General features: G+C 45.3%; 7 protein-coding genes and 1 non-coding gene across 14 annotated transcripts; 5 read left to right on the top strand and 3 right to left on the bottom strand.

The window, feature by feature from the left end:
• The first annotated feature begins 2,018 nt into the window (after positions 1-2,018).
• On the top strand, positions 2,019-5,649 carry PEX12 (peroxisomal biogenesis factor 12). Its single transcript, XM_037494111.2, has 3 exons — positions 2,019-2,525; positions 3,106-3,659; positions 4,406-5,649. Exons 1-3 carry the CDS (start codon positions 2,400-2,402, stop codon positions 4,803-4,805), a joined length of 1,080 nt encoding a protein of 359 aa, XP_037350008.1. The 5' UTR covers positions 2,019-2,399; the 3' UTR covers positions 4,806-5,649.
• Positions 5,650-6,685: 1,036 nt separating this feature from the next.
• LOC119233155 (Z30 small nucleolar RNA) lies at positions 6,686-6,782 on the bottom strand. The gene has a single exon (XR_005122306.1). It is a non-coding gene; the product is annotated as a Z30 small nucleolar RNA (small nucleolar RNA).
• A 6,190-nt stretch (positions 6,783-12,972) lies between these two features.
• LOC119230982 (protein SLFN14-like) lies at positions 12,973-22,896 on the top strand. The gene is made up of 5 exons (XM_037492588.2): positions 12,973-13,028; positions 14,689-15,761; positions 17,328-17,456; positions 18,200-18,914; positions 21,627-22,896. Exons 2-5 carry the CDS (start codon positions 14,702-14,704, stop codon positions 22,456-22,458), a joined length of 2,736 nt encoding a protein of 911 aa, XP_037348485.1. The 5' UTR covers positions 12,973-13,028; positions 14,689-14,701; the 3' UTR covers positions 22,459-22,896.
• A 15,897-nt stretch (positions 22,897-38,793) lies between these two features.
• Positions 38,794-54,935, top strand: LOC119232149 (schlafen family member 13-like). 2 transcript variants are annotated; one of them, XM_037494069.2, is made up of 6 exons: positions 38,794-38,989; positions 43,734-43,849; positions 45,479-46,542; positions 47,449-47,568; positions 51,809-52,532; positions 52,738-54,935. In XM_037494069.2, exons 3-6 carry the CDS (start codon positions 45,498-45,500, stop codon positions 53,567-53,569), a joined length of 2,721 nt encoding a protein of 906 aa, XP_037349966.1. In that variant the 5' UTR covers positions 38,794-38,989; positions 43,734-43,849; positions 45,479-45,497; the 3' UTR covers positions 53,570-54,935. The 2 variants fall into 2 exon arrangements, with proteins under 2 accessions (XP_037349966.1, XP_037349964.1); XM_037494067.2 differs by having other exon boundaries at positions 38,794-39,023.
• Positions 54,936-67,042: 12,107 nt separating this feature from the next.
• On the bottom strand, positions 67,043-92,927 carry UNC45B (unc-45 myosin chaperone B). 2 transcript variants are annotated; one of them, XM_037491428.2, is made up of 20 exons: positions 92,882-92,927; positions 92,390-92,557; positions 91,828-91,864; positions 90,563-90,738; positions 88,389-88,478; positions 87,077-87,244; positions 86,374-86,542; positions 84,126-84,296; positions 83,498-83,669; positions 82,332-82,632; positions 80,866-80,960; positions 80,486-80,627; positions 79,409-79,549; positions 76,858-76,985; positions 75,929-75,995; positions 75,014-75,127; positions 74,544-74,659; positions 73,328-73,445; positions 70,998-71,153; positions 67,043-68,199 (listed from the first exon to the last, which is right to left on the bottom strand). In XM_037491428.2, exons 2-20 carry the CDS (start codon positions 92,555-92,557, stop codon positions 67,939-67,941), a joined length of 2,790 nt encoding a protein of 929 aa, XP_037347325.1. In that variant the 5' UTR covers positions 92,882-92,927; the 3' UTR covers positions 67,043-67,938. The 2 variants fall into 2 exon arrangements, with proteins under 2 accessions (XP_037347325.1, XP_037347326.1); XM_037491429.2 differs by lacking the exons at positions 90,563-90,738; positions 91,828-91,864; positions 92,390-92,557; positions 92,882-92,927 and adding an exon at positions 89,728-89,787.
• A 1,824-nt stretch (positions 92,928-94,751) lies between these two features.
• On the top strand, positions 94,752-107,082 carry NLE1 (notchless homolog 1). The gene is made up of 13 exons (XM_037491430.2): positions 94,752-94,783; positions 94,917-95,060; positions 95,900-96,117; positions 96,993-97,072; positions 98,238-98,314; positions 98,441-98,538; positions 98,782-98,974; positions 100,873-101,008; positions 101,180-101,226; positions 101,851-102,053; positions 102,939-103,098; positions 103,190-103,260; positions 103,839-107,082. The coding sequence occupies exons 1-13, from the start codon at positions 94,769-94,771 to the stop codon at positions 103,849-103,851; spliced, it is 1,455 nt and encodes a 484-aa protein (XP_037347327.1). The 5' UTR covers positions 94,752-94,768; the 3' UTR covers positions 103,852-107,082.
• Positions 101,399-111,457, bottom strand: FNDC8 (fibronectin type III domain containing 8). 3 transcript variants are annotated; one of them, XM_054688718.1, is made up of 5 exons: positions 111,144-111,457; positions 107,839-108,208; positions 106,331-106,567; positions 105,784-105,902; positions 101,399-101,452 (listed from the first exon to the last, which is right to left on the bottom strand). In XM_054688718.1, the coding sequence occupies exons 1-5, from the start codon at positions 111,350-111,352 to the stop codon at positions 101,431-101,433; spliced, it is 957 nt and encodes a 318-aa protein (XP_054544693.1). In that variant the 5' UTR covers positions 111,353-111,457; the 3' UTR covers positions 101,399-101,430. The 3 variants fall into 3 exon arrangements, with proteins under 3 accessions (XP_054544693.1, XP_054544692.1, XP_037347330.1); XM_054688717.1 differs by lacking the exon at positions 101,399-101,452 and adding an exon at positions 105,203-105,297; XM_037491433.2 differs by lacking the exon at positions 101,399-101,452 and having other exon boundaries at positions 105,417-105,902; positions 111,144-111,456.
• A 1,350-nt stretch (positions 111,458-112,807) lies between these two features.
• On the top strand, positions 112,808-128,232 carry RAD51D (RAD51 paralog D). 3 transcript variants are annotated; one of them, XM_037491432.2, is made up of 12 exons: positions 112,808-112,950; positions 113,282-113,343; position 114,394; positions 114,823-114,989; positions 115,686-115,696; positions 120,126-120,207; positions 120,452-120,586; positions 121,057-121,152; positions 123,651-123,741; positions 123,869-123,939; positions 126,017-126,181; positions 126,347-128,232. In XM_037491432.2, exons 1-12 carry the CDS (start codon positions 112,869-112,871, stop codon positions 126,413-126,415), a joined length of 1,032 nt encoding a protein of 343 aa, XP_037347329.1. In that variant the 5' UTR covers positions 112,808-112,868; the 3' UTR covers positions 126,416-128,232. The 3 variants fall into 3 exon arrangements, 2 of the variants coding, with proteins under 2 accessions (XP_037347329.1, XP_037347328.1); XR_005121745.2 differs by lacking the exons at position 114,394; positions 114,823-114,989; positions 115,686-115,696 and adding an exon at positions 113,558-113,676 and having other exon boundaries at positions 126,347-126,604; positions 126,693-128,230; XM_037491431.2 differs by lacking the exons at position 114,394; positions 114,823-114,989; positions 115,686-115,696 and adding an exon at positions 113,558-113,676 and having other exon boundaries at positions 126,347-128,229.
• Positions 128,233-136,028: the final 7,796 nt, after the last annotated feature.

The following is a 136,028-nucleotide window of genomic DNA, read 5'->3' as shown; positions in this document are numbered from 1 at the left end:
GCAGCTTCATTAATAATTGCCAAAACTTGGAAGCAACTAAGATATCCTTTACCAAACTGTGCTACATCCAGACAATAGTATATTACTCAGCACTAAGAATAAATGAGCTATTGAGTCATAAAAGACATGGAAGAAACTTAATTGCACATCACTAAGTTAAAGCAACCAATCTTAAAAGGTTACATACTGCCTGATTCCAACTATAAGACATTCTGGAAAAGGCAAAACAATAAGTAAAAAGATCAGTGGTTACCAGGGGTTGGAGGAATAATAAAAAGAGCATAGATAATTTTTAGGGTAGTGGAAATATTATATGACTCTATAAAGATAGATGCATGCCATTATACATTTATCCAAATTCTAGGATACACAACACCAAGAGTAAATCATAATGTAAACTATGGCCTTTGGGTTATTGTGATGTGTCAATGTAGGGTCATCAGTTGCAACAAATGCACCACTCTGGTGGGTGAGGGGGAGGCTATGTATGTGTGGGACCAACATATATGCGGGAATCTTTGTGCCTTGCTCTCAATTTTGCCTTAAATTACATTAATTCTGGTATACAAATAATGAAAAGTCTCTCCAGCTCTGCTAATTCGAATTCAATTCACTCCCTATTATTACCGCATTCCTATCGCTAATGTGACACATCCTTCAGTAAGAGCAGGAACCATTTTCACCTAGAGTAATGCTTGCGACAGTAAAACCCAAAGCCTGAACTATAAGAAATCATCCTACATTTCGAGGAACAGTAGGAAACTTTCTCATTCGTATCTTTCTTTATAATTGGTGGCAACAAAGCTAAGGCTTCAATCTCCAACTACCTCTCTCTAAATACTTTCTGGAAACCGGTTGACAACCACTCAGCACAGACAGAACGTCCCCAAACGCAGATGGCTTTTTGTCACTCCCAATTGCTTGGGGGAAAGCTGTTTCGGGGCCGCAGCTCAGACAATGGATGCCAAACGTCCTGGCAGCGCCCCCAACACGCTGCTAAAATGACCTCTTTGTGGGCCTCCCTGGTGGCGCAAGGGATAACGACGCAGCCTATGAAGCTGTCTGCAGCCTCTGCAGCACGAGTTTGATTTCCGGCAGGCCAGGGAGCTACCCACATGGTGCAGCAGACCTCTCCACTCGCCTGCTGCCCCCCTCTGCAGTGTATTTCAGTCAATCTGCCTGTTCTGTTCCCCACTCTGTCTCTGGTGAATCCTCTCACCCACCCCCCCACACACACCTCTGGCCTGTACCCCAGCTCTTGTATGCATAAATAAATAAATCTTAGAAAAAAAAATAAAATGACCTCTTCGGAGAAAGGCCATAGCTGTGGCTTTCCACCAAGGCTGCGAAAATCACTTAAGAAAGTGCGACAGCGGTTAAGCGCTGGGTTGCGAAACTGCCCGCAGCCTCTGCAGCGCCGGTTCGATCCCCAGCTGCTCCCCGAACACCGGAGGAGGGTCCCACATGGCGCGCAGACCTCTCCTGCCGCCCGCTGCTTCCCTCAGCAGTGTACTTCGGTCCTTCTGCCTGCTCTGCTCCCCGCTCTGGCTCTGGTGGATTCTCTCACCCTCCCGCGCTTCTGACTGTACCCAGTGCATGTATAAATAAATTTAAAAAATAAATCTTAATTAAAAAAAAAAAAGAAGAAGAAAAGAAAGTGCGACAAACGGATAGAAAACTCGTACACAAACCCAGCCCGCTAGCCGCGCTCTAAGGCGCGGGCGGAGGCGGAAGCGGCGGGCGGCGTGGAGCCGCCTAGTTCCGGTCTCCGGGCCCTCGCTGGGGAGGAGCGCGCCCGTCGCGTGCAGGTTGTTTCCGCGGCCCCGGCCCCTTGTGTTTCCGGGTGCTTCGCTCCGGGAGCCGGGACCTTTATAAATACTTCTGTCATTAGGCGGAGACCGCCCTTCACGCGTGGCGCCGGGGCCCGCGCACGCCTCCCCGGGGCCGGCGCGCGAGGACGGGCGGGGGCGGGGGCACTGGACAGCAGGCGCCTGTGCTGGCGTCCCGGGCCGCGCTGGCCCCGCTGGCCGGCTGGGTGGAGCCGTCGCGAGAGCCGCTACTTCCACACTCCAGGACTGCAGCTCCGGGGAACGGCTCTCCTTTGCCCGTACCTGCCGTCCATAGACACGCTCCTTCTGTGTGGTGCAGCATTTGACAAGTCACCCCCGCCCCACGCACCACTTCCACTCACGTCTGCCTTGACTTCCTTCTGAACTTCCTTCATCTGGGACCCTCCCCTCTGTGTCCGGAAGAGGTCCCGCTTTCCTAGTTCCCGTGAAGTGTCGGGTGTCTTGCAGAAAGATTACCTTTAAGACTGAGCAGCCATTTGATATCCAAAAAAAGTTCATGCTCACTAGAGAGTTTGTGGGCAAGGTGAAGGCCAGTGCACACAGGAAACGATGGCTGAGCATGGGGCTCACCTCACAACCGCTTCTGTGTTGGATGACCAGCCATCCATCTTTGAGGTGGTAGCGCAGGAAGGTTTAATGACAGCAGTGAGACCTGCTCTTCAGCATGTGGTCAAGGTAAGGTACTTATTTTCTCAAAGGTTTTAGGGCTACCTGGGTAAAAGCCAAACCAATAACTTGAGTTTGTTTGGTAGTCTGGGTTTTGAAATGACCAATTAGCATATAATTCATCATCTGTTGAGTATTGGTTATATGTAGAGGTCTGTACTGAATAGCTAGAACTTCGGAGTCGTTAAATCCCAAAAGAGATTTTTCAGACCAAAGGGGAATTTTTTTTCCTTTTTTTAAAGATTATTTATGCATACAAGAGATGGGGTACAGGCCAGAGGTGCGGGAGGGTGAGAGGATTCACCAGAGACTGAGCCGGGGAACAGAACAGGTAGATTGACTGAAGTACACTGCTGAGGGGAGCAGTGGCTAAGACAGGAGAGGTCTGCTGCGCCATGTGGGTTTCTCCCTGGCCAGCCCCAGGATCAAACTAGTGCTGCAGAGGCCGAGGATTGCTTCATAGTGTGGTGCTTAACCCCCTGTGCCACCAGGGAGGCCCCAAAGTGTAGAATTTTAAGGGGAAAAGATGTAAGTACAAAACAGTGGTATAATGAAATGAGTATCATTTACCCATTTGTTTTTGTTTTAGGTTCTTGCAGAATCAAATCCTGCCCACTATGGCTTCTTTTGGAGATGGTTTGATGAAATCTTTACCCTCCTGGATCTTCTGCTACAGCAGCATTACCTGTCTAAAACCAGTGCCTCGTTTTCTGAAAACTTTTATGGCTTGAAGCGGATTGTAATGGGGGACACACACAGGCCTCAGAGACTGGCCAGTGCCGGTCTCCCGAAGAAGCAGTTTTGGAAGTCAATTATATTTCTGGTTCTTCTTCCCTACCTGAAAGTGAAGCTGGAGAAGCTGGTTTCTAGTCTGAGAGAAGAGGATGAATACTCAATCCATCCCCCTTCTTCCCGCTGGAAAAAGTTTTATAGAGCCTTCTTGGCAGCCTATCCATTTGTTAACATGGCCTGGGAAGGCTGGTTTCTTGTACAACAACTTCGATATATCTTAGGAAAGGCCAAGCACCACTCACCACTGCTGAGTCTGGCTGGAGTTCAGCTAAGTCGACTTACAGTTCAAGATATACAAGCTCTGGCCCACAAATCAACTGAACCCAGCATGACACAGCAACCAGCCAAGAGGTAAGGCCTTAATGTTTCCTCCAAATCTTTATAAATAAGTTGTAAAGTATTACCCTAAGTTTTGACATTTACCTCCCTCAGTCCACTGTGAAATATTTCATAAAATCAGAAAAATTTTTGTATCTGTAAACAAGGATTGCCATCCTGGTAACCTTCCTCATAAAACTGCCTACGTTTTTGTGAACGTGTACATGCAAGGCTTTGTGCTAGGAATTTATATAATGTACATTATCTTAATTTTCAAAACACCCCAGTGAAATAACTGTATTAGCCTAATTTAACTGTTGAATAAACTAAGCCCCAAGAGCTAAGCACTTTGCCAGGGCCACACAACTAGAAGGTGATAGAGCTGAGATTCAAAGCAGACCAATACGATTCTAAAGACTTTGCTCTTAATTTTTAACTAGTGTGATACCACTTCTAATTAGTTTGTGTTCTCCTCTAAGTTAAAATACATATTTATTTTTTAAGTGATATACTGTCTTACACCCAGAGAAAGCCTATATAATCAAAGCTTCACTAATCTTTCTCAAAACACACAAACCCTACTCATTGAAAACAGTATAACTAACTCCTATACGCCTAAAATACTGACGTCAGAATCATTTAGAATAGCTCTTTATTATCATCTAGCAACTATTCAGTCCCCAAACTGAATCAGTGATTTTGATGAAGTGTAAGAATAGCGTTTATAGTCATTCTAAATAAAGTTTCTCCTTTTGCCTCCTTGTTTTATTTCTCCCAAGTGTTAGTGAGAAGATAAAGTCAGCTCTGAAGAAAGCCTTGGGGGGTGTTGCCTTATCCCTCTCTACTGGCCTTTCTGTGGGAGTGTTCTTCTTGCAGTTCCTTGAGTGGTGGTACTCATCTGAAAATCAAGAAACCATCAAATCATTGACTGCCCTGCCTATTCCACCACCACCTGTACACCTAGACTACAATTCTGATTCTCCCCTGTTACCCAAACTGAAGACTGTGTGCCCGCTGTGTCGCAAAACCCGGGTGAATGATACTGTTCTTGCTACCTCTGGCTATGTGTTTTGTTACCGTTGTGTGTTTAATTATGTGAGGAGTCACCAAGCTTGTCCCATCACAGGTTATCCAACAGAAGTACAACATCTAATTAAGCTGTACTCCCCTGAAAACTGAAGGATTAGCATTGTATCTCACAACAAAATTATTGCAGTATGAGGCCACAGGGCTGGTTTTCAGCATGATACATAGCATCATTTCAGAACTTCTCAGCCTTGATTTGTAATTATATGACCTTGAAACAGCCATATGTATTTCTTTATAAGGAAATACCTAATGATCCTCACCTTTTGGCCTGCTCCTTAGACCCCAGGATTACTGGGGACATAAGGATTAGTGTAGAGAAAGTGGATAAGGAGGATAATCAGTATAGAAATATTACCTATTCCTTTCCTTAAAAGAACAAGAGGTTTAGAAGCTCTCAGGAAAAAAAAAAAACCGCAAGTTAGACCTCACAAGTAGAAGGTAAAGGGGAATTAGGCCTTTTCTTTAGAAAGTAGCTGCCTATGAGGTAAAGATTTTTCTCAGTATGCAAATAATGTGAAACATGGATCTACTGTTTAATGTTCAGCAACACCTCAGAAAAACAGCTCCTCCCATATACCATGACCCATTTTGTTAGCTAACATTTGCTGTAAGTGATCAACTTTAAAGATTCTTCTATGAACTATGCATAGCTTTCTTGGGAAACTGGCTGAAGAAAAATAGAGGTTGAGTGTTTATAGAGTAGTATGAAGATTTCAGTGTGAAAGCAAAGCTAGTAAGCAATGAAGAGATGAAGTAAAATATCTATCTAACTATGAATGTGCAAAGAATCTTTTAATAAGCTCAATCTGCTTGCTTTTGAAGTTTGCTAGACTGGCATGAGTTATTCCGACTACTACTAAAGTTTCTATGAAACGCTTAAGTAAATTTTAAGAATAAATGTTTTTGGCAATGAACTGTTCCATGTGGTAATGTTTATATATGAACTTAAAAGATTACTTGAGGTGTTCACATTTTCTTCATTCAGGCTACCTTTTGACTTTTTTGAGGTGTTTTTTTTTTTTTTAAAGATTTATTTATTTATTTATACAAGCACTGGGTACAGTCAGAAGCATGGGAGGGTGAGAGAATTCACCAGAGCCAGAGCGGGGAACAGAACAGGCAGACTTGATGAAGTTAATGAAGTTAATGTTCAGCAACACCACACTGCTGAGGGGAGCAGCGGGCGGCAGGAGAGGTCTGCGTGCCATGTGGGACTCTCGTCTGGCAGCCAGGGATCAAACCGGCACTGCAGAGGCCGCCGGCAGCTTTGCAACCCAGCACTCAACCACTGCGCCACCAGAGAGGCCCTTGACTTTTTTGAGGTTTTTGTTAATCCAATACTTGGGGTAAAAAATCATCTATTCCATCAGCAAAAATTTAGCCTGTGTGAAATACCTAGTATTAGAAATACAACAGAAACACCTAAGTTGCCTACATGGTAAAATTCATTCCATTGAATTGGCAGGTTGGTGAGAACATATGGGGTTAAAAAAAATCATTACTAGAAGACGAAGTATGAAAATATTGTAAGTATTTCTGCTGAGATAGGTGTTTTCTAATATTTTAACTCATTTTAGTAATTCAAAGCACATTCTCTGATAACACAAATGTAATAAAACTAAATTTTGAAATGGATTAGCCTATGGATTTTAAAATTAATACATTTATGTATCATAAGAGTACTATGGATACTAGCAGTAATTCTCATTAAATCTCAAGGCTTACCAAAACAAATACAGTCAATTAAACAAACACTTTTACTGTAATAAGTCAATAAGGGAATTGAGTGAGATTCAGGATTGAAATGATGGTGTCTTCACGAAGAGGTCAAAACCAGTTTTTTCACCTCAACCTAAGAAGGAGAATATAAAAATATCAGTAATTCAAAAGAATATCAACAAAGCACTCATACATAAGAGCCAGTATCCATTAAATTAGAACATACCAATGTGGAAAAACACAAACAGAATCAGCTCAGAGAGAAGATTAAGGGATCATACCCTGGTCAAAGCCAACACTGAAGCAATGGCAATACCAGGTCAGACTATACTTCACTCATCATCGCATCATTGCATTTCACCTCCTTGTATTATCTAAGAGCAGCCCAACATCCATTTCCCCATCCAAAAAAACTATGGTTTATCTATGAAAAAAATTAACGTTTCTTTTTAGTAAGTTTCCATCATGGTTTTCAATAAACATTTTCTCTTTCACCATGGCTTGTGTAAGCAACACTGCTGTGCAAAATGCAAACTTGGCACAAGTTTTAGGGGGACATTTTTTTTGTTTTTGAAGCACAGGGGAAACTGGAGGAGCATTTATAGCTCAAAAAACATTTGTTTTTGTTAATGAGCCCAAACACATAATATCTCAAGGACGTCTATGGAGGGATTTGTAATCTAGTTCTAAAGTAAAAGCTTTAGAAAAGACTTTAAAATTCCTTTACAAAACAAACTCCAGTTCATTTAATATACAATTTTATTTACAATTCTGCCAACAAAGATAGAAAATATACTCATAGAATTACTGCAGAATCTTCTATGTTAAGAATCCAAGACCTAAAGAGGTCTTGGTCTTGATTTGCCAGAGGTCCATAGCAAATGAACAGTAGAGGTGGAAAGAGAACTGAGGTCTGATTACCAGATTTGTGTTTGCACAACAAGCTAAATACAAAGTTAAATTCACTTTTTTTCCAGGTCAAGAGTAAATAAAGGAAACAATGGGGTAATTAACACCTGACTGAGAAAGCTGACTGCCTTTCTTGTAGTCTAATGACACCCTCTGGTGGTATGCTATAGCTGACATGGAAAAGTACTAGGATCACCACAGCCTCTCCAGCCTTTCACCATGATATTGATAATATCTAAACAACTGGACACACTACATGCTTGCTTCAGCTATCTCTAAATGTTGATAGAGTGATACACCAAGTTAAAAAAAACTGACAGCTATTGATTTGTATTGGCCATTCAGCAACTTACCTCCATAAAGGAAAACTTACACAGTGCCTGTTTTACAGTGGCTATCCTTTAACCTCATCATCCTCCACATGTGAAATAGGTACACGTTACAAATGAGGAAAACAGGCTCAGAACTTAAACAGCTTTGTCAAAAATCAGGAAAGTGGTAAATAGAGCCAAGTTCTGAACCAAAGAGTACCTGACTTTAAAGTCTGTTTTTTCCAAGCAGATTCTATTGCTGTCTCAATGGATCTCTTGTTCCAGTTTCTCTCCCAATCAACATATTCTGAATGTCACACCTATTAGCATTAAAACATGTAGGAGGGCCTCCCTGGTGGCTCAAGGGGTTAAGACACAACCTATGAAGCTATCTGCAGCCACTGAAGCATGAGTTCAATCCCCCACCAGGAAGCTACCCACAAGGTGCAGCAGACCTCTCCTAACTGGCCCGCTGCTCCCCTCAAATCTGTTATAGGACAGGGAGAGGGGCAGCCCAAACCCCGCAAACCTGCCTATTCTACATGGGTTCTGCCATCCGCCGCATCAACACAAAACATAGGAGACTTTAATGGGAAGGAACTTTAATTAAACTAGGAAACAATACAGGTGAGGCAAAGAGTCTAGTTTCTAAATGAAGCACCCAAAGTTACCCATCCCCTCGTGGGTAAAAGTCCATCCATATGGGATCGGCCCAGAACAAGGCCCCAAAGTCTACCACAAGTCTAAAACATCTTCCAGTGGGGACCCACAGAAAAGGGTCACAAACAACCAGACAAGCCCGAAAGGAAAAGAGCAAAATCAACATCAAGATAAAAGCTGCCATTGTCACCTCCCCACGGGTCTCACCCACGTCTGTGTCACCCAGTCCACAACCCAAAGACAAGCGCAGTTTCTTCACGTGTCTCTAGGCTCCATGCGCCTCCTCCAGGTCTCCTGGCTCCATCCTGCTTCCTTCCTTCCTCAGTCTCTTCTGCAGCTTCTCCTCTTCCTGCTCAGCTCCACCCTTCCTTGGGTGGGGCAGGGAACCTCCCCCTTTCCTGGGGACCACCCTGTTACAATCCCCCCTTTTGGCAGTGTATGTCAGTCATTCTTCCTGTTCTCCCCACTCTGTCTCTGGTGAATCCTCTCACCCCCCACACCTCTGGCCTGTACCCCAATTCTTGTGTGCATAATTAAATAAATCTTTTAAAAAAAATGTAGGAGTGATTCAAAATTTCTTCCCATGGTCCAGGAATGGCTCACTTAGCATTCAAGATGTTTCAAAAGTGACTCATCTTTATCATTAACACTATAACCCTAACAGATCTTACTTACTCAGACATATCTTACTTTTTTTTTATAGAGGCATGTTTTATTTATTTATTTATTTTGTTTATACATGCACTGGGTACTGTCAGAAGCGCGGGAGGGTGAGAGAATTCACCAGAGCCAGAGCGGGGAGCAGAGCAGGCAGAAGGACAGAAGTACACTGCTGAGGGGAGCAGCGGGTGGCAGGAGAGGTCTGCGCGCCATGTGGGACCCTCCTCCGGTGGCCGGGGAGCAGCTGGGGATCGAACCGGCGCCACAGAGGCCGCGGGCAGCTTCGCAACCCAGCACTCAACCGCTGCGCCACCGGGGAGGCCCTCAGACTATTACTTAGTCCTCAACCGGCTATTAGATTTTTGTGCCCTCCATCTAGAAAAGCCTTCTTCCCCTGGAATCCAAGGTCCTTAAAAATCTTAACTCCTTCCTACCTATCAGCTTCATCCTCAGCCCCTGGGTAAACCCCTCCTCCCACCCTCAGGCGCTCCAGCACTCTCCTAACTCTTGTACTCAGTTAACTTAGCTCCCCTGGAAGTGCCTTCGACCGCTTCTTTCAATCTGGAGGAGAACTGCTTACTCCTAACCAGCCCCATCACGCTGAGTTCCTAAAGAGCCAGGCGTCTCTTACTGCATCCGCTGCACTGAGGACGGTGCCTGGTGCATGAGTGACCCTCCCTAGAAAGCCCGAAGCGCCTACATCATAAAAGCACAATTCATAAACAGACTTACCTTGAAAGCGAGGAATGACCATACCTCAAGCATCACTGAGCCCTCCTTCCCCCAGCTTCTACCTCGTGGCGCCCAGCGCAGGAGAACCAGCGCTTACAAATAGTGGACGCTTAAAAATCATAATAATGAGGCCCAAGCCCCACCAACCTCAGGGAAAACTGAAATAAGTCAGTTTTTCGTGTTTGCTGGAAAAACATAAGTAAGGCCGGAGTCAGGTTTCAAACCAAAGACCCTGGGAGAAGTCCGCAGCCCGCCTTCCGGGCTCCTAAATCTCCACGCCCTGGACTCCCAGGAGGCCAGCCCGGCCGACGGAGGCTGACGGCAGCGCCCGCAAGGCCTCGCGATTCCCCGCAAGCCCCGCGCGCACGGACCCGGACGCCACCACCCCGGCCCCTCGGTGTCCCATAGCCCTGTGCGGCTCTCGCAGAACAACCAATCCCGCGGCCGCTACAGGGTCACGTGGCTTTTGCCTTGAGGCGGGGCTAGGGCGAAGAGAAGCCAATAGGAAGGCAAGGCGAACATCGGGGGTGGAGCGGGCCTGATAGCGGAAGCTCCTTCCGTCAGCGGCTTTGCCTGGAAGGCTCAAGCCTAGTAAGGGTCTGAACTAGGGTCAGCACCCTAGGTCTCAAGAGAATAGCTGGTTGACTGCCTGTTCTGCTCCCTCTTCGGTCTCTGGTGAATCCTCTCACGCTCCACATCTCTGGGCTACACCCCAGCTCTCGTATGCATAAATAAATAAAATAAATCTTTTTTAAAATAATAATTTAAAAAAAAATAGCTGATTGATAAAAACTAGAAGACTTACCCAGAGTCAGATACTGACATGGTAGAGCGAGCGCTGGGCTCTTTGTCACTATGCTCTCTATAGTCTTGAAACATCTCTGAATCAACTGAAGGTGGGATGGATGGATGGTGGATGGATGCTGATATTTGACAGTTTGTGTCTTGTGCACGAAGGCTGTGCTGTGACTACCTGATGAACTGAAATGCCTAGTGAATAAGCACATCTCAAAGAAACTGGGGATTCTGGTTCTTAGTCAATTGTCAAGAGTATGACCAGATCATTTTCCCAAGAGACACTGTCCAAGCTATTGGTTTCAAGTTCCTTTGTGTCAGGGACAGTTGTTTTAGAGATATCAGAGTCAAGATATGAAATTCTCCCTGATCTGAAAAAAACCTTCATATTCAGAGACTGAATTAACTAGGAAACATTGAAGAAGGAAGAGAAAGTCTCTTTACTCATTTTTCACCTCATCCCTCCTTCTTCTGTTTGGTTCCTCAACCTATATTGAAGAACAATAAGAAGGAAACAAAAAACCAGTTCCTAATTCTTCTGTCCAAGTAATGTTCTTTCTGTTGACTGGAAAGAAAAGGAGAGAAATTTAGGTAGATTTCTGATATTGAAGACTCCAAAACAATCCAGAATATCAAAACTGAAAGGCAGCAGAAAAATTAGGAATATTTGTATTAGACAGACCAGGCTTTTCCCAGCTCTTCTATTTACTAGTCAGATAATCTCAGTTTTCCATATAGTAGGTAAAGCTTCCAGCACATGCCCAGTAAAAACTGGTCATTTTCAATCTTTCTAAAAGTAAATAATAGCAAAGGGATTTCAGTGTGAGAGTGAGGTTGAGAATTAAGGTAAATGGTAGAACTAAAAGTGAGACTGATTTTGGAAGTCAACTGAGTAAAAAAGGGTTAAGGTTGAAGCTGAGAGCAGGCCTTTGGGGTTTATTATGTTGCTGTGCTGATTATACACCATAGTATCCATTCTGTCTCTTACCCTGGAAAATATATTCAATGAAACATGCAAAAAGGTGAATACCAGCAAAGTGGAACTTTGTAGGAATAATAACTTCAGTTAATAAGGAAACTATGGGTGTCAGAAGCTTATTTAAGTATGTCATTTTACTGTAAGCAAATTGAAACAGAGAGTTGTTTGATGGTTTGATTTAGAGGGGAGAAGTAAACTTGTTTGCTGTGACTGCTGTAACAAAATACCACAAACTTAGTTGCTTAAAAAAACATAAATTTATTTTCTCACAGCCAGAAGTTTGCATCAGTTGCACTGCGCAGAGGTCAAGGTGTGGGCAGACCTGTGCTCCCACCAGAAGCTCTGGGGAGACGCCATTGTGTGCCTCTTCCAGTTTCCAGTGGCTGCTGGTGTTCCTTCATTTATGGCAATAACACTCCAGTCTCTGCCTCTGTGATCACATTGCTTCTTCCTCTTTTGTGTCTATCAAATCTCTCTCTTATGAGAACACTTGTGATTGGATTTAAGGCACACCCAGTAGTCCAGGATAAATCTTCCAAACTCAAGATCCTTACTTAATCACATCTTCAAAACTCTCTTTCTGTATGAGGTAACATTTACAGGTTCTCCATCATCACCATCATCATCATCACTAGTGACCACTATTCAGCCTACTTGAAGAAACTTGACTAATTTTATAAAACCAGCATCCTCAAATGAGTGAATGCTCTACTGATTTTTTTTATTTAATTGGTTTTTTTAATTATAAAAAATGATATTCATTGTCGACCAATAGAAAATAGTAAAAGTTTTTTTTTAAAGGAAAGAAAGAGGAGGGCCTCCCTGGTGGCACAAGGGGTTAAGCACTGCACTGTGACGCAATCCACAGCCTCTGCAGCACAAGTTCGATCCCCGGCCTGCCAGGGAGAAACCCACATGGCGAGGCAGACCTCTCCTATCTTGCCCGTTGCTCCCCTCAGCAGTGTATTTCAGTTAGTCTGCCTGTTCGGTTCCCTCCTCTGTCTCTGGTGAGTACACACACACACACACACACACATGCACACGCGCGCGCGCACACACACATATCTCTGGCTTGTACCCCAGCTCTTGTATGCATAAATGAATAAATCTTAAAAAAAAAAAACCATAACTTAAAAAGAAAAAGGAAATAAATGAAAAATCATCCACAATCTTCTCACCAAGGTTCTGTGCCCAACAAAGAGGAAGAGTCAGAAAAAGCTTTGAATAAAATAAAAACACCTCCAGGACAGGAGGTGTTTCTATGATGTATGGAAATAGGAAGTTTGAAAACTGTGAGTTTCCCTATTACTATCTCCTTTACTACTAGAGGTCAGACCCTGGTCTGCTAGTCTGCCTCGTCATTGGCTTTTCTTGAGTCCTTATCAGCCTTCCTCAGTGGGTCAATGTTATGAAAACTAGGGGAGCCTGGCAGAGTTCCTGCACCTCCCAGGCTGATATCAAAGGGTAACAGTGCCTGTGACAGAGGCAAACATTCACACCAAAGCCAGATGTGGAACTGAAGCAGCAGAGGAAAAGCAAGAACATCAGGTAAAAAAGTAATTTAAAAAAAAAATCTATGTTTGGTGCAGTTTATGACTAAGGGTATGAAGGACTCAGTTAAACAGTAGCTAAGGAGAAACTTGTAAAGGACAATAAATGAGAAATTTTGTAATGAATGCAAAGGATGTGAAACTAGAATCTCAGAAAACGTTACATCTGTTGTAATTCTTATCCAGGTAACATCAATGAGACTTGGGAATCATGAGACTACAGGTCTGTCAGTCCAAAAGCAATATGATTTATTCTGTGGGTCCCTGAAGGTATAGATTTTAGGGAGACAATTTCCATCTGAAAATAAGGAAGCCATTTTAATAGTTGTTGGAAAGTAGAAGGCACTAATTTGACAGGTAGCGAATTACTCATTGCCTAAGATGGTCAAACAGTTGCTGAAAAGTACTCTTTTGGAAATTGGGTATGTTAAAGGGGGGATTAAGCAATAGATGGTAGAACTAAAAGATGTTTAAAGTTCCTTCAAATACTTCTGTGATTCTATGATATGAATAGAACATTGTCAGAAATTTCTCTAAGCAGCCATCTGTTTTACATTTATCTGTAGGAGATGCTTGCATGTGACAAAGCAATTCATCAGGTTGATTTTGGTTTGCCTGGAGGAAATGACAAGGCAACCCAAAGCAAACTAGTAGCAGAGGAGGATGCATATCTGGCTGCATAACTGTTTGTTTTTCTTCTCCTCTGGGTGATGTAAACAACACCCAGATGGCTTCTGCTTTGCAAAGATCACACAAAAGAAATGGGTTCTCTTATTCTAGATAAAGAATTTTGGTTTGAGTTAGTAAATATTTTATTTTGCAGTTAGAAAAATCTAAAGAGATGATTTCTGAAATATTTATTTCAGAACCCTAGTTCAAGTTAAGTGGCTGTTCTCTGGTCTGTGAAGCAAAGGAAGACTCACCACAGCTTAATGACTATATCCCAAAAGATCAAGTTCTTTCCCAAATCTTAGAGATCCCATAGTACAGGGAAGAAAGATTAGGAGGGAAGGACAACTCTTGCTCCTACATTACACTCTATATGAAGAAATGTCATTTTAGAACTTAGAACAATGTTTGAAGAGCTAAAAATATTTCTGTATTTGGCATCTATTAGCATTCTTTCAGGAGTAGACCAAAGATTTTTAAAATGTAGAAAGTGGCACATAAAGAATACCAACTTTTATTGCCAGATGTTTTGTATCACACATACCGCAAAATTATACTCTTAATTTTCTTCCTTTCTTCCTTACCCCTTCAAATTATAAATTGGTGCATCATCTGACTCCTAATAACTTGCTTTGGCTCCTATGCCAACCTGTACCTTTTATATCTGGGCTCTCTGTGGGTGCTTCTTCATTTGAAGTAAAAAAATAGCTAAAAATTTAAGCAATATAAATCTTCCATTATGGTAAAATATTAAGCAGCTATGCCTGTTTATGCTGGAAGAGCTAAGGATGTTGACAAAATTGTTAGAAAATAATGATATCAAAAATTACTTACAATGTAAAAATATGTCTAATAATTTATAGTTTTGAAGAAAAATACTGTAATTTTTGAAAATTACAAAAATTGTAATTTTTGAAAATTAATATAGAAACAAACTTTCTGTCCTGATGACTTACTGGAACCCTTTTCCGTTATCGTTTGGAATACAGAGGAACTGTGGCAATGGAGAGTCTCAAGACTGACAAGGAAATGTTCTATCCTGAAATTATTGTAGAAGTGGGCAGAGTCACTTTTGGAGAAGAGAACAGGAAGAAGATGAGCAATAGCTATTTGAAAAGAAGTGAAAATTCCAAAATCATCCAGGCTACTTGTGCATTGTTAAATTCTGGAGGGGGTGTGATCAAAGCAGAGATTGGTGATAAGACCTACAGTTATGGATGCCATGGTCTGGGGCAGGATCTGGAAACGTCTTTTCAAAAGCTCCTTCCCTCAGGATCACAGAAATACCTTGACTACATGCAGCATGGGCACTATCTCCTGATTTTTGTGAAGTCATGGACCCCAGATGTTCTCAGCCTCCCTTTAAGGATTTGCAGCTTGCACTCCAATTTATATCAGAGAGCTGTGACCTCTGCTATCAACTTGAGTGCCAGTGGTGCTCTGGAGCTTCTCAGAGAGAAGCAGTCTAGAGCCCAAGAAGGAAGATCAAGAGTGAAGGTATTGGAGTCTCCGATAGTTCTTGACCGAGACATTCAGGAAGAGGAAGGTATGAGAATGTCTGCCGCAGAATTCTTTAAAAGGGACAGACTTACATATAAGGAGAAACTCAACTTTACGGAGTCAACACATGTGGAGTTTAAAAGGTTCACCACCAAAAAGATTGTGCCTCGGATTAGAGAGATGCTGTCTCATTACATTTCTGCATTTGCAAACACAGATGGGGGATATCTAATTATTGGGGTGGATGATAAAAGCAAGGAAGTGTTTGGATGTAAGAGAGAAAAAGTGAACCCTGACTTATTAAAAAATGTAATCGAAAACTGCATAGAAAAATTGCCTGCATTCCACTTTTGCTGTGAGAAGCCAAAACTGAATTTCACTACCAAGATATTGAATGTGTACCAAGGAGATGTCCTGTATGGGTATGTCTGCGTGGTTCAAGTGGAGCCTTTCTGCTGTGTGGTATTCACAGAAGCACCAGATTCCTGGATCATGAAGGACGGGTCTGTTTCAAGGCTGACAGCTGAGCAGTGGGTGGCTATGATGCTGGATATTCAGCCAGGTAAAGAGGAAGCAAGGACCTTATCCAGCAGGGAGGAGCCCCTCTTCTGCCTTCTGTCAGATATCTCATCTGTCAGATATTTTTATTTTTTAAATTTGCATAGAAGAACTAGGGTGTAGGCCAGAGGTGCGGGGGTGAGAGGTTTCACCAGAGACAGAGTGGGGAGCAGAATAGGTGAATTTACTGAAATACACTTGTAAGGGAAGCACGGGCGAGTCAGGAGGGGTCTTTTTCCCCACATGTGGGTCAAGTCCCTGGCCAGGGACAGATGTGATATCACTGAGACTTAACTTCTGGCCACTAGGGAGGCCCCTAGTGAGCTATTTTAGATAAAGAATAGAACTATTACAACTGAAAACAATGACTTACAACTATTCTCCTGTTATAGGGTTCTTTTTCTAATGTTTTTCGTTCCAAAGACTCAGAATATGAACTCTTGGAGATCAAAAAGTGCCAGGATTTTAGTCTATTTTGAGAAAGTTATAATATGCCATCGTGCCATGAGTTAGTGAAAATCGTATGTATTGAAAAGGCCTGTTGAAAAAGTGTTGCAGGTTCATAGTGCTAGTCTAAAACATTCACCAATATTCTCACGGTAAACGTATTTCAGGGAAGCATTGTTTAAGAAGAGCTCTCCACTAATTCTTTCAAGAGAAACCTGTTGGAATTTGAATTGTTTCAGTTACATTAGGAGCTAATGTCTTCAACATGGGCACCACCAAGTAGGGGAAATTTGCAAAATGAGATGGGAGGGGCTCCTAATGTTTTTACTTCCTTTACAGTTCTGCTTAGACTCAGCAGAACTGATTCTGGTGATTTCTAATCAATCCATAAAAGACTTATAGCTAGAATAAAGTTTATAACTTGCCTTCATGGTCAATATGTTCCACATTTGATAAAAGAAGCTTGGATCACGACATGTGTGATTTTATCTGATCATTCTCTTGTCCCAATTTTGAGTCAGTCTCTCTCTCTCTCTCTCTCTCCCTCCCTCTCTGCTTCTCTCTCTCTTCTCTCTCTCTCTCTCCCCCTTCACACACACAGACACACAGACACACACACACACACACACACACACACACACACGAGAAAGACTCACATAGAGAAGAGTGACAGAGAGAAGGGGGAAGAGAAACAGAGAGAGGGGAGAAGAGGGGGGGAGAGAGAGAGAGAGAGAGACATTTTCCCCAAACCAGAGATCATGCCACTTATCTATTCCATTTATTTATACATTGAATGGGAACTTAAACAACAAGTATGGTGTTAAAAAAATACTGTGCTTAACCCCTTTTGACTCCCACTGAAGTCTTTTCCTCTTAGAGATGATCTGGAACTAGAATATTAGAGCTAGAAGGAACCTTAGAAATCATCGTAAGAGAGAAGTGCAAGTGCCCAAGATGAGTCACAGAGTGACTCAGAAGCTGCTTCCTTTCCTAACAGATGTGAGCTGTTTGAGACAGAAAATGTGAGAGTGACTCAGGCAACTATCTCCAGCAGAAAGAGCAAGAAAAGAGTTCTCTTACTTTTTCTTTTTTGTCTGAACCAAAGTTGCGTGTGTTTGTTTAGCTCCTTCCAGTTTGGTCACAAGCTACAGCTTTCCTCTGATTTCACCGACTTCATCTGCACCAAGAAGCCCATCATATTCCACAAAAGTCCTGGAATTTAAGGGAGTTCTTCAACAACGTTTGCTTCCAGGTATTCCTTTTTGATTTAAGCTGAGGGAACTGTTTTCTAAAATGAACTTGGGAGGAATACGTAGCAATTAATCCAAAGCTTTCTCTTTAAAGATGTAATGGTCCTGAAGTAATATGTGACTCTGTTTCCCGGTCATCAAATCCACGCCACACTTCTGTGTGCTTTGGGGCTGCCTGTCAGATAGCTTTTGTTCTCAGAATCTAGTAATTCTCTTACCATCTTTAGGTCTATAGCTCAAGAAAACTGCCCCCTGGCTTTCCAATGCAACAGGTTCTTTTTAGAACAGAGTTTCTCAAACTTGGCCCTACCAGCATTTGCGTCAGATAATTACCTGTTGCGCAAGGGCTGCCCTGTGAACAGCTGTGACAATCAGAACATTTCCAGGCATTCCCAAGTGGCTCCTGGGGGCCCGAATTGCCATGTGTTAGGAATCACTGTTCTCCAAAAATTTGTGTTCACCCCCAAAAAAACCTTAACAAGAAGGAACACCCTCCAGTAATAGTAGACTAATGGGGGCTGAGGAGAGGGTGCTTGGAGGTGTTCTATGAAGACTCCTCCCTAGTTGCTTTCTCCTGTAGGAGAGCTGCAGAAATGAGCCCTTCACTGCCCTGGTCTGTGAAGAGGGGGTGCTTTCTTTGCAGACATTTTACTATGGTTAGACTCATTCTTCCTCTGATGTTGCTGGAATGCTAATGATGTTTTTGCAAATTGTGGTAACTGACTTCTACTCCTTGAATTTTCAGTGACACAGGAAGAGATAGAATTTAAACCAGAATTCTTCTGTAAGAAGCTCTTTTCAGACTATGGAGAACTGGAGGAATTAATGAAGAAGCAGATATATCCTTATTCTCGGGGAATTATGATATTTTCTAGAAGCTGGGCTAGTGATCTCGACTTAAAGAAAGAGCAGACTGTCCTGTGTGATGCTCTCCTAATAGCAGCTAACAGCCCCCTGGTCCTCTATACAATCTTAATAGGCCCCACTGCCACTGGACACCTTGAGTATGCCCGAAATGTTGCTCACCAGTTAAAGCAGAAACTGGGAACTGTCGGTGGTTACACAGGGAAAGTGTGTGTTATTCCAAGGCTGATACACCTGCACAGCACACAGCATAGACTCCACGAAATCCCAGTGCATTACCCCCAGTCCTACAGGCTTGCTGGTGAAGATGAAGTGAAAGGCGTTCTGCAGGCCCTTGTAGTGGTCTTGCTGGGCTCGAGATCACTTCTGAGTGACCAACTGGGCTGTGAATTCTTCAACTTGCTCATAGCAGAGCAGTGTGAGTTACTTTCTGGGAGCCTTCAGGAGACACGAGAATTATTCATCTACTGCTTTCCAGGAACAAGGAAGACAGCCCTCACCATAAGGATCATGGCGAAGATTAAGGACTTGTTCCACTGCAAGCCAAAGGAGATCCTCTATGTTTGTGAAAGTGACTCCTTGAAGGATTATGTGGCGTAAGAGTTTCACTAAACAAATTGCAAATTGTAGTAACTGTTGAAAAGTGTTGAAAAGTGTTTCTTTTCAACAGTGCCATTAATTTGTTGATTTAGTTTGAGATTTTGCCATGCCTTAGCTGCGTAAATGCAAGAGCCCAAACTATGTACACATTTCCAGGTGATCAGGTAGTTGGGCCACAGATGGTTACTTTACTTAATAAAGTACCTGCTTGAGTGAAGCCACTCTGCTCTTTCTGGCTTCCTGGATTAACGATTAAACTTCTCATTATAAATTAGCCAAGTATGCATAACTTTAAACTTATGTAGCTAAAAATATTTTTTTACAATTTGTGTCCTTAAATTTAAGAAAAATTAATATGAACCTATCTTGCTTTAAATATGCTTTTTGTTTGATACTGATAGCTTTAAAGACATAGAATATTTCAGTTAACTAGACATTGTACCTATGGGAACCATTTGATCTTGTTTATAAAGTATTTTCATTTGTTTGACTTTTTATGAATCAATAATTTAACATGCAAATTTTTATTTAATTTTTATTTAATTTTTAATTAGATTTTTATTTATTTTTTATTTAATTGATTAATTTTTTATTTAACTTTGATTTAATTTAATTCTGATTTAATTTTTTAAAAGATTTATTTTATTTTTTTATGAATACAAGAACTGGGGTGTAGACCAGAGGTGCAGGGGATGAGAGGATTCACTAGAGACAGAGTAGGGAGCAGAACAGGCAGATCTGTTGAAATACACTGCAGAAGGGAGCAGAGGGTGAGACAGGAAAGGTCTGCTGTGCCGTGTGGGCTAGCTACCTGGCTGGGGATGGAATGTGCTGCAGTGGCTTGTGATAACTTGATAGTGCTGAGATTTTTTGCTCCAGCAGGGAGGCCCTGATTTAAATCTTCAACTTTTAAATTAGTAGAAGAAATTGGTTTTTACATAACCTAGCAAATGAAGGCAAATTCATTTTAGTTTGGATAATTTATTCAGCAGATCTTTTGGCTCACTATTCCTATGCTAAGTACAGTGTAACTGTCATGTTAGAGGGGATAAACACTAAGGAACTTACATTAAAACCCCTTAAAGGAGACAAAAAAAAAAATAAGCAATGTGAGTGCTGTGTAATTGATATGATAATAAAAATATGCTTAATTAAATTAAACTGGAGGCTGGTTATCAAGTAATCCCCGGAGAAGGAGCTCCTTGGGCATACTTTTATGAAGTCAGAAGTAGAAATGAACAAAATTAGGGTTTCTAAGGCAAAAGGCACAGCAGATGCAAAGGTATGGAGAACAAGAGAAACCAGAATGGTAGGTCTAACCAGAGTAGTTGAGGGAGTGTGGGTATGTGGCAGGTACTGATGTTGGAAAGGAGCCAGATGCCAGATGATGAAAGCCCTGGTACATAGCTAAAGGCCTACGTTTGTTATGTTTCATAGGTAAGTTTAAAACATTCTAGTCACAAGGAAAATTCAAGTCAACAAATATCTATTGAACCTCTAATGCGGGGTGAATACAGAGATGGATAAGAATCAGTGTATGTTTTTATTCAGGAAGTCTACACAGTCCAAATTGGACATGAATAGTTATGATTCAAGGTAAAAGAGTAAAGTGCCAGAGACTGCATGTGTATAGTCTGTAGGAATGAATGATAATAGTTGGATCCAAATTAGATGAGGCAAGAAACGTTAAAGTTTGTTAAGATGACATATGTATATGGAAATGTGTATGTATTTTTAAAGCAGATTTGGTTGTTTCTTGTCACCTCTAATTTGTTTACCTCCTCTGATTTACTAAGACATCCTATAAAAGAACAGCATTAGGTAAACAGGGTAGTTACTCCAGAGAGGCATAGCCCTATATACTCACCTACTTGGCAGGTGCTGGAACTCAGCAACCTTTTAAAATTTTCCATATAAAAATCTAAATAGATTTTTCTAGCTTTGTACTACAAGTAAATGGGGGAGATGAGACTTGCTCTAGAGGAATCTGTATTAACATATACCTCTTTTGCATATAAAAATTATGACTGTTGGGCCTCCCTGGTGGTGCAGGGGTTAAAGGTAGCATTATCAAGCTATCACCAGCCACACTGCCACAGAGTTGGTTTCCCCAGCCCAACCAGGAAGCTGACCCCCATGGCGCAGCACACCTTTCCTGCCTCACCCACTGCTCCCCTCAGCAGCGTATTTCAGTCCATCTGCCTGTTCTGCTCCTCACTCTGTCTCTGGTGAATCCTCTCAACTACCTCTGGCCTACACCCCAGCACTTATATGTATAAATAAACAAATCTTTAAAAAAAATAATGACTGTTCTCTAATTCTGAAAAGGATTAGTAATAGTAAAAAGAAATGGTAGTAATAAATATAAATGACTTTTGAGATTTTGTCTAGCAGTAAGGAGCTTGTCTTTAGGAATTGTCAAGCAGCAGAAATCGACTACTAATGGAAATTAAAAAAATCCTCTTTTGGGTTGATTTAAAAAATTTTACCTGCAGATTTAACCAGATTAGCCCCCAAAGTAGGGTTTACAATTTTGTATACTGTCTGCCAAGTCATTTGTAAGTAGAGCAGTTCAGAAGTGTCCAGAACACTACTGAATCATTAAATCAGCTTCCAAAAGTGCTCTAGCCTCTGGCTCCAGTCCAGAGAGTAATGATATTCCAGGTGTTTATATGCCTGAAATCCTGTTCTCTGTTTCATTCTTACAGCCAACAGACCACTTGCCAAGTGGTGACCAGGAAAAACTTCATGCGAGGGGAATTTCGAAAGATTAAACACATAGTGATTGATGAGATTGAGAATTTCTGCAGTAACTATGGCGATTGGTTCCTGAAGGCTAGGAGCATCACCCATCCCAAGGTGAGGGGGTCTGGAAGTGAAAACCTCCACCATGGGATTCTCTGGCTTTTTCTGGACCCTTTCCAAGTCCGTCATGCAGATGTCAGTGGCCTTCCTCCTCCATTTGCACAGTTTCCTAGAAAAACAGTCACCAATGGGATCCACTGTGCTCTGGAAATAGCAATGGTCATGAAAAAAGAAATGATGAGGATCAAAAATAATCCTCCCTGCCACATGTCTCCAGACACATTGGCATTGTTCGGGGAAGATGCCTACGAGGAAGCAATGTGTGCCCAGGCTTTGCCTGGGGTTTGTGAGACCTGGACCAACCTGACAACAGAACAAATCACAAAATATGTGGCAGAAAGATGTCACAATCTGTTCCAATGTGGATATCAGCCCAAAGATATAGCAATTCTGTGCAGGAAAAGGGAGGACAGAAGACGCTATGAACTTGCACTGCTAACAGCAATGGAATTCATTGAGATCCCCGGAGCAACAGAAGTTGTGTTCAGCCAGGCTGCTGATGTTTTGGGCAGTCACATCATCCTAGACAGTATTGAGCAGTTTTCAGGCCTGGAGAGAAATGTCGTCTTTGCACTTAGTCCAGAATATGCCCTGTCAGAGGGAGTTCATAAACTCTGTTTTGCCTCAAGAGCCATCAAACATCTCTACCTGCTTTATGAAAAGAGAGCATTCTGAAAAGTATTTCAAACAATCCAGAAAGCCAAAAAGAGCAGAGTCCCTTCTCCCAGTCAGATGGCAGCTGGCTGCTCCTTTTTACATATTACAAGTGAGAAAATCAAGGCATGATCAGTATGGCCACAGAAATGTCTCTTGGGACTGACCTTTTAACTCTCTTTGCCATGTCACACTTCACTGTCCTTTCCCCAGTCTACTTTACCTTCTCCTTTTACAATTACAACAAAATTACAATTGCTCATGCCTCTAGTTTTCTGAGTACATTCCAGTCCATTCTAGTCCATTCTGTCAACCACAGAAGTATTCTCAAATATAAAACTGATTTTTGTGACACTCCTTGCTAAAGTCTATCATCTTCAAACTAAACCAATTTTCAAAGCTTTCCATGATACCCCTGACTTACTCTCCTAAGACCTCTTTTATTATACCTTCTTCTCCCAATGTTTCTATTTATTTATTTATTTGTTTGTTTGTTTGTTTATACATGCACTGGGTACAGTCAGAAGCGCGGGAGGGTGAGAGAATTCACCAGAGCCAGAGCAGGGAGCAGAGCAGGCAGAGGACCGAAGTACACTGCTGAGGGGAGCAGCGGGCGGCAGGAGAGGTCTGCGCGCCATGCGGGACCTCCAGACCCCTTATATATCTAGGCTGGCACTTTGGTTGGCATCTAATACTGGCTATGCCTCTCAAGCTTTATACGACTATAACTTGATCTTCCCTTTGCACCAAGTCTGGATCACTCTCTTGACTATATGCTAGTTAGACTCACAAAAAATCAATGCATAAATGACGATGCCACTCTGTTAATTAACAGTGAATTTTTTTTAAAGATTTATTTATTTATACAAGCACTGGGTACAGTCAGAAGTGCGGGAGGGTGAGATAGTTCGCCAGAGCCAGAGTGGGAAGCAGAACAATCAGAAAGACCAAGGTACACTGTTGAGGGGAGCAGTGGGCGCAGCAGGAGAGGTCTGCGCGCCATATAGGACACTCGCTGGCGGCCGGGCATCGAACCGACGCTGCTGAGGCCGCGGGCAGCATTGCAGCCCAGCGCTCAACCGCTGCACCACCAGGGAGGCCCAACAGTGAATATTATAGTAATAAGTGGGCCTGATGCTCTTGCAAACCAGTGCCTTCAATAGTAACATAGGAAGCCAACTACATAAGCATAGCTTTTGAGCAAGGGGAGATGGTAATCTGATTCAAATGTATCAAGTCTTTAGGCTATGTTAGGCTATTGAAATCATCTCAAAACTGTGGAACCAAGCATAAGTATTCTTAGCCATTGCTTTGTCATTTTGTGTGTAACTGCCATTTTAGAATTTTAGGTTTTGCTGGGGAACTGCATTCCAGAGATAGTTTCGACTCACTCCACCCTTACTCTCCGGTCACCAATGAGGGTGAACTTGCTGTAATTGGAGCTGCAGGTTGGAGCTGCATCTTGGCCTGGCCAGTCAGCTTAGAATGATAGCCTGGCAAAGTTGGAGAACCCATCCTTGTAGCCAATGAGTAACTGCCAGCATAATTTAACGTTATTAAAAGACCCCTGCTTCCTTTGTTCGGGGCTCTCGGTATCTGCCACTGCGTTGGTAGGTGCTGTGAACGCGGACTTGAGGCTGAAATAAACTCCCTTTTGTGTTTGCATCAACTGTCTTTGGGTTCATGGAGGCTATGATCCCTGAGTCTGCTGACCTTGGGCACAACAAAAACTAGGGATATTTCCACCACAAGGACTAGACAGGTCAGGTTTGCAAGAGAAAGAAAATTTAGAATGCTAAGGGTGACTACTTCTTCCATATTTTCTGACTCAGAAGAAAATTTTTTCTCTCCTAGTTTCTAAAGTTTACAGGTTGATCACTAACATTTCCTGATCTCGCCCAACACAGAGTATTTTGTTAAATTAATTCTCCACATGTTAACACATCCATCTAAACTAGAAACTGAGTCCTCCCTGGTGGCACAAGGGGTTAAGATGCAGCACTGTGAAGCTGCCCACAGTCACTGCAGCACGAGTTCGATCCCCAGCCAGGGAGGTGACCCATATGGCATAGCAGACCTCTCCTCACTCACCTGCTGCTCCCCTCAGCAGTGTATTTCGGTCAATCTGCCTGTTCTGTTCCCCACTCTGTCTCTGGGGAATCCTCTAACCCCCCCCCCAAACCTCTGACCATTACCCCAGTTCTTGTATGCATAAGTAAATTAATCTTTAAAATAAATAAATAGATAAAAAAATAAACTAAAAACTGTGTGCCCCTGTTGCTGACCCAGGAAATTGTCTATAATGAGCCTTTGCATAATCTTCATATCTTCCATTATGATTGGGTATTAATTTTATAACCCAACTCTGAGAATTTACAGGGAGCTTGGGTGACAACTCTACCCCCATGCCTTCCCTACACATTCCTGGCTACTGGCTGTTTATCAAACGAAATGGGCATTTAGAGAGTTTCAGAGACTGTTTTTCCTCTGAATCTTCCTTACCCACATGGAGAAGAAGAAACCTTATGCTGTCTCATTCAATATTTTTTCTTGACAGAAGCAACAAGATTTTTAAGTAAGTGGGGTTGTTTTCAATTTTGCTCCTTGTTCATTATCAGCCTAAATGGAAATGAAGAATGAGGAATTAGGATATAGCCCCTTTCTCTTATTATTGCTTACTGCTTCAGAATTATCTCAGGCCATTTGCATTTAAAGTCCATATTAAACATGCATTAGTCAGGGAAGGTTGTCTTCTTTGCCCAAATTCACAGGTTGGAAGAGGTATGTGGTGGGGGAGCGTGTGTGTGTGTGTGTGTGTGTGTGTGTGTGTGTGTAGGGGAGTGGTTACCGTGAGGGAAGCAGAGGCTCCATTCCAAGTCTGCCAGATATAATAAATAAACCACATCTATCAAAGGAAAATACCTCAAAATAACTCTATAGCTTCATTCACCTCTCCTCTGTCATATGACTGCAGCCAACATATATTAAGTATCAGACATTGTACAAAATGTATTTTTTTAATTTTATTTTTAAAGATTTATTTATTCATGCAGGAACTGGGGTACAGGCCAGAGGTGCAGGGGGTGAGGGGATTCACCAGAGACAGAGTGGGGAACAGAACAGGCAGATTGATCGAAACTCACTGCTAAGGGGAACAGTGGGCGAGTCAAGAGAGGTCTGCCGCACCATGTGGGTATCTTCCTGGCCAGCCAGGAGTCACACCCACAGCACTGCAGAGGCTGCACGGACAGCTTCACAACGCTGCACTCAACCAACTGCGCCACTGGAGAGGCCCTATTTTTACTTTTTTAAAAGATTTATTTATATATACATACAAGAACTGGAGTGTAAGCCAAACATGTGGGGGGTGAGAGGATTCACCAGAGACAGTGGGGAGCAAAACAGGAGGATCTACTGAAATACACTGATGAGGGGAGCAGCAGGCGAGGCAGGAGAGATCTGCTGTTCCAGGTTAGCTCCCTGGCCAGGGTTAGAACTCATGGTGCAGTGGGATTGAACTCATGCTGCAATGGCTGCCAATAGCTTCATAGTGCTGAGACTTAACCCCTTGCACCACCTAGGAGACACAGTCCTTATTAGTTTTAATTTATAGTTGATGAAGCCATGCCTGAAAAAATAATACCTTGTGCTAGATCACAGAGTAAGTTCTGACCCATGTCTGCCTTACCCCAAAGTCCATTTTAGTCTCTATGCTTTTCTGCCTCCCTGTACATCAGTGTTTTAGGCACGAAAATCCATGTTGAAAGTAACTGATTTGATGTTGAGACTAGGATGTATTTGGAATATTTTTCACATTAAACAACATGGTTATTTTTAGCTTCTAAAAATTTTCCACAAAATCATTATCTAAACTAAAACTAAATGACTGACATAGCAGAAATTTTTAGGGAAGAACATTTCTTACAAGAAACTTAAAGCACGTACCTTTCATTGAAAGGTCTATATGACATTACAGAAAGATTAAAAACTAAAGAATGACCAACAGTCCATATGCATTCTTACTACCACATCACAGTTGTTTTCATTTTTGCTTATTCATTGCAGTGTCAGTCCATTGGCAGACCTAATTTAGCAGTGTTGTAATCATAGGGTACATTCCTTGTGTATCCTGTGTGGGTCGATTGTTCTGGAGGCCCCTTCTCACTAGGGAAGTCTCCCTATGGTACCAGACATTCTCCATGTTGCAGCCTAGGGAGGGGTGCCTTACAGTGCAGCTGGGTTGGTTGTTGCCTGGCCCACCTGAACTCAGGCCCACAGAGAAGAGGGCAATGGGCTAGTAAAAGTTGCAAAAGCTCTTCTCCAAACTATGTAAAAGAGGGTGGGGGGCGGGTACAGTGTAGCTATTTTATTTTATTTTATTTTTAATTTTTTTCTTTTTATTTTAACATTTATCAATTTTTTTTTACATTTTTTTAGACAACATTTGCTTCCCCCACCCCCTCAGATTAAGTCTCCATAGAATTTCTTTCCCCAGGGCACCCATGCTCCCTTTTTCTCTCTTTGTTGCCTGAGATCCTTTGGAGCCATTTGAGGTTCTAAACACTCCTCTGAAGCCTTGCTGGATGCAATGAATAATGTCATTGCAGCAAACCATAAAATAAGAATGTACAACCAACTGAGGTTAAACACTTTCCATGATAAGGTCACATTTATATTAAAAATGTGGGTGGGAATGGGCAGAATGTATAATTCTAAGCTAGAAGTCATTCACCTGCTTACTTTTGATAAATTGTCTCAATTGGGCTGAGAAGGAAATTTTGACAGAAAGGGAATTTTCCAAAGTATGCATATGGAATTTGATCTAAATGCTTAATTCTCCAATAAACCACATGGGACACTGAGCAGTCCCCCTCCTCACTGACCATTAAAATAATCCATCATTCTTGAGTTATGTACTTTATTTTATTTTATTTTTTTAACTTCCTCATTTTCAGTTTTTTTTTTATTTTTTTTAATTAATAAATTTTATTTTTATATTCCCCATACAATTGCAATCCCCCCATTCTGACCCCAATCCCTCCCCTCCCACCCCCCACCCCCTAAAAAGTGTCTCTGGTTCATAGTTTTTGTTGATTTTGATTTTCACTTTCTTATAGTTATTCATTTTCCTGGTCCCTTATTTAAGTTTTCTAGATTCCTGCTATGAGTGAGACCATCCGGTATTTTTCTTTTTCTTTTTGGCTTATTTCACTGAGCATGATCCCTTCCAGCGCCATCCATGTTGCTGCAAATTGCATGTGTTTATCTTTTTTGAATGCTGAGTAATATTCCATGGTATATATGTACCACATCTTCTTGATCCAGTCATCTATTTTTGGGCATTTGGGCTGTTTCCAAAGCTTAGCTGTTGTAAATAGTGCTGCTATAAACATAGGGGTGAAGGTGTTCTTTGGAATTGATGTTTCTGTGTCCTTTGGGTAAATACCTAGGAGTGGAATTGCTGGATCCTGTGGAAGCTCTATGTTTAGTAGGTCCAGAAATCTCCACACAGCTCTCCACAGTGGTTGGACCAGTTTGCACTCCCACCAACAGTGCAGAAGAGTTCCTTTTTCTCCACAACCTCACCAACATTTGTTGTTGCTAGTTTTTTTAATATGTGCCATTCTCACTGGTGTAAGATGGTATCTCATGGTAGTTTTGATTTGCATTTCCCTGATTGCAAGTGATGTTGAACATTTTTTCATATGCCTGTTGGCCATTCGCATTTCCTCTTCAGAGAAGTTTCTTTTTAGTTCCTCTGTCCATTTTTTGACTGGATTATTTTCTTTGTTGTTGTTGAGTCTCATCAGCTCTTTGCAGATTTTTGTGATCAGTCCTTTATCATTAGTGTTGTGTGCAAAAATTTTCTCCCAGTTGGTGGGGTTTCTCTTTGTTTTTGTTATTGTCTCTTTTGCTGTGCAGAAGCTCTTTAATTTGATGTAGTCCCAGCTGTTGATCTTTGCCTTCACTATCACTGCTTTGGGTGATGTGTCTGTAAAGATGTCTTTGATATGCAAATCACGTAGTGTTTCGCCTATATTTCCTTCTATGTATTTTATGGTTTCAGGTCTTATGTCTAGTTCTTTAATCCATTTTGAGTTGATTTTTGTATATGGTGTGAGGTAGTGGTCAAGCTTCATTCTTTTGCATGTAGCGACCCAGTTTTCCCAGCACCATTTATTGAACAAACTTTCTTTGCTCCAATGCATAGTCTTTGCTCCTTTGTCAAAGATTAGTTGACCATAAATCTGTGGGTTTATTTCTGGATTTTCTATTCGATTCCATTGGTCTGTATGTCTGTTCTTGTTCCAATACCATGCAGTTTTGATGATTGTGGCTTTGTAGTAGAGTTTGAAGTCTGGGAGTGTGATGCCTCCATTCCCTTCTTTTTTTTTTCAGGAGAGCTTTGGCTATTCGGGGTTTTTTGTGATTCCATATGAATTTCATCAATAATTGTTCTATTTCTTTGAAGAATGACATTGAAATTTTGATTGGAATAGCATTGAATCTGTATATTGCTTTTGGTAGGATGGCCATTTTAATAATGTTTATTCTCCCAATCCATGAGCAGGGGATGTCTTTCCATTTCTTTGTGTCTTCTTCTATTTCTTTCAACAGTGTTTTATAGTTTTCTTTGTATAGGTCCTTTACCTCTTTTGTTAGATTTATTCCCAAATATTTGATTTTTTTTTGTTTCAATAATAAAAGGGATGGTTTTTTTGATTTCTTCTTCTTCAGATTTATTGTTTGTATATAGGAAGGCTACTGACTTTTGCGTGTTGATTTTGTATCCTGCCACTTTACTGAACTGATTGATGAGTTGAATTAGTTTTTCTGTGGAGTTTTTGGGGTTCTCTATGTATATTATCATATCATCTGCAAAGAGTGATAGTTTGACTTCTTTTCCTATTTGGATTCTTTGGATGTATTTCTCTTGTCTTATTGCTCTGGCTAGGACTTCCAGTATTATATTGAAAAGCAGTGGTGAGAGTGGACATCCTTGTCTTGTTCCAGATCTTAATGGAATTGCTTTCAGCTTTTCACCATTGAGAATGATACTGGCTGTTGGCTTGTCATATATGGCCTTTATGATGTTGAGGTACGTTCCTTGTATCCCAAGAATTTCAAGGGCTTTTATCATGAATGGGTGTTGCACTTTGTCGAAAGCTTTCTCAGCATCTATTGATATTATCATATGGTTTTTATATTTCTTTTTGTTGATGTGTTGGATAACGTTGATTGATTTTCGGATGTTAAACCATCCTTGTGTCCCTGGAATGAATCCTACTTGGTTGTGGTGAATAACCTTATGGATACACTGTTGGATTCTGATAGCTAAAATTTTATTGAGGATTTTTGCATCAGTGTTCATTAGGGAGATTGGCCTGTAGTTTTCCTTTTTTGTGTTGTCCTTGTTCGGTTTTGGTATTAGTGTAATGTTGGCTTCATAGAACGTGTTAGGTATTATACCTTCCTTCTCAATTTTTTGGAAGAGTTTGTGAAGGATAGGTACCAATTTGTCTCTGAATGTTTGGTAGAATTCATTTGTAAATCCATCAGGTCCTGGGCTTTTGTTTTTGGGGAGGTTTTTGATTACCATTTCAATTTCGCTAATTGTAATTGGTCTGTTTAGGTGTTCTATTTCTTCTTTATCTAGCTTTGGGTGATTGTAGAGTTGTAGGAATTTGTCCATCTCCTCTAGATTGTTGAACTTGTTTCCATATAACTGTTCATAGTAGTTATTAATAATTCTTTTGATTTCTGCTGTGTCCGTTGTGATTTCTCCTCTTTCATTTATTATCCTATTTATTTGTGCTTTCTCCCTTTTTGCCCTTGTGAGCCTGGCTAGGGGTTTATCTATTTTATTTATTTTTTCGAAGAACCAGCTCTTGGTTTCATTGATCTTTTGGATTGTTTTTTTAGTTTCGATTTCATTTATTTCTGCTTTGGTTTTTATTATTTCTTTTCTTCTACTGGTTTTGGGGTTTTTTTGTTGTTCTTTTTCTAGATCTTTGAGTTTCGAGATTAGGTTGTTTCTTTGAGTTCTTTCTTGTTTCTTGATGTGAGCATCTATTGCTATATATTTTCCTCTTATTACTGCTTTTGCTGCATCCCATACATTTAGGAAATTGGTGTCCTCCTTGTCATTCAATTCAAAGAATTTTTTAATTTCTTCTTTTATCTCCTCGTTAGTCCAGTGGACTTCCAGTAGTGTGGGTTTCAATCTCCACGAGGTAGGAGAATACCTTGCCTTCTCTTTATGGTTTATTTCTAGTTTGATGCCTTCATGGTCAGAAAAGATGGTTGGTATGATTTCAATCTTGGTGTATCTGTTGATGTTTGTCTTGTGCCCCAGTATATGATCGATCCTAGAAAATGATCCGTGTGCGCTTGAGAAAAATGTATACTCAGATTTTTTTGGGTTTAGTGTTCTATATATGTCTGTTAAGCCCAAGCACTCTAGATCCTTATTTAGAGCTTTAGTGTCTTTACTTATTTTTTGTCTTGTTGATCTATCCATTGTTGATAGTGGTGTGTTGAAGTCTCCCACTACGTATGTGTTTTCTCTGATGTCTGTTTTCAGAGATGCCAATAGTTGTCTGATATATTTTGGTGCTCCTTCGTTTGGTGAATATATGTTAATGAGTGTTATTTCTTCTTGAAGTATTATCCCCTTGATCATAATGTAATGACCACTGGGGTCTCTTTTTATCTTTTTAAGTTTGAAATCTGTTTTATCTGATATGAGTATAGCTGTTCCTGCCTTCTTTTTTGGTCCATTTGCTTGTAGAATTGTTTTCCATCCTTTAACTTTGAGTCTATTTTAATCTTTTGCAGCTAAATGTGTTTCCTGGAGACAGCAAAAGGTTGGGTTTTGTTTCTTAATCCAGCCTGCAACTCTGTGTCTTTTTATTGGAGAGTTTAGTCCATTTACATTTAGAGTTAGTATTGATATGTTAGCATCTGTATTTGCCATTGTGTTTGTCTTTCCTTTGATTTTATTTATTTATTCTTTTAATAACTTTCTTTGGCCTTCTTTTGTTGTTATTCGTCCCTCTGAGGTTCTGGCTTTAGGACTCCTTGTAGTATGTTTTGGAGTGGGGGTTTAGTCGTAATAAAATTCCGGAGTTTCTGTTTGTCTGGGAAGGTCCATATTCTTTCTTCAAAGAGGAAGGAGAGCTTTGTGGGATAGAGTATTCTTGGTTGGCATCTGTTTTCTTGGAGTCTGTTGACTATGTCCCTCCACTCTCTCCTTGCCCGTAGTGTTTCTTCAGAGAAGTCTGATGTCAGTCTGATTGGTTTCCCTTTGAATGTTATCTGTTTCTTCCCTCTTGTTAGTTTCATTATTTTTTCTTTGTCTTGGATTCTTGGGAGCTTTACTATTTTTTTTTTAATAGAGGCATGCTTTATTTATTTGTTTGCTGGTTTGTTTGTTTGTTTTGTTTATACAAGCACTGGGTACAGTCAGAAGTGCGGGAGGGTGAGAGAATTCACCAGAGCCAGAGCGGGGAGCAGAGCAGGCAGAAGGACCCAAGTACACTGCTGAGGGGAGCAGCGGGCGGCAGGAGAGGTCTGCACGCCATGTGGGACCCTCCTCCGGTGGCCGGTGAGCAGCCGGGGATCGAACCGGCGCTGCAGAGGCCGCGGGCAGTTTCACAACCCAGTGCTCAACCGCTGCACCACCGGGGAGGCCCTTGGGAGCTTTACTATTATGTGTCTTGCTGTATTTTTCCTTTCTTCATGGAAGTTTGGTGTTCTTCTTGCTTCTTGTATATCAATTTTCAGATCCTTCTTAGCGTTTGGGAAGTTCTCTTCAATTATATCCTGGAATATTTTCTCTGTTCCTACATCTCTCTCCTCTCCTTCTGGGATTCCTATAACTCTTATATTTCCTTTCCTCATGGAGTCAGATAGTTCCCGAAGTCTTTCTTCGGTCTTTTTCCTTCGTACTTCTCCTTCCTTTTCTGTTTTAGTTCTTTTTATTTCTGTGTCTTCAAGAGTACTTATTTGTTCTTCCATTTCATCTATTCTGCTTTCATTGCTTTTCCCAGAGTTCTTAAGCGTCTCCATTAATTCTCTGATCTCCTGCATTTCTTTTACTTCCCTCTTTAGGGACTCAATTTCATTCTTCTGGTCATTAATTATTTTCCCCTTATCATTGTTTTCCTTTATGACTTCTGTCAGTTTTTTAATCACAGCAATTTTAAATTCTCTATCTGGAAGGCTCAGAAGTTCTTCCAAGTTACTGTCGTTGCAATCTGGTGGATGGTTTTCTTTTTGTGGTGTGCTATTTTGCTGAGGAGTTGCTGGGTTGCATGTTGTTTTTCTACTCCCTACTGCCTGTTTTCTAATTTGCCGTATTCCTTGTGACACTGTGTTGCTGGTACTGGCCGGCATCTTGGGCGACCTTCGCAGCTCACCACTGGCTCCTCTGGGGAACTTCTGCTGGGTTCACAAGTCTCCAGCAAAGACAGGTCCCTGCTCTGTCTCCTTGGTGAGCCTTCTGCTGGGTTCACACAGTCTCCAGCAAGAAAGGTCCCTGCTGCAAAATGCCGGTGCAGGGGATGCGCTCCCCTGCACGCCTGGTCTGCCCCAGCGGTGGGTGCTGCTCCCCTCTGGGCTGGAACTGCAGGCTAGAAGGCGCCCAGCATGGGCAAGCCTCCCAGCTTACCTCTGTCTCCTCGGTGAGCCTTCTGCTGGGTTCACACAGTCTCCAGCAAGAAAGGTCCCTGCTGCAAAATGGCGATGCGGGAACGAGCTCCCCTGCACGCCCGGTCTGCCCCAGCGGTGGGTGCTGCTCCCCTCTGGGCTGGAACTGCAGGCTAGAAGGTGCCCGGTGTGGGCAAGCCTCCCAGCTTAACCTCTGTCTCCTCGGTGAGCCTTCTGCTGGGTTCACACAGTCTCCAGCAAGAAAGGTCCCTGCTGCAAAAATTGAGTTATGTACTTTAAACTAGATTCCAAAAATGCAGAAAATGTTCTTCATCTTCTGAAGCAGAAGATTAAACAGAGCCGATTTGAAAAAAGACAGAAATCTCAGGAGCCACTGGTAGCACCGGGCACTGCCTTTCCCTTCCACTCCGAAACCAGCACCTCACTGTCTCTTGCCAGCCTGTCCTGCCAACATAGAGCATCAAACTCCTTAAGAGCTTGTGAAAGGGTCCCAATCACCACGCCTTGGCTTACGAAAGTCTCTGTGACTCCAAATCCAGACCTTCCCTTCAGATCTACTGACTTTTCTTCTCAAGCTGGTGTCTGTGGAGCTGCTCTATAGCCTCCAGTCACAAATTTGGGGCACAGAGGCAGCTATTCATGGAAAGAAGATGGTCATCTTGAGCTTGCTGGCCTCTCAGGTAACCGCTCACAGCTCCATGTAAAGCAGCGCCCCTTAAATGGATAAAGCCGGCCCCAGGGAGGGGTGCTGGGTGCTGGGTGCAGTTTGCCTCCGGCCAACTGAGGCCCGAAGTTCCTCAGAGCCCTCAAGCTCAGGGGCCCGCCCAGTCCTCCTCCCAGTGTAGCTATTTTAGAAGTCAACAATAGAGAAGTCAACAACAGAGAAACACAGATGGACCGGAAGCCTTTTTCTTCCCCCAGTTCTCCACAGGTCACTGTGAGGAGCTGTTATTCAGCTGGTGGTTGTGCTCTTCTGAGGTTGCCAGTTGCCAGTGCACACCTCAGGTTGGAAGTTAAATACCCCTCTGCTTGTCTAAAGGCATCCAAACAGAGTTTTCCAAATTTTCCTGAAAGGAATTGTTATAGAGCAACCCCAATATTAAACGGGTTCCTGGCTGTGGGTCCTCACCCGCGCGCTTTAAAGGGACTTATGAATACTCTACAATCACTTGGTGGGATCATTGAACTCCCAGATTCTTGAGTCCCTCTCAGCCCTAGGACAGAGGTCTGAGACTGTCACTTGGAGATCATCTGGGAAACATTTTGTTGAGTGTTGAAATGGGTAGGACTGGTGCTTGGATAAGAGGAAGAAACATACCCACTGCTCAGAGTGATACCCGGGAAAGACCAGAACTTGCAGCATTCTGAACTTTGGGACACCTCCATACTTGTGTGAGGGTTCAGAATCAGTGGAGACAAAGTTCAAAATGGCCTCAGGCACTCAAATCTGATTTGGGCAGGTTAAGGGATCATTTTTATGTAAAATGGAAAGAATAACAACAAAGATTAAATGCTTTGTTTCAGATGCTTGGCAAAAAGAACCAAAGTATCAACAAACAATAGCAGTTAAACCACTGCTAAATTCTCAGTGCCTGCTATGTGGACACTCACTGATTGGGAGAAGTTACTTTAAAAACATTGTTACTTAACTTTTCTTTAACTGAGTTTCTTCCTGCAGGTAGGGGGATATAATGAAACGCTTAGCAATTAAAAACAACACAAACTGCTCAGTGAACCTTGACTATTAGGACATACCCTGGACTCGGCTGGTTTTTCTCATTGTACACTTTTCTAGTCTAATTTTTTTTTAAATGTTGGTATCCTGGGTAATTTGTTTGTAATATTTTTCTGCAGTCAGATAATTAACACCTGTTCGTCACATAAGGGCAAAGTTTTGAAGTGATAATACTGACCATATTGGAACTAGATTTGGTACAAACTAGATTTGTGTAGCAATCTAATATTGATAATTTCTTTTTTTAAAGATTTATTTATTGGGCCTCCCCGGTGGTGCAGTGGTTGAGCGCTGGGTTGCGAAGCTGCCCGCAGCTCCTGCAGCACCGGTTCGATTTCCAGCTGCTCCCCGGCCACCGGAGGAGGGTCCCACATGGCGCGCAGACCTCCCCTGCCGCCCGCTGCTCCCCTCAGCAGTGTACTTCGGTCCTTCTGCCTGCTCTGCTCCCCGCTCTGGCTCTAGGGAATTCTCTTGCCCTCCCGCGCTTCTGACTGTACCCAGTGCTTGTATAAATAAATAAAAATCAATTCAAATTTTTTTCCACATTTCTTAAAAAAATAAAGATTTATTTATTTATGCATACAAGAAATGGGGTACAGGCCAGAGGTGTGGGGGGTGAGTGGATTCACCAGAGACAGAGTGGGGAACAGAACAGGTAGATTGACGGAAGTACACTGCTGAGGGGAGCAGCGGATGAGCCAGGAGAGGTCTGTTGTGCCATGTGGGTAGCTCCCTGGTCAGGGATTGAACTCTTGCTGTAGCGGCTGTGGATACCTTCACAGTTCTTTGCTTGTGCCACCAGGGAGGCCCCTACTAGAAAAATGAAATGAGAAAATTAGTGAGATGCATTGGTTAGTTCCCTATCCAGGTCCAGTATTGCTTTCCTGTTTTATTAAATATTTCATAACTCAAACTTGCACAAAACAACAATTTCTACTGTCTTCTCCATCTGCTTCCTCTCCAATTCCACTTACCAGAAGGAAAGCTTTAAAAACTTGATATGTAGCCAATGGGACTTTTCTGTAGGTTTGTTCTTTAAGAGGTTTATTCTTCAATTTTTTTCTTCAGATTTATTGATATGCAATTGGTATATAACACTGTGTAAATTTAATGTGCACAATATATCAACTCAATCTATTTTATATATTGTAAAGTGATCACCATAACCATTACCATTACCTCCATCCATTAGAGAATTACCTTTTCTTTTTTTTTTTTTTTTTTGCTGTGAGATCATTTAAGATCTACTCTTGGGGGGCCTCCCTGGTGGTACAAGAGGTTAAGTGTCAGAACTATGAAGCAATCTGCAGCCTCTGCAGCACAAGTTCCAACCCCGGCCAGGGAGATAACCCACATGGCGCAGCAGACCTCTCCTGTCTCACCCGCCACTCCCCTCAGCAGTGTATTTCAGTCAGTCTGCCTGCTCTGTTCCCCCCTCTGTCTCTGGTGAGTCCTCTCTGGCCTGTATCCCAGTTCTTGTATGCATAAATAAATAAATCTTTTAAAAAAAAAAAAGAAAGAAAGATCTACTCTTGGCCACTGATAGATTCTCCTGTCAGGTTCACTGGGACGCCTGGGCAGTCACTGATCATGCTGCCCCAGGTAGTGCATTCTGACACTGCTGCCACTGCGGCCCTCTCTAAAACGAATGCAACCCACCCTTTTAGGTCCAGGGGTATTGCAGTCAGCAAGAATCTTACCTATAGGACAGCCTAGTCTTGCACCTGTGCCACCTGTTCCTGAATATGGAGGAAAAGTTCAGTTGCGGCTGATCCCTGGGGACTTCTTCCAGTTCCTTCATCCTAAAACCTGTGTGACAGGACCCTATGTGCTCAGATGGGGCTGATCTTGTATTTTCTATCCAAGCAAATATATGTAAGCACTCCAGACACCTTCTCTGTCTTATCAGTTATAAGTGGGTGCTGAGCTTTTTTTTTTTTTTTTTAAGGGTCAGTTTTATTCAGAAACAGAGACACCTGCATAGAGTCGGAGGTGGGTGGGGTGGGTAAAAGAGCTGCCCTGAGCTGCTTTATTTTCTCATTTTCACTGCCTCGATTACCCCAGTGTTACCGACTGCTCCTGCCCTGGGAAGACGCCTCACCAGAGGGACTGCACAGTAGTTACAGACACTGCAGCGGAGCTGGCGGGGGCACGGCCGACCCCAGTGATCCACGTCCGTCTGCAGCGCGGGGCCCTGCCCCAGGATGAGATACACAAAGGGCAAATAACCAGACAAAACCTGGCAGTGTGCCGCAGGCGTGTGGTGGGCGGCTCAGATCAGACGGTGGGTTCTTTTTCTGACCACGAGAGCACCCGTGTTACCAGGTTCACCCGACCACACCCCGCAGCCACCACCAAACCCCACAGCCCGGGGGGCGGGGTGGGGGGTGCCTGAGGACCCCTGTAGGGTAAGGAAAAATGTCAGGCTTTTCGGCCCTCCCGCCATCAGGATAGATGATGGATCCTTGCAGTCCTGAATGCATGCCTGATGGCGGGCACCTGGTGTAGGGTGTGGGCATAGGTAGATGGGATTCACCTGGGCTGAGACTGGGCTTTTAAGGGCGGCGTCACAGGGATGCCAGCAGCAGGAGAAGCCAAAAGAGAAGCCGAGAAAGAAGTAGCAGAAGCCGAGAGAGAAGCAGAGAAGGCCGGAGAGCCCAGATAGAGTGAGGACTTGCTGGGGGCTGGGAGGCCTGCCAGCCTCCCGACCCCCCAGCACCCCTGCCTGCTGTGTACCCGGTAAATCCCAATAAAAGACCTGCAAAAACCCACTGAGGACTCTGACTCCTCCTTTACCCGGTCTGCATGGGATCAGGAAACCCGCACTGTGTCGGTTCTTGGACCTTACACCCCACTCCAGTCTCACAGCTCAACTACCAACCCACCCCCCAGCGAAAGCAGCCCAGGGAACCGAACAGAGGCTCAATATTTTACCCCGTCTCCAAGACCCGCTTTCGGGGCGGTGGGAGTCACAGCCGCCCCGCCCCCCGCCCCCCAGTCTTGCGCAGGCCGGGCGGGCCGGGCAGCAGGTGGGGAGTGAGCGGCTCAAGAACCGACGCGCGCCCGCGGGGTCCCACGGCTGCGCGGGGCCAGGGCAGCGCTTTACTCCTTTCAGGAATTTTATTCTTGGTCAAACTGTAATTCACAAGAGAGGGGACCGCGCGAAGGCGGAGGACAGGGCGGGGGCGGGGGTGGGGGGCGGGGCAGGAAGCAGAAAAGAATCAAAAACTCTCAGAAGTAATTGGAAAGTGTGGCGCTTGCGCGGCAGTCTACTAGACCCCTTGGTCAGCATTTTTTTTTTTAAGATTTATTTATTTATTTATACGTGCACTGGGTACAGTCAGAAGCGCGGGAGGGCGAGAGAATTCACCAGAGCCAGAGCGGGGAGCAGAGCAGGCAGAAGGACCGAAGTACACTGCTGAGGGGAGCAGCGGGCGGCAGGAGAGGTCTGCGCGCCATGTGGGACCCTCCTCTGGTGGCCGGGGAGCAGCCGGGGATCGAACCGGCGCTGCAGAGGCCACGGGCAGCTTCACAGCCCAGAGCTCAACCGCTGCACCACAGGGAGGCCCCCCCCCTTTTTTTTTTTAAGATTTATTAATTTGTGCACACAAGAGCTGGGGTGCAGGCCAGAGATGCGGGGGGTGAGAGGACTCACCAGACACAGTGGGGAGCAGAACAGGCAGACTGACGGGAAAAACCTGCTGAGGGGAGCAGCTGGAGGCAGGAGGGGTCTGCCGCGCCTTGTGGGCAGGTCCCTGGGGAGTGAACTCGTGCCGCAGTGCCTGGGACAGCTTCTTAGGTTGGGTCCTAACCCCTTGCGCCACCAGGGGCCCCTCGGGTCAGCTTTCCTATTGGTCAGTTTACTTGGCACGTGACGCAAGTCGCGGGTGGCGCGAACCGCGGGTATATAAGGCGGGACGCGGCGCCCCGGGGGACAGCGATCCCGGCTTTCGAACTTGAGAGCGTCTCCGTTCCTTTGCTCGGATCTCAGAACTCCCGTTTCTCCCTTCCCGAGGGCCCCGGTCCGACCCAATCTCGCCGAGGCAGGGACCGCAGCAGCCTGGAACTCAGGCGACACCCGTGCGTCACTGTCCTGCCAAGAAGACCCGCTTGCTGGCTCAGATTGAACGGCTAATCGCCAAAAAGGTGGATTTTGGAAGCCGAGGGGAGCGGTTTGAGGGTGAGGTGCGGGGAAGAGGTGGGCTGGGGTGGTGTAGTGGCAGGAAGGCACGGAGCAGGATCTCTCTGACCTGAGCAGACCGGCAAAGGAGAAGTCCTGGGGCCCTCGGTGACTTTTCATGGGATTTACCAGGCACCTGGCAGGGCTGGGGGGGGTTGGGGGAGGGCCGGGGTTTGGGGGGGGAGAGGGGGCAGGGGGTGGGGGGGAGGGGGTTGGGGAGGCGAGGGGGGTTGGGGAGGCGAGGGGGGGGTTGGGGAGGCGAGGGGGATGGGGGGGTAGGGAGACTGGCAGGCCTCCCACCCCAGCAAGTCTTCACTCTTTCTAGGCTCTCCAGCATTCTCTCTGCTTCTCTGCTCCTCTCGTGGTTCTCCTGGCGTCTCGGTGACGCTGTCCTTATAAGCCCAGTCTCAGCCCATGTATGCCCACCTATGCATGCCCACACCCCACTCCAGGTGCCCGCCATCAGGCATGCATTCAGGACGGCAAGGATCCATCATCTATCCTAATGGCGGGAGGGCAGAAAAGCCTGATATTTTTTTCACTTCCCTACCGGTGGGCTGGGGAGGGGAACTAGGGAGATGCTAATGACACAGCCAGTTTTCATGGGGTTCCAGAGCTTTCGGAATTGTAAAGTTTGAAAACAAGTTGGCAAATTATTTGTTGGTCACATAACCAATCACTGTAAAGGATTGACCTTTAGGAGCTAGAAAACAGAATTGGAATTGTCATTAGCAGATGCAGTGGTTATAATTTTTTTCTTTTTTATTGAAGTAACATGGGTTTACCATATTATATGTGTTTCAGGTGTACAGCATTATAAATCAACATCTGTATAAACTACACTATATTTCCCTCCAAAAGTCTAGTTTCTAGACATCACTTACTACTGATCCCTTTTACCAAATTCATCTGCCTCCTTTCTTTTCTTTTTTTAAAAGATTTATTTATTTATGCATACAAGAGCTGGGGTGCAGGTCAGAGGTGTGGGGGATGAGCAGATTCACCAGAGACAGAGTGGGGAACAGAACAGGCAGATTGACTGAAACATGTTGCTGAGGGGAGCAGCAGGCAAGACAGGAGAGGTTTGCCAGCCATGTTGGATGCCTCCCTGGCCAGAGATCGAACTCATGTTGCAGTGACTGCAGATTGCTTCAAAATGCTGACACTCAAGCCCTTACACCACCAGGGAGGCCCCACTGCCCAGATTTTAGAGATTACTAGAAAAAAAATTTTTTTAAGATTTATTTATTTATGCATACAAGAACTGGGGTGCAAGCCAGAGGAGCGGGAGGTGGGGTGGGTGAGAGGATTCACCAGAGACAGGGTAGGGAACAGAACAGGCAGATTGAAATACACTGCTGAGGGGAGTAGCAGGGAGACAGGAGAGGTCTGCACCATGTGGGTGGCTTCCTGGCCCACCGGGCATCGAACTTGTGCTGCAGAGGCTGTGGATAGCTTCACAGCAGGTGCTTAACCTCTTGGGTCCCCAAGGAGACCCTCCTCCACATCCTTTCTTCCTTCCCTTCTGGTAACCACTATTTCCTGAATAAAGTCTAGAGTTCATTTTTGTTTTGTTTTGTTCATTAGTTTCGTTTCTTTTGACAAGAACTTCATTTCACATATGAGTGAAATCAGTGTTTGTCTTTTCCATCTGACTTATTCCAACTGACTTCTGGAGAATTAATATCCTCTAGATTCATTATCTCTTTGAATTAGTGTTTTCATATTCTTCAGGTAAATACCCAGAAGTGGGGTAACTGGATCATAAGAAATTTCTATTTTTAATTTTTTGAGTACTCTCCAAACTGTTTTCCTTAATGACTGCACAGCAGTGTACAAGGCTTCCCTTCTCTTCACATGCTCTCTGACATTTACTATGTCTTATCTTTTTGGTAACAGTTATTCTCATGGATGGGAAGTGATATCCCATTGTTTTGATTTCCAATTATTTAATAATAAGAGATGAACATCTTTTCATGTGCCTGTGGTTTACATATATGTCTTCTTTGGAGAATTGTCTGTTCAGATCTTCTGCCCATCTTTAAATCAGGGTTTTTTTTTTGTTTGTTTGTTTGTTTGTTTTGCTGTTGAGTGACTTGAGTTCTTCATACATTTTGCATATTATCCTCTTTGTCAGATGTATGATTTGCAAATATCCTCTATTCATAGAATGCTTTTCATTTTGATAATAGTTTTTTTTCCCCCTGGGAAGAAACTTTTTAGCTTAATTTAGACCCATTTGCTTATATTTGTTTTTGTTTCCCTTGTCATTGGAATCCAGTCCCTAAACATATCTGTAAGGCCTGTGTTTAAAAGCATATCACCTAAGCTTTTTTCTATATATTTCATGATTTCAGGTCTTACATTCAAATCCTTAATTTAAATTGAGTTAACTTTTGTGTATGGTGTAAAATAGTGGCCTAGTTTTATTCTTTTGCATGTGTTTGTCCAGAGATTTTCCTTGTTCAATTGTAAGCTCTTAACTCCCTTGTCAAAATTAGTTGTCCTTATATGTGTGAGTATATATTTTTTAAATATTTATTTATTTATGCATACAAGAACTGGGGTGTAAGCCAGAGGAGCAGGGGGTGTGAGGATTCACCAGAGACACAATGGGGAGCAGAGCAGGCAGATCTACTGAAACTCACCACTGCTGAGGGGAGAAGTGGGTGAGGCAGGAGAGGTCTGCAGCGCCATGTGGGTTGCTCCTTGGCATGCCAGGGATTGAACTTGTTCTGCACTGACTAGAGATAGCTTGATAGTGCTGTCTTTAACCCCTGAGCCGCCAGGGAGGCCCTGTGTGAGTTTATTTATAGGCTCTCAATTCTGTTTCATTGATCTGTGTCTGGTTTTATTCCTAGGCCATGCTTTTTTTGACTATTATTGCTTTTTTTTTAAAGGGTAGAAATTGATTTTTTTAAAGATTTATTTATTTATACAAGCACTGGGGTACAGTCAGAGGCACAGGAGGGTGAGAGAATTCACCAGAGACAGAGCGGGGAACAGAACAGGCAGAAGGACCAAAGACACTGTTGAGGGGAGGAGCAGGGGAGGCAGGAGAGGTCTGCCGCACCATGCGGGTTTCTCCCTGTCTGGCTGGGAATCAAACCTGCGCTGCAGAGGCAGCAGACAGCTTCACAGGGGTTCAACCCGCTGCGCCACAGGGGAGGCCCTGACTATTATTGCTTTTTAGTATACGTTGCAGTTGGGGAGTGTGATCTCTTCATTTTTGTTCCTTTTTCTCAGGATTGTTTTGGGACATTTTGTAGTTCTAAATAAATTCCATGATTTTTGCTTCTGTCTCTGTGAAGAATGCACTTGGGGTTTTGCTAGGGATTATACTGTTGCTTTGCTGTACATTGCTTTCAGTAAGATGGCCATTTTACCAATGTTGATTCTTTCAATCCATGAGCATGAACTATCATAAAAGTTATAATTCTTAAAGAAGGGAGAAATGAGAAAAACCTCTCCCTCCCAACAAGATGTGCAAAACAAAAGAGAAAAGTGCAAGAAGGGTTAAGTGCTCCTTCATTTTAGTTTCCCAAGAGGCCAATTCTATCTCAGTTCGTTTCATATTTTTAGTTTCTGCCCAAGGCTAGACAGTCCCCACTCATTTACCCATAACTCTTTGCCCCAGAGTGTGATCTGCACTGTCCCAATTTTACCTAACAGATGTATCTGTATTAGAGGTCTGAGATGTTGCTTCCAATTTCTCTGGTTATTCTCATTCAATTATGCTGGTTACTCACCCACCCATACCTGTTTCTCCCTGGCCCCTCACATTCCAACCCCACATTTCCTGGGTTTCTTTTTATGTTTATCTAGAAAAGTCTAATATAGACTTCCTTTGCCATATACTGTGGACACAAATACTACCTTATTTACTTCTGACAACACCTCTATGAGGGAGTTTCCATTGTCATCATTACTTTACTTGGGCACAGGAGAGATTAAATAAGTATATTTAATCACATCATCTATAGGTAATAGAGCTGGGATTTAAACCCAAGGAATTTGTCTTACTTATTTATTTATTTTAATTTTCTTACATTGCTGTTCATTTTTGTATGATATTTTATTTCTCCCCTCAGGTGTAATACCCATATATCTCCGATCACCACCTCACCTGTGAATTGTCATCAGAGTCCCTTGTGCTCTTCCCTCCCCTGTTTTGATCCCTCTTCCTCCCTCTCCTTTGCTGTATGTCTCTGATCTATAATTTGCCTGCTAGTTTTGTCTTTTTTTCCCTCTAACCCTTTGTTTGGTTTCCCTACATTCCTCCTGTAAGTGAAACCATCTGATATTTTTCTTTTTCCTTCTTACTTATTTCTGGGGATTTGTAATTCCTTCCAGCTTCATCCATTATGCTGTGAATGGAATGAGTTTATCTTTTTTGATTGCTGAGTAATATTCCATTTTGTATATATATGCCACATCTTCCTGATCCAGTCATCTGTTTTGGGCTTCTATTTTGTTTCCATATCTTAGCTATTGTGAATAGTGCTGCAGATTTCCTTTTGAATTAATGTTTTTGTGTCCTTTGGGTAGATTCCTAGGGGTGGAATGGCTGGGTCATGTGGTAGATCCATTTTTAATAATTTGAAGGTCTTCCACACAGCTTTCTATAGTTAAACTCAGGGAATTTGAATTGTAATGACTGAGCTCTGTTACCTGTCCCCCACTCTTCCTGTGTTTCTGTTTGTCCTTCAGAGCTGATTTTACTGGAAGGAGATAGCAGGTGGTACTAATTCACTGACTTGGTAGGAAGTCTGGGAACTGAAAACCATTTGGAGCTTTGAAAACTTCTATAAATCCAATAGAATCAGGTGAGTTTTTAAAAGTTTCTTGATAAGCCCCCTGATTTTTACTGCTGAAGTGTTAATTTCTTATTTGTTTATTCTATTTTACTAGGTGTTTCCATGTATATGGAACATTATAAACAATTGGCAAAAGTCATTGATGATAATTTTCCTTTAAACCTAAGAGATATTATTGAGCATCTTCTGCCTGCCAAAGAATCTAAATAGATACAGTTGCTATTTTGAAAAGTTACCAATGAAAAACTATCCCCATGCATTGTTTTGACACTAAAGTGTATAGGACAAGGAAAAAATTAATTTTGAAATCCCCAGATATCTGGAGGAACATTTAACAAATATCTTGGCAAAGATATTTCATTGGTCTTGGAAAGCAAAAGAGAATTACAAATAGAAACATCTATATGGGGCCTCCCTAGTGGCGCAAGGGGTTAAGATGCAATCTATGAAGCTATCCGCAGCCTCTGCAGCAAGAGTTCGATCCCTGGCCAGGGAGGTGACCCACATGGCACAGCAGACCTCTCCTGACTCACCTGCTGCTCCCCTCAGCAGTGTATTTCAGTCAGTCTGCCTGTTCTGTTCCTCATTCTGTCTCTGGTGAATCCTTTCACCACCACCCCCAACACCTCTGGCCTGTACTCCAGTTCCCGTGGTATAAATAAATCTTTAAAAAAAAGAAGTATCTATACAAGGATCTAAATTAGGCAAAAAGGTCAGGTTGTGAATGTTCCAGCCTTCATTTTTACCTAACAAATTTCTCCTAAATGTCTTCACTGCTCAGTAATCTATTTCCTTCTGTCAACTGCTTCAACATCTACCTCATGTGTCCAGAGTTACTTGAACCTACTAACCAGTTAGACTTGCCATTCCAAGCCCTTAGGGTATAATGGGACTTTGTGAGAAAGGAAAGTAAGACAAACACTTGGCAGAGCTGGGATTTGAACCCAGGAAATCTCTGCTGTCTCTCTCTACCATATGTTTGGTCCTGTAGGTTCTTCAGTGATAACTCACCTTCAAGTCATCACCAAGCTGCACCTGCTCAGCAGCATCAGACCTTAAAATCTCAGTCGGTGGCCTTGTTCTGGCCTTCCTCGATTCCATATTTCCTTGGTTTTCCTCCCGCCTCTCTCGCTTCTGTTCATGATTATCCTCTTTGCAGTGTTTTCTTTTTTTATTCATTCCCTAAATTTGATATTCATTGGACATTTGTTCTAAACTGACATAGTCTCCTCTCATAGTACACGTGCAGACGCACCTGTACTGCCATTGCTGCCATTGCTTCACTGCAGATGACTTCACCTGGCCAATTCCAGTGCATCCTTTAGGTCTTACCTAAAATATCACCTCCTCCTGAAAGTCTTACTGAACTCTGCTTTGCAGATTATTTCAGGTATCCCTTTACTATAATTCCCTTATGATAACCCACATCACACATGGTTGTAAATGCTCATCAAATTAGTCCCCTCTCTTGCCAGAGAGCCCCTAAAGAGATGGGATTATTCCTATCTTACTGACTGGTCTAGTGTCTTCCCCCAGCACATATTAGACACAATTAAATATTTTCTAATAAATGGATGAATAAACTGTGTGCAAGGGGCTGTATATTTCTTAGTCAAAATAAAGCAAACATTTTAATAGTTTCAGCTGCAAGATCAGAATGAATCACTACCTGCTGGAGGTGGAGCCATTTTACCCAGACTTGGTCATCAATGTGGGAAAAGTAACTATTGGTGAATTAAACAGAAAGCAATTGCAGAAAAACCAGAGAACGCAAGAGAAGGACAAAGTCAAACAAGCTGCATGTGCTTTATTAAACTCAGGAGGAGGAGTGATTCTGGTGAAAATGGCAAATGAGAAAAATCAATCCGAGATGGGACTGGATTTAGAACAGGCTTTGCGAGACCTTATTCAGTCTCCAGAGTTGCATGCTTTCTTTGAGACAGTACAACAAAAGAGTTGTTTTTATATTTTTGTTAAATCATGGACCAGTGACACTTCCTCGACACTAAAGCCCCCTATTTGCAGTCTGAGTTCTTCATTATACTGTAGATCTGGCACCTCTACACTTTGCATGGATTCAAGACAAGCATTCAATTTCCTGAAGACCAAGAAAATGAATGTAGAACGTAGTCCAATTAATGAAGGCTTTCCACCTACTAACATTCCCAGAAATGAGCATCTGATCTCTGTCTTCCAAAGAAACAGGTTTGAATTTGGTGAAGTCCTGCCTTTTCCTGAGTCCGAATTAGCAGAATTTAAGCAATTCTCTACAAAACGCATCCAAGAATACCTGAAAGAGATAATTCCAGGATATGTATCTGCATTTGCAAACTCCAGGGGAGGTTATCTTTTTGTTGGAGTGGAAGATAAGAGCAGGAAAGTCCAGGGATGTGCAAAAGAAAATGTTGACCTTAACTCTTTGGAATACAAAATAGAAAATGTCATTTCCAAGTTGCACACTTTCCACTTTTGCTCTTTACGACTATTGGGGCATCCACCAATCAATCATCAATTTTTTGAGAAAAAAATTGCAGAAGTGCATAAGGATGGAAATCTGTACGGTTATCTCTGTATGATCAAAGTGAAGCCATTCTGCTGTGTGGTGTTCTCAGAAGCTCCCAGTTCTTGGGTGGTGAAGGAGAAGCAAGTCTGTTGTCTAACAACTGAGGAATGGGTTGACAAGATGGTGGACACAGGCCCAGGTAAGAGAGTGAAAGCTCTTCCCTGTTTTTTTCTCCTTCTGTAGCTTCTCCATGTCCTTCTTCATTCTCTATAATTTTGAACTCCTTACACACGTTAAAATTTGCTTTCTCTAAGTCTCCATGTCTTGCACATAAGCGAAGCTTTTATTGAGTGAAGAAAAGTTAAAATCAGGTATTCTGTGAATGGTGATTTCCCACCAAAAGAAGGAAAGGAAATAATAGTTTGGAACTGTATTTTTCAGTTGAGTATACATTATTTTAGATCTTATTAGAATTTGCTGTAATCTCATAATGACTACCTTCTACCTCAATTTGGCCTGAGATCAGCTCTGGGAGACAGGAGTCAGTGTTGGGTGAGGTCTGTTTTGGTTGTAATTAGTGGAGGTGCATGTGTATGTGGTGATAAAAATTTCAAAAGACAGTGTTTTAAGTCCATTGCAATTCAAGCAAATAATTATTCCAACCTAATAGAGGGAGCATTGTATTTAATGGAGAAATCAAGATTCAGAAGGAGGGCTTTTACAGTGGTGAGTTTTTGGGAAACTTGACATAGAGTTCAGAGAAATTTCCAGGTATTAACCAATTTTTGCATTAGGAGAAAGGGAGAGAAATTAACGCATTTGATTAAAAGCAAACCACGTGTGGAGAAAGAAAAACCTTAGTACATAATTATTGGGAATGTGAACTGGGGCAGCCATTTTGGAAAGTTGTCTGGATTAACCATAAAAAAGAAAAGATGGAAATATCACAACCCAGCAATTCCACTCCTGGGCATCTACTGAAAGCATCTGCCTGTATGCCCAGAGATTGTATCATGTTAAATGGAACATAGACACCAACTTATACTGCATTTTCAGGGGAGAGGAATGAAATCATATAAGGTAAGATGAGTTTTCTTTCTTTCAGATTTGGCTGAAGATTTCAACAATCAACTGGATTTATCCCAAAAACCTCCAAGTTGCAGGCCAGTGTATTCTAGGAAAGGTCTTGACCATAAAAAAGCTCTCCAAAAAGCTTTATTTCCAGGTACAAACCAATTTTTACATTAGGAGAAAGGGAGAAAATTTAACACATTTGGGTTAAAAACAAAAAAAGCAAACCACGTGTGGAGAAAGAGGAACCTTAGTACATAATTTTGGCAATGTAAACTGGGGCAGCCATCTTGGAAAGTTATCTGGATTAACCCTAAAAAGTAAAAGATGGAAATATCATAACGCAGCAATTCCACTCCTGGGCATCTACTGGAAAAACATGAAACTATCAACTCAAAGAATTATATGCTTTAGAATATTTATTGCAGCATTATTTATAATAGCTAGTTTATGGAGACAACCCAAGTGCCCACTTGAAAAGGATTGGATTAAGAAGATATGGTATATCGGGCCTCCCCGGTGGCGCAGCAGTTGAGCGCTGGGTTGCGAGGCTGCCCGCGACCTCTGCGGCGCCGGTTCGATCCCCGGCTGCTCCCCGGCCACGTAAGGAGGGTCCCACATGGCGCGCAGACCTCTCCTGCCGCCCCGCTGCTCCCCTCAGCAGTGTACTTCGGTCCTTCTGCCTGTTCTGTTCTCTGCTCTGACTCTGGTGAATTCTCTCCCTCCCGCGCTTCTGACTGTGCCCAGTGCATGTATAAACAAAACAAACAAACAAATAAATAAATAAATAAAACATGCCTCTAAAAAAAAAAAAGAAGATATGGTATATCCACACAGTGGAATACTACTCAGCCACAAAGACAAAATGTTACCATTTACACCAAAACAGAAGGAGTCTGAGGAAATTATGTGTCATAAGCAAAGTCAGATTGAGAAACACAAATATTGGACATTTACACAGTGGACAATTTGACAAAGCCAAAGTACTTATAAAAACTAGTGGACATTAATAAATGAGATGAGATTTCTGGGGTTATGAAAGAGGGAGGGGGAAAGAAAAAAGGGTCAAAGAGTATAAGGGATGATGGTGGGGGAGGGGAAGGAATTATGAGTAGAGATTCTGGAACCAGAGTATTTGCTCACTGGCTGTTGTTCTGGGCAAGTGATTTAATTTGTGCTAGGCTTCCTTACCCTGAAAATGCTGGCCTTATAGGTTTGCTAGGGCAATTAAACAAGAAAAGAAAAAAAAGTATCCATGGGGGCCTCCCTGGTGGCACAGGAGGTTAAGTCTGAGAACTATCAAGCTATCGCCAGCCACTGTGGCATGAGTTTGATCTTCAGCCAGGGAGCTAACCCAGATGGCGCAGCAGACCTCTCCTGTCTCCCCTGCTGCTCCCCTCAGCAGTGTATTTCAGCAGATCTGCCTGTTTTGCTTCCCACTCTGTCTCTGGTGAATCCCACACCTCTGGCTTACACCCCAGCTCTTGTAAGCGTAAATAAATAAAATAAATCTTTTAAAAAAATCTGTGGAAGATTATGTTTTGTAAATCCAGGTACAAATAGAGGAAAGGCCATAAACCTCTTAAGAATGAGTGTCAGGGAGGGCCTCCCCTGGTGGCACAGGCAGTTGAGTGCAGCACAGACCTCTCCTGTCTCGCCCGCTGCTCCCCTCAGCAGTGTATTTCCTCAGTCTGCCTGTTCTGTTTTTAATTTTTTTTTTAAAGATAGAATTATTTATTTATTTATTTATACAAGCACTGGGTACAGTCAGAAGCACGGGAGGGTGAGAGAATTCACCAGAACCAGAGTGGGAACAGAGCAGGCAGACCGACGAAACACACTGTGAGGGGAGCAGCGGGTGTGGTAGGAGAGGTCTGCGTGCCATGTGGGACCCTTGCTGGTGGCTGGGGATCAAACCAGCACTGCAGAGGCTGCGGGCAGCTTTGTATGCCAGTGCTCAACCGCTGCGCCACCAAGGGAGGCCCTCAATTTGCCTGTTCTGTTTCCCGCTCTGTCTCTGGTGAATCTTCTCACCCTCCTGCACATCTGACCTGTAACCCGGTTCTTGTATAAGTAAATAAATAAATCTTTTTTTAAAAAGGAGAAAAAAAAGGAATGAGTGTCAGGGAGCCTTATTAGATGCCTTCTAGCTTAGTAGTTGCCACATCTGGCTGATTATCAGAAATACTATCAGCAGTAGTTAAACATGAAGATCCCAGGCCACCATTAAGAACTCAGAAACAGGGCCTCCCCTGGTGGCGTAGTGGTTGAGCGCTGGGCTGCGAAGCTGCCTGTAACCTCTGCAGCAGCGGTTCTATCCCTGGCCACCCGCGAGGGTCCCACATGGCGCGCAGACCTCTCCTGCCATGCCCGCTGCTCCCCTCAGCAGTGTATTTCATCAGTCTGCCTGTTCTGTTCCCTGCTCTGGCTCTGGTGAATTCTCTCACCCTCCTGTGCTTCTGACTGTACCCAGTACTTATATAAATAAATAAATATTTAAAAAAAGAAGAAGAACTTAGAAACATTCAATTTCCAGGGATGGGAATTGGATACATGTATTTGAACAAGCTTCTCAAGTGACTCTGATGTTTTGCTGCATTTGGAAGCCATTAAACTTGGACAACTACAGGCAAAGCATTAGGTTGGGGGTGGAGAGGGTAGGAGAAGGCAATAGAGTAATTGACCACCTCTGGCCAGCTTTTTAGAGATGGAGAACCTAGACCTATAAAAACAATTACATTTTCATTTTAGATAGAATATAAAAAAAAACAACAGAGAGAGTGAGTAATTTCTCTTGGAAGAGGGTAGAGGACATGAGTCACTGGTGTGAGGAGTCAGCCACCAGGGGTAGCACAAAATAATAATTCAAGACCAAACACAATGTTAGGTAACACGCCCCACCCCACCTCTACTCCACAAACATTTTTGGCTAAGTTTTATCTAGGAATTTTTGCTTAGAAAAGGAAATCTAGATTTCTAAGGGAAGTAAATTACTTATTTAACTTCATAAACTGAACATATTGAAGATGAGATCTGACAGTGGGATATGATATACAAATGTCCTTATATGTCTGAATATTCATTATGGACAAAATAATTAATGTATTAGGTCTGCCTTACATCACATTTTAATCAAAGAGCTTCTTTATCAGATAAGCTTTTTTTTTCAGACAACCTTTTTTTTTTTTCAGATAAGCTTTTTTTTTTTTAAAGAAATATTTATCTATGCATACAGGAGCTGGGGTACAGGCCTGAGGCGTGGGGAGGTAAGAGGATTCACCAGAGACAGAGTGGGGAACAGAACAGGCAGATTGACCAAAGTACACTGCTGAGGGGAGCAGCAGGCGAGTCAGGAGAGGTCTGCTGCGCCATGTGGGTTGCTCCCTGGCTGGCCGGGAATCAAACTCTGCAGAAACATCCAATTTCCAGGGATGGGAGTTGGATACATGTATCTGAACATGTATCCTGCAGAGGCTGTAGATAGCTTCATAGGTTGCATCTTAACCATTGCGCCACCAGGGAGGCCCATTATCAGATAGTTTTTAAAATATAAGCTGCAAGAGTAATTGAATTCTTGTATTTTACTTTCTCAGGATCAATAAATTCCATTTTGGTTGACATTCTCTGCTTCTTCATTACATAAAAGGGTGACTTCATTGATGTCACCTGATGGGTTAAAGAGACATTAATTAGAGGACTCCCTGGGGGCGCAAGGGGTTAAGACACAACTTACTAAACTATCTGCAGCCACTGCAGTATGAGTTTGATCCCTGGCCAGGGAGCTTCCCACACGGTGCAGCAGACCTCTCCTGTCTCTCCCACTGCTCCCCTCAGCAGTGTATTTCAGTCAATCTGCCTGTTCTGTTCCCACTGTGTTTCTGGTGAATCCTCTCACCCCCTGCACCTCTGGCCTATACCCCAGTTCTTGTATGCATAACTAAATAAATCCTTATTTATTTATTTATTTATAGATTTATTTATTTATTTATACAAGCACTGGGTATAGTCGGAAGCGCGGGAGGGTGAGAGAATTCACCAGAGCCAGAGCGGGGAGCAGAGCAGGCAGAAGGACTGAAGTACACTGCTGAGGGGAGCAGCTGGCGGCAGGAGAGGTCTGCGTGCCATGTGGGACCCTCCTCCGGTGGCCAGGGAGCAGCCAGGGATCGAACCAGCATTGCAGAGGCCGCGGGCAGCTTCGCAACCCAGTGCTCAACTGCTGCGCCGCCACCGGGGAGGCCCATAAATAAATCTTAAAAAAAAAAAGAGACATGAATTAGAAGGAACTTCCCTTAAGTTCTCCGATTATTGGGAGGAGCTCCCTCTTAAATGTAATATGTGATTTATACAAAATAATACAATGTTTTTAAAGTGTTTTCTATTTTTTCCATGCCTAGTGTCATCAGGACCTCTGCAATATACTCCTAAATCCCTCTGGAAGGAGCTGTGCTCAGAGCATAAAGGACTAAAAGAATTAATAAATATGGAAATGCAACCTATCTGCCAGGGAATTTTGATCCTTTCTAGAAGCTGGGCTGTGGACCTGAGCTTGCCAGAGGAGCAGGGAGTCATTTGTGATGCTCTGTTGATAGCACAGAACAGCTACCCCATTCTCTACACTATTCTGGGAGAGAAGGGTAAAGAAATGCAGTTTGATCGCACCCACACTGCCTTTACTTTGAAGCAGAAGCTGGTAAACAAGGGAGGGTACCCCAGGAAGCTCTGCATCATGACCAAGACCTTCTACCTGGGTTCTGAGGGCAATGCAGAGCTCTTGGCAGGTTCAAATTCTTCAATTGACTACCCTGAGTCCTATAAACTGGCAGACGACCAGCAAATGGAAGACTTGCTGCAGTCCCTTGTGATTGTCTTGCTTGGCTTCAGGTCATTCTTGAGTGATGAGCTCGGTTGTGAGGTCTTAAATCTGCTCACGCACCAACAGTATGAGATCTTGTCAAAAAACCTCTACAAGACCAGAGAACTGTTTGTTCATGGCTTACCTGGCTCAGGAAAGACCATCATGGCCATAAAGATCATGAAGAAGATCAGGAATGTGTTTCATTGTGAAACAAAGAACATTCTCTACATTTGTGAGAACCAGCCTCTGAGGGATTTTATCAGGTAAACAGTTGGATCTTATTGTCACCAAATAAGGTTCAGTGTGAACTTATTCCACACTTCTCAAAGCAAATATCCTGTTTCTTAAGAGTTAGATGGTAAAATGATCTGTGACAATAGTACTGTATTCAGGGAAGCATGATAATTTTTCTCTTTTATTCCTTTTATATATTGGAGAAAACTGAATGTGTTGTTTTAATTTCCACAGTCACAAAAATATCTGTGAGGCAGTGACCCGGAAAACATTCATGAAATATGACTTTAAAGATATTCAGCACATCATTATTGATGAAGCTCAGAATTTCCGTACTGAAGATGGGGAGTGGTATGATAAGGCCAAAAACATCACTTGGAGAAAAAGGGATGACCCAGGAATTCTCTGGATCTTTCTAGACTACTTCCAGACCACCCACATGTACTACAGTGGCCTTCCTGCTCCCTCAGATCAGAACTCAAGAGAAAAGCTCTACACAGTGGTCCGCAATGCAGATCCAATAGCCAACTACCTACAAGAAAAAATTGAGGAGGTCAAAAAAAATCCCCCACCTAGCATCCCCTCTGGGTCCCTGGCGATGCTCGGTGAAGCTATTTGGGCTCAGGGTGTTTCAGGCAAGATTAAGTTCCGAAACTTCATGAGCTTAGAACAGGTGGTGACCTGTGTTGCAGAGAAATGCCGGGTTTTCTTCAAGAATGGTTATTCCCCCAAACATATTGCTGTGCTTCTCAGCAAATCTGAGGTAGTGGATGAATATAAAGAAAAGCTTCGAAGAGCAATGAGAAGGAGAAGCAGTTCTCAAATGGATGAGGAATCTAATGTGCTGGTACAGATTAAGGACGCGTTGCATGTTACAGACAATTGCATTGTGTTAGACAGTATTCGTAGGTTTTCAGGTCTGGAAAGAACCATCGTGTTTGGGATCAATCCGCAGCCAAATGAGCGTGCTGTTACCAACAATCTTCTGCTCTGTCTGGCTTCCAGGGCGAAGAAACATCTATATATTTTAACTAATAGGCAAAGACCTCAATCTAAGAAGCCATGATAAAGTATTCCCTCAGTCCCTTCAGTTTTCTAAAGGAATTGTATTCTGCAGCATAAAACTGCTCTTTCTAGCAATGAAAGAAAAGGTATAACTGGCTTCTGAGTTGCTCTATCCTGTTCAAGGCACTTTGAAAAAATCGAGTGATTTCTTCTTTGGAGAAGTTTCTTTTTAGCTCTTCTGCCCATTTTTTGACTGGATTATTTACTTTGTTTTTGTTGAGTCTCGTCAGCTCTTTGCAGATTTTTGTGATCAGTCCTTTATCATTAGTGTTGTGTGCAAAAATTTTCTCCCAGTCCATGGGGTGTCTCTTTGTTTTGGTTACTGTCTCTTTTGCTGTACAAAAGCTCTTTAATTTGATGTAGTCCCAGGTGTTTACCTTTGCCTTCACTATCACTGCTGTGGGTGATGTGTCTTTAAAGATGTTACTGTGGTGTATGTCATGTAGTTTTTCGCCTATATTTCCTTCTATATATTTTATGGTTTCAGGTCTTATGCCTAGTTCTTTAATCCATTTTGAGTTGGTTTTTGTGCATGGTGTGAGGTGGTAGTCAAGCTTCATTCTTTTGCATGTAGCAACCCAGTTTTCCCAGCACCATTTATTGAACAAAAAAAGAAACTTCTCCAAAGAGGAAATGCAAATGGCCAACAGGCATATAAAAAAATGTTCAACATCACTTGTAATCAGGGAAATGCAAATCAAAACTACAGTGAGATACTATCTTACACCAGTGAGAATGGCACATATTAAAAAAACTAGCAACAACAAATGTTGGCGAGGATGTGGAGAAAAAGGAACTCTCCTGCACTGCTGGTGGGAGTGCAAACTGGTCCAACCGCTATGGAGAGCTGTGTGGAGATTCCTCAATCTGCTAAAGATGGCATTCCACATGATCCAGCAATTCCACTCTTAGATATTTACCCAAAGGACACAGAAACATTAATTCCAAAGGGCACCTGCACCCCTATGTTTATAGCAGCACTATTTATAATAGCTAAGCTATGGAAACAACCCAAATGCCCAAAAATAGATGACTGGATCAAGAAGATGTGGTACATATACACCATGGAATATTATTCAACAATCAAAAAAGATAAACTCATGCAATTTGCAGCAACATTGTTGGAGCTGGAAGGGATCATTCTCAGTGAAATAAGCCAGAAAGAAAAAAGAAAAATACAGGATAGCCTCACTCATAGCAGGAATTTAGAGAACCTAGATAAGGGGCCAGGAAAAAGACTATAATAAAGTAAAAATCAAAATCAACAAGCAACTATAGACCAGGGGCATACTACGGGGGTGGGGAGAAGGGAGTAGGATCAAAACAAGGGTGGTGGGAATTGTATGGGTACTATAACCAAGATGAAAATGCACATATTGTGCAAAAATGAAAAATTATGTAAAAAATATATAAAATTTAAGAAAATTTAAAAACAATCAAGTGAGTGGTTCTATCATTAATACTTTTTTGTCTTGCTATTCATATTTATATGGACATTCTTTTATTTAACTGAAAATTAATTTTTTTTTTCTAAATCAGAGGAGACTTCTTGAGCCTTCCTCCTTTTCCTACACTTGGAAAGGCAACAAGAGATATAATTACACTACATTTCTCTATACAGTGTTTTAAGAATTTGTGGCCCTTTAAATTTACTCTTCATTAACATTGTTAAATCGAACTTTTTGTTAAATTGTACCATTAATATGAGTGCTGATTTCATAGTGAACTTTCCCATTGTGACCAAGTTTGAGCTGCCTCTGTGACATCAACATGTTCCCAACTTCCCTGAACATTGAACAGTTGCTCTTGTGAGTAGTACAAGTCAGCTCTAGGACATGACTACATAGCTGAAACCGTGCCCTCAAAATTTGGTGTGCCTTTTTCTCAGCCACAATATTTTTAGAAAGAGAAAATACTTTTAAACAATAGAAAGGAAATATTTTAGAATAGAACACTAAACCTTTCTTTTCCAAAGATTTATTTATTTATTTATACAAGCACGGGAGGGTGAGAGAATTCACCAGAGCCAGAGCAGGGAACAGAACAGGCAGACTTACAAAATACACTGCTGAGGGGAGCAGCGGGCGCAGCAGGAGAGGTCTGTTGTGCCATGTGGGACCCTCGCCTGCGGCCGGGGATCGAACCGGCACTGCAGAGGCTGCGGCCACCTTCACAGCCCAGCGCTCAACTGCTGCACCACCAGGGGAGGCCCGAACACTGTAAACTTTTATTTAAATTACTTAATTGGTCAAAAACTAATATTTACCTTTTTACTAACTGATACATAACTCAGTTATCTTGAAAGACCGCTTTTCCAAGTCAAAAGCTATTTTGATATTCATTTGTCTGAAACTGATTCAATATCTTGTGCAATATATTAACAAAAACACAAGACTCACCAGGAAAAAAGTATGGCCATGAAGCAGAGAAATGTTGCCACATGATATTTCACATGAACTTTAAAAAATATTATGAAACAACTACAACTGCAACTACAAAAGAATATCACAAATCAGCGGACCTCCCCGGTGGCGCAGCAGTTGAGCGCTGGGTTGCGAAGCTGCCCACAGCCTCTTCAGCGCCAGTTCGATCCCCGGCTGCTCCCCGGCCGGCCACTGGAGGAGGGTCCCACATGGCGCGCAGACCTCTCCTGCCATGCCCACTGCTCCCCTCAGCAGTGTATTTCGTCAGTCTGCCTAATCTGTTCCCTACTCTGGCTCTGGTGAATTCTCTCACCCTCCCACGCTTCTGACTGTACCCAGTGCTTGTATAAATAAAAAAATAAATCTTTAAAAAAAAAAAAGAATATCACAAATCAGCAATAAAGGAATGCAAATAAGGAGGACCTCCCTGGTGGCACAGGGGTTAAAGATACGGCTATCAAACTATCGCCAGCCACTGTGGCCTGAGTTTGATCCCTGGCCAGGGAAGTGACCCACATGGTGCAACAGGTCTCTCCTGACTCGCCCGCTGCTCCTCTCAGCAGTGTATTTCAGTAGGTCTGCCTGTTCTGCTCCCCACTCTGTTCTGGTAAATCCTCTCACCCCCCTGCACTTCTGGCCTACACCCCAGTTCTTGTATGCATAAATAAATAGAATAAATCTTTTAAAAATAACAAGAAAAGGGGCGGAGCAACATGGCAGCGAGGAGACGCTGTGAGTAAGATCTCCCATTAAAAAAAGTTAATAGGGAGGAAAAGCGGCAGGTCCCAGTGAGAACTGGGACATGGAAGATAAACGGGTGACGCCAGCAAACTGCCTGAAGAAGAAAGTTGCCATAAAAGAGGACTAGAAGGGAGGGAAGCGCAGAACCCTGCTCCCCTCCCCCGCCCACAGAGTCGGCACTCTCCGACCGGCAGAGAGGAGGAAAACAACAAACTAAAATGACCAACAAGAACAAACTACGCAGCAAGCGGGACTGTGAGTGGAAAGGAACTATTGCAGCCACCACACCCCGTGAACAGGAGCTGTGGAGAACCCTGCAGGATTCGCCGCGGCGGTGAGCAAACGGCTCCGGGCACCATTAGAGAAGAACAAAGACCCCGGGAGATGCGCACACAGCCCGGGCTGCCGGTAAGCTTGGGAAAAGCGGCGCCCTTGGTGCACTTGAAAAGCAAACGCTGACCGGGATCCCGGCTGCCCAGGTCCCCACGCCTGCGACCTAGGCTTGCGGGGAGACGCGCGGAGGCCCTCACGGGGGTGAAAGTCCCTCACTGAGTAAGCAGGAACCAGGCGCCCAGGCACGGGAGCGGGTGCAAAAGGCGCCATTCCCGCGCCACTGAACTGGGCTACAGCCCGCGTCCTGGACCTGAGGGCTCTGAACTGAGACCCGGGGCACGAAATTCTGGGCGTGGGTTCTCCACGACGGTGGGGCACAAGGCAGACACAGCACCCCAAAGCTGTTGAGGTTTACCCTACCATTCTCGCTCTCTGTTCCCTGTCCCACGGGGGTGGGGGGGGGTTGAAAAACAGCCCCCCAAGGACAATAGGAGAGATCTCTGGCGCCACCTAGCGACCAGAAAAAAAGTCACTAACACCCCAAAGAACAGGGAAATTTCTTAAGACTTCTTGAAAAGGGCAGAAGGCTTCTGGAGGACCCAGTGGCCAGCTGGGAAGTTAGCCCACGCCAGCAGTGTGAGCCCACAGAGGGAGCAGGCACCCACGTCCGGGGCAGACCGGGCACGCAGAAGAGTGTGCCTGAGACCGGATGCGCAGGGACTGCGTCCCGCTTCGCCAGTTTAGAACAGGGACATTTCTTCAGTAAAGACTGCCTAAAACCAGCAGAAAGCTCCCCCAGAAGCCAGAGATGGTTCCTGGAGGAGCCAGAGGGGAGCGGAGAAGTTCACCCAAGATGACGGCCAGTCCGAGCAACACAGTGTCCCAATGCATACGACAAATTAGAAAACAGACAGTAGGGAGTAGAAGAACCACACGCAACCTAACAACGCCTCAGGAAAGAAGCACACCACAAAAAGAAAACCACCCTCCAGATTGCAACGACAGTAACTTGGAAGAACTTCTGAGCCTTCCAGAAAGAGAATTTAAAATTGCCCTGATTAAAAAAGTGGCAGAAGTCATAAAGGAAAACAATGATCAGAAGAAGGAAATTGAGTCCCTAAAGAGGGAAAACAATGGTCAGAAGAATGAAATTGAGTCCCTAAAGAGGGAAAACAATGGTCAGAAGAATGAAATTGAGTCCCTAAAGAGGGAAGTAAAAGAAATGCAAGAGATCAAAGAATTAATGGAGGAACTAAAGAACTCTGGGAAAAGCAATGAAAGCAGAATAGATGAAATGGAAGAACGAATAAGTACTCTTGAAGACACAGAAATAAAAAGAACCAAAACAGAAAAGGAAAGAGATGTACGAAGGAAAAAGAACGAAGAAAGACTTCGGGAACTATCTGACTCCATGAGGAAAGGAAATATAAGAGTTATAGGAATTCCAGAAGGAGAGGAGAGAGATGTAGGAACAGAGAAAATATTCCAGGAGATAATTGAAGAGAACTTCCCAAATGCGAAGAAGGAGCTGAAAATTGATATACAAGAAGCAAGAAGAACACCAAACTTCCACGACGAAAGGAAAAACACAGCAAGACACATAATAGTAAAGCTCCCAAGAATCCAGGACAAGGAAAAAATAATGAAGCTGACAAGAGGGAAGAAACAGATAATATTCAAAGGAAAACCAATCAGGCTGACATCAGACTTCTCTGAAGAAACACTACGGGCAAGGAGAGAGTGGAGGGACATAGTCAACAGACTCCAAGAAAACAGATGCCAACCAAGAATACTCTATCCCGCAAAGCTCTCCTTCCTCTATGAAGGAAGAATATGGACCTTCCCAGACAAAGAGAAACTCCGGAATTTCATTACAACTAAACCTCCACTCCAAAAAATACTACAAGGAATCCTAAAGCCAGAACCTCAGAGGGACGAATAACAACGAAAGAAGACCAAAAAAAAAAAGTTATTAAAAGAATAAATAAATAAAATCAAAGGAAAGACAAACACAATGGCAAATACAGATGCTAACATATCAATATTAACTCTAAATGTAAATGGACTAAACTCTTCAATAAAAAGACACAGAGTTGCAGCCTGGATTAAGAAACAAAACCCAACCTTTTGCTGTCTCCAGGAAACACATTTAGCTACAAAAGATAAAAATAGGCTCAAAGTTAAAGGATGGAAAACAATCCTACAAGCAAATGGACCAAAAAAGAAAGCAGGAACAGCTATTCTTATATCAGATAAAACAGACTTCAAACTCAAAAAAATAAAAAGAGACCATCATAATGGTCACTACATTATGATCAAGGGGACAATACTTCAAGAAGAAATAACACTCATTAACATATACTCACCAAACGAAGGAGCACCAAAATATATTAGACAACTGTTGTCCTCTCTGAAAACAGACATCAGAGAAAACACATACATAGTGGGAGACTTCAACACACCACTATCAACAATGGATAGATCAACAAGACAAAAAATAAGTAAAGAAACTAAAGCTCTAAATAAGGACCTAGAGCATTTGGGCTTAACAGACATCTATAGAACACTAAACCCAAAAAAAAGGAGTACACATTTTTCTCAAGCGCACATGGATCATTCTCCAGGATCGATCACATACTGGGGCACAAGACAAACATCAACATATACACCAAGATTGAAATCATACCAACCATTTTTTCTGACCATGAAGGCATCAAACTAGAAATAAACCATAAAAAGAAGGCAAGGAACTATCCTACCTCATGGAGATTAAAAACCACACTACTGGAAGACCACTGGACTAACGAGGAGATCAAAGAAGAAATTAAAAATTTCTTTGAATTGAATGACAAGGAGGACACTAATATCCTAAATGTATGGGATGCAGCAAAAGCAGTAATAAGAGGAAAATATATATCAATAGAAGCTCACATCAAAAAACAAAAAAGAACTCAAAGAAATAACCTAATCTCGAAGCTCAGAGATCTAGAAAAAGAACAACAAAAAAACCCCAAAACCAGTAGAAGAAAAGAAATAATAAAAACCAAAGCAGAAATAAATGAAATTGAAACTAAAAAAAACAATCCAAAAGATCAATGAAACCAAGAGCTGGTTCTTTGAAAAAAATCAATAAAATAGACAAACCCCTAGCCAGGCTCACAAAGGAAAAAAGGGAGAAAGCACAAATAAACAGGATCATCAATGAAAGAGGAGAAATCACAACGGACACAGCAGAAATCAAAAGAATAATCAGTAACTACTATGAACAGTTATATGGAAAAAAGTTCAACAATCTAGAGGAGATGGACAAATTCCTACAACTCTACAATCACCCAAAGCTAGATAAAGAAGAATAGAACACCTAAACACACCAATTACAAGCAGCGAAATTGAAATGGTAATCAAAAACCTTCCCAAAAACAAAAGCCCAGGACCTGATGGATTTACAAATGAATTCTACCAAAGATTCAGAGACGAATTAGTGCCTATCCTTCACAAACTCTTCCAAAAAATTGAGAAGGAAGGGACAATACCAAACACATTCTATGAAGCCAACATTACACTAATACCAAAACCGAATAAGGACAACACAAAAAAGGAAAACTACAGGCCAATCTCCCTAATGAACACTGATGCAAAAATCCTCAATAAAATTTTAGCTATCAGAATCCAACAATGTATCCATAAGATAATTCACCACGACCAAGTAGGATTCATTCCAGGGACACAAGGATGGTTTAACATCAGAAAATCAATCAACGTTATCCAACACATCAACAAAAAGAAATATAAAAACCATATGATAATATCAATAGATGCTGAGAAAGCTTTCGACAAAGTGCAACACCCATTCATGATAAAACTCCTTGAAATTCTTGGGATACAAGGAACATACCTCAACATCATAAAGGCCATCTATGACAAGCCAACAGCCAGTATCATTCTCAATGGTGAAAAGCTGAAAGCAATTCCATTAAGATCTGGAACAAGACAAGGATGTCCACTCTCACCACTGCTTTTCAATATAATACTGGAAGTCCTAGCCAGCGCAATAAGACAAGAGAAAGACATACAAGGAATCCAAATAGGAAAAGAAGAAGTCAAACTATCACTATTTGCAGATGATATGATAATATACATAGAGAACCCCAAAATCTCCACAGAAAAACTCATTCAACTCATCAATCAATTCAGTAAAGTGGCAGGATACAAAATCAACACGCAAAAGTCAGTAGCCTTCCTATACACAAACAATAAATCTGAAGAAGAAGAAATCAAAAAAACCATCCCTTTTATTATCGAAACAAAAAAAATCAAATATTTGGGAATAAATCTAACAAAAGAGGTAAAGGACCTATACAAAGAAAACTATAAAACACTGTTAAAAGAAATAGAAGAAGACACAAAGAAATGGAAAGACATCCCCTGCTCATGGATTGGAAGAATAAACATTATTAAAATGGCCATCCTACCAAAAGCAATATACAGATTCAATGCTATTCCAATCAAAATTTCAATGTCATTCTTCAAAGAAATAGAACAATTATTGATGAAATTCATATGGAATCACAAAAAACCCCGAATTGCCAAAGCTCTCCTGAAAAAGAAAGAAGGGAATGGAGGCATCACACTCCCAGACTTCAAACTATACTACAAAGCCATAATCATCAAAACTGCATGGTATTGGAACAAGAACAGACATACAGACCAATGGAATTGAATAGAAAATCCAGAAATAAACCCACAGATTTATGGTCAACTAATCTTTGACAAAGGAGCAAAGACTATGCATTGGAGCAAAGAAAGTTTGTTCAATAAATGGTGCTGGGAAAACTGGGTCGCTACATGCAAAAGAATGAAGCTTGACCACTACCTCACACCATACACAAAAATCAACTCAAAATGGATTAAAGAACTAGACATAAGACCTGAAACCATAAAATACATAGAAGGAAATATAGACGAAACACTATGGGATTTGCACATCAAAGACATCTTTACAGACACATCACCCAAAGCAGTGATAGTGAAGGCAAAGATCAACAGCTGGGACTACATCAAATTAAAGAGCTTCTGCACAGCAAAAGAGACAATAACAAAAACAAAGAGAAACCCCACCAACTGGGAGAACATTTTTGCACCCAACACTAGTGAGAATGGCACATATTAAAAAAACTAGCAACAACAAATGTTGGCGAGGGTGTGGAGAAAAAGGAACTCTTCTGCACTGTTGGTGGGAGTGCAAACTGGTCCAACCACTATGGAGAGCTGTGTGGAGATTTCTGGACCTACTAAACATAGAGCTTCTATATGATCCAGCAATTCCACTCCTAGGTATTTACCCAAAGGACACAGAAACATCAATTCCAAAGAACACCTGCACCCCTATGTTTATAGCAGCACTATTTACAATAGCTAAGCTTTGGAAACAGCCCAAATGCCCAAAAATAGATGAGTGGATCAAGAAGATGTGGTACATATACACCATGGAATATTACTCAGCATTCAAAAAAGATAAACACATGCAATTTGCAGCAACATGGATGGCACTGGAAGGGATCATGCTCAGTGAAATAAGCCAAAAAGAAAAAGAAAAATACCGGATGGTCTCACTCATAGCAGGAATCTAGAAAACTTAAATAAGGGACCAGGAAAATGAATAACTATAAGAAAGTGAAAATCAAAATCAACAAAAAACTATGAACCAGAGACACTTTTTGGGGGTGGGGGGCGGGAGGGGAGGGATTGGGGTCAGAATGGGGCGTTTGCAATTGTATGGGGGAATATAAAAATAAAATTTATTATTAAAAAAAAATAAAAATAAATAAAAATAACAAGAAAAAAAGGGTCAGGTTGGCATTGGTCTTCTCAGAAGGTTTCATGCAGAAAACAGTGGCGGTACATCAGCACAAGAGCGAAAGAAAGATAGTGTGAGCCATGGTATGTCAGTTTTTCTATGCAGTCACTCAGTCTTCCATGAGTGGAGAATAGAGACATTTTGCATTTTGTATAATTAAGAACTCAGGGAAGATCATTCCCTTGAAACTAAACTATCATTCCTGACAAACTAAATTAGAGTATGAGCTTCATCCAACCATAAATGATTGTAGGGATTTTGGCAGAAAGGTCATCAGTGAAGACTGCCTAAAGATCTAAAACTGAAAACAAAGTTGGAGGTAAAGCTGTGTACATGATTTGTAAATGACATGCACTGTGACAATACAGAAATTGCATGCCCATGAGGAGAAAACACAGAAGACAACAAGGTGGAAAGTTTGTGTGGCCATATCATAGGTCATATCTAACAAAAAGATTACCATTTCAAACTGATAACTCTACTTGTAGAAAGTTAAGTATATATATATTTTTAAGATTTATTTATTTATTTATGCAATCACTGGGTACAGTCAGAAGCGTGGGAGGATGAGAGGATTCACCAGAGACAGAGTGGGAAACAGAACAGGCAGACTGACGAAATACACTGCTGAGGGGAGAAGCGGGTGCGGCAGGAAAGGTTCACGCTCTATGTGGGACCCTCCCTGGTGGCCGGGAATCGAACCGGCTCTGCAGAGGCTGCGGGCAGCCTCGTAGCGCAGTGCTCAACTGCTGCGCCACCAGGGGAGGCCCAAGTTAAGTATATTTAAAAGTACAAAGATAAGCATTAGAAACATGATACTATTAGAAAAGAGGGAAATAATAGGGGAGGACAAATTTTTAAGATTTTTATATTGTCTCCTTAAGCCATCTAACAAAGAGAAACCTGAGAGCAAGTGGTATTATATAGACACTATTTGTCCATTTTCTTCTCCCAATATATCTCTCTCCTGTATTCTACCTCGATATTCTGTTCACTTCCTAGGCAAAATGGTATAGATTTTGTTGTGATTTGATGCTTTCAAAACTCCCACCAATATTGTCCTTCACAGTAGAATGCTGACAGCCTTCTCTTTGAAAGACTAGGGTGCCTTTTCTATGAAGGTTCTCTCTTGCCGATCCCCCAGTTAGTGGAAATCATTTTGACCTTTGTCTAGGTAATCTGAGGGCAATCTGTTTGGGGGATGTGATGAAATATGGAGAAAAGGTAATGCTTTGTAACTGCTAGGAAGCTGGCTAAGGAAGACAGTGGAAATGAGATGGAACTGGTTTCCTGGGTGGGCCTAATTAGTATCTTCTTTAGCCCTTCTATTCTCTTTCACTAGCTTTAACCCAACCTTTAAACACCCTAGCCAGGTCCAGCACCCCTGGGTGGGGTTGTCCAAAAGGGGCCCCAAAGTTTCTGTGTTGGGCCAGTGAGACCACAACAAATCAGAGTCATGACTGAGCTAATAATGGTCAGGGGAAGGCAGGAGGGAAGGAGAAAGATGAGTTGGAGTCAACAGGCCCAAGAAGGGGAAGGACTCAGCCAGAGGTGCTGGAAGAGCTGACTCTAATGAGCATATCTTAGGGGAGTAGGTAGCAAGGGGGGCTCCTGCTTGGTTTAGTCCAACCTCTGCTCTAGCTGCTACTTTTGCAGGGCACCCTCCTGCCACTGTGCCTTGGAATCCCAGGGAACAGGTGTTTCTCCATTTTGCCACTGCCAAGTACCCTGTCCAGCACCCTTTAGTTTCCTCACCACACTGAGACCAGTTGGTAGAGGTAACTGCAAATGTGAACTGCGAGGGCTTCTTTCCCAGTCCCCCAGCCCTGGGAGACCACCGAAACACAGATCCTTGAGTGGGGAATTCATCCTGGTGTCACATCACAACGGCTCTAAAGAACAGGGAATATCAAGCAGATTAAAGGAAGGGAACAATTAATACTGACTATTCATGGGGCCTCCCTGGTGGTCCACTGAATGATGAAGCAATCCACAACCTCTGCAGGCCAGGGAGCATTCCACATGGCGCAGCAGACCTCTCCTGTCTCGCCCCGCTGCTCCCCTCAGCCGTGTATTTTAGTAGATCTGCCTGTTCTGCTCCCCACTCTGTCTCTGGTGAATCCTCTCACCCCCTGCATCGCTGACCTGTACCCCAGTTCTTGTATGCATTGTGCAGAAAAATGCACCAATCATAAGCTTGATGAAAGTGAAAACACCCAGGCTGTAAAATTCATTCATATCCCCTTCATTCCTCATTCCCTTTTCTCTATAGTAATAGTATCCTGACTGTTAATATCATAGATTGGTTTTGTCTGGTTTTGATGCTAAGTGGAACCATTCACTCAGTATATAGTCTATTCTGTTAGGTCCAGCTTCTTTCACTAAATATGTTATGAATTCAATGAATTATGTTTTGTAAGCTAGTTCCATATTGTTGCATGTAGCATAGTTTGTTCACTTACACTGGTATATCATTTGCTCCTGAATAAATATGGTAACAATTGTTCTTTTTGTATGGACTTTGCAGTTATTTCCTCTTGGGTGTTATGAAAAATGTTCCCTTTGATTGTCCTACATGTTTATGGGTGCACATAAGTACATATTTATGTTGTGTACCTAGGAGTTGCAGGCTATGCATAGATTCCACTTTAGTGGCTGCCAAACACTTTAAGGGAATACTGCCAAATACATTTCCCCAAGTGGTGGTAACAATCTACCTTCCAGACTTCTGTGCATCAGTTCCATCTAGTTACTCCACACTATCAACCACACTTGGTTTTGTCAGTTTTTTTTTTTTTTAATATTAGCCATTCTTGTGGATCTGTAGGGTATCTCAATAATTTTTACATTTTTCCTGATAATTAGGTTGATTATATTTTCATATACTTTTTGACCTATTTTATTAAGTGCCTGATTTGCTCCAACTTTATTCTTCTTCAGGATAGGCATTACTATTCTTGAATATGCATTTTCATATACATTTTAGAAATAATTTTTTGTCTCTGTCACCCCCAAAACTCAAAGCTTAATTGTTATTTCATGGGCTCGATGTGTCAGTTTGGGGAGAATTTAAATGTCTAGTGTTGAGTCATTCAGTCCATGAACATGGGAATAATTCTCACTAATGTTGGTTTTCTTCTATTTCTCTCAGTCATTTTATAGTTTTCTAATGAAAAGTCCTTTAGCATTTTTCATTTGATTTATTCCTAGGCATTTGATTGTATTATACTATTATAAATGGCATAATCTTTTAAATTTTAATTTCCTAATTGTTACAGGTATACAGAAATACAATTGATTTTTGTAAATGGTATCTAAAGTCACTTATTACTTCCAAAAATTTATCTGTAGTTTTTTTCAGACTGTAAAATCCTGTTGTGTGACTTATTTGAAGCTTTTATTTATTGATTTTCAATCTTTATGCTTTGCAGTTCCTGTTCTTGTCTTACTACACTAGTTAGAACCTCCAGTACAAAGTCAAATAGAATTGAAAATAACAAGTATTGTTGGCTCATTCTTAATCTCAGGGGGTCATTAAATATGACATTGGCAGTAGACCTTATGCAGGTAATCTTGATCAGACTAAGGAAGTCTCCTATTTTTCATTTACTGAAAAATTTTATCATGAATTGTTGAATTTTTATCAAGTGTTTTCCTTGTACTATGAAATAATCATTATTTTTTTCTTCTTTACTCCACTAATGAGAAATGAAAATATGATATATACTTTATTTTTTTATTTTTTAAATAGAGGCATGTTTTATTTATTTATTTATTTGTTTGTTTTGTTTATACATGCACTGGGTACAGTCAGAAGCGCAGGAGGGTGAGAGAATTCACCAGAGCCAGAGCAGGGAGCAGAGCAGGCAGAAGGACCGAAGTACACTGCTGAGGGGAGCAGCGGGCGGCAGGAGAGGTCTGCGCGCCATGTGGGACCCTCCTCCGGTGGCCGGGGAGCAGCCGGGGAGCAGCCGGGGACCGAACCAGCGCCGCAGAGGCCGCAGGCAGCTTCGCAACCCAGGGCTCTACCGCTGCACCACCGGGGAGGCCCCATGATATATACTTTAATATAAAATAGAAATGTGATAAAAATTAGACATATCAGAATGAAAAATGCCCAGGGAATTTTGCTGGGTTACTGGAAATGGTTCTCTCTTCTCTGCCATAATTATGAGTTATAACACCTATGTAAGAATGAAGCTTCTAATCACTATTTTTCCCACCAAATAGAGAGAGCCTGCCAGAAAATATGGCCAATGCAGAGGAAATCAAAACCAGTATATGGGGAAGGGGCATGAGAGCAATAAGGACACCCACAGGAAAATAATATTGGTGACATTTGAACCCTGGCTCCAGCAATGTCAGACCTTCCCCTGAGAGCCAAGATGTAAACTAATGAATTCTGGGGGGTTTAAATTACTTTGAGTTGATCTGATATACATTATGTCCGTCTTGCTTTGAAGACTTTTTCCATTCAGATTGCAAAAATCATATCACCCATTGAACATAAATTGTATTTCCATCACAGATATGTTACTAGGCATGGGGTTGGGATAGCTGACACATGCAGTTCTGGGCAGCCTTGTTCAAACAGTGTGGGAAAGAGGGTATAAAAACCAGCACATCCAGGTACAACATCAACAACCTTTATATTCACACACCTGTTAGGTTCTACCTTACCACTCAATTCATTTTCCAAAATACAGAACTTCAGCCCATCATCCTGGCCTTTGGAATGAGTACAGAAAAAATTATCCAACCTTACTTCAAAATCACAGATGAAAATTATTCTAGTGATTTCTGGAATAGGATAGATATAGGGAGACAGGGAATAAGAGGGTCAATGACACATGCAAACTTTCCTAGGGCAAAGGGATTTGCAGCTCAGGGAGCAATCAAGTCTTTCACGTGAGACATCATGATCACTGCTATGATCCTTAACTGAACTGACACCCCCGGAGCCTGCAGCTCAGGACTCTGCACAGCACAGGATCAGCCCCAGCATCCTGTGGGCCCCTAAGACACAGGTTTAATGAAGCCATAATCCATGCACTTGATGAGACATTCCCGGGCTGTCTGAACCACTGCTGCTCTCTTCTCATCCGGCTCCTGTTTGCCCACCACAGTCAGGATCTCCAGCAGCTCACTCTCCACCAGCTTCTTGGCCAGCTCAGCATCAGCCACCAGCAGGTTGTAGGCAATGACTAGGCCTCGGTGTTGGACTGACAGCTGGTCATGCAAGCAAAGCCTCTGTAGGATCTCTAGCCACTGAGTTGTCTGGAGGTTGGGGTGGGAGAGAAGGAAGGATGAGAGGAATCAGTGGAGAGACAGAGAGAAGAGTTTTTGGACAAGATGAGCAGAAGGCCCAGATTCTGTTCTCTAAAGAGTCAAATACAGACCTGGTTATTTGCATATGGAACTTGACACGTGCCTCCAAGACCCTTGGGACTAGCCTATCTCCTTACCTGGACCAAGGCAGGAATCAGAGAACTAGAGGGAATTTGCAATAATCCAATCCATTTAATTGGGATTAAAGTGGACAGACTGAGGTCAAGAGGGGAAGTGAATTAGCCATGGTCATACATCTGGAAATAGTAAAAGCCAAATATCCACCACTCCATTTATGTTTTAAGTGTCTTGAGGAGCAAAGGTACAGGCCCACCGCATGCCTGAGTGTAATGGTTATCAAGAGTATTCAGAAAGGAGGATTCTAATTCTGGGCACAATGGCAATGCCTGCTCCTGCCCACCCAAGTATCCTCTGAGACATGAGTTCCAGCCCTGACTTCAACTGGAATCAAAACTGGTGTCAGGAGTATGTCTTCTCCATCCATCCTCCATCTCTCCCCACCACTGCCAGATGTGAAGCAGTCCAACTACTATGCATGGGAGTACAGGACTCTAGACCACTGCAATCATTCCAGAGACAGATGGAGCCGAGACTAGTACCAAGAGACTAGGCTCTTACATCATCCAACAGACACATATGGGCAGCTGAGCAGAATGGTTATCAACGTGGGCTTTGGAGTCAGAGAGAGCAGGCAGTGTTCAGGTCTCTATGTGCTCACCCATGACCTTAGCTGAGTTACAATATTTAATCTCTCCAAGCCTCAGGTGTCTCATCTGTCCTGCTCTGCCTACCTCTTAACATTGTGGTAGTTTAAGGAGATGATTCATGGAAAGAGCTTCACATGGAGGCTTGAGCTAGTAAGAGTTCAACAAATGAATAGGGATGATGATGATTTCAGACACTTATGTCCCCTTTGCTTCCTCATACCTGTACCCTCACCCTCCATTTGTCACCAGGGAGCCCCTTTTTACATGCACTGTTCTCAAATTGGAGAGATAGACACAGAGGAGGAGAAAAGGAGAATTATTGGCTTCTGAGCTTCTAAGTGGACTTCTGTAAACTGCACTGAGTGTCCTACCACAAGGAAAGAAAATGAAAGTTCTGCTAGTTGGGCCTCCCTGGTGGCGCAAGGGGTTAAGCACCGCACTATGAAGCAATCCACAGCCTCTGCAGCACGAGTTAGATCCCTGGGCGGCCAGGGATCAACCCACATGGCGCAGCAGACCTCTCCTGTCTCACCCACTGCTCCCCTTAGCAGTGTATTTCAGTCAGTCTGCCTGTTCTGCTCCCCACTCTGTCTCTGGTGAATCCTCTCACCACCCCCCCAACACCTCTGGCCTGTACCCCAGCTCTTGTATGCATAAATAAGGAAATCTTAAAAAAAATAAAAAAGAAAGTTCCACTATCTGTGGTAGCATTCAGGGCAAGATTGAATGCTGGTGGGTAACTTACGATAATGGGTCCAGTGCCCATCATTTCCTGGGAAGACCGGGGACTAAGGGAAGAGGTGATAGATCCTATTGAATTAGGATCCCAGGGCTGGAGGGACAGGTGCCTGGCTTCCCAGGGTGTATTTCTATGTGAGACTATAGAGAGGTCCAGTATCCAACATGTTAGGTTGAGCAGCTTCACAGAGTCCCCCGGATGCCAGTGCGAAGATGCGAATGCAGTGGAGACTTCTGAGCCCCTAGAGGGTTAGCTTTCCTGAAGGTTCTAAACCCTTCCCAACTAATGGCTGTGTGGCCTTGAGCTAGTTATTTTTCTGCTTTCAATTTCCTCATCTGTAAAGTAGGGATAACAATAATCACACCACCAGACAGGGTTAGGAGGATGAAATGACTTAATAGATGTGAACCTGCAGAACAATGCAGGGACACAGTAAGTCCCACCCCCAGTCTACTCAATCAGAATGTCTGGGGGTAAGTTTCAATGAGCCATGCAGGTGATTCCTGCACAACTTTCAGTTCTGAGAAGCTTAAGGGAAAGACTGAAGCCCAACAACTACGTAGAGTGAGCTATACCCAGTAGAGACCCCCACCCCATGCCCACCCCATCTCCATTCCAGGACAACATAAGCCCTGTGCAACTTAGAAAACACACACATGCAAACACACTCCTTAAACCAACTGTCTAAAAGAGCCTGCCTTTGAAGCAGATTTGAGCACATTTGAAATTGAGATGTGTACATTTTTTACCTTCTGTGAAGATGATACCATGGACTAATTTTGGTTTGATGAAATGAGGAAAGTGTCATGTTGCAGCCCCATGTCCATGATTGTGTAAATATCACTGCCATTACATCTACTGCAGTGGCCACAGTCCCACCAAAGGAGCTGGCCATCATGCCCAATTAAGAAAATCTATGGTCTCATGGCCAAACCACAAGCTCTTGTTGGCACCAACCATGTCCATGCTGCTTTGGCGGATCTCAGGGACTTCACAGCAGCAGTCAGTGTTATTATTTTTCTTAAGTGATCAGTAATAAGCAAAGGCAATGGAGGAAACGATAGTTGCCAGGGACTTGAGCTGGCACACCTGGGGAGTCCAAAGAATTGATGTAAGAGGCTGAAGGGTATAGATTCTCTTGTCTTTAAGCGGTAGCAACAGATACCCAGGGGCTTGCAGGGGATACCATGAGACTGGCCTCTGCCCAGAGGGCCAGCCAATGTGGCCTGGGGATTCTCTGAGCCCACCCAGCCCCATGGTCCCCCAGGACCCACTCTTACCACTTGGGTCATCTTGATGCACAGTTTCTTGTGTGCTTCTGTCAGGATAGCCAGGGCCCCGGCCGCTGCATTCTGCACCTTGTCATCATCCTCCCCACAGAGCAGCACCACCAACTTCAGTCGGTCATTCCCATCAGCCAGAAACCTCTCCTGTACCTGTGGGAGGCAGCACAAGCCTCAGCCCAGAGAGGAAACTGTGTGTCTGAAGCCGTGTTCTCTGATCCAGGATCCCGCGGAATATTCCCTTGAGCAGTTCACCCATGCCACCTCTCCCAGGAAGTATTCCCTGATTGGATGGATGAATGGATAAAGGGGCTACAAGCTCCTCCTACTAAAAACATTAAAGAGATTAGGGGGTTCCCCATACAACAGGCTCCACCTCTGTTTGCATTCAGTTCTCCACAGCAGGGAAAAGAGGCAAAGAGGCAGGCACAGACTCCTGGATGGTAAAAGATGCCTGAAAAGAATGCTTTACTTCCTTTTGGGGAGTCCTGGAATGTTTCTCCTATAACAGATGGAATTTCAGCATCTGCCACAGAATGACTTTGCAGCCCCTGCAAGCACAAGGAATGGGGCAGGAGCAAAGACATCTGGGTAGTGTGTTGGTATTAAAAAACTGCTGTAGTCTCCACCAGGTGAGGGATGAGGCCTCCCCAGGATGCGGAAGCCAGGAGAGTTGTCCAGGGCCCAGGGTACTGACATATCTCAGCACACTGATCCCTGTGTTCTACAGTAAAATCTGGTCTCTAAGTTTAAGGGTGATTTATTGGGTCAAGTTTCCTAGATGCAAAGTTCCAAGAGGGGTCAAAGGTTGCAAATGCCCATGGTATGACCCTCCATCTCATCTCCCTAAAGCTGGAGCAGAGGTCCTGAGAGGTGGTCAGTGCAGTCCCCTTCTCCTGGGGGCACAGTGGTAACTGGGAAGCAGCTGCCTAGAAGGACTACATCCCCCCACTTCTTGCACCTTGAACTAGTTCTCATCAATGGAAGGTGAGGGTGAGTGACTGTCACTTCCAGGCCACCGTGGGGTACCATGGGTGCGTTCCCATAGCCTCTCTTCTGGTCACCATCTCACCAAAGGAGACCACTCTCAGGGTGGATCAACCAAAGAAGCCTGGATCCCCAAATCACCACTTGGAAGAGAGCCATGTGGTCCAAATGTAGGCGAGAAGTGAACTTCTATCCTGCTGGGGCTGCTCTATATTTTGATTCTGGTTATTGCAGCAGCTGGTACTCCTGAGGGGGGTGGGGAGAAGGCTGCACCCCCTCCCATTGTCTCTGTCCTCCCCTTTCCTTAGACATACTCTCTCTGTCTCCCACATGGCTGGTAGACCCCCAGCCCAGGCTCAGGCTAGTCTCCTGGAGAGCCTGGGTAGCATTGTTTCTTTTGATTTAACAGGCTTTCATGGGTTGGGTTTTCCCCCTATAACAGAGAAGATCCAGGACTCTAGTCAAGTGCTGAGAGGGAACAGAGTGGTCTCACAATTGGCCTGTCATGTCATGAAGGGCATCAATTTATACCCTCTGGTCATCCCTGATGAGGCTATGCCTACAGCCATAGCAGGATACTAGAGGGACAGAAAGGAGACTTTCAGCATCATATGACTAATTTATCCCTTTACTGGATCATGAGTTCACTGAGATGTTCTGAATTCATTTTATGTTTATAAACATAAAATGGGCTTCCCCGGTGGCACAGCGGTTGAGCGCTGGGTTGTGAAGCTGCCCACAGTCTCTGTAGCGCTGGTTCGATCCCCAGCCGCCGGGCGAGGGTCCCCCGCTTCTGACTGTACCCAGTGCTTGTATAAATAAATAAATAAATCTTTTAAAATAAATAAATAAATAAATAAATCCCGGGATTATTCTGTGAAGTTAGAAGGCATTGCAGTTTCTATGGAAACCGGGATAGTTCATTAAATGTTAACACTGAGTGTTCTAAAATTGTGTATAACTATTTTTGAATTTCTTCAGTTCTTTATGTGGAACTCCAACAAATGCAAGTGGTCTACTGGCCTCTCTTTACTTCTGTGGGTCCCTGGTCTCATATCCTGCATTACTATGAGATGATATAGAACTAAATGATTTAGAGAAGCATTTAGTGGTATCTTCTACCTCATCCAGCCCAGGCTTTGGGGTCAAAGCCCCAATCAGGCATAAATAATGTTATTTTGTGTGTGTTTCCCTGTCACCTCTAAGGGCCCCTACAAGGAGGGGGCTATCGTCCAGGAAAGAGTGGATTCCTGGCTTCTCTGACGAATGCTACCTTACTATCATTGTAACAGCCCAAAGTCTCACCCCAGGCCTGACCAGTCCCCACCTGAGCCCCTCACCTCCTTGTTCACCACCATGTTGCACATGCACTCAGTGGCCGCCTGTCGTAGCTGGTCATGGTTCTCAAACATGTAGTTCTCAATGTCTGGCAAGGCCTTCTCCTTAAAGATCTTCCGCCTGGAGTGGGAAAGATGGAGGAAGAGAGGCCACTGAGTCCCCTACAGTGCATATTTGGGGTTTGGGGGTCACCCCAGGGGCCATTTTCCATCCTGGTGGCATCCCTTCCGCAACCCCACTCAGCAAGGCATGGATGGCATAGGTCCAGCCCCCAACTCCAGCGGGAGTGCCAATGGGCATGAACTAAATGACAGAGCATAGAGAGAATCCTGGCCATAGTGATGGGTTCCAGAAAGAATATCTGACAACTGGAGATTCTTAGGTTTAATTGTTAGGGAATTAAGTTCTCTCTGTGTCTCCTGATGACTGTGAGGCCAAGAAGGTGCGAGGTCTGGAGCTTCCCTGTGACCATGAGAGGGGAAGGCATCCGCAGAGTAGGATGACACAGACAGGAGAGGAGGGAAGAACAAGGCCCTGGGACAGCTCTTGCCCTGGCCTAAAGCCACACTTGAATCTGGATGCCCAGGACTTTTCATTTACATAGGCCAACAAGTTCCCTTTACACTCCCACCAGCTGTGGTTAACTTCTCTGCACTTACAAACAAAAGACTCTCAATCCAATACACTCCACCCCACTGCTTCCAAGAAGGAGTACACTTCAGCTCTTTTACTATTTCAGAAAGAAGTGTCCTTACAATCTCCAGTGGCTTTATATACTTGCTATGTGGTTTTTCCCAAAAATCCCTCCTACTGTCATTCTTTGAATGCCTTTTTAAAAAAGATTCATTTATTTATGCATACAAGAGCTGGGATACAGGCCAGAGGGGTGGGGCGTGGGTGAGAGGATTCACCAGAGACAGTGGAGAACAGAACAGGTAGACTGACTGAAATACACTGCTGAGGGGAGAGGCAAGTCAGGAGAGGTCAGCTGCGCCATGTGGGTAGCTCCCTGGCCAGGGATCGAACTCACACTGCAGCAGCTGCAGATAGCTTCATAGGTTGCATCTTAACCCCTTGTGCCACCAGGGAGGCCCTTCTTTGAATGCCTTTGGGCCTGTCCTCAGAGAAGACCACTTTTCACACATGATGTGTATGAAATTTCATCCAACACTTTATGGGACACCTCTCCTACCCCTGTGCCCTCCACGTCTCACTCACCGGAGTTTGTCACTCCGTGCAGACAAGTTGGTGAGGCCTAGGAGAGCCTCGTAGTTTTGCAGCCCATCCCTCTGTGTGTCCAGGAGTTTCACGAGGGGCCGCACCACCTCATACACCTGTGGGAGGGACAAGACGTGGGTCCAGTGGGGTCCACACTTCCCAGTTCCTAACATTTAAGGTGCCTGGCTTTACAATTTCCAAAACACTGGCCCACCCACTCTTTAAACCAGTCTTCACAATGCTCCTGAGGGGCAGGATTGCTTCCTCTAGTTTGGGGTGAAAATGACTGAGATTCTGAGCAAACACTGTCAGTCAGGCCAGGTCTGGGATCCAGGTGCTTCCAATCCATGGCCTCTCTGGGACAGACAGCACCATGCTGCCTCCAGGCTGGGGGCACGGCAATGAGGGAAATGCCCTCAGGAGCAGAGGAGATGCCTCCCATTGCTCCATCCCACCCAGCAGACACCCACCCGTTCCCCAGGGAAGGCGATGTCAGGATTGGAGACAGCGGCGATCTTCGCGAGGGCATGGGCTGCCTTCACCTTGCCCACGTCTGTGCCCTCCAAAGCCAGGGGAATCAGGGCCTGCAAGAAAGGGCAAGGTCATGCCTCAGTCACAGACCATCCACCGGCTTCTCTCCCCATGTTCCCTTTCCAGGTGTTTGTCTGTCTGTCCATCAGAGGTTCAGGAAGACTATGTGAGCATCACATAGCTATATCAGCTCTTGAGCATCATAGAAAACAATTTCATTCTTAATCATGGATTTGGTCCCCCTGGTTCCCAGCGCACATGGAGGTCTACCTCCCCATCCCCTCCCCATCCACACATTTGCTCTGCTTTGGGAAAAATAGATTGATACCCTAATTTTTTTAGTTTCTGCCCAAGTTAACCCTAATCAAAATAGCAGTCATTTAATGACATTTAAAGAGTGCCTTGTATGAGCCAATGCTTTCATCCGTGTGACATTCTGCAAAGTCAGTTGTGATTCTGCCTCTGGCCAAGCCCCATTTTACAGAAGAGGAAACTATAGCTCAGAGAGGTCAAGTAATTTGCCCATGGTTACACAGCTAAAGAGGGGGAAGAGCAAGTACTCAACGGCTAGTCTACAGCAACATTCACAGTCTGTATTTGCACCAACATCAAATGAGGCATCATTTGATGCCTGACATCATAAAATGAGGCAGAAATTGGTTTGGACCTGTGAACACAGACAGCACAGATGCTTGAATGACCATAACCCAGGTGGCTAGGACATGGCACAGGGTAGTGTTCTTGGGTTGGACAGAGGGGGTACATGCACATGTGTGCACCCTCCACAGACACATGTGTGTGCTCCTCCCCCAGGGGGCATCTTCTAGGATGGCAAGACCTTATCCCACCATTACCTTGCCACCACCTTGAGCCACAATGGTGCCTCGGTCTCTCGGGTTGTCACACAGTGCCAGGAATACCCTGCAGGGCAAGATAAAGAACTCTGAATGCGCCAGCACACCCTCCCCAGAACAAGCACAACAGTCATCAGACCCCTGATAAGTGCGACCAGTGTGTGCGCCCCAGAATTAGCCACCTTGGGAGGATACTGCCATAGCATGGCAGCTGGGGATGAAGAGGCCAAGTGAGTTTTATTTAGGGAGACAACAAATGGCTCCTCACTGCCTACCATCTAAGAGAAACTCTTAAACATGAGGCACCCCAGGACCTCCATGATCTGCCCATTGCCTCTTCTCTGGTCTCATCTAGCATCACTTTTCTGTGCATTCTACACTCCAGAAATATTATGGGACAAGCCCCCATTTGCTATTCTCCCTCCATCCTCAGTGTCTTTGCAAATGCTGTTCCCTCTGCCAGGAGCCCTTCCCTCCCCTGCATTTGGGTGGCTCCTTTACTTCCTTCAGGGCTTTGGTAAGTTGTCCAGGAAGCCTTCCTGGATGCCTACTCACCCACCTTCCTGGCTGGTTAGGTCCCACTGCTTGTGCTCTCACCAACCCTCTGTATTTTCCCCATCATAGGACCCATAGGGCTGCATTGTAACTCTGAATCTGCTGCCCCCATTAGGCTGCAAAGAACCTGTACCTTTCATTTGTGGAACAGCAGGTCCTGTACAGGACCTGGGAACCAGTGAACCAATACAGACAATGACCTCTTCCCCCCACCCCATACAAACTTCCACCTGAGATGACCTGCCCACTACAACACTTTTCAATATTGATCCCCATCAGCCTCCTCTCCAGGCTGGCTCCCCAACAGCTCATTCCCTCATTTACTCCACCACCCTTTCTATCCCTCACCCCAGCCCTGCCCACTGCCACTGCACCTGGCCAGCAGCTCTTTGGTCTGGTTGGTGAGGATGGCACTGTCCGCCTTCACCATGCAGGCCAGCACAGAGATGACGCCGGTCTTCAGGAGTCGCTTCACCCGCATGTCTATAAAGTCCTTCTTGTCCTGGGAGATGAAAGGTGGCAATGGCGAAGGGAGCGGACACCCATCTGCACTGGAACTCAAGATGGTGCATTTCTGAATTCTTGTGGTGGACTGAATAGTGTCCCAAATGTGTCCACATCCCAACCCCTGGATCATGTCACCTCGCACGTGCAAAAGAGACTTTGCAGTTATGATTAAGTTAAGGGTTTTCAGACAGGAGATAATCCTGGATTATCCTTGTGAGTCCTCTATAAAGCAAGAGGGTCAGACTTAGTAGTGGAAGCAACAACAACACCAAGAAGTTAGAGATATTCCAGGGCACAAGCCAAGGAACGTGGCCTTTGGAATCTGAAAAGGATGAGGAGATACTGTCCCTTCACAACCTCCAGCAGGAAGTAGCCCTGTTGATACCTTGACTTTGGCCCAGGGAGACTGATTTTAGAGTTTGGATCTCCAGAACTGGAAGGTAATACATGTGTGTAGTTTTAGGCCATTGAGTGTGTGACAATTTGTTACAGCAGCAACAGGAAACTACTCCTCCGGCCCAGGGGGTGTAGGTGCCTCCTCTGTTAGACTACCTACAACTTCCTTCTTGCCCTCCCCACTCCTAATCAGAGCCACAGCAGCTGATATGGTAAGAGAATTAATCTCAAAGATCACAGAGGAGTGAAAGAAAAAGATGAACCAAAACATCAAATGACCCATATATTACATTTCTTGCAAAAGGCTGGCTTTTCACTAGTGCACGCTTGCCAAGGGAGAATAGGCAGATGTAGGCAGGAATTAGAAGGGGCAGGGAGCAGCTAAAGCCAACAGAACAATGAATTTGGTTTTTGCTGGAAACCCAAAGTTAGCCCCAGGGTTGACAGATATTCCTTGGAGTGACTGGGAACAGGCTGACTGTCAAATGCAAACTCTACAAGCTACATTTGGACTTTATAGCAGTAGTAGGTTATACAGCCTTGCCAGCAGGAAATAGGCAGCTTTTACAAATGATGCCACAAAAGGTAAACCATTATACTGTATATCTATAGTGGATACAAAGTTATATGTCAATTGTCTAAATAATAAATAAATATTTAGAGACTGACAAAGCAAGATGGAAAACACATAAAGCATTTCCCCAAAATTGAGCACAAAATGTTAACTATATCTTGATTAAAACTATGAAAAGAGGGCCTCCCTGGTGGCAAAGGGGTTAAAGACAGCACTACGAAGCTATAGCCATCCACTGAAGCACAAGTTCAATCCCCAGCCAGGGAGAAACCCACATGGCTCAGCAGAACTCTTCTGCCTCGCCCACTGCTCCCCTCAGCAGTGTATTTCAGTACATCTGCCTGTTCTGCTCCCCACTTTCTCTGGTGAATCCTCTCAGCCCACACACCTCTGGCCTGTACCCCATTTCTTGTATGCATAAATAATCTTAAAAAAAAAAAACTATGAAAAGAGGGCCTCCTTGGTGGCACAAGGGGTTAAGTCACAGCACTATGAAGCTATCGGCAGCCACTGCGGCATGAGTTCAATCCCCAGCCAGGGAGCTGACCCACATGTCACAGTAGACCTCTCTTGTCTTGTCTCACCAGCTACTCCCCTCAGCAGTGTATTTCAGTAGATCCACCTGTTCTGCTCCCTACTCTGTCTCTGGTGAATCCTCTCACCCCCCATACTTCTGGCCTACACCAGTTCTTGTATATGTAAATAAATAAATCTTTTTTAAAAAATAGCAAAATGTTTATCATGGTCATGAGGAAATGATATAATTGCAATAGACTTTTTTTCCTCTACTGTCCAGCTTCTTGCTTACTTTGCAAGATGATAATATTGCTTTGATCATTTGGAAAAACTGACTGCCTTAGTGAATGGAAGTATGATCATATATTCACATGCAAATCCAGACAAAAGTGTACACTTGCTGCAGGGAATCACTGGGGAGGGCCCCAGAGGGATTTGTTTCATCTGGGGTAATGCTCACCCACGTCCCTCCTCTCATTATTCCACTTAGGACCCATATCCCAGAATCCAGATATCCCAGGAAAAAAAAGTGAATATTAAAATTACACATGTTGATTCTCAAGGACTTGCTTCTGAAACTTATATAATGCAATTGTTAGAATGCAAGTTTACTTCAAAAAAAATGAAGTGTTTTCAAGTGTTGGAAACATAAAATACAACTGTCTGGCACCCATGAAATCAACATTAATTGCAGAACATTCACTTGTTTTCTCAGACAACAAATTGTTCTATTTTCTATCCCAAAATAGAGAATTAAAACTAAGAAAATACCTGAGCACCTCCTGCTGGAGGTGCTCGTATCTGTAGTTCATACCTTAGCTAAGCCTCCTAATCACACACATTCTACATCCAGCCAGCCTTAATTTTTCCATTCTGCCCCTCTGGCGGGCTGGTGGTACAGGCCCCCCACCCCTGGCAGGCCCTGTCCCCACCTTGGGGTGCTCCTCGGGCACGTGCTGCTTGGAGAACTTGGCAAGCTGCACCAGCTCGGGGATGACCTCCTTGACATCATAACTGTTGGTGCAGTTCACCAGGGTAGTGGCCACTGAGTACAGGATGGTCTTGTCAGCGGTCTGGGAGTACAGGGTAGAAAGGAGAGGTACCGAAAAGTGAGGAAAGGTGGAAATATTAGGACAAATCTCTGCTTCTAAAATAGTCCCATACATGGTAGGAAGTTGGTTTGGAGGAATGTGGCTGGTGGGACTCAGCTTGGAGGAGGACTTGGGCCCAGACAAAAAGGAACTGGCTCTGTTCACAAAGGTGGCAGCCCGGAGAGTAGGAATGGGGGTCCTCTTGGTGTCCCCCTTGCTTTGAGCCTCTTTCAAAAGTTCAGTCCAGGCCTCCCTGGTGGCACAGTGGGTTGAGCACAGCACTGCGAAGCTGTCCACAGCCTCTGCAGCGCGGGTTTGATTCCCAGCTGGCCAGGGAGATACCCACATGGCGCAGCAGACCTCTCCTGTCTCGCCCGCTGCTCCCCTCAGCAGTGTTTTCGGTTCATCTGCCTGTTCTGCTTCCCACTCTGTCTCTAGTGAATTCTCTTACTCCCCGTACCTCTGGACGCATACTCCCCGTACCTCTTGTATGCATAAATAAATAAATCTTTAAAAAAATAAGTCCAGTCCAATTCACTTTCCCATCAGACTGGAGTGACCTGGGGTTGGGTCTGGCCTGGTGGAAACTCCTTCCTATAGTTCCTCCCTTTAGTGGTGGGGAAGAGCAGGAGGTTGAACAGGGGGCTGGCACAGCAGAGGAGGAAAGTCTGAGAGGAGGTCAGTTCGGGAGGGGTCCAGAAGAGGGAGGTAGTGCCTCTGGGTCCCTCAAGACCTCATTTCCTGAGGATCCCAGGAAAAAATATCATCCTCCAGGTCCTCTCTGTGCCCAGAAGTTATAAGGAGCTAAGGGGAGTTCGGGAACCAGCACAAGGACACACAGGGCCAATTTCCCAGGCTCGGTGGAAGGCCAAATTCCAGTGGCCCTTTCTGCAGAGCAGAGGCGAGGCCCACACTTGCCTTAGCCAGCTCAAACATGGCCTGCAGGGCAGGGATGTCCTGAACAAAGTCGTCCTTCACGTCAGCATCCAGCGTGAGGTAGGCTAAGCCCTCCACTGCCCATCGCCGGGTACGGGTGTCAATAGACGCGTTGCACAGCCACCTGGACATGGGGAAGGAGAGGCGCGGGGGCCGCATCAGGCTCAGGTCAAGAGAGTGAAGCCAAGGGTTGCAATTGTATGAGGAACATAAAAATAAAATTGATTATTTAAAAAAAAAAAAAAGAGTGAAGCCATTCCAGGGTAGGGGAGGTAGCAGGAGAGAAACCTTCCACCACCTTGCAGCCTTGAGGGTGCAGCCCAGAGGAGATGGAAGGCCTGCTGGGATATAGGACCTCTTACTTGCGACACTGTTTGGCCAGCTTCTCTGTTGACCCTTCAGCAAACTGCCTGAGGCCGTAGTCTGTGCCACCCGCAGAGCCCAGCTTACAGAGTCCCTGTGGAAAGAGATGGGCACACTTGCAGGATCAGCCACAAGGCATGGCTCAAACAGGTCCTGGTGAGTGGAACACTTTGTTCCTTTTTCTTTTCCTGGAAAATCCTCTATGCATGCTACAAAACTCAGCTCAGGTGTCACCTCTTCCAAGATGCCTTCCCTGAGGCTTCCAGGTTAGGGTAGATGCCTACAGGGCAGGAGATTTGTGCCCTGCTCTTTCCCCCCACCCTTCTGAACCCACAAATGTTTTTGCCTGCCATTCTGAAAAATCAGCACAAGATAACATTAATTATATCTGCAACTGCAAAAAAAAACAAAAAACAAAAAAAAAACTTGTTATAGCAAAAAATTGGTGGAGAAATCACAGCTTGTGGGTAACAAATTTGGATGTGCAGAATTTTACCCAAGAAAAACTGGACCCTTGTTAGGAAAAAAATATCTTTCATAAGAGAAAACTCACAATGACAGAAGGTAAAATTAGTTTCTAAAAGTTTGATATGAATAAAAAGCAGATCAGTGTCTCAGATCTTCACTGTAGCTACTTATAAGGAAAAGATCAATGAAAAATAATTCCTGTAAAATGAAAATGGGGAAAAAATGAGACAGATTTGACAGAGTCATACACAAATTGATTAACAAACTGGGGCTTCCCTAGTGGCTCAAGGGGTTAAGACGCAACCTATGAAGCTATCTGCAGCCACAGCAGCACGAGTTCGATCCCCGGTGAGGGAGATACCCACATCCTGTCTCACCCACTGCTCCCCTCAGCAGTGTTTTCAGTCAATCCACCTGTTCTGTTCCCCACTCTTGTCTCTGGTGAATCCTCTCACCTCCCACAACTATGGCTTGTACCCCAGTTGTTGTATGTATAAATAAATCTTTAAAAAAAAAAAAAAGAAACTGACTTTTTGAAGTTTTTTTTTTTTTTTAAAGATTTATTTATTTATTTATGCAAGCACTGGGTATAGTCAGAGGCGCGGGAGGGTGAGAGAATTCACCAGAGCCAGAGCGGGGAGCAGAGCAGGCAGAAGGACAGAAGTACACTGCTGAGGGGAGCAGTGGGCAGCTTCGCAACCCAACGCTCAACTGCTGCGCCACTGGGGAGGCCCCGACTTTTTGAAGTTTTATCTGAAAACACTTGTTGGACAAAAATTTAATCAGTGTTAATGTCATTCAAGGTGAACGCCATTAGGACTAAACAGTAAGTCCATCATCCTGACTACGTTCTTGCAGCTCCCTGCTTATCACCCTCTCTGCAGGGGTCTGTGGAAGGTTCTGGATGCCCCCAAGAGTGTGGTGTCCCCCTCCTTGCAGACTGTCCATCCTGGTGTCCCCAATGCCTGGCACCGTTTCTAAGCCCCGGCCTACTCACCACCAGTGTGCGGATCTTGATCTTCTCATTTTTGGTGGTCTTGTAAATCTCTTTGAGCAGTGACACGCCATTGGTGATGATGAAGGTGGCACGGCTGAGCTTGGTGGAGGCGTGGATGAGGGCTTCCACGGCCACCAGCTGGTCTGCCTCCCGGTCGGAGCCACAGAGCGCTACCATCATCTCCATCACACCCTTCAGCCCCAGCAGCTGGTTGCCCAAGTCAAAGGGGCCCTGCAGGATCCCTGACACCGTCTGTATGGCAATCACATTCTTGTCCATGTCCTGGGGGTCAAACTTGCCTCTGAAACAGAGGGTAAGCATGATCGAGAGAATCAACCAGGCTGAAAGGGGGAAGAGTAAAAAGTGTGAGAATTGGGGGCCTCCCTGGTGGCTCAAGGGGTTAAGAAATAGCCTATGAAACTATCCGCAGCCACTGCAGCATGAGTTTGAGTCCAGCCAGGAAGCAACCCACATGGTGCAGCAGACCTCTCCTGACTCTTCCACTGCTCCCCTCAGCAGTGTATTTCAGTCAGTCTGCCTGTTCTGTCCCTGGTGAATCCTCTCACCCCTGCACCTCTGGCCTGTACCCTAGTTCTTGTAGGCATAAATAAATATTTTTTTAAAAAAAGTGTGAGAATTGGAAGCAGACAGATTAGAATTTGTATCCTGGATGCATAGCCCATGTGCTGTGTTATCTTGGGCAATTCACTGAACCTTGGCTTCTTGATCTGGAAACCGAGAAGCATATGATTACTTCTCAGAGTCACAGCGAGGATAAAGGATACATGATATAACAGATGTGCTGGGGTGATGTTCCCCAAGAAGCACAATCTGAGATAGGGGTTGACAAGCAAGAAGTTTATTAGGAAGAGCTCATGGGAGCCATAGCTGATAGAGAAGGGGAGAAGCAAGATAGGGCGTGGGAGGCGCTGGGCTGCAACACAGTCACATAAAGCCTCAGCCTGCCGAAAATTCTAGAGTTAGAAAATTCTATGTTGGGGCAAAAGACAAGCCAGAACCACCCAGCCAGTTTACTTCCAAGTTCCTGTCACATCGCACTGTGACAGGAAATGATTATTGTTTTAAGCTGCTAGAATTTGTAAACGTGTCACATGACACCAATACCCAACACAGGCACGGGCCCTGGGGGCTGCCCTGGAGCTCACATGATGTACTCCTCGCAGATTTTGCGGAAGTGATCGCGCTCCGGGTCACAGCGCAAGTCATCGTACAGCTTGTTGATGAGGATGGAGGCCAGCATGCGGGTGTTGTCGGTCAGGGGCAGGCAGGATGGCAGGTCCGGAACCTGCCCCACCACCTTCAAGATCTTCCTCAGGCCTGCAGAATCGGAAGTGTAAGGGCCCTGCTGGACTCTCCTCACAAACACCCCACGCTGGTCATAGATTATCACCAGCTTCTCTCCAGCCTGCCGTGAGTCCATGCATGGCTTATCCGGAGTCACAGCAACAGAATGGGCAAGAGACACAGTTTCTACCCTGACCCTTCCCATGTGGACAGCTCACCTCCACCGTGGACCTCTATTTTCATGTTTTTGATCTCAGAGACTCTACCAGTGCTCACATTCTCAGGGATGATGTATTATCTTCCTCAAATACTCTTTTATATTCTCTTTTCCCCAGGCCTCAGTTTCCTTATTAGAGGCTAATGCCTTTTCCTGGCTTTTCAGCTGGGAATGAAGATTTCTCCAGGACAGGAAGTGTACCCCTTCCCCTCTGTGCTCAGTGCCTAATAGTTTGGTGCCCACGTGGAAGGCTGAGTCTCCCACGCCCTCACCGTTATCCACCACATAGATGGTGCGTGAGTTGTCGTGAATGGCGAGGTCCTTCCTGGGGACGTTCTTATTGAGCAGATTCAGAGCCTGATCTCTGCCCTGGCCAGACACCTTCTTACTGACCAGCATGTCCAGCAGGTGGCTGGTGATCTGCTTCAGGTCCCTCTTGGTGTCTGAGGAAGAAGAGGAGATGGGTGAGGAGTGAGGACTATGGAGTCTCAGATATATAGAGCCAGAAGTAACTAAGGCTTCTAGAAGGACTCTGGAAATATCAAATCCCTTGCTCCCTGGATACTAAATAGAATTTCCCAAAAGAGCATGTTATTGCTTATTCCATCCAAAAAAAAAAAAAAAAGGGAGGGAAATCCCTTAACCACACTTCAGCCTTCAGCCACTCTCAATACTGCCAGGGTCCTTCAGCCACTCAGCACTGCCTTCTACAACTGAATTCCAGCCTTGAACAGCTCTGGTTCTTAGAAAGTCCTTCAGTGATTGGCAGGGATCCAGGAATATGTCATGTCGTTTTAAACAAACTAATCTAACACAATGTTTTCCAAAAAAAAAATTTATATTCCTTACAGACATCTTATCTCCCTCCCACTTTCCCCTGCATTCACGCTGGCAGCCTGGATTCCAGTTTTTGCCTGGGGTGCCAGTTCTCCCCCGCCCATTGCGTCTCTGAAAGGCAAGACAGTCATTTCCTGCTTTTGCCCTATTGGGCCCCTCTGAGACGCAGGATTCTTGTCCTCATTCTAAGTTGAAGCCCACAGGCAGGTAGAAAAGGAAGACTTCAAAAGCATATCATATAAAGGATGGAGGGATGGGGGCTATCTCAGTGGAGAAGGAAAGACATAGGTGGACTTGCTAAGTTGATTTTAGATGAAGGACTGTCGTGAGGATGAGATAACAGATTTATTCTGTGAGGATCCCGAGAGCAGAATGGGGACCATCAGTGGGGGGAAGCTGCCAGAGCTTCCATATAGGAAAATCAATATATGGAAGAATTCTTTAGCAGACATGCCCAAAAGCTCGTTACCTCCCAAGGAAGCTGTGGCCCCCAGTGAATCACACCTCTCAGCATTCGGATACTTGGGGAGTCACTGCCCACACTGGCCCTAGGTTGGTCATGTGTCTTATGGTGCTTAAAAAACATGTGTACATCGGGGCTTTTTGAGAATGCAGCCACCAGGTCACACGGACACACAAACTGCCTCAGAGAGGCTGCAGTATCTCCAGGTAACTGACCGTGATGTTACAAAAGTAAAGTCTGGGGCCTCCCTGGTGGCGCAAGGGGTTAAGATGCAGCCTGTGAAGCTATCTGCAGCCACTGCAGCACGAGTTCAATCCCCGGCCAGGGAGCTACCCACATGACACAGCAGACCTCTCCTGTGTCTCCCGCTGCTCCCCTCAGCAGTGTATGTCAGTATATCTGCCTGTTCTGCTCCCCACTCTGTCTCTGGTGAATCCTCTCACTACCCCACAGCTCTGGCCTGTACCCCAGTTCTTGTATGCATAAATAAATAGTTAAAAAAAAGGAGTAAAGTCAGACTCACACCAAGAACCCCAGAGACTGCCATGCTATCTTCTGTGACTATGAACTTTACTATCTTAGATGCCTCATGGAAGTGGAATCAATATTTGTCCTTCTGTGACTGGCTAATTGCACTGAACACAATGTCATCCAACTTTATGTCTGTTGTAGCATATGGCTGAATTGCCTTCTTTTTCAGGGCTGAGTAATATTCAATTGTGTGTATATATCAGGCCTTGTTTATTCATTCATCCATTTGAAGTTGCTTTTACCTTTTAGCTACCGTAAATAAGGCTGCTCTACTTCTGTCACTTTTATAGTCAGAAAATAAGTAATAATACACAGATAGGGAATGCCCAGTCTGAGGTGATAACTGCCTCTCCTTGTCCTGACCCTCTTGAACCAAAACCGAAACATGGACCTCCCTGGCGGCGCAGGGGTTAAAGACAGCACTATCAAGCTATCACCAGCCACGAGTTTGTTGCCCCCCTGATGGCCAGAGAGCTGACCCACATGGCGTAGCAGACCTCTCCTGCCTCACTTGCTGCTCCCCTCAGCAGTATATGTAATTCAGTCTGCCTGTTCTGCTTCTCACTCACTCTGGTGAATCCTCTCACACACACACACACAACACCCAGCATCTCTGGCCTGTCCCCCAGATCTTGTGTGCATAAAAAAATAAATCTTAAAAAAACAACATATTGAAACATGTCTCCTACCTAGAACCAGGGCCTCCTCCTGGCCTCGATGCTCCCGCTTGTCCTCCCCAGACAGAGAGTCAATGATGGCCTGGAGCAGGTTGCAGACGGCCAGGGATATCTCCTCATTTTCCACAGCCATCAGGCTACAGATTCGGTCTATCCGGACTGCATGGAGAATCGCTGTGGCCTAGACTCCCAGCAAGAACCACCATCAGTTATTGCCCCTCCTTGCCAACTGCCATCTGGCTGGGGAGTAGATGACTCCCAGTTGCGAAATGGGCTCAGACAGTCCATTTCTCATGGGACCCATGCTCTGGGAAGGCCCTTGACACAAGCCAGGCCGCCTTCCAGAGGCTTAGAGCAGCATCCTCCAACACAGCAGTCACGGAGCACTTGCACTGAGGTGGGCCCACTTGGGGGTGTGCTGAGAGCATAAGAAACGCGCTAGATCTTGAAAAGTTAGTATGAAAAATATGACCTATCACAGCCCTTTCTCATAAACCATTTTCAATACCCTTATTTTTGTTTAGGCCCATTTCCAGCTCAAAGGAAAAATGAGAGGAACAATCTGTTGAACCTGAGGTCATACAAACCAGGTTGGCGTGGGTGGGAGGGGGGCACTTTAGAGTTTTTATCAGGATCTCTATGCCAGCCACAGCCCTGCCCTCATGTCACCCTCCAGGTTTTTGGACAGGCAGCCATCTGTGCCAAAAGCCCTCACCCTTGCTCGGTGTCCACTGCACATGCCTGACAGGGTCCGCACTGCAGCCAGTACTAGCTCAGGCCTCTTAGTGTCCATCAGCTGCAGCAGCAGGGCCACTCCATTGTTCTGGAAGATCCTCTCAACCCCCGATTCCTCACGGCCTAGGACAATGAGGTTGTTGGCTGCCTGAAGGAGGAAGGAGACAATAAGGGTCAAGTGAGAGGTCTGGCTGTGGATGCCATAGCCATGAGTCAGTGTGAGGGCTGGACATCGTCCAGGGTTTCAAAACGTCTTCACATTCTTTCACTCTATAATAATTCCCCCATGATCTACTATCCCTGGAAACAAAACCTACAAACAAAATCCAAAGGAAGAAACAAAGTAATGCGCACAAAGACTAACTTGATGAAATGTACTGACCATTAAAGTTGTAAATAAAAAGACCACAGAACAACTTGGAGAAAACATTGGTAAGCAGAATCAGAATCGTAGATTCAATTTGATTGCACTTATGTTTCTCTAAAAGTCTAGAATGGAACGTGAAAAAATGCAATAAATTCAACTAACAAGATGGGATCGTGAGTGAACATTTTCGTATTTCAGAATGACTTTCTGCAACATTTTGAAAAGGAATAAAACATTAAGAGGTCATTGTTTCTCAAGGTTAAAGTTAGAGTGAGGCACCAGACCAGGGTACAACCGCTTAGGGGCACCCAGAACCTCAGTAATTAATGAATTAATACTGAATGCAATATTTTTTAAGTCAAAAAGCAATGCAAAAAGAGATCCACCATGAACAAAATATTGAAAATATAAATAGAGGGCATCCCTGGTGGCCTAGGGGTTAAGGCTCAGTGCTACCACAGCGATGGCCTAAGTTCATCCCCAGCCAGGTTGACCCACATATTGCAGCAGACCTTTCCTTTCTCCCCCACTGCTCCCCTCAGCAGTATAATTCAGTAGATCCACCTGTTCTGCTCCCCACTCTGTCTCCGGTGAGACAGAATCCTCTCTGGCCACCTCTGGTTTACACCCCAGGTCTAAGCAAAAATAAATTAAAAATCTAAAGAAAAAAATAGAGAAAGAGAACAGATCCAACCCTGCCACAAGTACTCTCCTCAATGGTGTCCCTTCTTATAATTTACTTTGTTTTCTAAAAAGCTTAACCTTTGGCCTATTTTCTTCCACCTTTTCTAAGGAGATGCCTCAGGGCTGGACTTCCAGCTAGTATAACAAATCCCAGAGTCCACTGACACGAGCAGGACCTGCAGCAGCAGTTACTTGGCGGGTCCCCACCTCGTCCTCTGCGCGGTTGCCTAGCAGCACTCACCTTCTCCCGCTTATCAGCTTCACTGTTTTCATCCATGAGGATCTCAAACATTGTCTGTACCCTGGAGTCTGTAGAGAACTGCACACGGAGCTGAAGAGAGGGAAGAGAGTGCAGAATGAGGCAGGCGGGGTCCACATCACTTCAGTCAGCTTCATATAAAGTTTATCTCTGTAAATATTAGGGTATCTATTCTACCCCTCCTCCACCACTGTTTTTCACTCAACAAAACTTTACTAAACAACTACTACATGCCAGATGCCATTCAAATTGTTGGGAATAGAATGATGGACAAAATTAAGTCCTTGCCTCATGAAACTTAGAGTCTAATAAAATCTGCCACACCATTTATTCATCACAAGTTTTATTTATTTTTTTTAAGATTTATTCATTTATTTATATAAGCACTGGGTACAGTCAGAAGCACGGAAGGGTGAGAGAATTCACCAGAGCCAGAGCAGGGAGCAGAGCAGGTAGACTGATGAAGCACACTGCTGAGGGGAGCAGCGGGCGCGGCAGGAGAGGTCTGCGCACCATGTGGGACCCTAGCCACTGGCCAGGGATCTAACCGGCGCTGCAGAGGCTGTGGGCAGCTTTGCAGCCCAGCGCTCAACAGCTGTGCCACCAGGGAGGCCCCATCACAAGTTTTAGAAGCCAAGGGATTATCACTCCAATTTTGGAGTCTCATAAACAATTAACTATTAGACAGAAATAGGTCTCCAGTGCCAGAAACTTGAAGCAATTTTCTTTTTTAAAGAGATTTTTTTTAATATATATTTTTATTTATTTATTTATACAAGTACTGGGTACAGTCAGAAGCGCGGGAGGGTGAGAGAATTCACCAGAGCCGGAGCGGGGAGCAGAGCAGGCAGAAGGACCGAGGTACACTGCTGAGGGGAGCAGCGGGCGGCAGGAGAGGTCTGCACGCCATGTGGGACCCTCCTCCAGTGGCCGGGGAGCAGCCAGGGATCGAACCAGCGCTGCAGAGGCTGCGGGCAGCCTCACCACCCAGCGCTCAACTGCTGCGCCACCGGGGAGGCCCAACAATTTTCAATTACTTTTCTAAGACATTCTGTTCAGCAGTCTCACCCCTCACACTCCCACCCCAGTCCCAATCCTCTGAAGCACTCATAAAGTGACTCCACCAGCCCAATCCTCCCCTCTCTCTCCAGCTCCCTCTGGTCTCCCTGCACTCTGTTCTGCTGGTCCACAGTCCCACCTATTTCCACCCTGGGCTCATTTCCTTCCATGGCAGGGAGGGGCCTCATTGGCCGCCTGGACTCCAGTCACTCCTTTGTATTTCCTCAGCCCTGAGTCTGTGCGCTGGATGCTGGGGTCCTACCTTGAGGTTGCCCCAGGCATGCAGGCATGTTGGAGCAAGGGGCTGAGTGGTCATTTACCCTCCTGCTTTTACAAACAGGAAACTAACACCCTCAGAAAATTGGCCCAAGATCTCTCCTCCCCGCTCCATTTTCCCAGAAAAGATTTCACATTCACACCAGTTCCTGTTTCTCCTCTGTTTCCCAGAAACACCCGCCCTTCCTGATTCCTTGGCATCTCATGCTTCTTTGTCCTTCTAGAAGTAGAGGAAGATCATGTTACAGACATACTATGTTACTTTTTTTTTAAACCTCCTTTTTTTAAACCTCCGTGTGGAATTTAAAAGACTCGCTTTCAGTCCTGGTTGCTTGGCCTCAAACAAGCATCGGGGCTTCTCTGATCACTCACAGATGGACACACCTGCCCGGCTGTTCTGTGGCTCCTGCTCTCTCCCTCTCTAGTGTGGACGTAGGACTAGGCCTGCCCTCAAGTCCCACTTTCCTAACTTGTGCCTATAGAAATGGGGAGAGAGAGGGCTCCCTGGTGGCACAAGGGGTTCAGCACCACACTATGAAGCAGTCCGCAGCCTCTGCAGCATGAGTTCGATCTCCGGCCAGCCAGGGAGCAACCCTCATGGTGCAGCAGACCTCTCCTGTCTCACCCGCTGCTCCCCTTAGCAGTGTATTTCAGTCAGTCTGCCTGTTCTGCTCCCCAATTTGTCTCTGGTGAATCCTCTCACCCCCCCACATCTCTGGCCTGTACCCCAGCTCTTGTCTGCATAAATAAATAAATCTTTAAAAAAAAAAAAAAGAAACAGGGAGAGATGGTCAAGGCTTGTGGGCAGGGTCCTGGCTCACCTTCTCCTGGATGCTGGTGTTGAGCCTCCTCAAGGTCTCCTGGAAGTTCTGGTTCCGTGGCTCCAGGGTGGCACATCGCTGCACATCTTTAAAGGCCTGATCCAACTTCCCCAGCTGCTCCAGTGCCTGGCATCGCCGATACAGAGCCTTGATGTCAGAGGAGTTGATGTCGATGGCTGGTGAGGGAGACAGGCAGGGTCTCAAGTTGCTGGGCTGCGGACCATCTTCCTCCCACCTCCATCAACAACTCCAGGACTTCTGTGTCTTCACTGGAGGTCGCCCATTGCACTCTAGACTCTGCCCCAAGTCTCCCCTTGTTAGGGAGAGACTAAGCATCATAGTCTCAAGGTTAGAAAGGAGCCCAAGGGTCATTGCCATCCAACTCCTGATAGTTCACTCTCTGCTACATGATGACCCCTGCCAAGCACTCATGCAGCTGGTGCTTGCAAACCTCCAGGGGTGGGGAACACCCCCTTCTGATGGCAGCCAGGCAGCTGCATCAGAAAGCCCCCATCCTACCTGGTATCTATCTCCCTGTAAATCTGCCCTGTATCCTAAGTCCTGCCCTGGAACCCCCAGATGAAATCCAATCCTTCCTTTTTGTGATGGCCTTTTAGGTGATTGAAGGCAGCTCTCCATACCTACCCCACCTGGGAGTTGACCTCTCTGAGCTAAATATTGCCATTTCCCTCCACTGCTCTTCACAGGGTGTTTCCAGCCCCTCTTCAGGAGGGTTCTCTTCTTTTAGAACTCACTCCAGACTATCCATGTTTCTCCTAAAAGAATGGCAACCAGATCAAAACCCAACATGGGACTACATGGAGAGTTCCCTTCATTCTGCACATTATCTCCCTAAAATGCAGCCCAGAGTTGCCTTCTATTCTGATCATACACTTAAGCCTAAATTCTCAACTCCATGCAGAGGTGCCAGTCTCTCTCCCTCCTAGTACCTCCTCCCTCCCCTCAGGGAATTCCATGCACAGGCTGAAGCCCCTACCCTGGGGAGCTTAAGCAATAGTCCAACTCATAGCATGACAAAAGGAGTTCTGAAAGCATCATTTAAAAAGCTGCCCTAACATATTTAACACTCACAAAGGAGACTTGGGGATGACTTTTCTGGAACTCTTCTATTAACTAAGGATGATGAAGCCTAGGATGGTGCTCACACAGTCTATAATTCCTATGAATATCAAGAGTCTCTTGGACAAAACAGGGATACTATGTGTGTGTGGGGGGAGGACAAAGTGGAGTGGAGGTGGCCTCACCTCTTGAAGCATCTGAAGCTGCTTGAACATAGCTCTCCTGTGAGATGGGGAAATAGGAGAATGTTAATGTGGATCCAGCACACAGAGACCGAGAGTGTTCCCACACGCGGGGAGAGGGCTGGGAGCACCCCTCCCTGGGGATGGAAAAATGGAAAAATGCTTTGCTATCAGCAAACTGGGGTTCAGCTTGGCTCTGCTACTACCTAGAGACCTGGCAAGTTATTGAGCTCTGTGATCCTTGGGCTTCTTACCTGCAAAATGGCCTGGGAAACATGAATACAGCCTGACAGGCTGTTACTAAACTGTCACAAAATAACATATGAAAAGCCCCCAGAGTGATGCCAGTCTCCACTAGGCTAATTCCCATGTGGAGGAATTTCTGCTCTCTGAAGGAGGGGTCAAGAGGTAGATTCAGGAAAGTGATGGGAGCTGCCCTTCTCCAAGTTGGGGGCTCCAGGCCAGAGGGCAGGGACAATGGACCTTGTCTATGAGGAAGGGGGGCTGCCTCCACACCCCTGGAGCCTAGTGCCACCCTCAACCTCCCACCCTGCCAGCTCCCAACCGTTTTCAGGCCGCAGGCTGCCCGGTTCCGGAAAAGCGTAGCCAGCAGGGCCTTGTCCTTGGTCAGCTTCAGAGCCTGGCTGTAGCTCTTTGTCGCTGCTTTGTAGTCCTGGAGCTGGAAATGCCGATTCCCTTCCTCCTTCAGCTGCACCGCTTCCTTCTCAGCCATCTGTCAGGACAAGGACAGTTCTGGCCTCTTACTCCAGGCCCAGCACTGGGCGCCTGGTCTGAGATCTAGAGCTCCAAGCTCTCCTCCCTGGCCCCCACCAGGATGGAAGGTAAGGATTCTACCTAGAATGGACCCATCCCTAACACCCCCACATCCAAAAGTGGGTACAGCATTTGCTTGAAGCGCAGTCTGAGTTGAGAGGCACTCAGAGCCCCGGGTCTGTCCCTCCCTCCACACCCAAGGCTTGAGCTCTTGTTGCAGGCTTTAAAACTTCTCAATTCCTCTCCTCCCTCTTCAGTCCAAGGAACATTCAGCCTGGCTCACTTTCTCAAGAGGATAATGCTCCCCAGTAGGCCGCCTGTCCTGTGGTGTGTCTTCTCTGAAGAACTCAGCCAGCCAGTTTCAGTCCTCTGTCCCAGGCCTACCCAGGAGACTTTATTACCTCTGCCTGCGGCTCCAGACCATATTTGGCCACAGGGGCAGGTGGCCCTGGAGTCTGTCATTGATACTCAGGGCCCTCCCCTTCCCTGTCTGGATGGCCACTGACCTCTACCCAGCACTCTGCTCAAGGGCAGACCTGAGGGCCTGGGATACTCCATACCCCAAAGGATGAGAGAAAGAGGCAGAAGGGATGGGAACCCCCAGACACAGTTATAATGCCCCTTCTCCACCTCTATCCCGGATAAACAACCTCCTCTTCCTCCCCTACCCCTCCCCCCAGCCACTGCTATTTTGGGAGCAGAGTGACAGCTGAGGGGCTGACAGACTTGGACACACTGAGCAGCTGCCCACATCTCAGACCAACTGGAGACTTCCAGAAGCCCTCAGGAGGGCGGAGAGAAGGAAGCAGAGAGGAACCTTCCAGCCCCTCTCCCATGGGTCCAAAGCTCCCCTCCCCCTTAATTGTTGAAAGTGTCCTTTTTCAGAAGACCATTGGACTTGCTGACTCAGTTTAGTGCTCTCCTGGTCATTATTTTCTTTTTAAGATTTATTTATTTATGCATACAAGAGCTGTGGTGCAGGCCAGAGACCGAGTGGGGAACAGAACAGGCAGTCTGACCGAAATACGCTGCTGAGGGGAGCAGCAGGCGAGACAGGAGAGGTCTGCTTCGCCATGTGGGTTTCTATCTGGCCTGCCGGGGATGGAACTCCTGCTGCAGAGGTTCCGGATTGCTTCATAGTGTGGTGCTTAACCCCTTGCGCCACCAGGGAGGCCATGGTCATGGGGTGTTAGGCCAGAGGTGGGGGGGCGGTGAGAGGACCCAGGAGCAGAGCAGGCAGGACAACTGAAATATACTGTTGTGGGGAGCAGCAGGCAAGACAGGAGGGGTCTGCTGTGCCATGTGGGTCAGCTCCCTGGCTGGGGATCCAACCCCAGCATTGAGACTTAACCCCTAGGCCACCAGGGAGGCCTATTATTATTATTATTATTATTATTGCTTTACAGTGTTGAAAACTAGGAGAATGTTTTGCTTTTGTACTTATTAAGTATTCATTGATTTGAGGCAGTACATTCTGCCCTCAACCCAGTAGGTTCTGGCTTTGGAAGCGACTCCCTGCAGGGACACCACTGCCTGGAATCCAGCTTTCAGTCTTTTGCTGTTTCCCACCTTGGTGAGCTTGGAAAATCAATTACCGCCTCAGGGTCTTGAATTCTTCCTCGATAAAATGGGACAAGGATCCCTGTTCTGGGGCCTCCCTGGTGGCGCAAAGGATTAAGCACCGCACTATGAAGCAATCTGCAGCCTCTGCAGCAAGAGTTCGATCCCCAGCCTGCCAGGGAGCAACCCACACGGTGAGGCAGACCCCTCCGGACTCCCCCGCTGCTCCCCTCAGCAGTGTGTTTCAGTCAGTCCGCCTGTTCTGTTCCCCACTCTGTCTCTGGTGGATCCTCTCACCCCCTACATCTCTGGCCTGTACCCCAGCTCTTGTATGCATAAATAAATAAATCTTTGAAAAAAGAAAAGAAGGAATCCCTGTTCTGAAGAGACAAAAGCTACTGGTATCTTGTACGGCGTTGGGAGGGGCTGAAAGCGAGGTAGCGACAGTCCAAGGGAGGCGGAACCCCGCGGCCTTCCCGCGCTGGGGGCCGGGGCCGGGACACTTCCCCTCCGCAACGCCAGAGGGCGACGCCGCGGGCCGCGGCCCCGCACGGACCCGGGGGCGGCGCTCGTCCCCGAGTCTCCCTCCTCCTCCACGTGGGGACGCAGGATGGCCGCGGCGGCGGTGGGTGTGCGTGAGTGGGGGCGGGGGCGCCGCGGCTGGGCGCTCGGGCGCGGGGTCCCCGAGGCAGGGGAGGCGGCAGCGGGGTCCTCCCGCCGGGCGGCGAGGCTGATGCCCGCCTCGCTTCCCGGCGCAGGAAGAGACGGCGGCGCACGACGTGCAGCGGCTGCTGGTGCAGTTCCAGGATGAGGGCGGGCAGCTGCTGGGCGCCCCCTTTGATGTGCCCGTGGACATCACCCCGGACAAGCTGCAGCTCGTGTGCAACGCGCTGCTGGCCCAGGTAGGCGGTGGGCACGGCGGCGCCGCCCGCGTGGGGCCCCCAGGCGGTCGGGAGCCGGAAGGGGTCAGGGGCCCCCCACTGCTCGCGGACGGTGGGCGAGAGACCCGGGGCGCCTTGGTCGCGGGGCCCCCTCCCTCGGGGCTTTTAGCGCCAACCATCCGGCCGGTCCCCCTCGGGAATGGGCTCGCGTTTTGGACACAGTGGGTGAGTTGTCAAGTTCCTTGCCATAGCCCTTCATTCATAACCCCCATTTTGCTAAACCCCTCTCTTACTTTACAAGCCAGCGTTTTAAAAGTGCTGCCCTCTATTTGATGGGTGATGGTGTTTATTAAAAATGCAACGCTGGACCCCGCCCCAGACTCGGCTACACCACGGCGGAGAGGGTGTGAATCAAAAAGTTCTGTATTTTCAACTAGCTTTTTTGGATGCTTCTTATGCTTTAGTACAAGATGGTGTGGTGGTTTAGAAAACATTGCTTCTATTAACCGTAATCCAGGACTTTGATTTTCTTTTTGAGGAACACTAAAAAAGGTGAATTAACCATTAGCAATAAATAGAGCTTTGGGCTCATTACTTAGTTATTGTTTTTTCTTGATGAAGTAGGAACATTGATGCCTACCTCTTGGGGATGTTGTGGGAGGCAGATAAAGGATTTTAAAGTGCAGTGTAAGCATCCTACAGTTGCTGCTTGCGGTGGAAAAGATGTTGCTCGAAAGGGGAATAATGGAGGTGTTCCAAGCCGGGTGACTGAAAAAAAAAAAAAAGGACGCTCCACCCTGCAGAAGCAATCCCTTTCCATCCATTGATGAGGGAACTTGCCCTTTGCCACTGCCCTGCAGGAGGATCCCCTGCCACTGGCTTTCTATGTCCACGATGCTGAGATCATCTCCTCACTGGAGAGGACGCTGGAGTCACAGGCAGTGGAGACAGAGAAGGTTCTCGACATCATCTACCAGCCACAAGCTATCTTCAGGGTCCGAGCTGTGACCCGCTGCACCAGCTCCTTGGAAGGTCACAGCGAGGCAGTCATTTCTGTGGCTTTCAGCCCCACAGGAAAGTAAGGACAGTTGCAGAACTGCAGAGGAGAGTGTGGCTGGGGTGGGGAGGGTACCCCCAAGATTGTGTCAATAGGGTCCTTTTTTTTTTTTTTTTTTAAGATTTATTTATTTATTTATTCAAGCACTGGGTACAGTCAGAAGCGCGGGAGGGTGAGAGAATTCACCAGAGCCAGAGCGGGGAGCAGAGCAGGCAGAAGGACTGAAGTACACTGCTGAGGGGAGCAGCGGGCGGCAGGAGAGGTCTGCGCGCCATGCGGGACTCTCCTCTGGTGGCCGGAGAGCAGCCGGGGATCGAACTGGCACTGCAGAGGCTGCGGGCAGCTTTGCAACCCAGCGCTCAACCACTGCGCCACCGGGGAGGCCCAGTAGGGTCTTGGTCTGCCTATCTTAGACTCAAGCTCTGGGCTCAGGTTGCAAGGATAGGACTTCCCCAGTGAGACTTGGTCCCCAGAAGCTGAGGACACCCGCTTGGAAGAGCCTTTCTGGACTGACTCTCAGGAGATCTGATCCATACACTCACTTGAACTCTTCCTAGCTATTGATGTGGGCTAGACACTTAACTTTCTGAGTTAATTCTTCCTCTGTGAAACCGGGTTATTTGTTTCTCACAATTGTATGAGGGTTATGAGAGGTTTGAAATCTGCTTATTGCTGTGGCCATTCCTTTTAGGAAGAAAGAGTTGAGAAATGGCCTTCGGGGTGTTCTCCCAGATGACATCAGTATTACATTCCAGATACTGTCCAGATACCAGATCCAGTCCAGATACTGTTCACAGAAGTTCCAACAGGCAGCAGAAACACACAGCACCATGTCTTGGGGTGGGCATCACCTGTGGCCCCACTGCAGAGCTCAGATGGCCTCTTTTTTTCCCCAGGTACCTGGCCAGTGGTTCTGGAGACACCACGGTGCGCTTCTGGGATCTCAGCACTGAAACACCGCATTTCACGTGCCAGGGTCTGTATGCAGTTAGTTAAGGGGTCTTGTTGGTTAGTTAAGTGGGTGGATGATTTGCTTAGCCTCTGGAGACACCCAGAGCCGATCCCAACTCCTTAAAATGTAGTTCCCAGGTAGAGACTGTACCCTTGAGTCCAAACCACCACTTGCAAATGAGAAAAGACTGAACCTTAGAGTCAGTGGGCAATTGTGGGGAAGAGCTGCTGGCTGGCAGCAAGGGGAGCCTGGCTTCCACCCGCCCCACACACACAGAAACAGTGCTTTTCACTCATTGAGCATGTATCAGAATCACCCGAAGGCTTGTGAAAATAGCAATTACTAAGTCCCACCCCCCAGATTTCTTGTTTTCATTAAGTATGGGATGGGCCTGGGAATTTGTATTTCAAGTTCCCAGGTGCTGCTGGTCCAGGGACCACTCCTGGAGAATCGCTGTAGGGCACACTAACTGGGTGGCTTTGCGTGTGTAGGATGTGCTCCTTTCTAAGCTTCAATTTTCATCTGGAAAATGGGGGTGATAATTGCTTTACTGCACACCTTACAGCTATTGTGGGAATTACAAGCAATGATTTCTGTGAAAACACTTTAAACTATGTGTTGTGTAAAGAGTTAGAAAGTGGGGGGCCTCCCTGGTGGCCTAGGGGTGAAGACTCAGCGCTATCACTGCAATGGACTGAGTTTGATCCCCAGCCAGGGAGCTAACCCACATGGCACAGCAGATGTCTCCTGTCTCACCCGCTGCTCCCCTCAGTGTATTTCAGTAGATCCACCTGTTCTGTTCCCTACTCTGTTTCTGGTGAATCCCCTCACCCCCTGCACCTCTGGCTTACACCCCAGCTCTTGTGTATTTCAGTAGATCCACCTGTTCTGCTCCCTACTCTGTCTCTGGTGAATCCCCTCACCCCCTGCACCTCTGGCTTACACCCCAGCTCTTGTACACAAAAATAAATAAAATCTTTTAAAAAGTTAGAAAGAGGCAGTATTACCTGTGCAGCAATACGCACAGCTCTTGAGGTGGATCCCCCTTTACCGAGAAAGCCTTGTCTCTCCTCTTGTTGGGGCGCTCATTTATTCAGTAACTAATTAGGAGTTCCTGCACTGTGCCATGCATCACTAATCCCTGGGGAGAAAGATAGAAGGCGTCCCTCCTTTCTCTCCTGCTTTTTAGGGCACAGACACTGGGTACTTAGCATATCCTGGTCCCCAGATGGCAAGAAGCTGGCTTCAGGCTGCAAGAATGGCCAGGTAGATGGTGGTCAGGGACTCTGGGTGCTCTTCCTGGGTGATGGGACAGAATTCATGGGGGTGGGGAGGGGCCAGGGGACCAGGGACAGGTAGGGGACGATTATCTGGTGAGCTTCTATCCTTCAGATTCTCCTCTGGGACCCAAGCACGGGAAAGCAGGTGGGCAGAGCCCTCACAGGCCACAGCAAGTGGATCACAGGCCTGAGCTGGGAGCCCCTCCATGTGTAAGTGACACTCACAGAACTGGGGCACATGGGAGCCAGGAATTCAAGACTGGTATGGGTAAAGGTCTTCCCATGCATTGCTGCTTGGGAGCGGGGCTGAGAATCTCCTAGCAACGAAGCCACTCCTGGGGGTGAGGAGCTTGTCTGGATTGTCCCTGGCCCTTCAGTTGGGAATGGGAGGTACCATGGGAAGACAGAAGTTGACAGGTCAGAAATGAGGTCATACCTCCCTTTCCCCTCCAGGAACCCCGAGTGCCGGTACGTGGCCAGCAGCTCCAAGGACGGGAGCGTGCGGGTCTGGGACACAACGGCGGGCCGCTGTGAGCGCATCCTCACCGGGCACACGCAGTCGGTCACCTGTCTCCTGTGGGGAGGCGACGGGCTTCTCTACTCTGCCTCCCAGGACCGCACTATCAAAGTTTGGCGGGCTCATGACGTAAGAGCTGGGAGAAGCCTACCTGGGGAATCCCAGGTCATGAGATGGCCTGGAAGGAGCTTTGGCCAGTATCTTCTGAGTATGTTCTGGGATCCCTGGTCAGGAGGCATTTCGGGAACAAGGGGTTCTGTGGTTGGTGTCGCCCTGTAGTGGAGGTTCTAGTGTCCATTAGCATGGTCAGGCGCTGGGATGTCCAGCTATGGGCTGCCTGTATGGCTTTATCAGACCTTCCCTGCCAGAGTCCAGCTCCGACCAGGGCAGGGTCCCTGAAGGACGAGATGGCGTCGATGGAATGGAGGGCTGAGGGGAGGGGGAGATGAGGTAGATGAGGTAGTGAGGAGACACTGACACTTGATGAGGGTGCAAGCATCTCCCGCTGATAGCCTCAGCGAGGCTTTATTTACACATCAGAAATTGTTATTTGATCATTACGTCATGCAATCATGATTGATTTTACTTTTACATTGTTTCAGAAATTATTAATGATCATTGACAATGCACAGCCCTTTCTTAATTTTCCTAGTCAATGATTAACTTGGTCACTTGGTTACATTAACTTGGTTACATTATTTCCCTAGGTGATGTATGTTATTCAGAAAACAGTTTCAGAAATTATTAATGATCATTGACAATGCACAGCCCTTTCTTAATTTTCCTAGTCTATGATTAACTTGGTCGCTTGGTTACATTAACTTGGTTACATTATTTCCCTAGGTGATGTATGTTATTCAGAAAATAGAAGCAGGTGCTATACACAGTGTGATTTATGTGGTCAAGCTAGGTAACTAAAACAAGGTTAAGCAGGCATTGGAAAATCAAGGGCGGCTTCCTATTTTCTAAATAGAACCAAGGGGTCCCGGTGCCATGGGAACAGTATGTGGTGTGTTTTTCTCAGACCATTTCGCCTCCCGGGGCACCTCAGGGCCTTCTCTTGTGGGGACTTTTACCATGCTCAGTTCCATCAATTCTATCAAGCGTGGCTTGTTAAAGAACTCAGTGTTACGGGTCTCCCTTGGTGGCGCAGCGGTTGAGCGCTGGGCTGCGAAGCTGCCTGCAGCCTCTGCAGTGTCGGTTCGATCCCTGACTGCTCCCCGGCCACTGGAGGAGGGTCCCACATGGCGCGCAGACCTCTCCTGCCGCCCGCTGCTCCCCTCAGCAGTGTACTTCTTCGTCAGTCTGCCTGTTCTGCTCCCCATTCTAGCTCTGGTGAATTCTCTCACCCTCCCACGCTTCTGACTGTACCCAGTGCTTGTATAAATAAATAAATTAATTTAAAAATAAAAAAAAAAAAAAAAGAACTTAGTGTTACTCATGGTAACTGAATTACAAATTGGAGGACGTGGAGAAATATTGGAAACCGTTTCACTATCAATTGTGTTGGAAGGTACTTTTCTCAAACTACTGAAGTGTGCATTACCGAAACTGGCATTGATGCCAGAACTCATTGTGTTATTCTGAAGCTTATAGAAAATTTCCATGGTTTCAATAACTGCCACAAACAAATGACAGGAAGTAGCAGGAACCAGCTATGGAGTTTTCTGACTTTTCAAAAATCTGCCCCATGCCCGGACCTTTGTCAGATGGCATGAGTAGCGTGGCCCACGCCACTTCCCTATCCCACACTTACCTGGCTGGAGCCCTTTTATCCTGACATCTGTAATGTCCCTTCCATGAAATATGTTTTCAGAGACACCGATCTGGACCTGTGCCCTCATTTTTACAAACCAGGAGAGACTTGATCCCAGAGGGTTTGATTGGATTAAGATCACATTGAGTGATGAGGCCTAGGGTGCTGAGAGCCATGCCACTGTCTTCTGGTACCAATCTAGGGGTGCCAGTCCCCAGGGTGGAGAGTGATGTGTGTGTGTAAGTGACTGACCTCTCTCTTGCTGCCCTAGGGTGTCCTGTGCCGGACTCTGCAAGGCCACGGCCACTGGGTAAACACCATGGCCCTCAGCACTGACTACGCCCTGCGCACGGGGGCCTTTGAGCCAGCTGAGGCCTCGATCAATGCCCAAGATGTCCAAGGGTCCTGTGAGTGAGGAGGAGGCGGGAGGGAGCTGTGTGGCAAAACGCCAGTTCTCTGGGCTTAATGTGCGAGAACCCCACCTTTGCCGCGGGTGGGGAGGGGTATTTGCTGTTCGTGTTGGGTTTTCTAATCAGTCTTGTTGCTCCTTTCCTCCCCCCGCTGGTACCTGGACACAGTGCAGGAGTTGAAGGAGAAAGCTCTAAAACGATACAGCCTCGTGCGGGTGAGTGTGCTGCTGCTGAACCCCAGCCTTGCACTAAAACACACTCGGGCCCCTCCCTTTCAGCCCCAGCTCAGAACATACCTTTTCCCAAAAGTTGTGCTCAGTAGTCTTAGTTTATAATCCTAATGTCTTCATGTGCTAGGATCACTTTCTTTCTTTTGTTTTACTTGCTTATCGTATTCCCAGGGCATGTTTTTATTTAGTTTAAGTAACATATTCACATGTTCTAAGATTCAAAACAAAAAGGTAGATAGTGAGAAATTTCTCATCTCTAACATATATCCATCCATTCCTTCTAGAAGCATTCAGTGCTGCCATCTTTCTCCTTTCAGGGATTTTTTTAATCTATACCTACATGAAATGTGTACTCTATGTAGAGTAGAAATGCATGTGTGTATAAACATGTGAAGTCCTTCCCCCTGTTAACACACCATTCTGTCCTTCGCTTCTCCGTTTAATTATATAAGGCATTGTGCTGTGTACATCAAGTCTCCTTGTGGAGGAGGGAGGGAGTGTCTCCTGGCCCCGGCCTCTGGGCTGGTATTGGTCATAGTGTGTCCAGCTGCCAAGCTCAGGTTCTCCCTGAGACCATGTCCAACACGGTGCACTTTCTCCCTCCCCTAGGGTCAGGGCCCAGAGAGGATGGTGTCTGGCTCAGACGACTTCACCTTATTCCTGTGGTCCCCAGCAGAGGACAAGAAGCCCCTGGCACGGATGACAGGACACCAGGCTCTCATCAACCAGGTGGTCTTTTCCCCTGACTCCCGCATCATCGCCAGCGCCTCCTTTGACAAGTCCATCAAGCTGTGGGACGGCAGGACGGGCAAGTGAGTGGGAGTTTGTGGGGAGAGAGGAGCAGTGCAGTGGCTCTGGAAGGAACTTGGCTCTGCCACTTACGAGCTGTGTGGCCTTGTCAGGTGTCTGAATTTTTTGAACCTCTGTTTCCTCTTCAGTAATGTGCAGGCCCCCTACTTCTCAGCTTGTTAAGATGAAATTAGATATTTAGGACCAGCTGTAAGTGGGCACTGGGAATGCTAGTACATTTCATATCCAAGGAGAGATTCAACCAAGGGCCAAGGATGCAGCCATTAAACACTGAGAAGAACTGGTATAGTGAGATACTAGGCCCCTTGGGGCTAATAAGGTTGGTGGAGAGGCACAGACTTGGGCATGAAGAGAAAAGGAGCAAGGGAAATTCTGGTAGGGTCATTGTGTATCTCCACACAGCAGCCCTTTGAAACTGGTCATTCAGTTCCCTATTAAGATAAGGAAACTGAGTCCAAAAGAAGCCTGTAGACTTGTCCCACTAACCACGGCTAGTCCATCATCACCTGATACTTGCAAGTGGCCCTGGCCCACTGTTCCTATTGCTCCATGCCACCTGTCAACAAACAGCCGTTGTGCTGGGTGGATGGCATACAGATGGGCTAAGCAGATGGCTGCACTGGATTCTAAGATGTGCAAAGTTAAGCAGGTCTGGAGGCCTGGCAGGAGGCAACCCTAGAAGCAACTCATTTAGAGATGTTTTACAAAGTTATAATGACTGTTAATGATGAAATCTGTCCGGGGTGGGGGTCAGGCAGTGAGATTTTGTACAAGTTCCCAGGTAATTCTAACATGCAGCCAAGGTTGAGAACCACTGCTATGGGCATAGAGGATGCTTTGGACATGATTGAAGTTCTAATGTCCATCATCATCTTTCTCTGGCCCAGATACCTGGCGTCCCTGCGTGGTCACGTGGCTGCTGTGTACCAGATCGCCTGGTCAGCCGACAGCCGACTCCTGGTCAGCGGCAGCAGTGACAGCACCCTGAAGGTCTGGGACGTGAAGGCCCAGAAACTGGCCACAGACCTGCCGGGCCATGCAGATGAGGTACAGCCAATCCTTGGGGGTAAAGCAGGGGCGGATTGAAGCCCTCCTCCCCCACCCTCCCTGGCTCACACGCCACTCCTCCTTGGTTTAGGTGTATGCTGTCGACTGGAGTCCAGATGGCCAGAGAGTGGCGAGTGGTGGGAAGGACAAATGCCTCCGGATGTGAGTCTGGGAGCGGGGGTAGTTATGTGCCTGGCTCTCCTGCCCTTAAGTCAGTCATTCTTGGTCACTTTGGGCACAGAATTGTGAGGGCTTTCTGGGTGCCCACATATGCTGAGATGGTGTGTGGAGACGGGCTCTCAGAGAGCAAGTGGGAGGCCTGTGGAAAAGGCAGGGATTATGGGAGAGCCAAGCAGTATGTGGCCATTCTCTCAAGAGTAAGTCCAGTGTGAGGCAGTGGTTCTTTGTTAAAGGCTGGATTTGGGGAGTCCTGAGACCTGGTTCAAATCCTAGTTCTGTCTTTCATTGTACTGTCTTGGTTGACAGTGAACGTTCCTTGTAAACTAAGGAGTTAAACTCACTCTTTCATCAGACAGCCTTGGTGGGCATCCCAGGACCCAGGCCAAGGCAGGAGGTGGATGTCTAGCCTGTGACTTCTAGCTTGTGACTAGTGCAGAGATAGGAGCCAGATTCTTGATGACTGAGGGTGAACCACAGATTCTCTGTAGTGGGCTCCTGGGATTACATGGCAGCCTTCCTTCCTCAAAGTGAGATCCCCAACTTGTCCCTCCCCTTCACAGATGGAGGAGATGAGAAATCCCTCGTTTTCTCTGACCCCACCTGGACTTGGCTGCTGCCAGCTGCCCATCCTGGCGGAGACCAGAGACCAGGGTGGTGACCCTGAGAATGGCCTGCTGTCCTTGGACAGACCCAGCAGAGTCCCTCCCCAGAGCAAGAGGTGGGAGGTCACAAGAGGTTCTCGCTGAGCTCAGTCCTGGCCATCACTCTGTTCCTTGCTGGTGCTGGCAGGGGTGGCTGGTGGCCAGGCAGTCACCAGGCCACTGCTGCTGCCCCTCTTCACCCAGATGTCAGCTCCGTTCAGGATCAGGCCCCAGATTCCATGACCAAATAAATAATTTATATTTTGTGTGTCTTAATGTGTTGTCCTAGAATCCCAGGGCTTACCAAGGACTATGCTAAGTCAGTTTTGTCCAGCCCTGTACTGGACTCAGCCAAAACCACACTGACCAGGAAGTTGTCTTTCTCGCCCCGCCAACCCCCCTGGGGCCAGTGGAGGCTGGGGAGGCTGGCTGGAGCCATGCAGCCGTGGCCAGAGGGTACTCTAAGGTTGTGCCACCTATGTGGCAGGCACTACTCACATGGCTGTTACCACCAGTTAGAATTACACAGTGAGAAATGCAGTTCTACACAGCCTGAGACATCACAGACAGAGCAGCGTCCTTCACATGGACTCTGCCTGTAGGGCTCTCTAGGGAGTGCTTCCTCCCTGGCTTGGTCATGCCTGTAGTGGCTGCAGGGCTCTCACGGTGCAGGGAGGTCCATGACTGTTTGGAGGACTCCTTCTCTAGGTAGGAATGTGGTGACAGGGTAGGTGTTCTGGCAGAAGTAGGTGTGGTGTGCTGTGGGGATTGCTTCTCTGCCCCATGGGGACTCTACCCGGTGAAGGGACTCTCCACCAGGAGAGCCTCAGGCCCTTGACCAAGATCTTGCCCGCCAAGCATCCTGCCTCCACTTTCTCCTGTGCTAAGGCAGATCTACTGAGGTTGAATTCCACACCATCCTTGTAAGGACTGCTCAAGGCCTTCCCATCCTCCCCCATCCCATCTGCTTTCATGGTTTTGCACACCTCTCACCACGGCTCTTGGCTCCTTTGCACCTCTCTGCAAGAGGACCCAAGGGAGGCACCAGCTTGAGAGTTTCTGCTCAGGTGAGCAAGTGTATTGCAGCCTCACGTGACCCTCTCGTAACCCTGCAGCTGTGCCTGGTAGGGTTTTACATCCAACTTCTGATGGGGAAACTGAGCACAGAAAGCCCAAACTGCTCTCACATCCTGAAAGGCAGGATAAATCAGACCCTGTCCCCAGGTGGTGTGGCACTCTGCACCACATCCCTCCAGAGCTCCAGTCCAGTACTCACAGTCTGTGCTCCACCGCCACTGTCCAAAATGCTGTTTTTGGGGCCATAGGTGTCTTTTAGTCTTTTGAGTCCCAGTTTCTTCCCTCAAGGAAAGGGGTGGTGCTGGCAGAACCAGTCAGTAGGTGATGGTAGCATCCCTTTGCCCTGCCACCCTTGCTTTCTGTTTTCCCACCTACCCAGACACTAGAAAGGTGGATGGTAGCCACTGTAGCTGAGGCTATCCACAGCATGAAGCAGAATCTAGGGGTGACCTGCAGTTCTTTAATGAGGGATCTGGACCCAGCCCAGATCTGGGGATGGAGGGGACTGAGCAGCTGTGGGCAGTGGCCAAGTCTGGCCTGACCTGCGTTGTCTACAGGTGAGTGGAACGCCTAGCTAGCTTGGCCCAGCCCAGGAGTGGCATTCCTATAGCAGTAATGCCAGGCCCTGGGCTGGTGGGGTGGTCAGCAGTTCCCTGGCATGGTGCTGGTGGTACATTTCATGGTTCTGGTTCCTGCGGGCTCTGGATCAAAGCTGAAGGTAGGTGAAGGGCTTCCAAGGGCCCCCTCCCCACCTTAGTAGGGAAACAGGTATTCCAGGTCTTCTAACCTCCGCATGTCCTCCAGCCCAAGAGACACAGTCCTCCGCTGGGGTTCCTTGCGCTGCACCGTGATCTGGATGGGGTTATTCTCGGGGAAACTGTTAAAGTCAGTAGCCACGGTTGCAAACTGAAATGAAACAAGAACATCCCTCAGAATTCCTTCCCTCTCCCTCCTTAGTTTGCTAAATGGGATCTTAGCCTTACCATCAGAAACATTTTTCACAAAGGCAGGATTAAATCTGTGTCTGTGCTTGGGCCTCTCCTCCCGCCCCCCTTTGTCCCTCTTTGTCCCCCTATGTTCCCTCCTTTGTCCCCCTTCAGCCTCTTCCCTCTATTTCCTGCCCCGCTCACAACTGGTACTAAGTTGAAGAACCCATTAACCAATGACTTTGGAAGATGAATGTTATACAGATGTTGATGAGTATGTTTGCATATCTCAAACCTCCCAAGAGAGGGCAGGGAAATAAAAGTCGAAGGGGCCTTAGGGTGTTCCCAGCCCCCAGGGGTAACACTTCTCTCCCTCACCCATGGGGCCCCTCTTCTCCCAGGGCTCACTTTGTAGGGCTTGCACCACTTCCCCACCCCAGCTGTATTGACTGCGCGGACAGTGAGGCAGTAACACGTGTTGGGCTTCAGCTCCATCAGCTTGACAGTGGTCCCCAAGATCTTGTTGAAGATCCACGGGCGACTCTTTGCCTTGGGTGGCTCATTGTCATTTTTCCTGGTCACCTCCTGTAACAGGACCTGGTAGAAACTGACTTGCTGCTTGCCCAAGGCATAGGTCCAGGAAATCTAGAAGAGAACCCCCGGCTTCCTTAGACCTGGCCTATCCTCCCCTTACCCATCCCCACTACCCCCATCACAGCATTTGCAACTCTCCTGGGGCAGCCCCACACAAGTCAGTGTGCCTCCAGTCCCTATTTCTTATAAACTGTTAGTTAAGAGGGACCTTAGAGATTTTGTCCACCAGATGGGGATAGGTTCAGAGAGGGCAAGTGGCTTGACCCACGGTCACACAGCAATTAAGTGATAGAGCCAAGATTCAAACAATAGCTCCAGAGCCCATATTATTATACTACAACCAGAGTTGCCAAGCCTGGCCAAGGATCTCAAAGAGTTTTTTTAACACTCAGATTTCTGGCCCTGCTGTTTCCTGTCTGATCTCCCTTTTCCAGTTTCTCCTCCATCATGGCCTACAGTTCTTAAGCTTTGTTGCACATCAGAGTACCCTGGAGGACTTGTTAAAACAGATTGCTGGCCCCTAACCCCACAGTTTCTGATTGAGGTGTGAGAATTTAAATTTCTAACAATTTGTTAAGTGACACTGATATTTGCTAAATGACACTGATTGGACCCACACTCTGAAAAACACTGCTCTAGGCCATCCAACAATGCTGCTTTTGGTTTATCTTCTAAAAATACTATTCAAATTACATCCAGTGCCTATTACAAAGTGTTGGCAAAAGGCCATTCCCTGGTGTCTACCGAAAAATCTAGAACTAGGGCATTGGAAGACCTCAAGAACATGACCCCAAACTTTCCCACTGTCTTCCCCTTCCTGTACTCTAGGACAGTGCTACTCAGCATGTGGTCATCAGTACCACCCCAGACCTTCTAAAGCCAGTAATCTCACTTAACAAGATGACCAGCTTGGCAGGCACATCAAAGTATGAGAAGCCTTGAACCCGGGATTTCCTCCCACACTTTCCCACCAGTGAACCTTTGCTAGTGTCACAAAATGCCTTCCAGCCCTCCCAGCTAGATATGTATACCCAACCATTGTTTCCCAGCTCAAATGTTCCCACAAGACAAGCTTATCTCTGCACTTGGAAGTAATATTTCTTTCCCTCTGAATTCTTGGTGGCACTTGAGCTGGACATTTCCTACATCACTGAGCCCTTTCCAGCTTTCACTGAGTTCTTCATGGACATGGCCTCTCTCCTAAACAATGAACATGAGCACACAGGTGGTAGGGCCCTTCATGCTCCCCACAGAGGTCAGCTCTGTGCCTGACAGGGAGCTACTGGTAAGCCTGTGCCGAATGTAGGGGGTGGGAAACGCACCACAGCCGTGGAATCACTGACGGTGTGTTCACAGATGAAGGGTGCCTCTGGCACATCCATGACCACAGAGGACTCGGAGGGCGTTGAAGAGGTGTCCGTGTCTGCTTCGGGGTTGTCGAGGTCCAGCAGGCCCCCAGGGGCCACTTGGGACTTAGATTGATGGGGGCAGAGGGCCATGTTCCCCTTTTCTGTTTTCTTGGCCAGTGATGAAAGGCTGAGTTTGTTCAGCTCACCCTCCAGCATCCCTGCAAAGAAGCTGCTGTTGGGCTGGGTTACAGCCAATTTGATGGGATTTAACAAGGTGGATGAGATGGGGGAGATGCTGGTGTCGTCGGAGCTGCAATCAGACTCTGCCAATGGCATAGGCTTCCTAGGATGGGAGGGAAAACAGGTGATGAAAGGCCATCCCAGCTCAAGCAGCCCCCAGAGGGCAAGCCTTGGGCCTGACTCAATGGGCCCTGATACTTCTAGAACTCTCAGAAGATCCTTATTACTCTGGTACAGTGCATCCAACCCACCACGGCACTTATTAGTGAAAAATGCACATTTCTGGTCCCCAGCTGGAATAGGACTGGAGAGGCTACGAAAATATCTTTAATAAGATACTTAAGTGATTCTGCTTGGAGGTATTCTAAGAACCACAATCTGAGAAACACTGCTAAAACCTTGTCCACTAAATTGGGGGCATCACCCCAAAGAGATGACTATAATGATCTACTGGGGGGTGGGAAAATATCTAACAGTATCTAAAAGAAAATATTTATTTACTATTCAATATGAAAACTAATTTACTTAGATTTTATAACTTTAAAAATATCAATCTGGGCCTCCCTTGTGGTGCAAGTGATTAAGTCTCAGCATTATGAAGCTATCAGCAGCCACTGCAACAGGAGTTCCATCCCCAACCAGGGAGCTAACCCACATGGTGCAGCAGACCTCTCCTGTCTCGCCTGCTGCTCCCCTCAGCAGTGTATTTCAGTCGTTCTGCCTGTTCTGCTCCCCACTCTGTCTCTGGTGAATCATCTCACCCCCCCTCACCTCTGGCCTGCACCCCAGCTCTTGTGTGCATAAATAAATAAAATAAATATTTTCTAAAAAAACAAAAATATCAATCTACCACATGTAAAATTAACAGTAGGATAGATAAAAATATGATTGGGTGAATGTGCAAAACTTTTTTTTTTTTTTTTAAAGGAGTCATTCTTTTTTTTTTTAAGATTTATTTATTTATACAAGCACTGGGTACAGTCAGAAGCACGGGAGGGTGAGAGAATTCACCAGAGCCAGGGCGGGGAACAGAACAGGCAGACTGACACTGCTGAGGGGAGCAGTGGGTGGCAGGAGAGGTCTGTGCGCCATGTGGGACCCTCCTCCGGTGGCCGGGGAGCAGCCGGGGATCGAACTGGCGCTACAGAGGCTGAGGGCAGCTTCACAGCCCAGCACTTAACCACTGCGCCACCAGGGGAGGCCCGCAAAACTTTTTTTTTTAAATGAACTTTTAAAAAAAATTTTTGCATAAAAGAACTGGGGTATAGGCCAGAGATGCAAGGGGGCGGGAGATAAGAGGATTCACCAGAGACAGTGGGGAGCAGAACAGGCAGATTTACTGAAATACATAGCCGGGGATCAAACTCAGGCTGTAGCAGTGATAGCGCTGAGAATTAACCCCTAGGGAGACCCAGGAGCACTGGTATAGGGAGAGCATTCACAACTCCTTTGAGGACCAAGGTCACACAGGAGTTGACGACAGAGTTGGAGGGAGAGTCAGCTCTCCTATGTGCCACACCTGCCAGTGCTGTGCACCTCCCACCTGCTTCCTACCCCGTCTCCCAGAGTGCTCTAGCCAGGTCCAAAAACTGCCATATACCCTCGGATCCCTTACTGCAGGCCAGCCTCCAGCTTTATGAGTGCTTGATAGGCCAAATTTTTTCCTCTCTTGAGTGCCAACACCACTGACCTCCAGAGAAATGCTGAATGGCACAAACCTCCTATGCTAGCGCTTAGTAGACATCTGGAATAAATGATGGTCCTTTGTAGATTGAAGTGTGAGTATTGATGTCATCCAGATGTCCTAATGAATATATATTTCAGATTTACTTATACAAAACAATGCTGAAGCGGACATAGAAGGCAGCTAGGCACTGGGCAATATGCAGGATATAATATTCTTTCTGATCTCCACAACATCCCTGCTGGGTGGGTGTTTGCCCTTTTGCAAAGGAGGCACTGAGGGTCCCCGATCTTAATTAACATGTCTGCGACTAAGTATCTGAGTGGTAGAACTCAGATTTGAGCTTGGGCTCCTGGCCTGAGACTTTCCCACTATACCATGAAGTTTCCTACAGGCAGTGTGATTTCAGCCATAACTGCTTACTTGCCCTTAGGGAAAGGACACCATATCCCTTTTATATAATCAGGACCAGCTACCTAGTTTGGGGGACCTCTTCTTCAAAAAAATTATTAGGAATTCCAAGTCTGTAACAGCAAAGCATTAAACAGAGCAGAGTTTAGTGTAGGCTTGTATCTGACTGAACAGGTTACACACCCATGAAACTGTTGTGCAGATAATTCCCTTGGTCCATAACCTATACCACCACCCCGTCACTGGCTAACTCACCTTCCTAGGAGGTTTAGCTCAAATATGACCTCCTCCAAGAAGCCTCCCTTAACTACACTCTGACTATACTTCTGGCTTCTCGAGGTGTCCTGTCACAGACTGTGCTGTATTATTCTTAGTCTCACTGCCCCTATACACACTCACCCCAGACTGTGAGCTCCTTGAAGGCAGGTACTATGCTTTCCAGTTTTGCATTCTCAGAACTTAATACTGAGCCAGATATCTTGTAGGTGCTCAAAGAGTTTTATGCAGTGATATAAAGGAAACCCAGAATCACTGAGGAAGAACACTAAAACCACAATCCTAAGGCAGACAGACTATTGAGAGGACATAATTAGGCAGGCAAATGCACCAAAAGGGAGGATTGGGGGACAGGGGCCTAGGGGGGAGTGGCCTGGGTAGGGTGTCTGTGTGGTGGTATGTGGGGTAGTGAGGACTGTTGTTAGACAAAGCAGGGTTAGAATCACAGTTGACAAACCTCTGACTAATCCTGGAAGGCTTCCTGGAGCAGGAGGACTACATGCTCCAAGAACTAACTTGGGTGGGAAATCCATAGTACAACCTGCTCTTTTCTGAGAGTCCAGGGACCAGGTTGTAATAGGTCAAGGAAGCACCACCTCTTCAAGTCCCTCTGCCCACTCCCAGCTGCAGCCTGAGAAAGGAGGAAAGGACCAGACTTGTGTCTTACGGGAGATTGATGGAATCTTCCTCCATGAAGTTAACCAAACTGCCCCTTGCGGAAAGTGGGAGTCCTTTGGTAGTGACGGTCCTGTTCATAGACTTGGGGTTTAGAAAGGGCTTCGGCATTTGCTCGAGTGCATTCAAAATGTGGAGATTTTCTTTTTTCAGCATGGTCTCCTCCCCATCTCCCACTTTAAAAAATGCTTCTGATGTCATCAGGCTTGTTTAGGACCACAACCGTCACCCTGCAGGACAACCAAGCTGACAGAACGAAAGAGAAAACTGGGCGCAGCTGACCCACCCTTAGTTTGGGTGGGATGGGGATGCCATCAGCTGACTTCATAATCATGCCAGAGTGTAACAATTAGGGGCCAGCCTCCCCCCTTGATCTGAGGCTGCAGCTGCCCAGGGATAGTGTGAGGAGCCAGGCGGAGCTCAGGAACAGACTACATCACCCGTAGGCCCTTCTGGGTCTGGGGTTACAGCAGCCCTGCCCTTCTCCGAAGGTCTCAGGACCCTTACCACCTGTGCCTGTGGGAGCTGCTCTGGGGAGAAGGATGGTGAGAGAAAGGTACCAGTGCGTGGAGGCAGGCTGGCAGGGCTAGAATGGGTCTCTGGGAGTGTGATTCTTTGTCTGTAAATGCTGAGGCCCTATACTCAGAAATCCTAGGCGGCAACCCCGTATGTGCAGCGTGTAGGCAGAGCGCACCCAGATAGCTCAAGGAGCTCACAGCTCACATTGATACAGATTTTACAGCTAGAATAGAAAAGTGCCACATCCTTACCCCAGGTGTCTTCATATGTGAGGTGGCAATGGTGGGTCCTGCAGAGGAAAACAAAGATGGGCCATACATGATTTCTGTTCTCAAGGAAGCCACTTTACAGCAGCAAAACATACAACTTCCCGGGACAGCAGGGCAGACTGGGCAGGGGCCTTTTAGGACAGCAGAGCTCTGCACTGAGGTGTGGCTTTATCCACCGTAAGGCCTGCTCTGCATTTACTGCGTGTGCCACTTGGCAATTGACTTCACCCACTGAGCCTCAGTTTCCCCATCTGCGAAATGGGAATATAAATAGCACCTAGCCGATTGGGCTGTGAAGAGAAAACCCTGAAAAATAGTTTCATTTCTTCCAAAGGATGAGGCAAAAAGCAAAGAACATCAAGAGATACCAAATCACATTGCCTGAGTTCTCGAAACTTTTGTTGAAAATGCAGAGAAGTGGCTGGCCTCTCTGTGCTCTGCTGCTTCTTACGCCTCTCGGATAATGGGTCATTTTCTGGATTATTTCACTGTTTTTCTCTAACGGGAGGTACCCCAATTGTTGGGATAGTCCGTGCTGTCCAACTTTCTGGCCAGCGTTTAGAACGGCAGCCGGGAGCCTCAAGGGGCGCGAGCGCGCGACTTCGGGGACAGGGTGGGGATGACTACGGGCGCGGGGTGCCACGGGGTGCCACGGGGTTCTGGTCCCGGGGCCCGCTGGGGTCTCGGCCCAGCCCGCGGGCTAACGCGCGCCCCGCAGATGGCGCTGCAGGCCAGGCCCGGCGCCCGGCAGCCGGAAGGGGCGGCGCGGCCGGGGCGAGCGGGAGGGCGGCCGGGCCTGGGCGCAGGCGGCTGGGGTGCGCGCCCACCGCGCCGCCGCCGCCTCTCGCAGCCGGAAAGGGGCGCCGGGGGGCGTCAGACGAGGGCCCCGCGGATGCCCACCCGACGGGCGGCCCCGGACCGCCGAGAACATGGGCGTGCTCAGGGCCGGGCTGTGCCCCGGCCTCACCCAGGACATGGTCCAGCTTCTGAGCAGCGGCGGGATCAAGACAGGTGACCGCGCGCGCGCCGCACAGCTGGGCACCCGCGGGCGCGGCCTCCACCGCGCAGGCACAGCCGGGAGGGGGCAGTCCCCTCTCTCGGCCGCTCGCGGCACCCCAGCTCCCCCCGAGGAGCCGGAAGGAGCAGTGGGGAGAACCAAGCCCCTTGAAGGGCGGAGCCCCTATGTGGACCCCGCACCTGCCAGGTGCTGCGGCGGTTGTTTCACAAAAGCCTCCTGAGACTACCTCTCCCAGTAGGATTGTTACCCCACTTTACAGCTCAGGCTAAGTGCGGGAAGTCCCCCGGCCTCCCTTCCGGCCAAAGACACGTGTTTTGTTTGCAGTGGTGGACCTGGTTTCTGCAAACCTGGAGGAGGTAGCCCAGAAATGTGGTCTGTCCTACAAGGTGAGCTGGCCGTCTCCACAGTCCGCACCCCCGGTGGCTGGAAATGTCAGTCCCCGAGACCAGGGTAGCAAAGGGTTCCCAGAGATTGCCAAGGGGGGCGGGGCTTACGAGACTCTGGGGTGCCCCCTCCCTTGACGGGTATGGCAGAGCGCTCGGGACTGCTTTGGGTTCAAGTGCGCTTGCCTGACCCTGAATTGCCGCCACCCCTTCGCAGGCTCTGGTGGCCCTGAGGCGGGTGCTGCTGGCTCAGTTCTCAGCTTTCCCCTTCAATGGCGCCGATCTCTATGAGGAACTCAAGATTTCCACGGCCATCCTGTCCACCGGCATTGGAAGGTTAGTGTGTGGACTTGGGGAGGGGGCCGGTCAGGAGGAAGTGGCTGCCTCCAGCTCTGCTGCTGGCGCTTGCATCTGAAGAGAGCAGGGTTTCCAGACAGCAGTAAGGGCAGCACGGAGACAGGGTTTCTCAGCCTTGCTCCTGACATTTCCAGATATGTGTGTATTTATGAGTGGGAGGGGTGGGGGGAGAGCTGTGACTGTCCTGTGCCTCCTAGGATGTTTGGCAACATCCAGGGCCTCTATATTCTCAAGATGCTAGGAGCACCTCTCCTACCTTGTTATGGCAACCAAAAATGACTCCAGACATTACCTAATGGCCCCTTGGGAGCAAAACCACTGTCCTTTTATTTAAGATGTCAGTATCTAATAATTCAGCAGATCAGACCAACTCTTCTCTGGCCCAAACTCCCACTTCACTTAAGCATAGAGCAAGAGAGAACATGGCGGTGTTCTCTGCCATGTAGGCATTTTCTGAGTGCCTACTATGTGCCTGCCATTCATTCTAGGATATATAATCTCATAGGTGACCCTAGGAGTAGTGATTATTAATCCCACATGAGTTTGCCCAAGAAGAGCAAGTGGTAGAAGTGGGGACTGAGGGCTGGGGTGCTGGATCCAGAACTTGGTTCATTACTGGTACTCTGCAGCAGGATGGAGCCAGAGAGCCTCTTAAAGGAATAGTGACATTTTGCCACATTGTTTGGAGAGGGAAAGAGTTGAAAGGCAAGGCAGTTTCTTGCAGAGGGAGTCTGACCTCTTACCTGGACTGTCTGTGTAGAATTTGATGAAGAACTCTGCCACCACAATGGTCTTTCCATTGGTTTGGGCCTTGCTGTTTCCATACCACATTCTCTTGGCAAGATCATGCAGTCATCAAGCACTGGCTGAGTGCTTACTGGGTGCTTAGTGTGAGGTTTGTCCAACAGTCCTCACTAAGTGCCTACTAGATCACAGATGTGTGCAGATGATGACATGTGTACAAGTAAGGCAAGGCTTCTGGGGTCCACTGAACAGAGATAAGAGCAGGTGAACACAGAGAGGAGTAAGCAGGAGTGGAGGCAGCGCAAAGAGAGAATGATTAACAGCAAGGAGATTTGGCCTTCGGGCCTTGGGAGCTTATAAAACCCAAATAGGAAGAGGAAGCATTTAAGGAGCAGTCAAGTTATAAACTGGCAGCATTGCAGCTACAGTGGGTGACTGCAGGGGAGATCAGAGTGGTTCTGGAAAGCTCTGTGAGGGATGCTGGCCTTGGGCATCTAGGAAAGGCGGGGCTTTCTGAGATTGCTTTCCAAGAACCAGGTACCATGCCTGTACCTCATTTCATATATTCTTTTTTTTTAATTTTACATGTTTTTGGTTTTTTTTTTAAGATTTTATTTATTTATACAAGCACTGGGTACAGTCAGAAGCGCGGGAGGGTGAGAGATTTCACCAGAGCCAGAGCGGGGAACAGAACAAGGCAGACCGACGAAGTACACTGCTGAGGGGAGCAGCGGGCGGCAGGAGAGGTCTGCGAACCATGTTGTACCCTCGCCTGGTGGCCGGGGATTGAACCGGTGCTGCAGAGGCTGCGGGCAGCTTTGCAACCCAGCGCTCAACCACTGTGCCACCAGGGAGGCTCTCATTTCATATATTCTTCACAATCACCATGAGGTGATGAGATTTCCTCATGAGGAAACAGTGACTCAGGTTAAAATGACTTGCTCAAGATCACGTACGTGACAGCCCAGGCATTGAAGTCATGTCCGTTCCTCTCCTGAGTTGAGAACTTAGCTCTCTGCCTGCCTCGAGGAAGGCCGTATTGACTGAAAGTAGAGCTTTAGGCAGTGGGGCTGGGGGACAGGCAGGGCTGAGGCCAGGGAAGGCTGTTGCAGTGCTGGTGGTGTGTGAGGGCCTATGTCCTGTGTAAGTGCAGTGACACTGGAGCTGTGTTAAAGATATGCGACTTACCTTCCTACCAGGTGGGATATAGATGTGAAGCATTGGGTAGTTCACTGGGTTTCTAGTCTTCCTCACAGTGTTCTGTGCACAGTTAGTGGGTGTAAGTTTGGAAGACAGGGAGATTCTGTAGTTAGAGGTTTAGGAAATGCTTGGGTAGCTCCAAACAAGCAGACTTCTTTTTTGTAGGCCTTCTTAGGGCCTTCAGTGCCAAAGTGCAGTATAAATCTTTCTGAGGACAAGAAAGCATGTAGTGCGTGCCTTGGAAGAAGCTGTATGGGTGGGGTGGGGTGGGGAAAATAGGTGGTTCTTTATCTCTGTATCCCCTCTTTTAGAATGAAGCCTTCAGGCAATATGAGGCCTTCAGGTAATGTTTGAATGACCAAAAGCCAGTGCAGAGGGAAAGGGAGGATGATAAATCCCAGAAATCACTTGTATTCAAAACAAGTGGTAAAATCCAAGTGCACATCTGCTCTACAAGGCAGGTAGAAGTCTCTCTCCATGTTGACCTGCTGAGTTAGAGGTGATAGGTAAGCCCCTCTAGGAGAGATGGTATGAAAACACAGGTGAGCAAAGTCAGCTGGGAGGTAGATTTGGGAATTTCTTATGCAGAGTGATCCTCATGTCCAAGAACATGGTTGACTCTTCACTGGAGAGTCAAGATCAATGATTTAGTCCATGATATTCATTGGAATCATCGGAAAGTTTAAGAAATATTTGTGCTTGGGCCCCACTTTTAGAAATTGTAATTGGTATCAGTCAATGTTTCCCAAACTTGCTTGCATGTTAGAATCACCTGGGGGACTTTTTTTTTTTTTTAAAGATTTGTTTATTTATTTATACAAGCACTGGATACAGTCAGAAGCGCGGGAGGGTGAGAGAATTCACCAGAGCCAGAGGGGAGAGCAGAGCAGGCAGAAGGACCGAAGTACACTGCTCAGGGGAGCAGCGGGCGGCAGGAGAGGTCTGCATGCCATGTAGGACCCTCGCCCGGCAGCTGGGGATCCAACCGGCACTGCAGAGGCTGCGGGCAGCTTCACAAGCCAGCGCTCAACCACTGCGCCACCAGGGAGGCCCACCTGGGGGACTTTTTAAGCATTCCGAAGCTCAAGTCCCCCACTCCCAACCAATTAAATCGCATTCTCTGGAGGGAGAATGTGGGAGGAAGGAAGAGGGTGGGACACAGGCAGCAGTATTTTTTGAGACTCCCAAGTATTTCCAATATGAAGAGAAAATTGGGCACTGCTGATATAGGTCTCTGTTTTTAAATTCCTCTGGTGGTTTTAAAATGCAGACAGGGTTGAGAATCACTAGTCTAGCCTAATGGTTTTTCAAACTTGAGCAGGGGCCAAATCACCCAGGGGCTTCATTGAAACTCAGATACCATCTCTACCACCAGGGTTTCTGATTCCTCAGGTCTGGGGCAGGGCCAGAAAATTTGCATTTCTAACCATTTCCCAGGTGATGCTGATGCTGCTGGTCTGGTGACCATGTCAGAAGAACACTGCTGTATTGGGGTGAGGGGAGGGGGTATCTCTGACCCCAGTGGGAGGAATAGGATCCAGGAGTAGCAGAAACTGGGTGCTTATTCACCAGGGTGAACACAGTTATCCCAAGAAGCCACAGGACTGCAGTGGTAACAGCATTTTGACTGACGGGGACCCGTGGTCATAATCCTGGAATAATGAAATTGAAAGAAATGAAGTGCTTACTGAGGTGCTACTTAGCATACAGAGGGGGGATGTGTAGTCTTGAAGGACCATGTTAGAGGACTGGTGCCTGTGACAGTGATTAAGGGTTAGGACAGGAGTGGTGTGGTCAAGACACAGGCAGTGTAGGAGGCTACAGTGTAGGAGGAGAAGCTTCAATCCACACGTTGGGCAGGCCATGGAGAGTAGACAGTAGGCAATCACCTGTTTCAGGGCCTAACTGGTCATGACTTAAATTCATCCCAAGCCTTCTACAGGCAGAGTGTTGACAATACAGAAACTAACACACAGTATCGCTCATTTCTCTGGGAACATTTATTGTTAGCCTCCCATGTGTCAGGCACTCTGCCAGTGCTGGGATTATAATAGTGTTGGCCCAGTGCTTGACTCAGGGCACACAGAGCCAAATGGGGGAAAATAGACCAAAACAAGCATATAGAAAATAATTACAAACTCCTAAAATGAGTAAGTGAGTTCAGCAGGGTTGCAGGATGTAAGATCAACACATAAAAATCACTTGCATTTCTATATACTCACAATGAGCATGAGAGAATGGAAATTATAAATATAATACCATTTGCAAAGTGGTAAGTGAAATCCCTAGGCATAAATAGAACAAGGCAAGTATAGGATCTGTATGCCAAATATTTAAAATTTCACCTAAATCATGACTGTGTTCATGACTCAACATAGTAAGAGATGTCACTCTTTCCCAAATTGATCTATAGGTTTAATGCTGTTCCTATCCAAATCCCCGTCCAGGCAGTTTAAAAAATGGGCAGGCTTATTCTAATAACTATTTGGGCTTAGAATAACTAAAACATTTTTTTAAAGATCAAGTTATGCATATAAGAGAGCTTCATAGTACTGACACTTAACCCCTTGCGCCACCAGGGAGGCCCTCCTAAAACAATTTTGTAAAGGAAGGATAAGGTTGGAGGAATTGCTGTACTAAATGTTAAGGCTTGCTGTATAGCTGCAGTAATCAAGACAAGCATGTTATTGATGAAGACACAGATCAATGGAGTAGAATAGAGAACCCAGAAATACTGAATAGAACCTCACAAATATGTCAAACTGATTTTTGACAAATGTGCGAAAGCAGTTGAGCAGAGAAGGGATAGAGCTTTTTTGAACATTTGTTGTGATGAGGAACGGGATCCAGGAGTGGTGGAGCTATTGGACAGGACAGATAATACGTCTAAGCCTAAAATCCATACATCATACAAAATTGAAAATATTTCATGGACTTTCATGTAAAGTGTAAAACTATCAAGATTTTAGAACAAAACAGTAGACAATCTTTGGGACGTAGGGGAAGGCAAAAGATACTAGACTTGACACTGAAAGTATAATCATAAAAAATGCTTCATAAATTTTTTAATAAAAAAATTTAAAACCTTTAGCTTTTTTTAAAAAAAAAATAATAAAACCAAGTCATAGAGTGGAGAAAATATTTTCGAGCCATACATTAAAACAATGAACTTGCATCTGGAATTCATAAAACTCAACAATAAAGCAAGAATCCAATTAGAAAATGGGCAAAAAATTCAAAAGACATTTCACCAGAGAGGACATACAGGGGGCAGATAATCACATGAAAAGATGTTCAATATGCTTATTAGGAAAATGCAAATTAAAACCACAAGAAGATATTACTACATACCTACCAGAATGGCTAAAACAAAAATGGCTATTATCACCAAATGCTGGTAAAGTACTTACACATTGCTAGTGAGAAAGTAACGTGACATAGTCACTAGGAGAAATAGTATTGTAGTTTAGTATACTGGTATATAGTAGTATAGTATGTAGTGTATGGTATACTAGTATACTGGTAGTATAGTATACTGGTTAATAGTGGCTGGTTCATACAATCCAGTAATTGTATTCTTAGACATTTATTCCAGAGAAATGCTTATTCCTACAAAAAAACTGTATACCAGTGTTCATAGCAGCTTTATTCAAAAATCACCCCAAACTGGAAACAACCAAAATATCCTTCCTAGTGAATGGGTAAGCAAGCTGTGGTACATCCTTACCGTGGAATACTACTCAGCAATACAAAGGAAGGAATTATCGATACACACAACTTGTTGATGGACCTTAAGGGAATGATGCTGAGTGATGAAAGAAAGTCACGAAGGTCACCTACAATATGATTCTGTGTAACATACTTGAAATAGTGATCATGGGGCTGAAGACTAGAATGGGGGTTGCCAGAGATTAGGAATGGATGGGGGAGGGGTGTGGCTATAAAAGGATAGTGATGGAAATGTTCTGTATTTTGGTTGTGGCGGTTACATAAGCCTGCACGTGTGATAAAATGATAGAGCTACACAGATACACACAGAAGTAATCCACTTCTGTGGATTGTACTGTAGTGTAATCATCTCATAGTGCAAGATGTTTCCATCAGAGAAAACTCAGGTACGGGGGACCTCCCTGTATGCTTTTTTTTTTGCAATTCCTGACTATAATTATTTCAAAGATAAAGAAAAAATTCAAATTATGAGAAATGCTATCAAGAAAACCCACAAGTGGCTGAGATGGAGAATGGAAGTGTGTCAAAATCCTCTAGAGAGAGGATCTTAAAACTGAGAGTGAGTGGAGGAGGGACAGAGGACATTTAGCCATCCCCTTTTTCCAGAAAGTTCTACCAGCAGAAGCCTCCTGGCCAGAGATGTTGGGAATGTTCTGGGAAGAAGCAGTGCTTGGAAGGAATATCTTGCTTTTCTTCTTGGGTCCTTCTCCTCTCCCATCCAATCCCCTGGGTTTTCTCTTCTCTTCTGCCATCAGCTTGGACAAGCTGCTCGATGCCGGTCTTTATACTGGAGAAGTGACTGAAATTGTAGGAGGCCCAGGAAGCGGCAAAACCCAGGTACCTGTGTGACCAGCAGCCAAGAGGAATGGGGAGGTGGGTGCATAGCCCTGGATTCCTTGGGGGGAGCTTCAGCCAGTGTACTTGTGGGCTCAGGGCGTAAGGAGAAAAGATGGGTGAAGAGGAGCAGGGCTTGCACTTGACCCATTCATGTCCCTGGGACCTGGGCAGGATTTGGTGGGGAGCTCCCATTCTGGGCTCTCTTTGAGGGCTCAAGGTTACCCATTGCCCTGCTTCTACTCAGGTTTGTCTTTGTGTGGCTGCAAATGTGGCTTACAGCCTACAGCAGAATGTCTTGTACATTGATTCTAATGGAGGGCTGACAGCCTGCCGCCTCCTCCAATTACTCCAGGCCCGAACTCCAGATGAGGGGGAGCAGGTAAGAGGCAGCTGGGTTTCTTTGGGGGTCTGACACAGGAAGACTCCATTATCTCTTACACTGTAAGAAATCTGGTCGTTTGGACGAATAGACATTGAAACTTGCACAGCAAGTTCTGTGTTCTTCCAACCACCCCTAGTGTGACATCATAAAAGCACAGTGATTCTTCCAGGAAACCCTCCCAGCTCCTTGCATACCCTGATTCAGGGCTGATAAACACCCAGGGCATTTGTGTTTCTGCCCCATTTCTTGCCCAAGGCAGACATCACTAATCAGCCCTATCACTCTTTCCCACTGTGTTCTTTTCCCACTTGACTTTATAGCTCAGCCACTCGAACTGGCCCATTAGACAAAGCCCATTTGCCATCCTAGACCTGAGTCTTTGTATCTAAGTGCCTCTGCATTCTCAGTCTTAATAACCCTCTTCATGGTGCTTGACCATATTATCCTGCTTCTTCCCACCCCTTCAGGCAGGTGCTCTCCAGAGGATCCAGGTGGTACGTGCATTTGACATCTTCCAGATGTTTGATGTGCTGCAGGACCTCCGAGGTGCTGTGGCCCAGCAGGTGAGCCTGCTGCTCTGCTCATTCCTGCTTTGCCAGCAAGTAAGGTGCTATCAGTATGTGGGCAGGTGTCCTACTACAGTCCGTTTGGAAATGCAGATATGCAATCTAGTGACTCCAGCTGTGCTGGCTACTCCCAGGATGGAATTACTGAGTGCTTAATTCATACACCTCATTGTTTACATGCCCCATTTCCCCACTAAACAGTAAGCCCCATCTGCACAAGGATCATGTCATAATCATCCTGCATTTACCCATTGCATTGGTTATTATTATTTCCAACTGCAAGTAAGAGACTGTCTGATGGACCCTCTATCTCAAGGACATTTAATTATCTCACATGAGCCTGGAGGTTGCCAGACCTACAAAATTGTGACTCTAGGTTGGTGTGTCTAATTCTCTTGCTCTTTTCCCTCGTGATTGCAAAATGGGCACTAAAGCTTGGCATCTGTCTGCACACATCCACATTCACGGCAGTGCAAGACAGATGCCTCTTTCCTGTGCTTCTTCCCTTTCATCAGGAAAAAAAAATTCTCCAAAAACCACTAGTCGACTCTTCTCTTCCCTTATATGTACTTGGCTAAAACTGCAATATGTGTGTATCTTAGACCAGGGGTTGGGCCTGCCCTGCTTGAAGCCGGGAGATTTCCGTGCAATACCTGAGCACACTCAGTGTCTTGTTAACAAGGAAGATCGGTTTGGAATGGCATTTGGGTTGCTACCCTGGTACATCTGCTACATGCTTAGACAGGATTCAGTGTACTGATTTTTGGCCTATTCAATTTGGAAGACACCCTAGAAAGAATAGTTTAACTCATCTTAAGCTTTTCCTCCTCACCCCAAAGCATGACATGGTCCCACAGGCATACTCAGGATTGTGTATAGAGTAAATCATTTTTGCAAACTTTAGAATATAATAGTTGAACCACTACTTGCCATAGGAGTCATCACTGTATATGACCCACTTTTGTGTTGAGACATGAGATCACAAAGGCCAAATCTGAGCTGTTTATTCAGCATTATCTATCTGGCGGACCACCAGATGGTTTATTTTCTATTATTACATAGAAACTTTACCACAAACTTAGTGACTTCAACCCACACATATTTCTTACCTCACCGTGCCTGTGGGTCAGGAGTCTGGGCACAGCTTAGCTGGTTCCTCTGCTCAGGGTTTCATTAGACCATGTCGTCAGCTGGGCTGTGTTCTCATCAGGAGCTTCAGTTGGCACATAATTTGCTGGCAAGTTCACTCAGAATTCTTAGCAGAGTTCATTTCCAAGGGACTTCAGTTTCTTGTTGGCAGTTGGGCAAAGGCCACCTTAGCTCCTAGAGGCTGCCCACTGTTCTTTGCCATATGGCCCAACCCATTGGCTATTCATGGCCTGGCCACTTGCTTCTTAAAGGCAGCAAAGGAGTAAGAGGCTGCAACACACAGCCTCATGGAACATAATGCAGTCATAGGAGTGACACCCTAGTACCTCTGTCATATAATGTCACTTAATCCAGAGCGTGACATTCCAACACTTCTGACATTTTATTAAAAGTCAGAAGCGCATCACAGTACTCATCCCCAGTCAGGGGGAGTGTTTAACTACCTGAGGGTGGGGATAAGGGGTCCACCTTAGGGTAGCTCTGTAGTGACAAGCAGAGAAGGACTTGCTGTCCCATTTTGCCAGAGATTTCACCCTGCTCTCCTAGAGATGGTAAGGAACGGCTAAGCCAATTGGCTTCTCTCTTTTCTGCCATCCTCCCTTAGACAAGCTGATGACTGGCCAATAGTTAGTAACTGGAAGACGTGCAAAAGACAGAGCAAATGGTGCTGAATCTCTAAGAGGGCCTATGTGAAAAGGGAAAAAAGCACTGTGGAAACAATCAGCAAATGATTTGGATATGAGGAATAAGGGAGGAGAGAGAAAAGCATGAAGGATTGATGAAGTCCAGAGAAATTAGGAGGACACTGATGCTGTGTACAGACAACAAATTTTGACTTAAACACGTAGCATCAGAGTTCCTCTTAGGGAAATAACTGATCCTGTTTGGGGCCATTTCAGCTATGGAAGGTGAAGGCCTAGAGACATGATCTAGAAGGAGACAGTGAAGGAAAGAAGTTAAACTCTTCAGCAAAGGAAGTCAGGGATTTCAGAAGTTAGCAGAGGAGGGAATCAGGAAAGGAGAAGAAAGGCTTAATAGGATCTGGGCAGGCGGGCTGTAAGGAGGAAGATGGCCACTGAGAAAGTCCCTGACTGAGCAGGGGTTTCTCAAATTTAATTGTTTCAGGGTATCTGTGATATCTTGTGATTTACACCGTCTGTCCACCCAAGTCTTCAGTAAACTGTTGTTGCAGTTTAGAAATGGGAATGGGGTAAAAAAAGATATCGTGTAAATTTTGTGATGCTGGGCAATGCTGGGGCCTGGGGAGGTTATTTCTACCAGTTTCTATAATGGTGTTCCCTAGAGGCCAATTGGTTCACCTCACCTGCTTCCTCCCAATCTCCCAGATAAGCGGTTCTTCAGGGACTGTGAAGGTGGTGGTCGTGGACTCAGTCACTGCAGTGGTCTCCCCACTTCTGGGAGGTCAGCATAGGGAAGGTGAGTGGTGGTCTATCAGAGCCCAGGGTCAGGGGGATGTGATCGCGCCTCCCAGCTCTGGAATCCAGTTCCAGCCAGCCTAGTCCCTACTGCCCTGCTGCCCTCTACTCTGTTTCTCCTCCTTCAGGTTTGGCTTTGATGATGCAGCTGGCCCGAGAGCTGAAGACCCTAGCCCGGGACCTCAACGTAGCAGTGGTGGTGAGGAAGTGGGCTTGGCTAGCATGCTTGCTCAAGGGGAGACATGAATCTAATTGCTAGAATCTCTGTATTTCTCTTAAACAGTAGTCTCTGTACCCCCAAAGTGGTCCTCTAGGAAGGGCTCATAGCCCAACTTCCCAGTGTCATTTAGACACCTATGGAGGGATCAGGCCATAAGCAGCCAAGGGATAAGGGGCTGTTTTATGTTTCTTTTTATATTCCTTAGGTCCAGTTTATTGAGTTAATATTCACGTGGATTAGTTTTCTCCTTGGTTGAGGTTTGACTACCATATACCATCCTATCTAGTCTTGTCACCTCATCATAATCAAGATCTAGAATATTTTTTATCACCCCAGAAATGTCCCTCAGCCCCAGACAACCACTGATCTGGTCTCAGTAGTTTTACCTTTTTCAGAGATTCATAGAGAGGGATCTTTATGCTTTTAAAGTAACTTTTTCTGCTTATGATGTAATTTTTTAAATCTGCATGCTCTCATAGGAAGGGTAAAAAAATAGTTAAATATATGATTCAAATTTGTAAGATTTATTTTTATTTATTTATGCATACAAGAGCTGTGGTTTAGGCCAGAGGTTCGGGGGGGTAAGGTGGGGTGAGAGGACTCATCACAGACAGAGTGGGCAGCAGAACAGGCCAATCTACTGAAATACACTGCTGAGGGGAGTAGCGGGCGAGAGAGGAGAGGTCTGCTACTCCATATGGGTAGCTCCCTGGCCGGGGATCAAACTTGTGCTGCAGTAGCTGCTGATAGCTTCGTAGTGCTGACACTTAACCCCTTGCGCTACCAGAGAGGCCTGCATATTAATATTTTTTATATCTCCATAAACTCTTTTTTTTCCTGCATATATATATACAAACTTTTAACCAACTTTCTACCTAAACTCTAACCTCATTAAAAAAAGTATCTCATTCCATTTTCCATGTCTTAAATAGATTCTTTGAAAATGCTGTTTTTAGCAGTTACATATTATTTTAGTTAATGCCCGTGTTACATGGGTCGGCAAACTTTTTCTGTAAAGGATCACATAGTAAATATTGAGGCTTTATGACCATGTGTTCTCTGTTGCAACTACTCAGCCCTGCATGAGAGCTGCTGTAGACAACACCTTAGCAGATGGACATAGCTGTCTTCCAGTTCAACCTGATTTACAAAAACAGTTTGGGGACCAAATTTCCTGTGGAAGATAGTTTGCCAAGCCCTGTTACACCGTAACAATCTGAACATTTCTTGACTTGGAGCTTCTAAGTCATTACTGGCTTCCTCTCTTATAAAGAAAACTACAGTAAATGTCCTTATACCTCAACCTTTGAACATCTCATATTCCCTCAAACTAAAAATATGACAACTGAGTCAGTGATACCTCTATTTCTAAGTGTTTAGATATGACATTGCCAAATTTCCGAGAAGGTTATACTAATTTTGTGGCTCCTTAGGGCAGTAGAAGAGGGCTGATTTTCCTATTCTGCTCTTTTACTGGATCACAGGGTCTCTGTGATCACCTCTGTGTGCCAGACTGGCTCGGGCAGTCAGAGTTCAGTGATGCGCAAGCCATATCCCTGTCGTGGCGCCAGGTTGGGGAATATCATTGAGAGGATATTGTGGCTCGGGTTGCTTCCCCATGACTAGCCTGGCAGACCAGAGCTGACTGACTAGACCTGAACCCCTCTTCCAAAACTCCCCACCCCCACTGCCACAAAGGGCATGGAGAGGTCTCAGAGTGGCTGCCTGCTGGGTTAGAGGTATAAGACGCAAACCCACTGTTGTCTTTCCTTCAGGAAAGTGTAGCCAGCACTGCTGATTCCCAGACGCGTGCCCCATCGCTGCCTGGTTGGAGTTCAGCGTGAGCCCTCTTTGTTCTATGGGGACAGGTGGCACAAGTCAGGAACCCAGGGTTCTGGTGCCAGACCTGCTGTTGAGAAGTTAATGAGTTTTGGGGGGTCACTTCTCTGCACTGAGCCTCAGTTTCTCATCTGTTAAATGAAGTAGTAGGAAGTGCTGCTAGTGCAGTCCCCAATACTAGCATTGTGGATTTGTAAGCCTCATTCTTTCTGCACAGGTAACCAACCATATGACCCGAGACAGGGACAGCGGGAAGCTCAAACCTGCTCTCGGACGCTCCTGGAGCTTTGTGCCTAGCACCCGGATTCTCCTGGATGTCGGCGAAGGGGCAGGAACCTCAGGCAGCCAGCGCATGGCGCGTCTGACCAAATCTCCCCGTCTGGTGAGCAACCCCAGGGGAAAGCCAGGAATCAGCCTTCGGGGGTTGGTCTCTGTGCCCAAGATGTCTTCTAGAGGAACTCTCAGATGCTGAGACCCTGCAACCAAGGAGGCTACCTACTTGGATTGCTTAACTCAAAAACTTACCCTTCCCTCCTGTCTCTTGCAGCCAACAGGTTTCCAGGAGACGGTAGACATTGGGACTTGGGGGGCTCCAGAGCGGAGTCCAACATTATAGGCAGATCAGATACAGCTGTGCTGTTGACTGGGCAAGAGAGAGGTGTGGAGGCCCCAGCTCTCCTGCACGGTGATGCCTGCTGTGCACTGGCACCTCGCATTTGGAACTGCAGTAGAAGCTCTTGGGCCAGTCAAAAGAGACATCGTGGTTGGCTCAGCTGCTGGATCTGTGGAAAAAAATAGACGCCAGGTGAGAGGATGCCGTGATGGAAGTGCCTGGTAATTCATGCTGGTGCCAAGTTTTCTTCCCTTGTTTCCACTCTGCATGTTTCCTGCAGGGGCCAAGAATTCAGAGAGATGGCTGTCTACACTACAGGATGGTGCCACAGCACAAACCAGTCCTGCCTTGATCTCAGACTTCCACCTTCCAGAACTGTGAGAAAATAAGTTCTGTGTCTGAGTGGCCCAGTCTGTGGTCCTTGCAATGGCAGCTCAAGCTGTCTAATAGAATAATGAAAACCATGTTTTTCTCAAACTCTAGTGTTGTGTCTGCATCTCTGGATATGTGCACTCTCCCACACTGAATCAGAAGCTCCAGGCGTGCACTGAAAAATCTGTGCTATCACAGCTGCTGGGTTCTGATGCTCAAGTTCGGGAACCAACCCCACCCTCAGTGCCACTCTTCCCATCCTCCGACACCAGGGAGAGGATTTGGGGGTGTGTGAGGGAGGGGAAACTCTTTGAGTGTCTGGAAGGCTAACATGGGGACCACTGCCGGGACCCTGAGCTTGAACACTGCTAACATCTCTGCAGACATGTGAGTCCCTATGGGACCTGCGTGCAGCTCTTGTCCCTGATCTGAGCACCACGTGCTGTGGCCAAGACTGGCTGATTTATGTTCCCACCCATACAAGTGGGAAGTGTCTGTGACCTCCCATGTCACATCCACACTGAGACTTGTGGGTCCAATACTGGAGAAATGATAGGTCTCTGCCGATCTGATTGATATTCCTGGTTACTAGTGAGGTGGGGTGTGTTGTTGCTTGCTGTTCATTTATACAACTGCTATAGTATTCCTTGTCTGTTTATTCCTTCTGTTTTCTGTTCCTATTTACTCTCTCTTGGCTTCTTTTGGAGTGTTTGAATTGCTTTTAGACCTCTATTTTAATTACGCTCGAGGTTTAATTTTACAATATATCCTTGTATATTTTGGAGATTGCTCTTGGTATAGTATTTGTTTAGTATTTCATAATGTATGTAGAATTTAATATTTTATATCAAATTTAATATCAAATTGAATGTAGGGACTATCACCATGTAAATCCACTAACTCTTCCCTATTGACACTGTCCTATACATAACCTCTACATATGTTAAGAAACTGTAAGGCAATGTTATTGATATAATTTTTATTTTTATTGTGATACATATTTAAAAGAACTTAAGCAAACAAAAATTTTTGATTATGTTTACATACATTTTTACTATTTTGCTATTCTTTCAGTCCTGACATTCTACATTTTCTTTGGGTATCATTTCCCAAGAAATTCCTTTGGCATTTTTTGGAACTGTTTTCCCGGTGACAAATTCTTAGTTTTCTTTCATCTGAGATTATATTACCTCATTCCTGAAGGATATTTTAACTGGATAGGTATTTGTATGTGGAAAATGAAGTTCTTTTTTTCTAGCATAAAATATATTCTATGATTTTTTTTAAAGATTTATTTATTTATGCATACAAGAACTGGGGTCTAGGCCAGAGGTATGGGGTGGGTAAGAGGATTCACCAGAGACACAATGGGGTGCAGTATAGGCAGATATATTGAAATACACTGCTGAGGGGAGCAGCAGGCAAGATAGGAGAGGTCTGCTGCACCAAATGGGTTAGCTCCCTGGCAGGGGATCAAACTCATGTTGCAGTGGCTGGCAATAGCTTGATAGTACAGAGATTTTAACCCCTGTGTCACCAGGGAGGCCCTGACCGCTATGATTTTTTTTTTAAAGATTTATTTATTTATTTATACAAGCACTGGGTACAGTCAGAAGCACGGGAGGGTGAGAGAATTCACCAGAGCCAGAGCGGGGAGCAGAACAGGCAGACTGACGAAATACACTGCTGAGGGGAGCAGTGGGTGGCAGGAGAGGTCTGCGCACCATGTGGGACCCTCACTGGAGGCGGGGGATCGAACCGGCGCTGCAGAGGCAGCGGGCAGCTTCGCAACCCAGTATTCAACCGCTGTGCCACCAGGGAGGCCCCCTGATCTCTGTGATTTTTGATGAGAAACATGTAATGATTCAAATCCCATTCCTCCATGTGAAATTCCTATTTCCCTGTTGTTGTTTTTTTTTTAAATCAATGTAACATTGGTTTACGTCACTGTTTGTGTCTGAGAGTGTAGGATCTACCCCTTTAGGCACTGGTATCACACCGCACCTTTCACCAGAACACCCACAGTCCATGACCATCATCTGTTGTGCCCCTTGTACACTTTGTTTTCACCCCATTTCATTTTTTTTCTTTAGTTTTCAGCAGTTTAATTGTGATGTATCTGAGCATGGATTTATTTGGATTCACTGAGTTTCGTATATCTGGAAGTTTAGGTATTCTGCCAATGTTGGGACGTTTTCAGTCATTATCTCTTAAGAAATATATATATATATAATATTATACATATATTATAGAACACATATATGTAATATATATATATATTACAGTGCAAGGGCACAGGCTCACCAAATGCCTGAGACCTTATCACAGTACAGAATGTATCTTTCCCACATCTCACCACATCATTACTAAAGACCTACTTCCCAGAGTTCCTTTTACCCAATGTGTCATGTCTGTCTACCAAGAAAAATTACCAAAGGGGAAAAAAAAAAACTTACTAAAAGGCAAAATAACTCAGCTTGACAACACAGAGTAAACATCAGAACCAGACTCAGATCTGGCAGAAATGTTAGAATTATGAAATCAAGGAATTTGAAACAAGATGAATATGCTGAGTGCTTAATGGAAAAAAAAGATAATATGCAAGAACAGATGTGCATTGTAAGCAAAGAAATTGAAATTCTAAGAAAGAATTAAAAAGAAATGTCAGTAGTCAGAAACACCCTAACAGAAAAGGAGAAACACTTGATGGACTCAGATAGAAAGGACACAGCTGAGGAAGGAATCTGAGCATGAAAACAGGACAATAGAAAATTCTAAAACTGAAACACAAAGGGAAAAATAGATTGACAATTCAAGAACTGTGGGGCAACTACAAGGGGGTCTCATTCACATAGTGGGATTTTCTGAAGGAGAATAAAGAAAGAACAGAAAAATGACTGAAGCGATAATGACTGAGACTCTCCTCCAAATTAATGTCAGATACTAAACCACAGACCCACTAAACTCATAGACTATCACCCAGTTAAAAAAAAAAGTTTTAAAAAATCCGATACTTACTCAAAATGGCAGATATATTTTCAAACTTACGAAGATCAAAGATGAAAATTTGAAAGAAAAACCACCAACCCAGAATTCTGTACTCTGAGTAAGTCTCCTTCAAAGGTAAAGAAAAAATGAAAGATTTTCTAAGACAAAACAAAATGGATGGAAATTGTGAGAAGTTCTGCCTCACAAGAAATGTTAAAAGAAATTCTTGAAGAAGGAAAATGATACAGGTCAGAAGCTCATGTTTACATGAAGAGAATTCATCAGAAAATGTGTTATAGGTAGAAATAAAAGCTCATTTTAACTGATCTAGCAGATAACAGTTCAAAATAACAGCAGCAATGTATACTATTTATAGGCTTATGAATGTATATATACCAGACACACATTTATTAAACAATCTGACAGTTGTGCTCCTTGATATTTACTCAAAGATTGGAAATTTTATGACCATACAAAACCTGCACTAGCAGCTTTGTTCGTAACTGCCCAGACTTGGAAGCAGCCCAGTTGATGGTAGATAAACCAACTGTGCTACATCCTGACAATGGAATATTATTCAGCACTAAAAAATATGAGCCAACCAGCCATGAAATGTGAAATCCTAAATGCATATTACTAAGTGAAAGAAGCCAATCTCAAAAGGCTACATACATTTACATGATCCAATTACACAATGTTCCAGAGAAGATAGAACTATGGAGAAGATAAGACTGGTGGTTGTCAGGGTTTGGGTGTTGAGGGGGTAATGAATAGAGCACAGAGGATTTTTAGGGCAGTGAAACTATTCAAAAGAGTACTGCAGTGGTGGAAAGATGTCATACATTAGTGCAAACACATGAAATGCATAGCGTACATTGATATTGCAGGTTCAATTCCAGATGACCACAAAAGTAAATATCAAAATTTTTGGTTTCCTAATGTATATAAAAGGTATGCTTGCAGTACACCATGGCCTATTAAATTGCAATGTCATTATGTCCTTAAAAAAACCAAAACAATGTATATATCTTAACTAAATGTACCAAGTAAACACATGCTGTTACAAAAAATGGTGCCAACAAACATGCTCAATATAGGGTTGCCACAAATCTTGGATTTGTAAAAACATAACATCTGAAAAGGACAATAAAGCAAAGTTCAATGAAAACTAGGTATACCTGTAGAAAGCTTCATGTAAGGTATGGACTTTAGGTGATTATGGTGCGTCATCATTGGTTCATTGATTGTAGCAAGTGTAGCACTGTAGGGAGGGGTGCAATAGTGGGGACAGTCTGTGCATTTGGGGGCATAGGCGAGCATATGGGAACTCTGTTTCTTCTACTCAATTTTGGCTGCAAACCTAAAACTACTCTAAAGATAAATAAAAATAGATAACCCAAAACAAAGATATAAACAACATTGTTCTATAACGATTACATGGTGTTTACATCGCTGATTTTAGTTACTGGGAATGAGAAAGCATTTCAGAAACAGCCAAATTTTACACCTGTCCCTTTCAGTCAACATGGTTTAGTTCACCATAGAAATGCAATTTCAGGACTTAAATCATTACTTAATCACAGAAATAAAAAAAAGAACACTGTTAAAACAGGTACTCTTAGAAACCTTTTAAATGCTATTGTGCAAACCTGGCTAGTAAGAAACCCAGTAAAGGATGTTGTCAATGATGTCAAACTTGTCCTGCTGCTCACAACTCCTGACTGTCTGACTCCAGAAACCTGCACTTCATTTTAATCAAGAATTCAAAACATAGTCTCCTTCACTATTTCCCACCCAAAATAAGACGCACTCCGCTTCAGAACTAGTATTGCTGCACCCTGAACATGCATGTGTTTTGAATAAAGAAAGGGTGGTGGTTAATTTCTTATCTCTGCATAGAAAACCATTGACTCTGCTGGAAAACTTGAGTTTTTAACCTGAAAAACATAATAGAGTTTCATGTTAAAAATGTAATTCAGGGGCCTCCCCAGTGGCGCAGCGGTTGAGCGCTGGGTTGCGAAGCTGCCCGCGGCCTCTGCGGCGCCGGTTCAATCCCCGGCTGCTCCCCGGCCACCAGAGGAGGGTCCCACATGGCGCGCAGACCTCTCCTGCCGCCCGCTGCTCCCCTCAGCAGTGTACTTCGGTCCTTCTGCCTGCTCTGCTCCCCGCTCTGGCTCTGGTGAATTCTCTCACCCTCCCGCGCTTCTGACTGTACCCAGTGCATGTATAAACCAAACAAACAAATAATAAATAAATAAATAAGACATGCCTCTAGAAAATTAAAAAAATAAAAAAATAAAAAAATAAAAATGTAATTCAATGTTACTCAGTCCAGATTTGGGGTGAGGGAGGGTTACCTTCTCTTAAATCTTAGTCACCAATGTGGGAAGAAGATGGGACATGAAATCATATCCTGGAATCCTTTTGGCTTATCACTCATATTTTTGTTCAGGGTTCATATGAATGCTTGCTTCATCCCAGATGACTCAGATGAAGCCACTGGCATGCACATCTGGTCTCACCTCAGCTGGGGATCCTGTTAAATCACCTGCCTGGTCTGAACTGTCTGTGGACATAGTTTCTGAACCCTGGTAAAGGCTCTCTGCCCTTGCATTGCCATTGAAACTGGCAATACAAAAATGTCAATTATTACTGTCAATTACTGTGATAGGAGCTTTATATATCTATATGTTAAACCGCTTTAAAGCTTTATATGGTTTCAATACAGTGATATACTGTGGCACTATGGGACATTTAAGGAATTTTCAGGATTAATTTTATTATGCTACCAAATCTATTTGATTTCAGATGCAAACAGAAATCTTCCATACCCCACAATAGCATATTAACCGACTGTTTAGTACACATAAATGACAAAAAAGTGCTTAATGTATAACACTAAGTGTTAGGTAAAATATTATAATAGGACAATTAAATATATAATTTTGGTGTCATTTTTATTTTTCTCTGAGCAGTGCATGTATTACAGCTTAAGGATTTACGTAAAAACACAAGGTTCATAACAAAAAAAATCTGTCCTGTCCTCCCATCCCCACTCCAGATCCCCATTGCTACAGAGCACCCACTTTAGTTACTTCTGAAGATTCTCAGGTTTTTAAACAGTGTGATAACTAGCTTTTTATGATGTTTTCATTTTGCCATTGTGCGTTAATAGCTCACTACACAAGATGAAGACTTGGAACTTTTTCCTCTCCCACACATTTCACCTCCTCCAATCTCTATACTTTTAACCCCTCTTCTTCTTGTTAAGTCCAATGTTTTTTAATTAAATTATATTAAATGTTGTCCACTGTTGAGCCTAGTAGGTACATATCACATTATTTTATGTTTATATACACTTTAACATTTTTACATAAAGTTATAAATTGTGTTTTTACAATATGCCTTTATCAGCACAGTGTTTTTGAGATCTATCCATACTGATTCTTGTAACTATAAAAATAAACTGGATGTATACTTTTTACTTTATAAAAATGTTACAGAAGAACAGCTCTAACTAAGAGAAGGGGGTACAGAACTATAAGCATCAAACAATATAGAATCAAAGACACAAATGGGGCAAAGAGGATAGTTTAATACTCAAAAGAGAAAGAAGCATTTGAGGGAAAGCCTGAGATAAAATATTCAACAGTTAAAGAAAAACAGGGACTTTCAAGCATCAAACACATTATCAAAAATCATCAAGCATTTGAGGAAAACCAACTCACAAAAGAGAACTAATGCTCCTGAAAACATTTGGAGACCCTGGAGCAGATGTAACTGTAACTGTATACTCGGGGTCTGGTTGAGTTGTACATGCTGCTATCCCATTTCTACAACTCATCCCAATCAATTTTAATCTTAACCACTTCACCACTCACAATGTGGCTCATTTCTGTCTGCCTCTGATTTGGCTCTCTAGTGGTGGTGTTTGCGCAGGCAGTCTCTCTCTCTGTCTCCCCCCCACCCCCCGGCCCACTTCCTTGGCTTCTAGGACTCCATCCTTTCCTGGTGTCCTCCTGCCTGCCTGATCTATCCAGTCCATCTGGCTACTCCCACAGTTACACCTTCAACTGTGATCCTGCTCCTCCAGTCCAACCCCAGTCTTCCAACTGGTACCTGGCATCTCCCCTGACAGCCTTCTAGGTGTGGCAAACAATGTGTCCCAAACCCACCACCTGGTATTTCTCCCCAAACCTGCTCCTCCCGCCTCCTTCCACACCTCAATCATTGGTTACACCACTGTCTTTTCCTCAGGACTGCTAGTTATATAATGATGCCTTAGCTGAAATCAGGGTTGGAAAAGCCTATAGAGGGAGCTCTCATGCATTATCCTTCACTTCATTCACCGCAAACCCCAATAGGAAATAGCTTTCCCATGCACTTCCAGGCAGGAAGTAGTTAGTCTACTTCACTGGCCCAAGAAAGATGGCTTCTGTCCAGCGTCAACTCAGCCAATGAGAACCTGTCACCATCCTGAGTCCTTCCTCTCCTCCCAGAACAGCTTCCCTCCCCCCCCCCCACTTTTCTCTATATAAATAAGTATTCTTTCTCCAGATTTGATCCCCTCAAAGCTTACCTTGATCCTGGAAAAAAACATAACCTTTTAGCTATCTCTTGGTTTTGAGGTGAATATGACAAAACCTTCACTCCCCTCTCTTCCTGATACTCTCCATTTGGTCCACCAATAAATCTTAATCTTACTTTCAAAGTACCTGCTTCAGAAACCCACCACTTCCCCACAGGCCCTCCGCCTGCACCCCTGCACATCACCTGGATTATTTTAATGGCATCTTAACCAGTCTCCTTCACTGCACTACTCCTGGCCCAATGCCCTCAGAGACACCCTCGCCCTTCCCAAGCCTCCAGCTCTGCTCTGAGTCACATCTGTCTCCCACTTCTTTCCCACTGTGCTGATCTCCAGGTTGCCTGCCCTTCCTGTAGCCCTTTTGGTTTCTTCTATTACCTCTTCAAACTCCCCTGCTTTAAATACTGTTGATAACAAAACAACACTGCAATTGTTGCAGAGTTTAGATTTCAGATGAAAATAGTGTTATTTAAAAGAAGAAACAAAAATATTACAATCAGGTTACAAATTATTCTTTTGGGTTGAAAACAGCCGTTTCCACACACAAGGATAAGATCAGAAATTAAGTTGCTTGGGCCTCCCCGGTGGCATAGGGATTAAGTCTCAGCGCTATCAAACTATCCTCAGCAACTATGGCATGAGTTTGATCCCCCTAGCCAGGGAGCTAATAACCCACATGGCGCAGCAGACCTCTCCTGTCTCGCCCTCTGCTCCCCTCAGCAGTGCATTTCAGATCTGCCTGTTCTATACTCCACTCTGTCTCTGGTGAATCCTCTCACCCACTGTACCTCTAGCCTATACCCCAGTTCTTGTATGCATAAGTTTAAAAAAAAGCTAAAAAAGAAAGAAATTAAATTGCTTTCCTTTAGGTAATAGAACCTGCAAGAAACAGACCCCAGTACCAGTACTAAACTTGATCAATTTAAGGAAAACTGGGGAGTGTCAAATTTAAGAAAATTTATTCTTGGTTTTTGTTTGCTTGCTTGACTTACAGCTTCTAAAACACTGACTTACAGCTTCCAAAAGACAGCTTCTTGCAGACTTACAGCTTCTGCAAGACTCTTCTCCACCTAATGGTTCCTCCCTTGCCCAGCCCCCAAGAAAGCAGAGGGCCAGACAAGAGCTGCATCCAGAAAGGTAATTTTGAATTTTGGGATGTGCTTTCAGGGAAAAGGTGTAGGGACAGGGAGAACGAAAAAAGAAAATCAGTACAAAGGGTTGGGGGGAGGGGAAAGAGAGAGAGAAACAGAGAGAGAGAGAGAAGACAAGAGTGGGTGGTCCCACAGAGTGCCACTTCCCAAGTATGTCCCGGTTGCCTATGGATGAGTGCCAGGCTGGTTCTAGATGACTCTTATCTATGCATTGGCCCTAAGTCAGAAAGGAAGACATGCATGGTGCAACTGATACAGGTGCTTTTGGGCTGCGCCTGAGCACAACTGCTTCCTTAGGCAGAAGCTAGCTTTAAGGTACCTAAAGAACTTAAGGCAGAGTAAACATGATGTGCAGCAGCGAAGGGTCTCAGATTTTCTTTCTCAACAGTCAAGTGGTTTATGTTTCCTGGTTTGACCCTGGCTGATAACACCGCTTCTAACATTTACCCAGTCAGTTAAATCTCAATAGAGCAGGTGGAGCAATTCTGAAAAATGCAAATCAGGGCATATCACTTCT

This window comes from Talpa occidentalis, unplaced genomic scaffold (assembly GCF_014898055.3).
Source record: "Talpa occidentalis isolate TD23 unplaced genomic scaffold, MPIMG_talOcc4v2.1 talOcc4.7, whole genome shotgun sequence".
Taxonomy (NCBI): Eukaryota; Metazoa; Chordata; class Mammalia; order Eulipotyphla; family Talpidae; genus Talpa; species Talpa occidentalis.
Note: the sequence above shows the minus strand (reverse complement) of the source record. Positions and strands in the feature narration are given on the sequence as shown.

Bases quoted from the DNA above. Each gene is read 5' to 3' on its own strand.
- PEX12 (XM_037494111.2), top strand. From the start codon at position 2,400: ATGGCTGAGCATGGGGCTCACCTCACAACCGCTTCTGTGTTGGATGAC. The intron at 2,526-3,105 runs GTAAGGTACTTA...TTTTTGTTTTAG, and splicing joins CTCTTCAGCATGTGGTCAAG to GTTCTTGCAGAATCAAATCC. The intron at 3,660-4,405 runs GTAAGGCCTTAA...ATTTCTCCCAAG, and splicing joins ACACAGCAACCAGCCAAGAG to TGTTAGTGAGAAGATAAAGT.
- LOC119230982 (XM_037492588.2), top strand. From the start codon at position 14,702: ATGGAGAGTCTCAAGACTGACAAGGAAATGTTCTATCCTGAAATTATT. The intron at 15,762-17,327 runs GTAAAGAGGAAG...GTGTTTGTTTAG, and splicing joins GATGCTGGATATTCAGCCAG to CTCCTTCCAGTTTGGTCACA. The intron at 18,915-21,626 runs GTAAGAGTTTCA...TCATTCTTACAG, and splicing joins TCCTTGAAGGATTATGTGGC to CCAACAGACCACTTGCCAAG.
- LOC119232149 (XM_037494069.2), top strand. From the start codon at position 45,498: ATGAATCACTACCTGCTGGAGGTGGAGCCATTTTACCCAGACTTGGTC. The intron at 47,569-51,808 runs GTACAAACCAAT...TTCCATGCCTAG, and splicing joins CCAAAAAGCTTTATTTCCAG to TGTCATCAGGACCTCTGCAA. The intron at 52,533-52,737 runs GTAAACAGTTGG...TAATTTCCACAG, and splicing joins CCTCTGAGGGATTTTATCAG to TCACAAAAATATCTGTGAGG.
- UNC45B (XM_037491428.2), bottom strand. From the start codon at position 92,557: ATGGCTGAGAAGGAAGCGGTGCAGCTGAAGGAGGAAGGGAATCGGCAT. The intron at 75,128-75,928 runs GTAATGGTGGGA...CCTTTCTTGCAG, and splicing joins TGGCTCAAGGTGGTGGCAAG to GCCCTGATTCCCCTGGCTTT. The intron at 71,154-73,327 runs GTGAGGGGCTCA...TGCCTCCCACAG, and splicing joins ACATGGTGGTGAACAAGGAG to GTACAGGAGAGGTTTCTGGC.
- NLE1 (XM_037491430.2), top strand. The intron at 101,227-101,850 runs GTGAGTGTGCTG...TCCCTCCCCTAG, and splicing joins AACGATACAGCCTCGTGCGG to GGTCAGGGCCCAGAGAGGAT. The intron at 103,099-103,189 runs GTACAGCCAATC...TCCTTGGTTTAG, and splicing joins TGCCGGGCCATGCAGATGAG to GTGTATGCTGTCGACTGGAG.
- FNDC8 (XM_054688717.1), bottom strand. From the start codon at position 111,352: ATGACATCAGAAGCATTTTTTAAAGTGGGAGATGGGGAGGAGACCATG. The intron at 106,568-107,838 runs GTGCGTTTCCCA...GTTCTCTTCTAG, and splicing joins TCAGTGATTCCACGGCTGTG to ATTTCCTGGACCTATGCCTT. The intron at 105,298-105,783 runs GTTAGAAGACCT...TGGTTCTGCCAG, and splicing joins GGGCTGGAGGACATGCGGAG to CACCACCCCTTTCCTTGAGG.
- RAD51D (XM_037491432.2), top strand. From the start codon at position 112,869: ATGGGCGTGCTCAGGGCCGGGCTGTGCCCCGGCCTCACCCAGGACATG. The intron at 121,153-123,650 runs GTGAGCCTGCTG...CCAATCTCCCAG, and splicing joins GAGGTGCTGTGGCCCAGCAG to ATAAGCGGTTCTTCAGGGAC. The intron at 123,940-126,016 runs GTGAGGAAGTGG...CTTTCTGCACAG, and splicing joins ACCTCAACGTAGCAGTGGTG to GTAACCAACCATATGACCCG.